This window comes from Carassius auratus, unplaced genomic scaffold (genome assembly GCF_003368295.1).
Source record: "Carassius auratus strain Wakin unplaced genomic scaffold, ASM336829v1 scaf_tig00216865, whole genome shotgun sequence".
Taxonomy (NCBI): domain Eukaryota; kingdom Metazoa; phylum Chordata; class Actinopteri; order Cypriniformes; family Cyprinidae; genus Carassius; species Carassius auratus.
Genome location: NW_020528776.1, coordinates 611,490 through 755,668, shown reverse-complemented (window position 1 = coordinate 755,668; position 144,179 = coordinate 611,490). Strand labels below are relative to the sequence as shown.

The 144,179-nt window shown below is 37.1% G+C and overlaps 6 protein-coding genes across 12 annotated transcripts; 3 read left to right on the top strand and 3 right to left on the bottom strand.

The window, feature by feature from the left end:
* Window positions 1-357: 357 nt before the first annotated feature.
* On the bottom strand, window positions 358-20,325 carry LOC113099111 (uncharacterized). 2 transcript variants are annotated; one of them, XM_026264195.1, is made up of 17 exons: window positions 19,601-20,325; window positions 17,166-17,483; window positions 16,020-16,364; window positions 15,653-15,778; window positions 15,027-15,056; window positions 14,440-14,469; window positions 13,856-13,885; window positions 13,594-13,617; window positions 8,748-8,774; window positions 8,202-8,231; window positions 6,323-6,352; window positions 4,914-4,937; window positions 4,678-4,707; window positions 4,375-4,413; window positions 3,404-3,574; window positions 1,397-1,460; window positions 358-568 (listed from the first exon to the last, which is right to left on the bottom strand). In XM_026264195.1, the coding sequence occupies exons 1-16, from the start codon at window positions 19,644-19,646 to the stop codon at window positions 1,435-1,437; spliced, it is 1,326 nt and encodes a 441-aa protein (XP_026119980.1). In that variant the 5' UTR covers window positions 19,647-20,325; the 3' UTR covers window positions 358-568; window positions 1,397-1,434. The 2 variants fall into 2 exon arrangements, with proteins under 2 accessions (XP_026119980.1, XP_026119979.1); XM_026264194.1 differs by lacking the exons at window positions 358-568; window positions 1,397-1,460 and having other exon boundaries at window positions 3,053-3,574; window positions 19,601-20,323.
* A 19,956-nt stretch (window positions 20,326-40,281) lies between these two features.
* LOC113099133 (CD48 antigen-like) lies at window positions 40,282-57,874 on the top strand. 3 transcript variants are annotated; one of them, XM_026264221.1, is made up of 4 exons: window positions 40,282-40,626; window positions 40,884-41,204; window positions 41,914-42,195; window positions 57,618-57,874. In XM_026264221.1, exons 1-4 carry the CDS (start codon window positions 40,572-40,574, stop codon window positions 57,842-57,844), a joined length of 885 nt encoding a protein of 294 aa, XP_026120006.1. In that variant the 5' UTR covers window positions 40,282-40,571; the 3' UTR covers window positions 57,845-57,874. The 3 variants fall into 3 exon arrangements, with proteins under 3 accessions (XP_026120006.1, XP_026120008.1, XP_026120007.1); XM_026264223.1 differs by lacking the exons at window positions 40,282-40,626; window positions 40,884-41,204; window positions 41,914-42,195 and adding exons at window positions 55,802-55,906; window positions 56,496-56,807; window positions 56,901-57,032; XM_026264222.1 differs by lacking the exons at window positions 40,282-40,626; window positions 40,884-41,204; window positions 41,914-42,195 and adding exons at window positions 55,802-55,906; window positions 56,496-56,807; window positions 56,898-57,032.
* An 8,824-nt stretch (window positions 57,875-66,698) lies between these two features.
* On the bottom strand, window positions 66,699-76,899 carry LOC113099153 (uncharacterized; the record flags this gene model as incomplete). The annotated part of the gene is made up of 4 exons (XM_026264242.1): window positions 76,591-76,899; window positions 73,978-74,298; window positions 73,694-73,816; window positions 66,699-66,772 (listed from the first exon to the last, which is right to left on the bottom strand). Coding segments are annotated over exons 1-4 (810 nt in total), but the record flags the coding sequence as incomplete, so codon positions are not given.
* Window positions 76,900-92,034: 15,135 nt separating this feature from the next.
* LOC113099132 (uncharacterized) lies at window positions 92,035-104,965 on the bottom strand. 4 transcript variants are annotated; one of them, XM_026264219.1, is made up of 7 exons: window positions 104,737-104,965; window positions 100,372-100,701; window positions 99,900-100,220; window positions 99,012-99,131; window positions 98,131-98,445; window positions 93,138-93,419; window positions 92,035-92,977 (listed from the first exon to the last, which is right to left on the bottom strand). In XM_026264219.1, exons 1-7 carry the CDS (start codon window positions 104,750-104,752, stop codon window positions 92,913-92,915), a joined length of 1,449 nt encoding a protein of 482 aa, XP_026120004.1. In that variant the 5' UTR covers window positions 104,753-104,965; the 3' UTR covers window positions 92,035-92,912. The 4 variants fall into 4 exon arrangements, with proteins under 4 accessions (XP_026120004.1, XP_026120001.1, XP_026120002.1 ...); XM_026264216.1 differs by lacking the exon at window positions 104,737-104,965 and adding an exon at window positions 101,153-101,478; XM_026264217.1 differs by lacking the exon at window positions 104,737-104,965 and adding an exon at window positions 101,153-101,477 and having other exon boundaries at window positions 99,012-99,128.
* A 12,560-nt stretch (window positions 104,966-117,525) lies between these two features.
* On the top strand, window positions 117,526-134,855 carry LOC113099125 (uncharacterized). The gene is made up of 5 exons (XM_026264211.1): window positions 117,526-118,648; window positions 132,790-133,119; window positions 133,767-134,087; window positions 134,253-134,409; window positions 134,626-134,855. Exons 1-4 carry the CDS (start codon window positions 118,603-118,605, stop codon window positions 134,378-134,380), a joined length of 825 nt encoding a protein of 274 aa, XP_026119996.1. The 5' UTR covers window positions 117,526-118,602; the 3' UTR covers window positions 134,381-134,409; window positions 134,626-134,855.
* A 1,243-nt stretch (window positions 134,856-136,098) lies between these two features.
* On the top strand, window positions 136,099-139,950 carry LOC113099124 (uncharacterized). The gene is made up of 7 exons (XM_026264210.1): window positions 136,099-136,131; window positions 137,204-137,533; window positions 138,152-138,538; window positions 138,724-138,837; window positions 139,022-139,081; window positions 139,239-139,556; window positions 139,682-139,950. Exons 2-7 carry the CDS (start codon window positions 137,482-137,484, stop codon window positions 139,759-139,761), a joined length of 1,011 nt encoding a protein of 336 aa, XP_026119995.1. The 5' UTR covers window positions 136,099-136,131; window positions 137,204-137,481; the 3' UTR covers window positions 139,762-139,950.
* The last annotated feature ends 4,229 nt before the right edge of the window (window positions 139,951-144,179 follow it).

Below are 144,179 nucleotides of genomic sequence, written 5' to 3'. Positions count from 1 at the left end.
TGCTCACAGTGTGTGTGTGTGTGTGTTCACTGCTCTGTGTGTGTGCACTTTGGATGGGTTAAATGCAGAGCACAAATTCTGAGTATGGGTCACCATACTTGGCTGAATGTCACTTCACTTTTTATAGGAAAATGTATATGGGGAACAAGTTTCTTTCAAACATGAAAGGCCACGTGGGCCAGGTAAAATGGCTTTCAGTATGGCTGAAATAACATGCTAACGTTTATTGTTATAATTAAGACCCCATCAATTAAATTGTTGACTATTTTACCTTTAAGGCTTAATATTTGTAAAAATTAAGGCATTTTAAGGATTTAAAAAACGCAAAAATAATTCATAAAGTTTAATAATCATTGAAAAATTATTCACTGACTATATATAAATCACAAAAAAATGTCATTTTTTAAAACACAGACTTATAATACTCTCTATCTGAGACACGTCTCCCGTTTCTTCTTTTCTGAGTAGCCCCCAGCTCTTTAATTTGTAAACTGGTAGGTGCAGTCACTGGCTCCACTGGTTTGTCTGGTAAGACCCTAGACCCTGCTGCATCTACCTTGTCACCTGTCTGGAGAAAAAAATACATTTGGAAAAAATACATATTTAAACATTATATTTAAATATACAATGTAAAAAATAGGAATGCAACAAATTCTGAAAAGTTTCTTATTATTAGCTCACTACCTCTGTAGCTCAAAACTAACCAATTCTGACTGACTGACTGATTCTTACCTTTGCTCTCTCTGTTGTTCTCTGTCTTAGTATTACTGGACTGCTTGTTTTTCCCTCTCTCTCTAAAAGTCTGATTTTACATTGCTCCTTCCCTCTTCTGCCTCAATTTCTCTCCCATTCACTGATGATGCTTTTTTTCATTTTATTTTCTTTGCCTGGTGCTCTCTTTCTCGTTCTCCTGCTGTTGTTTTTAGCATTTATTTTTCCCCTCCTGGATATGTCAGGTTCATTACAAAAATAGACATATATACATATATACATATATATATATATATACATATATATATATATATATATATATATATATATATATATATATATATATATGTGTGTGTGTGTGTATATGTATATATGTATATGTATGTATGTGTGTGTATATAACGTTAGCATACCATTGAGCACGTTAGCTGCAGTCTACAATCATTCTTAAATCGTTTTAGGTAACGTTAACTGCTTTAACGATCTTTCACATGTTCACATAACGATCATAACTTACTGTAACAGCACCATTTTCAGTAGGATAGTTTCATTTGTTTTTTCTGTATTTTTAATAGTCTTAATAGCAGCAACTATAAAGCTAGCGCTGCTGGCTATGTGTCTAACTATGAAAACAATCTTCTCAGGAAGACCTAAAACAAAAAAAACAAAAAAAGAGTGAACTTGCCTTGAATTCGGGCTGCTGTCCTTGACAAGATAATAGCGTTACTCAGGGGGTGGAGAAATAACTTCTGATTTTGATCACATGTGCATTGAAAAAAAAAAAAAAAGTTTACTAACAGACAGATTCTGAATACATAAAAAAGAAGAGTTTAGATGTAGTCTTTACTCAGTAAAGTAGGCTTGTTCAACAACCACTCGTCTCCACAGGAACATAATTTCAGTGCAAGACAGTTAAGCCTCAATTTGCTTTATTTAATACATAGAATCATGCGTTTGTGAACATTGTCATTAATTTAATAATAATTTAACAATCGCACCAATGGCCAACACAACAAACATAACCCTTGAATAATAAAAAAATCTCCCAAACTAAAAAAGAAGAAAAAATATTTTTAGGCCCAATCCCAATTCTACCCCTTAGCCCTTCCCCTTTCCCCCACCCCTCCGTTTCGCGCATTCACGTGAAGGGGTAGGGGTGTCTCGATTTTCTTTTGGTTGGAGGGGTAGGGGTAAGGGGAAGGGCCAGATAGCCCTTAAAACGAAGATTTTTCGGGACCACACTTCATACGAAGGGGTATGAATTATCTTGGCAACATGGCTGCTACAGCGAACAATAAGACACATAAATGTAAGCTTTTTTGGCACAAATAAATATTTTAACGACAAGTAATCATTTGTTTTATGTTACATTCAATTGTGAGTTCATATTAATGGTCATATTACGCAAAGAAATGTTTGCAAAAAATCGCTAATATTTGCTAACGTCATATTACAGACTGCATGATAGTGGCACAGCATATGTCTGATCAGGGCGATAACTGCTGTAAACTAATCCCCCCAATAATTAGAAATCGCTAAAACATTTTCTCAAATATTGCCTATTCAATAGAGAGAGAGAGAGAGAGAGATCTATTTAGAGTTAGTTTACTTAAAAACAGCAACTGTATCCTCTCGTCACTGGAAAATATAATGTAGCGATTCAGTATTTAAACTGTATTTAATAAAAGTTGTGGGGCAGCACAGAGAATTTTGACAAGTGTGTCAGTAAGCAGCTCATTAATACAGAATGATAATTAAAGGCTCTAATGCACAACAGCACACCAGTATATGTGTGTATTGTAAGAGCTAGATGACGAATGATGATGACGTGTGATGTCATGGTAGTGGTGTCCCAATCCTTAGGGGAATATCTTCTCCCCTACCCCTTGACACTCTGTTTTAAGGGACAAGGGGAAGGGGTAGGCGGAGGGGTAGGGGAAGGGGTATAAAATAGAATTGCGATTGGGCCTTAGTGTCTTGGTCATGCAAATGGTCTTGGTCTTAGATTAAACAGTTATTCCACAAGGTGGCAACATCGGCCCTGGCTGCTGTTTCATAGTAGAAAATAAAACTAAAGAGATGGAACAACAACAACAAAATAATAGTGGAGACTGCAAAGTGCATGTCTATACCAATAAACTGAACTCTTCTTCTGTTTCTCGTTCCACTAATAACAGATGTTTCTACATTCACTCCTTTTCATGTTGATTATAAAAGGAAACACAGAGTCAATCAGACATTTTAAAGAAAGAAGATCTGGACATCAAGTCTGAACTTAAAAGTAAAGTTCACATTGATCTTTTGAGGCATTTAATGATTTTCAACTTGACCATTTATTGTCTTGTGTCTTACTCCCAAGGCCACTGATGTTATGGATGAAGTGTTTTTTTTTTTTTTTTTTTTGCATTCATCCCAAACAGGCACTGATGGGTGGAGTTAATGTAAATCACCTTTGCAAACATGACGGAATATTTGAACTTCTTTTCAATCATTTTTAGAGCTGCTTTACTGCAGAATTGAATATTATTTTCCTGTTTATCACTGTACAGCTGGACATTTGGAATTCTATAAATAGAGCAGATGGTGGATAAAGATGTAGCTTTCTAAAGCGCAAGTGTACGCTAGTGTATAAATGAAGAAACACTTGTTACATTAAAATATTAAATGGAAAGAACTGCAGTATGTTCAGTACCAGTGTTACGGAGTACAAGGCTCTTGCCCTGTCTCTCTCTGATTATCCCATCAGCATCAGGTGGTCCTCCAATCACTTGACTTAAAGCAGTATGTTCAACAAAAATTAACTGTTCCCTTTCATCTTTCTCCATCTCTGATCTTGTCGCATCTTCTTTTGTGACATCAGTACCTGGAAACACACATACTGTCAGGTTAAGAGCCTGTTCTTCTTCTGTATTCTATGTGAAGATACAATGCTGTAAAAAAGGCATCATAAAATACATGGTATGTGTTTTTGTTTTGTTTTGTTTCATTCATTGTTTTTTTTTTTTATATATATATATATTTAATGTTCTAATGTTATCAGTTAACAGTTGTCATGTGTGGAAATTAGCATCCCCAAGCTATTCACATCAGATATGTGTTTGATTCACCTGTTTTTTTTATTAGCATTAGCATGCCGATCTTGAATAAACAACCTATGTTTTTTATGTTCATGCTCAAAGGTTTGTCTATGTGAGACATCACTAGCAATTCCAGATGTTTTACTCACACATTTAAATAAATGGTCCGGAATAATGTATCATAGTAAAAGTATAATTTAAGTACACTAATGTTACAGCTATAACTAACCTTTTTTTCTATGGTAATTGAGTAATCATTTTTTTTTTTTTTGTTCTTTTTTGATAATTTTCAGACAAATTAATCAAACAATAGATTTCAAAATGACCTAAAAATAATAGCAATATGGCAATAATAATGGTAATGTCCAAATCAAATAATCATATGGTTTTATCGAACAAAATAGGACAAATACATAATGTAATAAAACAATATAATCATAACTAATGTAACATTATGTATTATATCAAATGCCTGCAAAGGGCTGTAATGATCTGACTACTGTTTTTACACTTTACACAGCACGGTCTAATTCTTGTTTAACTTCTCTTATTTAACTCATTTTGCTGTATCAGTTGTAATACTTACGTGTTTCCTGTTCAGAGGTCTCCCCTTTCTTTGTCAGAGCTGCACACAGAAACACAGAATTAGTGAGTGATCAGATGAACAAAAACATTGAGAAGATGCTGTATGACTCTTAATGTGCTTCTAATCATCACTTCATCATCTGCATGACTTAACAACAGACATCCACAGCACTTATTGGTTGATGTTAATTTATATACATTTTAACATCAGTTGATGCATCACATCCATGACATTTTTATATTAGGGCTACAATAACTCTATACTTTAGCATTTTTCTCTCGTTGTATCAGATGCAATACTTACACATTTGCTTCAGTCGTTCAGAGATCTGGGCTTCATGTGACAGCAGCACATAGAAACAGAAACAAGAAGATATGAGTGAATGAACAGTTCCATTTCTCTGACCTTATTATTATTATAATTTTTTTACAGAAACAGTAAATGCCTAAGCATTTTCATATATACTGTACATGGACAGCTATACTGTAAATTGTAGCACAAAAGCTAATTTGTCTCTGTATATCAGTTTTAATACTTACACAATTTTTTTTCACAGTCCTTCGCTTGATGTCACAGCAGCAGATAGAAACAGAAATGAGGAGATTTGAAGTGAATGAACAGAGAAACATGACAGAAACACTATTAAAGGACTAGTTCACCCAAAAATGAAAATGATACCGCTTTACAGATGCTTATAGGTCATTAAAACCAATTATTTAACATCTTTAAAACTTGTAAATATCCCTCCCTTTCTGTAAGTGTATCTGTTTAACACTCTTGCTATTCTAGAGTAACCTCTTCATTGCTTAAACACTAACAAATGTATGTAATTAATATACCATGTAAATACAATCTACTGCTATAAGCATGTATCTGTCTGTGTGTGTCGAGGGCTGCATGAATGGAATGTACAGACATTCCGTTTATTGCAAACAGCAAACATAATGGGCCTCTTCCTTTAACGTTATATTAAATTGTGACCTCCAGTCTGCTTGCAGGAAGCCAAGAAAAGATAAAGAACGACAAAATGTAGGAACACGCCTTGAAGGAAATCCTGTGTAAAAGTACAAAGTCTATCCCCCCAGACTTGAAGAGTGATTCTTTATAGAAATGGCAGGAGCCACCAAACCTCCTGAACACTTGTGACACAGAACTGAAGAATGTGTATCATTTTGGGGATTCATTGTTAGAGGAGCACAAAGATAAAATGAGTAGGCTAGCAGCAGATGAAGAGAAGAAGAACCTTGGTATGATGTTGGATTGAACTTGGACTCAACAGGTTCCTTATGAAGACCACGGTCATCAATCAAAATGCAATTCAACTCATTCTAGCATCTACTCAGTCAAAAGAAACAAAGCTGTGGCTGAAGCAATTGCAGTGTGGAAAGTTTTAGCTGAAAAAACAGCAACAGTGGCAAAAAGGAAAATGGAACTAATTGTAATCACCGAGACGTCAACAATGAACGTTCACTTTGACGCATGCGTCCTGTTTTAACAGCTTGTTTGTGTCTCTGTAGACATAAAAAAAGATCCCAAAATCAGGAACAAGTAAATGGTAAATTTTCAATGACATCCTGGATTGCATCGAAGGATTATGCTTCTTCTGTCCATTTTGATTCGTAAATGAGCCAGTGTTATGGAGAGCTTGTAAGAAACTCCGTTGAAAGATGAAGCAGCAGCTGCATCACAAGCCGTGAGTTAACAATTTAATCAATTTTTTGTGGAAATTGTGGTTTTGTAACACTTATGCAATAGTGAGGGACACATTTTCCAATGCAATGACATTAACCAATCCTAACAGTGACCAGTATATTAATGTCATGCAGCTCAATACTCAATACCATGCTAAATCAAACAAAAGTAAAAAAAAAAACGATATTGTATATTTATTTGCTATTGTAGCACAATAAATCTCATTTTCTCCTGCTGCTTCAGCTGTAGTACTTACACATTTGCTTTAGTTGTTCAGATATATCCACTTCACGTCACAGTAGCATATAGACAAAGAGAAATGAGGATATAAATAAGGTTATCAGATGAACATGACAGAAACTACTGGACCATCAAACATTTCATGTATGATTGCACTAAATCAAACACAAGCAGAATTAATAGTAAAATATAATGAAATACAGTCTTGTTCAAAATAATAGCAGTACAATGTGACTAACCAGAATAATCAAGGTTTTTCGTATATTTTTTTATTGCTACGTGGCAAACAAGTTACCAGTAGGTTCAGTAGATTCTCAGAAAACAAATGAGACCCAGCATTCATGATATGCACGCTCTTAAGGCTGTGCAATTGGGCATTTAGTTGAATTAGTTGAAAGGGGTGTGTTCAAAAAAATAGCAGTGTGGCATTCAATCACTGAGGTCATCAATTTTGTGAAGAAACAGGTGTGAATCAGGTGGCCCCTATTTAAGGATGAAGCCAACACTTGTTGAACATGCATTTGAAAGCTGAGGAAAATGGGTCGTTCAAGACATTGTTCAGAAGAACAGCGTACTTTGATTAAAAAGTTGATTAGAGAGGGGAAAACCTATAAAGAGGTGCAAAAAATGATAGGCTGTTCAGCTAAAATGATCTCCAATGCCTTAAAATGGAGAGCAAAACCAGAGAGACGTGGAAGAAAACGGAAGACAACCATCAAAATGGATAGAAGAATAACCAGAATGGCAAAGGCTCAGCCAATGATCACCTCCAGGATGATCAAAGACAGTCTGGAGTTACCTGTAAGTACTGTGACAGTTAGAAGACGTCTGTGTGAAGCTAATCTATTTTCACGAATCCCCCGCAAAGTCCCTCTGTTAAAAAAAAGGCATGTGCAGAAGAGGTTACAATTTGCCAAAGAACACATCAACTGGCCTAAAGAGAAATGGAGGAACATTTTGTGGACTGATGAGAGTAAAATTGTTCTTTTTGGGTCCAAGGGCCACAGGCAGTTTGTGAGACGACCCCCAAACTCTGAATTCAAGCCACAGTACACAGTGAAGACAGTGAAGCATGGAGGTGCAAGCATCATGATATGGGCATGTTTCTCCTACTATGGTGTTGGGCCTATTTATCGCATACCAGGGATCATGGATCAGTTTGCATATGTTAAAATACTTGAAGAGGTCATGTTGCCCTATGCTGAAGAGGACATGCCCTTGAAATGGTTGTTTCAACAAGACAATGACCCAAAACACACTAGTAAACGGGCAAAGTCTTGGTTCCAAACCAACAAAATTAATGTTATGGAGTGGCCAGCCCAATCTCCAGACCTTAATCCAATTGAGAACTTGTGGGGTGATATCAAAAATGCTGTTTCTGAAGCAAAACCAAGAAATGTGAATGAATTGTGGAATGTTGTTAAAGAATCATGGAGTGGAATAACAGCTGAGAGGTGCCACAAGTTGGTTGACTCCATGCCACACAGATGTCAAGCAGTTTTAAAAAACTGTGGTCATACAACTAAATATTAGTTTAGTGATTCAAAGGATTGCTAAATCCCAGAAAAAAAAATGTTTGTACAAAATAGTTTTGAGTTTGTACAGTCAAAGGTAGACACTGCTATTTTTTTGAACACACCCCTTTCAACTAATTGCCCAATTGCACAGCCTTAAGAGCGTGCATATCATGAATGCTGGGTCTTGTTTGTTTTCTGACAATCTACTGAACCTACTGGTAACTTGTTTGCCACGTAGCAATAAAAAATATACTAAAAACCTTGATTATTCTGGTTAGTCACATTGTACTGCTATTATTTTGAACAAGACTGTATTATCTATTTAAACTGTAGCACAATAAAGTTTATTTTTCTGTCTGTATGAGCTGTAAAACTTACACATTTCCTTTAGATTTTCAGAGATCTTCACTTTATGTCACAGCATCACATAGGAACAGAAATGAGGAAATTATAAGTGAAAGAACAGATAAACATGCTTCTTATAACCACTTCATCATCTGTTTGATTTTATATTTATGATCACTAACAATTACAGCATGGTTTCTCAACTCTGTTCCTCGAAACCTACTCTCCTGCTCAAACCCTGATCAAACTTACATGCCTGTAGCTTTCTAGTAATCCTGAAGACCTTGATCAGATTGTTCAGGTGTGTTGTATTAGATTAGATCAATACTGATAGATTGAAGGACAGAGTTCAGAAAATCAGAATTACAGTAAAGGTGTATGTGTAAACATAAGTTGAGGCCATCATTAATGTAAATGAATGTGAACAGTACTTCCACAGCATTTACCATGTCATGTAAACTTATATTTAGAACATTTATAATATATAATTACTGATGATGAAAAATCATATTATACATTTAGACTACTGTGGCACAATAAAGCTTATTTTTCTCTGGTTATATCAGCTGTAATACTTACATGTTTGATGGTGTCCAGATATCTCAGCTTCATGTGTCACAGCAGTACATAGAAACAAATGAACATGAAGATAATGTGATCCTTTGGTACTTCAATAATCACTTAATCATGTAAATAACTGTATTAATAAAACAGTATGTCACATCTTAACTTATAGTAATGTTGTATGTTAACCGGCTAGTTTCTTATTGAACTATGACTAAAAATAAAAAAATAATAATAACATATTAAAAATAAACTGCACTTTAAATATCAGATACACTTAATAAAAAAAAATAAAAAAAATAATAATAATAATTGGAATGTTGAAAAAAAAAGTGCAATGGTAGACATAGTTTTGGGGGTATCGCATTGCAGTAACAATTTTTTACATTATTGATTAGTTTTTTTTAAATGTAACTTGTGAAGTAATGCATTCAGAGTTATTTTACCAATTTTATCCGCATTAAGAACAAATGCCAATGTGGAAGATTCGATCCCGAAGGGCTCTCTCCCGAAGGGAGCCTTCGCCAGCATTCTGCTGAGGAAGAAAGGCAATTGCAAGTGTGGGGTATGCAGGTGGATCTGTTAAAGGGAATGGAGACAGTTGAGTCCCTATCTCCTTCCTCATCTGCCAGATCCAGCGCCCAGCGCGGAAGTACGCTCTGCAGTTTCTTCCCCCCAGGGAGAGGGATTGACACTTTCTGTTTCGGTCCCGAGCATGATCTGGTTATGGAACAAATATTAAATACCCTATTAAGGACGGAGGCCATCAAGATGGTCCCTCCACAAGACAGGCAATCCAGATTTTAAACCCGGTATTTCATAGTTCCAAAGAAGGATGGGGAGTTGTGTCCAATCATAGATCTGTGTCAGTTAAATCAATCAGTTATGAAGCTGAAGTTCAAAATGCTCAGCATCAAACATTTTGTATCTCAAATCAGGTCAGAGGACTGGTTTGTCATGATAGATCTCAACAACGCATACTTCCATGTCAAATTCTTCCACAACACAGGAAGTTTCTGAGGCACGCTTTTGGGGGTGAAGCATACCAATAGAGTATTTCCGTTCGGCCTTGCACAATCACCCCACACGTTTATGAAGTGTGTAGATGTGACTCTGGTTCCGCTGCGACTGCAGGGCATCCTCATACTAAATTATATAGATAATTGGTTGATTTGAGCTTAATCAGAACATCAGAGCGACCTACATGGGGGAGCTGGGTTTGAGACTGAACAGCAAGAAAAGTGTTGTGACACAAAATAAAGGAATAAGGTCAATTTCAGATGTTGAAATCAATTCAAACATTTCTAATAATGCAGTGATAATTGTTTTGTTTTGTTAAGGTTATTTACATGTGTCTATATTATTTGTTTTGTGGATGGGAAAAGGGGATATATTGAGTTGGAATATGAGGGACTTTTATTCTAAAAGGACCAGCTGAAGGAAGAAAGGGGGTGGCCATTTTGAGTTTTTTAAGGGGTGATGGCACATGGAGTTATAGAGGAGCTTGGAGAGGCGGGCAAACAAACATGCTGGAAAGTGGCTTGCTCTGACGAGGGCCAGCGCCAATGGTTGTAAGATATATCGGGACAGTGTTTGGAGGAATACTTGGATTGAGGAATTGAGGCCTAAATCTCAATGAACAAGGATGTTTTCTCGGAATGGGGTCGTTTGTGGATCATTTTTCCCTTTTCCTGGAACCTTGTAGGTGGGGTCTAGAGATCCTTAAGAAGAGAACGTGGGTGAGACTGAACCAGTTTTTTTTGTTCCTTTTCGTGGGGATTATAATATCATTTTTGGACTATTGCTTTGTTGTGAACTCTGATTGATGGAATTTGGATATCTGCACCTTGATAAGACTCTGGGACAGATATGCCTTTTTGGATTCAAATCAATCAGGTAGCTCTCATTGTAGTGCTTAGTGGGCTGTACGGTTTAACAATGTTTCTGGAAGAATATATGTTGAGTAATACATGCTTTGATCATCAGAAGTATTATGGTTTGCACATCATTTATTGAATTGATTGTGATTAAACTGTTTATATTCAGATTACCCCAAAAAATAATTATTTGTTAACAATTGGACTTAAAGTAAGACAGGTTTAATTTGTTACAGTGTACTTTCTCCATTACAGATGACCACTTATCTAGGCGTAGTGTGGAATTTGACCACGATGCAGGCACGTCTGTCCCTTGCTCGTATAGAGTCGATCAGTCAAGAGAGTCAGAGAAGGCCAGTCACTCACTGTCAAACAGTTTCAAAGATCGTTGGGTCTGATGGTAGCTGCGTCCAACGTGATACATTTTGGCCTGCTGTACATGAGATCCCTACAGTGGTGGCTCAAGACCAAGACATTTTCCCAGAGGGGGAAATCACTTTGAAATATCAAGGTCACGCATTGATGCCTCTGTGCCTTAGACATGTGAATCAGGGCCCGGTGCTGGGAGCTCCATGTCGCCATGTAATGCTAGTGACGGACATGTCCCTCACCGGCTGGAGTGCGGTAATGAGTGGCCACCCTGCCAATGGTCTGTGGAGTGGTCGCCATCTGACATGGCATATCAATTGCCTAGAGATGCTAGCTGTGTATTGAGCATTAAAATATTTCCTTGCAGACCTGAGAAGTCACCATGTGTTGGTGTGCACCGAAAACATCAACCACCAAGGAGGTCTGCATTCCTGATCCCTGTACAAGCTGGCGCACTAGATCCTTGTGTGGTCCCAGGACAAACTCCTCTCACTCAGAACAGTACATATTTCTAGCAATCTCAATGTAGGAGCAGACAAACTGTCCAGACAGGGGCAGAGGCCCGGGGAATAGAAGCTTAAGCCAGAGGTGGTAAAGCAGATATGGAGAGTTTTGGCAAAGCTCAGGTGGACCTCTTTGTGACTCAAGAGACATCGCAATGTCCCCTCTGGTTCTTTCTAGTTCATCCAGCTCCTCTGGGACTGGAAGCTATGGTACAGATGGGCCGAGGCTTCATCTGTACGATTTCCCCCGATCGCTCTGATCCCGGGAGTTCTAGCGAGAAAATGCTGGAACGGGGTCTGTCTTCTATTATTATTCCCGTTATGGCCAGGCCGAGTATGGTTCTCAGATCTGATCTCACTCCTCGACGGCTCTCCATGGGAGATTCCGATCAGGAAAGATCTACTTTCACAGGTGCAGGGCATGATAATTCAACATCGACCAGAGTTATGAAAACTGTGGGTGTGGCCCCGGAGAGAGTCATAGCATCCAGTCTCTCAACCGAGGTGGTTGAGACCATCCTCCAATCCAGAGCTCCCTCAATGAGGAAACTGTACACCCAGAGGTGGAAACTCTTCACCTCATGGTGCAGAGATCACCAGCTTGACCCTGTTAACTGCCCAGTCTTTACAGTTCTGGAGTTTCTGCAAGCCAGGTTATCTACACGGTTAACACACTCCACCTTAAAAGTTTATGTGGTGGCCATTGTGGCCAAGCATGTCCCCTTAGGTGGCCAGATAGTGGGTAGACACCCCCTAGTGACACATTTCCTCCACGGTGCCCTGTGGTCTCCAGTGCGCTCCCATGTTCCCCCCTGGGACTTGGTTGTGGTATTCGAGGCTATCTGTAAAGCACCATTCGAGCCGATTCAAGATATATCAGATTGACATTTGACCCTTAAGACTGCCTTCCTGCTGGTTATTACTTCTCTAAAGAGAGATGGAGAAGTCAAGGCTTATTCTACACAGGGTATGGCGGCCTCTAAGGCCTTTCGTAGCAGGTGTGTCCATGCTGGACATCTGCAATGCTGCGAGGTGGTCCACACCCACTCCTTTGTTAGATTTTATGATCTAGATATGCGAGCCACTCCCGTCTCTTCTGTTCTATTGCCTTAGCTGTGCCCTTCGGATACACAAAAGGCAGGGATTTGGAAGTCTGGCAGCGTAGGCACCTCGTTTTCCATAGCGTTTCGACGCAGCTGGAGTTCCTGAAGAGGAACGTCTCAAGGTTACGCATGTAACCATGATTCCTCAAGGGAACGAGATGCTGCCTCTCGATGCCATACTCCTGGCATCCCTGCCAGTGCTTGCTTCTCTACTTGAAGCTGATGCCAGCTGTGCGGCAAGTGCTTTTATAACTTCCTGTTCATTATGTCACCCCGCCTGTGATGTCATGCCCTTCCATTGGACAGATTGCACATGATATTATGAGTCGCACGCAAAAGGCAATCCCCATAGGGTTTCAACACAGCATCTCATTCCCTTGAGGAACAATGGTTACATGCATAACCTTGAGACTTTTTGTGTTTTCTACGCAATGAGAGAATTAAATTAACTGCCAATGAAAAAAAAAAAAAGCACACGCAACTAGAAAACTAGAAAGCACTTTTACATTTGCCAAAATAGATATCTGTATATTAAAAAAAAGAAAATCAATGCAAAAATAATGTAACAGTAATTTTTCATAAAATGTATTAAAGTAATGTAATCAGTTACTTTTTTAGAGAGTAATGCAATATAGTAACATTACTTTTAAAAATAACTTTCACTGGACACTTCAAGCACTCATTCACAGCTTTAACTACATAGCAGAGGGGGAGGGGCTATTCAACTCTGATTACTAAAAACAAAATTAATATAAAAATAGTGTATAAGTACATAGTGTAAATTGTAGCACATGGCACTCCAGTCTGTTACTGTAGCAACATTTAACCACCCTAAACATAACATTGAACAAAGTAACGTGAATGGTCAGAGTAAAAATATAAATTTTCTCTTCTAAATGTAGTGACATTAATGTAAACAAAATATACTGTTACCAACTTTGTTGTCATTGTACATTTAAGAACTATTTTTGCACAATAAAACTCTTGTTGTATCAGTTTTAATACTTACACAATTCTTTTTCACAGTCCTCCGCTTCATGTAACCGCAGCAATAGAAACAGATTGTTAAAACTGTATTAACCAACTAAAATAAATGTCTTAATCATTGTTAGATAATGTTAGCAAATGCATTACCGAAAATTAACTATAAGGTCTTTATTGTTAATTGTCAATTATAATACTTATCACATAACAAGTAAATATTCATTTATATATTTTATACTTCAGTTAAGTGTCACATCTATGATGTTTTTTTATAAAATTCAACTTACTCATTTGCTTTAGTTGTGTGGAGATCTCGGCTTCACGTCACAGCAGCACATAGAAACAGAAATGAGGAGATCATAAGGGAATGAACAGATAAACATCGGAAACACTGAGAATAATGTGATTCGTCATATTCTTCTATTAATATTTTCATCATCTGCATGACTTTTTTATTAATAATCAGTCATTTTGCCTCTGAGCTACAATAATAGGTCTGTAAAAATATCTAAATACTTATTCAGATGCAGGTTTTGAAAATAAATAAATAAATAGGCTAAAAGTTTGAATCAAATAACATTGACTGAATAAAATTTAACTATAGCAAGTCTCCTGTCCTGTCTAATTCTTCCCGATTTTGTCAATTTTATCAAAAAATTCAAACTATTAATGTAATTCTGATGTTCTTTAATGTGTCAAGACAGACTGCAGTGAGACGCACAAGTGAACCGATCATCTCTGCCTCTTTACTACTAGTTATAGTACAAAATAAACATGCATTAACACCAGAAGTTATTTAAAAAAAAACTGATATGTATAACTCAATAATATGTAGTTCAGTTGTTTGTTCAGTTTTAGATGCAATACTTACACATTAGCTTTAGTTTTCCAGAGATCACCGCTTCATGTCACAGCAAAACAAAGAAATAGAAACAAAGATGGATAACAAATAAATGTATTTGTAAGTCACACACCAGATAAAACTCAAGATAACAGAGCAAAGGACTATGACTTTGTCAACTGCTGCTGAAATTATCTATTTCTGTAAGCTTCAATAGTACAACACAACAGACAGTGAAAATGATTAATGCTCAACGCCTAATAATACAAAAAGACAATCAAACACAGATCTAAATGTAGTTGTTGGAAATTCAGTAGTTTAAACAAATATTCAGAATTTAATTCAAAGATATCACTGTCATACAGCTCAATACTGGACAAGCACACAATTCATTAACTATTACACTAAATCAAATAGAAGGAGAACATTTATAATATAAAACTACTGACAATGAACTTTAGGTACTAATATGAACCTTTCATGTATCAGTATGGAAAGATTAGGTATAAAAATGTGCCTTCTGAAAAAGTATCGCCCCCGTAACAACTTCTTGTACCTTTTTTTTTTCTGAATGTACACATATTCACTTTTCTGGCTCTATCAACTGTAATACTTACATGTTTCATTTAGTGTTTCAGAGATTTTTGCTTCATGTCAAAGGAGCACATAGACAGAGAAATTAAGAGAATATATGTTAATGAACAGATCAAAAAGACAGAAACACTGAGATAAAACGAATCAAATTACTAAACATATGTCATTATTTAATCACCATCTTCTTCCAAACCTGTATGGCTAGATATCAAAGAGTAGGGGTGTAACTGTACGTGTATCGTGTACCATACAAGTCACAGGAAAATTCCAAATGGAAATGATCTTCCCCATCACCTTGGGAGTCATTCCAAACTAGTCTCCACTCCAAGGTGATAGGGATGATCACTTCCATTTGAAGTTTGCCCGTGAAACGTACTGTACACGATACATGATACACGTACCATTACATCCCTATTAAAGAGTCTTCATGCAGTTCTTTTCCATGCAGTGAAAGTAGACATTCAGAAAGATAAAAAATTATATTTGAGACACCAGAAATGTACAATAAATCTCCATATGACTTGTGAACTAGTTAAGTCGTACTACTATGAAAGCTAAATGTGCAGTTTGTGAAATTTAACATTTATATCTACTGTCAGGCAACATAGTTCATTTTTCTCTTTCTTGCTGTATCATCTGTAATACTTACACTTTTGATTATTTAGTTCAGTTTTCTTGCGGCGATTAAAAAAAACACCAACAGCTGCAGTTAGCAGCAGAAGACCAACAACACCAACAATAATCACTGCTACAACACCTCCAGACAGACCTGGTTCTGTAATGATAAACAGAGACAGTCATTAGTGTGAAGTGTGACTCTGATATATAACTAACACTATTATAGCCTATGTTTTGAGTTCTGAAAGTTAGTGTATAATGTATTTATACACTGAAGCTTTTCTATTTTAAAGGAAGGTTGAATTTTCTTGTGGTCTGATCCTTCAAAATCACAACATCTGAATTATTCACAGACAGCTGATAAACAATCATTACTTCAAAAGTCTTGAGTTACTCACCACTGACAGTAACAGTGAATCTCTTGTATAAGGTCTGTTTGTTGCTGTTGATCTTCACTTTATATTCTCCAGAGTCTGTGATTCTGGTGTTTGTGATGGTCAGAGATCCAGTCTGATCCAACTTCAGTCTGTCTCTGAATCTCTCATCAGTTTCATCATATAATGATGAGCTCTTGGCCTCTATATCATGTTTAGCTATGAGTTTTCCTTCATCCCCAAACCTCCACACTATCAGCTCATCTCCGGTTAGTTGAGGAACATCAGTCTGAAGAATGACAGGATCTCCCTCCTTCACTGACATGAGCTTCAATTCAGTTTCAGCCCCAGCAATAACAGATGGAGATGCTACAGGAGTCACAGACAGAAGATAAATATACTGAACAATGTTACTGGCACTAATATGAAGCTTTACAGTCGATTAGTTCATATTATGGTTACTACATAAGGAATTTGCAGATTAATAAAAGTCAAAGTAAAAATAGGGTCAGATTAAAAAGAAGAACAGTTACAGCTGGATTACTAATTGAGTTGGACATGAGGCATCTAATTTTATATGACAGAGGAACTTTTTTGTGTTCAAAATATAGAATTACAATCTCTTCTCTATACATCAAGCCCAGCAAACTCACTTTTAATGGTTTCAATAATGTTCCTGAAGGAATGAAACTCAAAATATATGTCTGTGTACTGTATCAATGTAAGCCCCTCTGTATAAAATTTCTTTCTAGCACTTTTCATCGTGCTGTTGTTCTGAATGTCAGTCACATGATCACCTGCAGCTCAATCGCACCTGTGATGATATTCAGAACAACAGCAGTTTGAATCCTTATAATTAAAGGGATAGTTCACCCAAAAATGAAAATTTGATGTTGATGCACTGACGCAGGGTTTAATTTAGATTTAGCTGTGCATGTTTTTTTTTTTATTCTCATAGATTTTGTTACCATTGCCATCTATTGATTGATTCATAATTTAATCACATACATCTTGGATGCACTGGGGGTAAGCAGATAAACATCTAATTTTAATTTATGGGTGAACTATCGCTTTTAGAGTAATGCATAAAAAGAAATTTTGAAAACATCTAATAATTAAAAAAATTAATAATAATAATAATAATAATAATAATAATAATAATATCCTCACCATAGACAGTAACCCTGAACATAATATATGAGGTTCCAGTGTTGTGGCTGACTTCTGCTTTATAAAGTCCAGAGTGACTGGTTCTGACGTTTGTGATGGTGAGAGATCCAGTCTGATCCAGCTGCAGTCTGCCTTTAAATACCTCATAATCTTCATATAAGATATTGTTTCCATCAATCTGAGCAATGGTGGAACCTTTCTCTCCAAACCTCCACAGTAGCAGGACCATTCCTTGTATTTTAGAAAGATCAGGGTTCAGAGTGACAGAATCTCCCTCCATCACTGACTTCACTTCTTCTGTTTCAACACCAAAAACTCCTGCAGAACAAACAGAAACAGTTTCTCAGAGATTGAACTCATACTACGCTGCTGGTAATGGGGTTGAAGATTTATTCATGATCAATTAGTCTTGTCTCATCTTGGTTCATCTTCCATTCTGCCTGAGACACCAAAAGCAACATGGGTCGAGTTAATCTATTCATACCAGAGGCGATTCTAGGTTGAATGGAGATCCGGGGCTTAGCCCAGAAAAATCCATGTATGTGACTTTTTATTTTAATAAATCAGACAGATTTACCTTGTTTAAAATATTCAAAAACAATAAAAACAAAAAACTAATTTAAAACATTTTATTTAAAGTTTATCCCTTTTATCCTGACACATATGCTGATGTTGTGTCTCTATCTCACTTTCTTTTTTTTCTTTTTTTTTTTGTCTCTGTCTCAGTTTTCTTTCCTTTTCCAATCAAGCCTGACTGGCTACACTCGTTCTGGTAGAACAGGGAAAAGAAGCAAACATTACGCAGTGCACTGACATACTCTTACTCTACAAAGATATCTGGTCAAAGGATTTATCTCTGTGTTTATGTACACTTAAAGCCAAGTATAATTATAAACGCAGGGCTCTATACACTTAAATTTTTTAAGGAGCACTTACACAGGACTTACAAATTGCATAAATAATCTTATGAGGCTAATGTATCAAATATAACATTTGTAATACAGAAATATGAAATTATGAAAAAAATTAGAATGGTACTTTGCCACTAGGTGGCGGCATGCCACTGCCTTAATGAGTGAGTCGGTCAGTTATTTAATAAATGGATTCGTTTGAAACGGATGATTCATTCAGAAAAAAAAGTAAGCTAAAAGTTACTCAAGCAAATTTATTCAGTAAACACCACTGTTTGTTGCTGCAGAGCACAACAACATGCTTTGTTAGGAAACATTTCCTTTGCGAAACATGTATTTTTTATTATCTTGTTTATTGAATTGTTGTGCTGAAAGAAGACTGTGCTAAGCAAACATTATAACCGCTCTCTCTCTCTCTGTGTGTGTGTGTGTCCCCTAAAGACTGTGCTGTGCAGATGTTCAAAATGTAACGTTAAATCAGACGCAATTAAAAACCGAAAAAGAAATATAATACTATGATTACAAGTTACAGATACCTGAAGCTGTTGTATCTTGGCGTTCAAGTGTTGGCTGGGGGTGTTTTACCTTTTTTATATATATAATTTTGAAATATCCATTTTAATTGTCAAATAAATAGATATAGTAAAATACAACACGCCGACAATCCGCCTGGCTCCAAAAGATCTCATTTCATTGGCTGGATCGTACAAACGCTCTTCGGTGGTTGGCCAGTTTCCATGTCAGTCAGAAGTACTAGACTCAGTGGGCGGGTTTCGTCGGGTGTGAATGACAACACTGTAGACGTGAGAGTCGAGAGATATTTACTTATTTATTTAAATTCTAATATAAATTACTTTATTGGTCATGAAAACTCATTCATGGCATGGTGGTAATAAAAACATTCGGGGCTTTATCGAAAACATTCGGGGCTCCAGCCCCCTTAGCCCACCCCTAACACCGCCCCATCATAACCTACACAACAATGTGGCAGTCACCACACCCGGTTGTGTGGTGTGTTTATATATATATATATATATATATATATATATATATATATATATATATATATATATATATATATATATATATCAATTTGTAAAACCACAGTTTAACTATCAATTCCGTGGTTAAACAGGCTAGTGTACCAAACCCGTTGTTAATTTGTGGTTCCCATATTTTAACTGTAGTATAACTATTTTTGTTTGTTTGTTTTATTTGTAATAAAAATCATGGTTAATTTAAGGCAGGGTTCACCAGAATTGACCTTTGAGGGCCGGAGTCCAGATCACATCTAGCCCCAACTTGCCTCTTCCTGTATAACGTTACCTAGTAAAAGCTTGATAAGATGGTTCAGGGGTGTTAAATTATGTTTGGAGCTAAACTCTGCAGGACACTCTGATGAAAGATTATCCTATTCTGACCCCCCGCCAAATTATTACCCCACTAGTATTGGTTGGTTTAGAAGTAGGTTTGGGGGAGGGGAATGAAACCGAAAGTAAAAAATAATAATAATAATTAACTTACCGTACATTATTAGCAAACTTAGAACGAGTTCGTACGTGCTCTTCATAATGTGTAAGATTCCAGCTGATTTCGAAGGATATAATTAATACTCGTTGTTTCAACTACATCCACGCGACAGCGCGAAAGGTTAACAAACGTCACTTAAAGGCCAGCAGAGAAATTCTATCGACTGGGTGTAATTAATGGACATTGTGGCTTACTGATTTAACAAAGCCAAAAAGCTACTACTTTCTGTTTCGAGCTGATAGTGATTGTCATGTTGTCACAACAAACCCCCAACTTCTACTCTAAACGATCCCAATCGCGTTTCCAGGGGGTTTCCGGCGGGGATCCTACAGGCAAAAAGCACTCCGGGGCTAAATATTAGGTTATTTGGTGTCGCTTCGTCCAGCGTAGTAGTCCCAGTTCCGCCTATCCCAGTGTCTTATTTTCCTGCTTTTAGAGGGGGGAGCTCGAAAAGCATTACCGCCACCTCCCGGTTATGTGTCATTATTCTCCACAGCAGACCCGTTCTAATTCCCAGGGATCACTTCTACGTTGTGGCAAATTCTGTTCAACTTTCCATTTTTACAAAATGCTACGGCGCCGTCTGCGTGCTCTCAACATTGCAACAACGTATAAATGTAAGACACGAAAGGGCTGTAGTTGTTGCCCTACATTCAGCACTCGTGAGACGACGTTTTTACTACATCTATGCATATTGCCTTTTCTGCGCGTTATACCAGACACGGGATTAATCTAATACTTTGTTTAAAATTACTTTCCATTAAAGATTTATTTATTTATTTAATTATTTTTTTACGTAAAATCTACTTGTGTAAACTTTCAATAGACTTTAAAGATCTTAAAATTTGGCAAATATGCTAGTTCAGTATATTGTGTAATGACACCATATATACAAGGTTTCCATGTCGAAATTGTACATCATGTTCTTCAACGTTAATATTGAGTTATTATAGTAATTATTATGCAAAATGTTTACTGTAGTGGCCGTTTGTCAACAAACAAAAAAAAAATAAATGTAACTTAAATCAAACCTTCAAATGACAACTTCTAGCACCCTGGGCATGTGATGTACGCAGGCAAGAAATAAATCTAATTTAAGCTGGATTCAGGGTTGTGGCTGGTTTATTTGTTCCAACTGAGCAAACAATAGAGCATCTCTCACGCTGGTAAAAACCATATGCCCATCACCCAGGTGCTACAGGACACCTCCTACTTCCTACCTATATTTACCTTTACCTGTGCCCACTACTGCCCTCAGGTGTCTAACTCAAACATTGTAGTTATCAAACTAACCAAAAATAAAAACTAAACATATAAATAAAACCAATTAACTAAACAAACAAACAAAATAATATTACCATAATATATATTACTAATATGAGCAAAATCATAATAGTAAACAAATTAATTAACAGAATTACCACTACTGAAAGCAAACTAATATAGCTCCACTCCACATAGCAACACTCCGCCCCCTAATTGTGCATTATCACAATTACTGACTCTCAAAACTGAGCTACACACTGTGCATTCTAACTATATCACGCACAGATGTCATGCCGCACCTGCAAAGAAAAGAGAAAGAAAGAGAATAAGAGGCAGACAAAGAGAAAGAGAGAGAGAGTCAGTTCATGTGATCACACTGCCGCCTCCAGCAGCAGGCACAGCTTCGTCACAGGCCTATCTAAGATGCTGGTCTTCATTTGGAGTCGGACAGAGCGCACAACCCCATTCACATCTGATCTGACATCCAAAACTTTCCCCATCATCCAAGATCCTCTTGAAGCTGTAGCATCTGTCACAAGAACAACATCTCCAGGTGTAAGGTTTCTTCTTAGTGCTGTCCATTTTTGTCTCTGTTGCATCAATGGCAGGTACTCAGAAATCCATCTCTTCCAGAAGAGTTCCGCCATGTACTGTATCTGCTTCCATCTTTTTCTGACATACAGATAATTTCTGTCAAACAATCCTGGTGGCATAATTGGTTTACTTTTAAGCAACAGAATGTGATTCGGCGTCAAAGCTTCCAGGTCGTTTGAATCATCTGAGGCCCTTGTAATAGGCCTGTCATTCAATATTGCTTCAACTTCGCAAAAATAGTTTGGAGTGCTTCATCGTCCAGGGTCTGCTGTTTAAGGACAGAGGTAAGAACACTCTTCACTGAGCGAATCAAGCGCTCCCAAACGCCACCCTGATGGGAAGCTGATGGAGTGTTAAATCTCCATTCTATACCGTCTTGAAGAAAGGCTCTTTGGATTTTACCATGATCCAGAGCAGTCAGACTTTTCTTGAGCTCACGGCTGGCCCCAACAAAGTTAGTTCCATTGTCAGACCTGAGAGTTGAAACTGGGCCTCGTCTGCAGATGAACCTTCTCACTGAATTTATACAGGAGTCTGCATCCAATGTGTATGCTACTTCCAAGTGTACAGCACGACTAGTCATGCAGGTGAAGAGCACTCCATATCTTTTGAGAAGACTTCTGCTTCTCTTAACTTCAATGGGCCCAAAATAATCGATGCTAACATGAGTGAAAGGGGCTTCATCAGGCAACACTCTTTCGGCAGGTAAGTCTGCCATTTTTTGTTCAAGGAGTCTTCCTCGGTTGCGTCTGCAAACAACACAATCTGATATAACCTTTCTAGCAGCAGAGTTTGCATTTCTAATCCAATACTTTCGCACTAAACTGGACAACATATCATTTCTTCCAGCATGACCTATTTGCTGATGAATGTGGCACAGAATTAGTGTTGATACATGCATATCTTTTGACAGAATAACAGGACGCTTGGATTCCACTGGCAGTGAGGCTTTGCTTAACCGACCACCCACTCTTAGAATCTCACCATCCATCACTGGGTCCAATCTGTACAGTGGACTGTCCTTGGAGATAGATTCCAAACCACTCCACTGCAAGGTAATTTCATCCTTAAACCGTTGGTGTTGTACATACCGGATGATTGACAGCTCTGCCCTGGTCACATCTTGAGGTGTCAGACTCTGTCCTTTGAGCGTATCCTTAAAGCTCTGCATTTGGCTTTCCACTTGTTGATGACAGCCTGTAATGTCCATACTGAGGTCAGCAGAGACATTAAGCTCCTTTCTTCTATGTCCCAATAACACAAGAGTATCCTTGATCTTAAGAAGCCAAGCTACAGCTACCTGCAATCTCTTCCAAGATGAAAAGTAATGAATCAGATGGCTCATAACATTGTCTGTGTCTTTAACAACAGCATTCACTGTCAAATCCCTTTTGATCTCAGGGTCAGCACCAGGAATCCCCTGAAGATCTACATTTAATTTAGACCACCGATCCTTGGACTTATAAAGAAAATCAGGTCCCATCATCCATCTCCTTCTGTTCATGAGATCTTCTGCCCTCATTCCTCTTGATGCTTCATCTGCTGGGTTTTCCTTTGTCCCCACATATCTCCACTGATCAACATCAGTTGCCTCTCTAATGACTGCAATTCTGTTGGCCACAAAGGTATAGAATCGCCGGCTTTCATTTGATGTATATTTAAGGACTGTTGTGCTGTCAGTCCAGAAAACGGACTTTTCCAGCCTAAGTTGCAACTCCTTCTGTAGCATGCGGTCTACTCTAACAGCGAGGACTGCAGCTGTTAGCTCCAAGCGAGGAATTGTTGTCTGCTTCAGTGGAACAACTCTGGCCTTCCCAATCATAAATGCAACATGCACATTATTATCCCTTTCCAGTCTTAAGTAAGAGACAGCTCCATACCCAACCTCACTGGCATCAGAGAAGTGGTGAACCTGTACAGTGATAGGATGGCCAAAGTCATTAGGCTTAATGCAACGATCAATCTTGAACTTTGCCACCTTATGGAGATCTTCCAACCAGCCAGCCCATTGCTTAGCGAGAACATGGGGAATATCTTCGTCCCATCCGAAGTTTCTTTTACAGAGTTCCTGCAGTATCAATTTAGCCACCATACTAAATGGAGCAAGGAAACCCAATGGGTCATAGAGGGAGCTGACCACTGAAAGAATTCCTCTTCTTGTCTGTGGTTGCTTTTGTGCTGAGGCCTTAAATCCAAATTGGTCAGTCTCAACGTACCACTGCAGTCCTAATGTACATTCAACAGGAAGTTGATCTGTATCCAAATCCAGCTCCATCAAGTTTTTGGCTCTGTGACCTTCGCTGACAGAGCGCAACACTGCACGACTATTGCTGACCCACTTTGACAGAGTGAATCCTCCTTTCTGACAAAGTGCAGTTAAATCCTGGATCATTTTCCTAGCTTCTTCTTCTGAGGACATTGAACAGAGGCAATCATCAACATAAAAATTGTTTTTCACTGTACTCACAACCTCTGGAGGGGGTGTTCTGCGTTGTCATCTGCAGTTCTCCTCATGGCATAATTTGCACAGCTTGGCGATGATGCAGCTCCAAATAGATGTACCTTCATGCGTTATTCCTGAAAAGCCTTTGCAGTGTCACCACCTGCCCACCAGAGAAAGCGGAGAAAGTTAATGTGCTCATTTGAGACATGAACCTGGTGAAACATAGATTGAATATCAGCCACTATTGCAATAGGCTGCTGCCTAAATCGGACTAAAACTCCAATGAGGCTGTTGGTGAGATCAGGGCCTTGCAAAAGCTGACTGTTGAGCGATGTTCCTTTATATGAGGCTGCACAATCAAAAACAATTCTTAGCTTGCCCTTCTGAGGATGATACATATACATATATATCCCGTGATGAGGGATATACCACACTTTCCCATTAAGTCCAGTTCACTCATATACACTGTGTGCAGAATTATTAGGCAAATGAGTATTTTGACCACATCATCCTCTTTATGCATGTTGTCTTACTCCAAGCTGTATAGTCTCGAAAGCTTACTACCAATTAAGCATATTAGGTGATGTGCATCTCAGTAATGAGAAGGGGTGTGGTTTAATGACATCAACACCCTATATCAGGTGTGCATAATTATTAGGCAACTTCCTTTCCTTTGGCAAAATGGGTCAAAAGAAGGACTTGACAGGCTCCGAAAAGTCAAAAATAGTGAGATATCTTGCAGAGGGATGCAGCACTCTTAAAATTGCCAAGCTTCTGAAGCGTGATCATCGAACAATAAAGCGTTTCATTCAAAATAGCCAACAGGGTCGCAAGAAGCGTGTGGAAAAACCAAGGCGCAAAATAACTGCCCGTGAACTGAGAAAAGTCAAGCGTACAGCTGCCAAGATGCCACTTGCCACCAGTTTTGCCATATATCAGAGCTGCAACATCACTGGAGTGCCCAAAAGCACAAGGTGTGCAATACTCAGAGACATGGCCAAGGTGAGAAAGGCTGAAAAACGACCACCACTGAACAAGACACACATGCTGAAACGTCAAGACTGGGCAAATAAATATCTCAAGACTGATTTTTCTAAGGTTTTATGGACTGATGAAATGAGAGTGAGTCTTGATGGGCCCGTGGCTGGATCGGTAAAGGGCAGAGAGCTCCAGTCCGACTCAGACGCCAGCAAGGTGGAGGTGGAGTACTGGTTTGGGCTGCTATCATCAAAGATGAGCTTGTGGGGCCTTTTCGGGTTGAGGATGGAGTCAAGCTCAACTCCCAGTCCTACTGCCAGTTTCTGGAAGACACCTTCTTCAAGCAGTGGTACAGGAAGAAGTCTGCATCCTTCAAGAAAAACATGATTTTCATGCAGGACAATGCTCCATCACACGCGTCCAAGTACTCCACAGCGTGGCTGGCAAGAAAGGGTCTAAAAGAAGAAAAACTAATGACTTGGCCTCCTTGTTCACCTGATCTGAACCCCATAGAGAACCTGTGGTCCATCATGAAATGTGAGATTTACAAGGAGGGAAAACAGTACACCTCTCTGAACAGTGTCTGGGAGGCTGTGGTTGCTGCTGCACGCAATGTTGATGGTGAACAGATAAAAACACTGACAGAATCCATGGATGGCAGGCTTTTGAGTGTCCTTGCAAAGAAAGGTGGCTATATTGGTCACTGATTAGTTTTTGTTTTGTTTTTGAATGTCAGAAATAGGGCTGTAGTACTCGAGTCCGGTCTTGGACTCGAGTCCGGACTCGAGACATTTTTCTGTCGTCTCGGACTTGTCTCGGACTCGTTGAATTTGCACTCGGACTTGTCTCGGACTTGGCCATTGGACTCGCCAAGTCTTCTAGTTGGTCTCGACCGAGTCCAGCAAAAAAATAAAATAAAAAATGTCTCCTTCAAAACAAAACCACATTTGCATGATGTCGCGACTGAAAACGTGTGGAAAACACTAGGCGCGCCGCTCTCCTTATTTCCAAAGCACTCTGTAATCTGCGCTCGCGCTCCAGTGGCGTCTGCTGTTGCTGGGCAACCATGACCCGCTCTCCATGATGACGCAGAAGTTTCAGCAAAGAATAAATGGATTTCCAGCACTAAACATCCCTTGCAGTAGCTCTGCTAATAGATTCATTTAAAAAATGGCTATCCTTGAACAACTATGATCATCTGTTTCTCCATCTTAGCTTTCAGTATTGTTCCGGGAAAGGATGTGCATGACCAGTGGTGCATTTACTGCGACCTGAAAAGTTTAGATGTTTCTAATTTAATTTTCTACCTGTTAGATTGTGTTTTACCTACACCTAGATAGCCTTTTTTTTTTATCAATAAACGCGTATTAATGTATAGCCTTATGCAACAATTAGTACATATGTACATTTTAAAAACTTTATATATGACATTACATATTTACATTTTCATGTAACAGCCAGTATTTGTATCTGTAACAATCACAATTTTTTTCCTATCTGCATTCGGATACAACATCGTACAGTTACTTGATAAGACTGTTATGACTTTTTATATATTTTTTCGTAGTTATCACTGAACAAGTATGTCGTGTTAAACTGAAATAATTATTAATTTCATGACATGTCATGACAAACGTTTAGTGATCATTTGAACACGACTGAATCCATTCAATGCACACATTCTCATTACGCAGAACACTTTGAGCGAGTCTTAATGTTAATGAACTTCACTAAACAGATGTGTGTGTTCCGCGCAAACCAGCAAAAGGTAAATATGCAAACATGTAGGACAAGTAGACAATGTATCCGTATCGAAGCTGATTATTAGCCTACTCTTGAGAGAGAACTGATTTGGTTTTTGAGAGACTGAGATGCGCAGCGCGGCTGTTTGATTGGCGAGCGCGCTGTGCTTATTCCATTCATTCGTATCATGGAAGCCTAAGCTTTCAATATTTGCCTTTTAAATATATACAAATAATATAACGTGTAGCTATGATGTATTATTATAGGTAAAATTACTCTTGCAACGCTCTGATTTCTGAGAGATAAACAGAGAGGTGACAACAATGCGGTGTTTGATTTGCGCTCTTTTCACTCATAAAGTTTACATTCATTCACTTCTGGCGCTGATGCCCTGGCTCACCTGTTATCTAGCAAACACCAGACTCTGTCAGCTTTAGCCGAGTATTCAGGCAGAATTATTCCTTGAGCGTTATTCGTTTTTTAAGCCATTATCCGTGCCATTCCGAATAAGGTATTCTGCTTCAGGCACAACCCTAATTATTACATTACATATTTTATTTTTACATGCAACATAAATAAGGTCATATAGTAACAGCTCCACGCAATATTGTAATTCTAAAATTCACGTGGTACTTGCAATCACTTTGTATTCATTATGGTTAATGCATGCTGGAGTAGTCGATTGTTTCCGACAGTGCTCGACTAGTCTATGCAAGCACTAGTATAGTATGACAAAAATTTCGCTGTATTTATGTGCGCATGTCCAGTAGAGCCAAACGTATCCCTTCTAGCCTTGCTGCGCGCATTTGTCATATCCCGAGCTTTGCGTGTGTCTGTGCACTGTGCCAAGGCATCTGTCATATACATTTTTGACCACAGATATAATGTCAACAAAAAATAAAGTACATAAAAATTATTTGACCTTACAGTTCCAAACTTTGTTCTTTTATCCAAGTTTAGCTCCCAGGGTCGGACTGGGGGTAAAACCAGTACTCATTAGCAAGGCCCCAAAGGAAGAGAGGGCCCTTGAAAAGTATGAATCTGAAATATATATTTTTTACCTGGATATTTTCATGGGTGGGGGCCATGGGGGCCCATCAGGACTGCCTATGCATAGGGCCCAGGATCTTGTTTAACGCCCCTGTTAGCTTTAACCCTAATTATACACACTTGAACCTAATCAAGCTCTTACTAGACACACTAATCTTCCAGGTGTTTTAAGGCCAGTTGGAGCTAAACTTTTCAGGACATTGGCCATCCAGGATGTAGTTTGGAGACCCCTGTCCTACAGAGTTGTTACTTTGCACATGCTTTTTGATCATTACAAATAATAATGTAAAATTATTTTCTTAGAATAGGAGATATGCTTTCTCTCGCATCACAAACATTATCAGTAGTTAAGTATGTGGTCTTGAAGAGGACCCTTTTTTCTTTCATTTGGACTCGGTCTTGGACTTGGACTCGAAACTTTTGGACTTGGACTTGACTTGGACTCGGTCTTGACTCGGTCTCGACTAGTCCTGGACTTGGACTTGACTTGGACTCGACAAAGCCGGACTTGACTACAGCTCTAGTCAGAAATGTATATTTGTGAATGTTGAGATGTTATATTGGTTTCACTGCTGGAAATAAATAATTGAAATGGGTATATATTTGTTTTTTGTTAAGTTGCCTAATAATTATGCACAGTAATAGTCACCTGCACACACAGATATCCTCCTAAAATAGCTACAACTAAAAACAAACTAAAAACTACTTCCAAAAATATTCAGCTTTGATATTAATGAGTTTTTGGAATCATTGAGAACATGGTTGTTGTTCAGTAATAAAATTATTCCTCAAAAATACAACTTGCCTAATAATTCTGCACTCCCTGTACATCACTTGTTCTGTTAAGTTTGAACATCCTCGGAGAAACAAAGAGAATGATTGTAATCCTTTTACATCTTCACCTTTAACGGGTGCCCAGTCAAATATTTTTTCCATGTAAGCAGATGCAATTTTATATTCATCTCCAAAATGCTGAGCAAGAAGACTCTTGGCTCTTTGAAAGCCTTGATCTGGAGGTATATGTTGACAACTATGCACAAGATCCTTTGGCTGCCCCCTAGTATACTGTTCAAGGAACTGCAAACAGTTGCTGGGATTATTCGTTTTCTTCTCCGCCACATTTTCAAAGGCTCAAGGCTTTCAAAAGGGGGGGGGGGGGGGGATGCATATCTGTATATATGTGCTTATGTGTGCATGTAAAAGTTCATGTATTTGTAGGCATGGAAAGCTGCCACACGGCATCAAATCCAGGTACCTCAGTCCGCAGATTGTCATAGGGACACAGCAAGTTGCCATGGAGACAGCCTTGATCAGGTCCCAGACAGAGTCAACAATCAGCAGGTGTCTGTGGAGTGGGGGGAGGAACGCGAGAGCGTCTCACTGCAGAGCTCTTCCGGGGGAGTTGTTGTTCCCAACATTGGCCTTGGCCAAGGCCAGTGCTGGTTGAGGGGAGCCGAAAGAGATAAGATTGGGATTGTTTGGTCTTGGGGCGAGTAGCCACATTTCTATTTACCCGTCTACTCTCTTAGTCCATTCTGGTCTCTGAATCGGCCTTTGCAAAGCCTTGAGCCTCTCTGTGATGTTATCCATATTGCGGTTAATAGTCTCAGTCTCAGTGCTGACCGCTCTGCCCAATGCTTCCATCATGACGGGCAGCCTTGTAAGCCTTTGACAGCTGTCACCGTTTTCTGAATTCTTCAATAACCCAGGGCAAAGCCTACTCCAGTGGTTCCCAAACCTGTCCTGGCGTACCCCCAACACTGCACGTTTTCTTTGTCTCCCTAATTAAACACATCTGATTCAACTCATCAGCTCATTAACCCATGTGATAATGAGCTGATGAGTTGAATCAGATGTGTTTAATTAGGGAGACAAAGAAAACGTGCAGTGTTGGGGGTACGCCAGGACAGGTTTGGGAACCACTGGCCTACTCCAATCAGCAGAAGACCTGTTATCATGGTTCTGAATATATAGTTATCTTCAATGTCCTCCACGGAAAGAGCCACCAGACACACGACCCACCATCTCTCCCAAGCATCCATCATGTAGCTAGCTGTGAAAGTTCCGGCAGGCTGGTCAGATTCCCCCCAAACCCAAGATGGTGTCAATTGCGTTGAGAGACCAGTTGATCAAATCCATGATTTTTAGTTTGGAGAGCAGTGCAGAGAGAGTCTCTCATAAGACAATAGACGAAAACGGGACGAGAGGAGCAAAGCAGGGAAGGTAAGGGGGATGAGAGGGAGAGAAAATGCATCCGCCTTCATTAAGAGCCACAGAGATAATGTCTCAGCGTCTTGAATGTGCTGTTTTATTTATTTATTTTTTTCATTTAAATTTTTTTCTAAGACGTGCTTTTTACTAATTGCTGATTACTATTTGCTAAATCATGATTACTTTGTTTTCCTCTATGCCAGTGATCCTCAAATCTGGCTCGCGAGATCCACTTTCCTGCGAAGTTTAGCTCTAACCCTAATCAAACACACATGAGTTTGCTAATCAGTGTCTTCAGGATCATTAGAAAATCACAGGCAGGTGTGTTTAATTAGAGTCGGAGCTAAACTCTGCAGGAAACTGGATCTTGCGAGCCAGATTTGAGGATCACTGCTCTATGCCATGTGTGGGGCAGAATTAGTAATTTATTAACTGCATTTGATGTAGATTTTTTTTTTCTGGTTTTGCCTTATGTGTTATTGTCCCCATTGATTTTTGTTGATTTTTTTTTTTTGCTGTTTGAACTGATCTGGAGTCTGTGAACTTTTAAACATTATTACCACCGCCTGTGGGTGATTGTTGGTCTTCATATAATCATTGTGTAACTGAGATCTTGTTCTTGCACAGTGATTTGTGCAGAGACCACAGGTAACGTTTAAACTTTGAATAGTAAAAATGCCACACAAAATCATATAATCAAGCTTTTTTTTTTTTATACTAAAATATTTCATGTATACAATGGATTTCTAAGTATGTTACCCAAATAATTAATAGAGTATATTAAAGGTGACAACACACACGGTTTCACCCAATGTCATGTTAATCTTAAGTACCTATAGAGTAGTATAGCATTGTTCATTGCTCCAAATAGTCTTTAGTTTTATCGTATTTCTAAAAGAAAAATACAGTTTCCGATTCTCTCCGAAAACAGCCGAGCACCTTTAGAGGGCGGAGCTAAAGAGTGCCGAGAACTTGCGCCTATTACGATATATGTCAAAACACAGACATTTGATGCTGTTTCACTTACCATCTGCATATCTGAATCATGACCGGATTCTTTTATTGCTGGGATTGCTTCATCTTCCACTATCAAATAATGTACAAAAACCATCGCCGAACTGGGCCATGTTTATAAAATCTGTCAACAAACACAGTTTCAAAACTCTGTTGCTGCCCTGGAAAAAAAAAAAAAAATTGCCTCCATTGTTTATGTAACACTAGGTTATCATTCCCTTACAAAAACAAACAAACAAAAAAAACACGTCCCACATCTACACGATTACCACTTTTTGCTTTTAAAGACATTTATTAAGTGTCTTAATTGTCATGTACTGTATTTACAAGCTGATGGTTCCGAGGGATTAATGTTTGAGCTCTTGTATGTTCAGTTAATTTGGGAGCAAGAACCATACGGCCAAAGATAAATTGTGTTCAATAAACTCAAGTAACTTGCCAAATTGGTCCTATCTGAAATACAATAAAAATATGGTAACACAATAAAAAACATGATTTATGAAAATTAATAATAATAATAATAATAATAATAATAATAATAAAGAGTTATCTGTTTTTGCAAAAACTCTTCAACTAATAAAGAAAGCATTAATATAATAAGATGTTTTATCAATTTGTGGATAAAATCTTAATTTGTGGATAAAATAATTTTCATAGGTTTAACACTATATTATTGGCTCAAGAAAATATGTTAAATTGACTAGAATCGCAAAAGACTGTAAAACAATGTAAAACATTATTCCAGTCAGGCGAGACTTCCGCATTTAGGAAATATTCCATCATCTACATGGCTTCCACTGCCATTGACTGTCCATGCTGATTCTAGGAAATAAAAAATAAAAAAATAATAGGAAACACTGAACAAGTGTTCAAAATAATAAGACAACAACAACAACAACAACAACAACAACAACAAATTATTTTTATGATTCTATCTTATAAATATTCAAGTTATATATAATATTTAAATACATTTAAATTTGAGAAAATAATTGTGGTTTCAAACATTAAACCTAGTAATTCATATAAAACTGCCAGACTGTCATTTATGTCATGAATAGCGAGGCTCGAGAAAAAAAAAAAAAAAAAAACTCTCAGATACTTATGTGAAACCAGAAGGAGTATATTTGACTGTGACGAGTGGGGTGGGGCCGAGGGACGTGGGAGGAGCAAGGCCGGTGGAGTGATTGGAGATGAGCTACACCTGTTCGACCCACCGGTCTCGAGGCCCACGGAGGAGATGGAAGGATATAAAACTGGAGTGACGACAGAGAAGGACGAGGGAGGACCAGGCCTGGGCTTTATTTTATGTTTTGCTTTTTATTTGTGTGCATCAGTCGTCCATGAGGAGCTGATGCGCTGTTTTGTGTTTATTTTGAATTATTAAAATTATGTTTGATTGTACGCCGTTTTCCGCCTCCTTCTTCCTGATGATTATGGAGATTTTATTATTACAGTGGTGCCGAAACCCGGGAGAAGGAGGGACGCACTGCTGAAGATTGCCGCCATGGACGCTCGAGGCGGTGGGCTGGAGCGAGTTGCCGGGAGTCGGCGCCGTTCGCCAAGGGGCCAGAGCCTGCTGCCATCCACCGGAATGGGGAGGAGCAGGGAATGGGGGACTCCTGCCGGCTGCCCAAAACCGGAGGAGCCGTCACCATCCACCGGGCGGCGGAGGAGTGTCGTGCCGTCCGCCAAAGGCCGTCCAGTGCCACCACCAGGCACCGCGGAGGAGCCCATCCGATCATTTATCCCATCCGAAGTGCACACACAGCAGTGAACACACACAAACTGTGAAAACACACCCGGAGCAGTGGCCAGCCATTATGCTGTGGCGCATATTACATTACAAATAAAAAGCAAAGGCAGTTGAGAACATTTATTAAATGAAAGAAAAGAAACTTAAACTGCAGTCACCGACCGATGAGGCAGACACTGGACTGGAGAATACAGCGGACAGTCGAGCATAGTCATAGTGCCTTCAAGGCAAGTCGTCACTCGGCGGACATCTTTGAAATGCTTCTCTGGCATGCAAGTGCAACTCCTGCTTTGAATGGGAAAATGTTCATTAAGCTTATGTTTAAATTTTGTATTTCAAATCACCAATGAAATCTGAAAACAACTGAATTATAAATGTTGCTTACTTTGCCCAAGTAGCTTTTAAAAAGCTTATTTCTAAGGCTACATCAGCCAATGCCATGTGCAGTCCTAAGTGCACGTCTCAGAGCGTTGACTGTTTCTGTAGCAACCGGGACACTTCTACCCATAGATTTGTCTAAATGCACCATTCTATGGCTCCAAGCATGTAGATTCGTCTGCCATCTTGGAACAGTCAACTTGATGGCATTCACCATTCTGTAGGTTCTCACATAGCCATTGAGCCATTCTGAGTGGCATCTTTCGAATATTCAGTGATTACTATGGTGAATGTTGTCAACTTGTCAAGTTGACCATTATAATATGGTAGATGGCTTACTATAGAGGGCCCATAGAAATGGTTGCTAATGAGGCATCTACATCTTTGCTTCTAACGACAGATTAGCTATTGGCTCTTTGGCTCAGAAGGCGGGGCTTTATTCGATAGAATGGACAAGCAGTTGAGAATGGTCATATTGACTGTTCCATTTCCCCCCATTCAGAACATTTACATTTATTTATTTAACTGACGCTTTTATCCAAAGTGACTTACAATTGCTATATGTGTCAGAGGGCACACACCTCTGGAGCAACTAGTTGGGTTAAGTGTCTTGCTCAGGGACACATTGGTGTCTCACAGTGGATTCGAACCCTGGTCTCTCGCACCAACACCACCCACCCTAAAACTATGTGAGTCAAAAGTATTGGGCATTGTAAAGTCCTTGGTGAAGTCAAAGGCCAGGCGAGATGGTTGGTAGGGAGAAAGCAGTCTGAGAAATATCAACAAATCCAGCAGGCAGAGATAAACGCAGAAATTTATAGTTCAATATATTCTTCAGTTTGAAAAGTATTAATCACCTACAGTATAAATTCTCAAGTGAATAATTAGGTAGCATACTCTTTATTTAGTTTTAAATCTTTAATTATTGAATAGCATATACCGAAATTAAATAAGATGATATGGATAAAAGAGGAGGGAAGCCAGGTTTTAGCTAGAGTTATATGAGCAGAAGTAAGGCTGTTTTTAGTTTGGATTGAATTAGTGTGTATTTGTCACGGTTGGTCGAACCGTCATCTCTGTTAGTTACTATGTGGGTGGAGTTATGTGTGTCTCTTGGCTGCACTGATCATTTCAAGTGGGCATCACCGTTAATTGTTCAATCAGCGAAAGCTGGCATTCATTGCCTGCTCCCTATTTATTGCCCTGTCTTTCGTCTTGTGTTTGTCAGATCGTTGTTGAAGTTTCTTGTCCTTGTTCTTAGCTGTTTATTGCATCGCTTAATCGCTTTAAAAAGTTTTACATATACACAAAAAACATTTGTGAAAACCAGTGAAAACTGAAAAAATATGTATTATGTATGACAGGCCAATAGTTGGCAGAGTATTACAATTTACAATTTACCCTGGAGTATATATCTGTAAAATAAACCCTTGAAAACCCTTGATAAGACCTGAAAGTATTAGTAATCTGAAACAAAGAGACGACAACCAGAAGGTGCATGGTAATATGTTCATGCTTATAATGGGGAGAGAGGGAGGGAGGGATGGTTCGAGCCATTTGAGCATTCCTACCGAGCAGTAGTTGTCATGTACGGGAACACAGGAGACGGAAGATCCAAGTGCAGTGTGAGTTTAATAGGGTAATCCAAAATCAGAAACCAAACAAGCAGGGGTCATAACCAATATTAGTCCAAAACAGAAACAAACAAACAAACAAACAAACAGGAACAGGAACAGGAACTCACTAAGACCTATAACATTCAGAAAATAGGTGTGTTTTGAGCATGGATTTGAATTCAGAGATAGTGTTAACAAAACGGAGTGATGGGGGGAAAGAGTTCCACATTTTGGGCGCAACAACACTGAATGATCTGCCCCCCATTGAAGCAAGGCGATGCCGAGGGACAACGAGAAGGCTGGATTCAGCGGATCGTAAAGAGCGAGTTGGGGTGTAGGGGAGAAGCAGGTTACAGAGGTAGGGGGGAGCAAGGCCATGCAGAGACTTAAAAGCGAGAAGGAGAATTTTGAATTTAATACGGTAAGCCACAGGAAGCCAGTGAAGATCATGCAGAATTGGGGAAATATGTGCAGAACGCTTGGTGTGGGTGAGTAGTCTGGCAGCAGAGTTTTGAATGTATTGTAATTTGGAAATGGAGCTAGCTGGTAGGCCAATGAAAAGTGCATTGCAGTTATCAAGACGTAAGGTGACAAATGCATGGATGACAGTTTCAGCATCTGAGATACTGATGAAGGGACACAGCTGAGCGATATGACGTAGATGAAAGAATGCCAATTTAGTGATGGAATTAATGTGAGAGTGGAAAGATAGAGCGGAATCAAAAATTACACCAAGATTTTTAACAGTACTAGATGGTTTGATAAGAGAGCCGGCGATCTCACAGGTGAAGTTAGTAGGAATTTTATTAGTGAGTGATGAAGGTCCAGTGAAAATAATCTCGGTTTTGTCCATGTTAAGTTTTAGAAAATTTGAATGAAGCCAATCTTTTATTTCATGTACACAGGCAGAGATTTTGTCAGTTGTGAAAGATAAAGTTGATGTACAGGTAGTATATAATTGAATGTCGTCAGCGTACAAAATGATAATTAAAACCATGACAGCGGAGGATCTGACCAAGAGGTATTATATAAATAATAAATAATAATGGCCCAAGAACGGATCCCTGAGGGACACCTTGCTTCAAGGGGACAGTGGGTGAGCGAAAATTCTGAAGTGAAATGTAAAACAGTCTGTCAGAGAGATAAGAGGAGAACCAGGAAAGAGCAGCACCAGAAATACCCACATCCGAAAGGCGCGAAATGAGTAGTTGATGGGAGACGGTATCGAAGGCAGAGCTGAGGTCGAGCAGCAAAAGCATAGACAGAGAACCAGAATCACCAGAGAGAAGTAGATCATTCAGTACCTTAACTAGTGCAGTTTCAGTACTATGCATAGGGCGAAAACCAGATTGAAAAGGATCAAAAAGATTATTTTCAACTAGAAAAGACTGAAGCTGGGAGGCAACAGTACTTTCCAGTAATTTAGCTATGAAGGGGAGATTTGAAATTGGACGATAATTAGATAAAACTGAGGGATCAAGGTTGGGTTTCTTGAGAACAGGGGTAACAGCTGCAGTTTTGAGTGACAGAGGAAATGAAGCAGAGGTAAGAGAAGCATTGATTCAGTAGAGTAGTTTCAGTAGAGTAGTAGGAGCAGGGTCAAGATGACAAGATGAAGGGTTGGATTTCAAGATTAACTCAGAGACAGAAGAAGGAGTAGACAGAGAGAAAAAAGGCAGGGATTGACCAGGTTGATTCAGCAGATAACTAACGTTAGTGGCATCATTAAAGAGGCACTGGTTTACGGCATCAGTCTTTTCTAGCATGTGAGCCAAGAATGAAGTGCAAAGTTCATCAGAAGCTAGAGCAACATGAGATGGAGGTTTGGTAAGTTTATTTATTGTGTTGAATAATGCTTTTGGCCTGTTGCTTGATTTATTGATTATAGCAGATACAAAACTGGAACGAGCCAAACTCAGGGCCGATTTATAAATCTTGATATGTTCGATGAATGCCAAATGGTGAACAGTCAGGCCAGTTTTCCTATAGTAACGCTCAAGCCGTCTGCCAGTGGCCTTTAAGATACGGAGCTCAGGAGTGTACCAAGGAGACGAATGTGTGGAAGGGACACTTCTGGTCTTGACAGGAGCATGCTTATCTAAGATATCCGAGATTATGGAGTTATAGTTGGATAGTATCAGTGAGGGTGAGGAGATATCAAAGACATTAGAGAGATTAGAAGAGGAAACGGAGGTACAAAATAATGCAGTATCAACAGCTTTGAGATTGCGGTAAGATATGACAGTTGTAGAACAATTCTTATGCATAGGCAGGCTGAAGTTAAAATCAAGAAATTTATGATCAGAAATACCAGTGTCAGTAGAGGTGATGGAAGAGATATTGGCCATTGATGTACAAAGCAAATCAAGGGTATGACCACGGGTATGAGTAGGAAAATTAACATGCTGAATTAGATTAAAACAATCAAAAATAGAAAATAACTGGTTGGAGTTAGAGCAAACAGCATCAACATGAATATTGAAATCACCAAGCAGTAGAATGGGAAATGACAATGAGCAGACAAGGGTCAACAGTTCACTGAGTTCAGAAAAGAAGTTAGACAGGACCTTAGGAGGTCGATAGAGCAAAATAATTATGAGAGAGTCAGCCTTCAAAACCATGTACTCAAATGTATTGGTGTTGTGAAAGTCAAGTTGCTTGATACGGAGGTTATCACGATGGATGATAGCGAGACCACCCCCTTTACCATGGGGTCGCTGTCTGGACAGATAATTATATCCATCTGGCGTAAGTAGATTTAGCTGTAAAAAATCTTCAGGAACTTGCCAAGTTTCAGTGAGAAGAAAAATGTCAAGGTTATTGTCAGTGATCATTTCATTGAGATAAGGGGCTTTGTCCGAAATTGATAGACAGTTCAAAAGGGCAAAGTGATGATGCGAAGGATTCAAATTAGGTGTATGTTACAGGATAGACTAAACAGCCTCGCCATTCTGTCAATTGAAAGCCAATTGGCCAAACAGTTGGACTTTACAGATCTCATCACTGATTTCGCAAACAAAAAAGACTTGTGAGTGGGCATTTACTGGGATGTAGATGACATCTCATTTGACTTTTATTTATTTTTTTATAGTTGACTTTTTTTTTTCATTATGGCAAGCTTAGCTTATTTGATTGGTTTCTGAGGGCACAGTTGTCTCATGTTCTCCTGTTCAAAAATACATGTTTTTAATTTAAAACTTGCATCAGTATCATGGATCAAAATGTTAATACACAAACCCGATGTAGCCTAAAGTTTAAACTTATTTGAGCACAAGTAGGCCAAATAGATTTAAACACTATTTATACTTGTTTATATTCAAATAATAATAAAAAAATTAATCATTCAAAATGGAATTTTAATTTTGCTAACCCGCATCGTACAATGGCATGTGTAGGGGGCCCACTGACATTGAGAGTATACAGGGCCCAGAATTTGGTGCTACGCCCCTGATTGGAGTGTCTGGATGGTGAACAATCCCATCAGAAACCAGACTCAACATCTCAACACTGAACTCTGCCAGCTATGAGCAAGGATGTCTGTGGCAGTACAACTATATCAGTGTTTTCCATTAATAGACTCTGGTGGCATGAGAATCTGTCCACATTCATCTGGCAAATACTTTTAAACTTTCCATAATGAATTATGTGTTTTATGACATTGGTTTAGCAAAGCATCTGTCAATGTTAGAGTAGTTTATTTAAAGAAGTATGTAATCTCTCACGCTGGGAGTATCAAAGTGAAGGGCACACTGCACACGAGCAGCTCAGTGTCTGCTGTTCTTCACACTGAAAATGCATCAATCCAGTGCATTTAACTCTAAAATGTACAAAATGCCTTTCAGGGGGCCGTATATCTTTTTTAATAACATTCATTTCTTCTCTCAGAAGTCTGTATCCTCTGCTGTGGTTTTACTGAAGCTGCGATCCGATTGGCTCTCTCTGCTCTGGTGGGCGTGGCTACTGTTGCTGTGTTGATTTATGACATCAGATCCAGAAGTCTTCAACAGAAGAGAAGAAAGAATACAACTCCATGTGATTAATCAGATACTCAAAAGAGTGGAGATGTTCTTGAACGAGTGGAGACATTACATTTTAAATTAAGTAATTAGTATTTTTTCCACTTCAGTTGTATTTGTAGCACTTTTCAAAATTCCTTTTTTTTTTAAAGCAGCTTTACAAGGAGTAGTGACTTACAAACGCACTGATCAATCAGACTGTCAATAATATTTGTATGAGAGTATTTCTTGTTAGTTTTTTTGTAAAATAAGTTGCAAGATCAAAGGCTTATTAATTTAATCTAACATTCTAGTGATATTGCTTTCCCCCTTTTTTTTCACACAGAATAATGTGACGGTATTTTTTTAAACGTTTGTTGTAAGCCTTGGTTAAGATTCAGTTCACTTCATTTGAGTTGTGTGCTTATATTTGTTAGAATATTTAGTTGTAAGTTAGTGGACATTTCTTATTGCTTTTTTGAGTCAAATGAAATATGAAATAAATTATTAAATGGAAAATAAATCATATTAAAGGGCTAGTCAACCCAAAAATGAAAATATGTCATTAATTATTCACCCTCATGTCTTTCCAAACCGGATTTATCTTTGGAAAACAAATAAAGATATTTTTGATGAAATCCGAGAGCTTTCTGACCCTACATAGACAGAAAGGGTCCTACCACGATCAAGGACCAGAAATGTATCAAGAACACTGACAACATAGTCCATGTGACATCCGTGGTTCAACACTAATGTTGTGAACCTATTAGAATACATTTTGTGTGCAAGAAAAATAAAATAATGACTTCATTCAAAAAATGTTCTCTGCGTCATCCTGCGTCATCTCTGCGACATTTTGGTGAGTACCAAGAAGCATTTGCTTTCCTCTGAACATAAACAAGGATCAGTGCAGGTGTATTCTGTGTCAGCAGCACCACACTCACACACACGCACGTGTTGTTTACCTGCAGATCAAAGCATGTGTATGCGCATCCATAGAAATAGTCAAAGCTATGATTGTTTATTGAGTAATTTTTATTTATTTATTTAAGTTGAACTGTACAATTACAAAATTGAAAGCAAACAGAATGGTTTCTCTAGCTTTGTTAAATTGTAGACCAACTAAAAATTCAACTTCACTCTCTGACTGTAGATGGCAGCACTACAAAGCAGCGCAGCACTTATAAACACTGCTTTATTCTGCATTATACAGAGACGAGATGAAAAGTAAATATCTGATATGTCTCTTCTCCTCTTTGCGTCCGTCTTGTCCTGTCTCTGGTCTCTGTTAACATCCTGTTTACAGCTTCCTCTGATGCCCTTCATGCTGAAGGTGTTTGTCACAAGAACTGGATTAGAGCTTCATATTCTTTAAATAATGTAAAATGTGGTTGTTTAAACCACGTCTCAGAAAGAGTTTGTCTTCTGTTTTCTCTCTTCTGTCAGAAGAACATTCACGAGAACATGCACCACACAGAAAAGCCTCTTCAGCCGAGACCCAAATCGAGGACCTCCTCGCTGTCGGGCCACAGTAAAGCTCTTTCTCGAAGCTCTGCTACTGTATATCAGCTATAAACTGAATGTCAGTAACATCAATGATTTAATATCAAATGTTCAGAAACCTGTGAAAATGCTGAGCTGGGATCATGAGCCAGTATTGTTTCAATCTTAATTACTACGGTCTGTCTATAGTATGTGAAGACCGTGTGTGAAGACATACAGACTGTGTGGGAGGTGTAACTGGAGCAGTTTATTCACACTTACCTCAGAGCTTCACTCAACCACTACAATACACACGACAGCGCTCAGCTCTCCAGCTCTTCTGTCACTTTCAGCTTTCAGGAACTTAACAGAACTTTTCTCCTGTGTTTTGTTTAAATGTCAACTTTTCTGAATTCAAGTCGGTTGTTATTTGAAGAAAATGGGAAATGTTGAGACTTTTATTTTCTTCTGTTTGTGCTCATGGAGTCTGGCCGGTAAGCTTTTTTAGCAACATAATTCTGATATTTATTATTTCCAACATTTACTTTCATGTTTTATCAGACTCAATATACATCTTTGTGTTTATGATGTCCATCTTAACACTTCTCTCTTCCACTCACATCAAAGTGTTTATTTATTGCACATTATTGAATTATACATTGAAATTATACATTAAGTGCAGAGTCTGTAATTGTACTGAAGTGACAAATATTCAAATAGTTTCAAAGAGTAAAAGATATTTGTTCTTCAGGTGTGTTTGGTGATGAAGTGAAGTCAGTGTCAGTGATGGAGGGAGATTCTGTCACTCTACACACACATGATACTGATATACAGAAAGATGATCAGATAATGTGGAGATTTGGACAAATTCTCATTGCTCAAATCAACAGAAAAATCAATAAGATCAGTGTTTATAATGATAATGCTGACGGGAGATTCAGAGACAGACTGAAGCTGGATCAGACTGGATCTCTGACCATCACAAACACCAGCACCACAGACTCTGGACTTTATAACATAAGCATCGACAAAACAGAGAAACTGTTCCACATCTTCAATCTCTCTGTCTACGGTGAGTAGATAATAATTCACCCCGTTGACCACATTTGATCTGCGGGTGTTTCAATGATTGATTCTGGCTGAGGACTTTATGAAAAATAAGCATTTTAAAAGGTTTAAACTTTAAATAATATTGCTCTATGTAATACATAAAAGCACTGTGTACATAATTTGACAGTAACCGCTCGACTGGAAATGAAGCATGATGAAAATATTCTGTTATATTTACATTAAAACTTCAATATTAATCTTTTTCATTTTATGATCATGTAGAATAAAAAAGTAAAATATTTTATTTAAAATAATATCTAAAATGTGAATGGTATATAAAAGTATAATAATATAGTTTAAATCATCTTATAGTCTTAGATATGTTTATTAATACTTTTCTGATGGATTTTCCTATAAGAAAACTGAAAGTCTCACTCTGGGATAAGAGTAAAACTATAAATCAATACATAAAATGTATTTGGTTTCAACCCTGTAACACACCAACACACATACATATGTTTCTTTTAATTTTAGAAATTAGTTTCATTAAAATTATGTAATAAATGATATAATTTCTATATAAAATTCATTAACTGATTCAAAAGTAATTCAGTAATGATATTTCAATTCCATTTTAAATGTGAATTTGTTGCCAATGTCATATGAGTGTTGAACACAGCTGTCAGCCACAATGAACTTCTCTAATATCTCTTTTCATATCTCTCTAACAGCTCCTGTGCCTGCTCCTGTCATCAGCAGAGACTCTTCACAATGTTCATCATCTTCATGTTCACTGTTGTGTTCAGTGGTGAATGTGAGTCATGTGACTCTCTCCTGGTACAAAGGAAACAGTTTATTGTCCAGCATCAGTGTGTCTGATCTCAGCATCAGTCTCTCTCTTCCTCTGGAGGTGGAATATCAGGAGAACAACAACTACAGCTGTGTGATCAACAATCCTGTCAGCAACCAGACGAGACATCTCAACATCACTCAACTCTGTCAACCATGTCCAGGTTGGACAGTGGTGATACTAACATTGCATCTCATAGTGCTGATATTTCATGTAGCATTTGTTGCGGATCAGACTGACATATACATTCATATAAAAGTCTTGTTTTGTCTGTTACAGAACACAACCCAACCATGTTAATCTCTGTTGCTGCTGCTGCTGCTGCGGCTGGATTTCTGTTGATTGTTGTTGTCATGATCTTCACCTGTAAGAAAAATAAAAAAGTTAACCAAGAAGGCAAGTATAACCTAATGCTTATACATCTGTAAAATAATAAATAAATAAATACATCAGTAAATATACAAATAAATGTTAATAACGTTAGAATAACAGGAAAGAGTGTTCTACAGAAAAAGAAAAAAATAATTCCCAAATATGTTTTATCATATTCATTTTATTATTATTCATGTCTATCATTATTGTTGCAACAGATACAACATGTACAGAAGAGATCATTTACTCTGAAACAACATTCAACAAAAGAAAAGCACAGAAATCGGTAGGAGCATTTATTTTGGTGCAAGGCTTTTTCTTGTGAACTGTTGAGGAAATATTTATTCAGAGTGCAAGAAAGTTAAGACATTCGTTGTGTGTGTCTACATCCATGAACAGACATTATAGTGACAGTCCACATAAATAGGCAGTGCACTAGTACTTCAGCCATATTTAAAACCAGTGGTTTAATGTAAGGAGGATTAATAGTAGGCTATCTGTCCTCTACTTGAGTTTTCATATTCCAGCCAACTTTTACTTTTACTTCACTACATTTCCTACATTTTCCACATGCTCTCAGGCATAATTTCAGTTCTTTCCTTTATTAAAATGTGTACTTTTACTCCGATACATTGGCATCTGCAAACACCTTGCCCGAGTGCAAACAAGTGCATGCACAACCGCAAATGATTCATTTCCCACTCATGTCAAGTCTGGGGTGTGAGATATATAAATATATATATATATATATAATATATATATATATATATATATATATATATATATATATATATATGTATATATATTCTTTATGCTTTTTATATTTATATTATTTAATATAATTAGCTGAATCTATATCACACAAAGAGTACGGTTTTTCAGCAGATATAATCACAAACACATTGAATAATATTTATATACAATTTCAGTAAGGCAATGGGTGACTTACATTTTAGACACACTTTTGCTCGTTTTCGCCAACGAAAGTAGCTCCAAACAAATATCCCAGCGCTGTTTTTCATCTCTGAGCAATGGACAGTGTGGACTCATTGTTGGAATCAGCTTTTTGAACGAATCGGTTGAATAAATGATTCAGCGATTCACTCATCAACACAGTCAAATGCTTTGTTTCTGAATGAATCAGCCGTTTGAATGAATCTCGGTTGAATCCCAAAGACTCACTAATTAACAGTCACTTCCTGTCACCTACTAGCGGTTATCATTTCACATTTTAGGCTATTTTTCATATTTTTTTAATTATTTCATATATTAGTATTCAACGTTTTATGTTAAAAACAAAACATTAGGCCTATTTATGCATCTGTAACTGCAGGTTTAATGCATCCATATCCCCTCTGAGATACATTAACTGTAAATACATCTAAATGTTATTTCAGATGCAGATTCCAGAAACATTTCTTACATTGGAATGAAATACACTAAGTACTTTTACTCTTACTTACAAGTACGGTTAGGATTAAAAAATACTTCTTGGACACTAAATATCAAACACTTTAAGACTTTTACTCGTGTAATTTTCTAAACGGTGACTTCAACTTCTACCAAAGTCATTTTCTGGTAAGATGTCTGCACTCTTACTTGAGAATGGCTTTCAGGTACTTTATATAACACTTTTAAAACAGCATTGAGCAATGTCTTTGAGTGATGTGTGAAAACAACCCAATGCAGGTCTATCTTCACACTTGTTCTGCACCTTCTTAACCAGCTTTTGGCACGTTGCATCCTATGTGTGAATAATGTGTTCATTTCCTTTCTCTTGCTTCTCTCTTCATACTCTATACTCTGCTTACGCTCCTTTTATGCCTTTGAGTCCTTTATTATAAATTTAATTAAGTAATCTTCTAATTTAGTGGTAAAGTAGTTATCTGTTCAGTTTTTATTTAAAGAGTACTTAGCTAGTTTCAAAGTAGTTTCACCAACACTGCAGTGTATGCTGGGAATTGTAGTCCTGCTGCAGGCATCTCTCAGGCAATTTAATAAAAAAATAACAAAACACTAATCGTAGAAGAAAATTTCAGACAGCACTTTATATTTAAAGTTAATTGCTGAAGGAATGATCTGTACATTCTAACTTTTCTCTTTTGTCATTCCTCAAAATGTATCCCCCAATACAGTGTTTGACACTTATGTAATATCAGTAATATCAAAATAGTTTTACCCCCAACATGTGGAGATACTATTATATGCAATTTAATATGATCAGATTTATTGATGTTATTCTCTACCGTAGTGCATTTTATTGGTAGAATTTAAAGGATGAAGATAAATTATCTTCATAAATACATCAGTGATATGAAAATGTTTTTTTTTTTTTTTTTTTTTTATTACAGAGAGATACAGAGGAGGCTGATGTGGTGTATGCAGGAATCGCTGTGTGATGCTGATCAGACTCTGATTCAAATAAGTGACATTCAGCCAAGTATGGTGAGCCATACTCAGAAATTGTGCTCTGCATTTAACCCATGCGAAGTGCACACACACACACACAGTGCAGTGTTCATCATTTCGGCTGTTGCGCCCGGGGAGTAGTTGGAGGTTCAGTGCCTTGCTCAAGGACACCTCAGTCGTGGTATTGCTGGCCCGAGACTCAAACCCACAACCTTAGGGGTCAAACTCTCTAACCACTAGGCCATGACTTCCCCTTAAATGCTGTATCAGTGTCAAAATGGTTTTATTTGAATATAAATGTATGTAATTTCTTTTTCTTTTTTTCATGTCACACACACAGATCTTTGAATACTAAGTTGTGAGGGTAGTGGATTTCAAACCAAGATAATTATATTTATCACAACTAACTTCTTGACTTCATTCAGTTCAAAGCTAAGCATTATCTGCTTCACAAGCCATCTTATGCAAGTTATGCACACTTTTAATCTAAATGATCAAAGAGGAAGAGACCGTTCACACAGCACATGTGCTTTGAACTGCACATTCTTTCAGCGTAAACCACTGATCTCTAAAATGACTTGATTGCTCATTGTGTTCTCAGCCATAGGCAGTGAAGACACTGGAAATACTTGACAAGCTAAAATCCTGTCACACAGGGTTAGTTCTTAAAATATGTAAATTATTTTTCACTATGTTCACAATCTGTAGAATTTGTCTTGTGTACGAGTGTCACATTGTTGGAGTGAGTATAGTTGGAGTGAGCACTGATTAATTATCAGTCATGTTTCAAATGCATGGTTTTGAGTTTTGTGTCATTTAAAGTTTCTCTGAAGGGTTTTTGTGAGTTTATGAATGTTAATGTGGCTTTCAGTCAAGTCAATAAGTCAAACATTATGACATTAATTAATCATGTCATATTAATGAATTTCTCTCCAGGGCTTTGAAGCAGTTTTTGATTTATTTATGTTTGTATTGTTTTAAAACAGATGCAATAATTGTGTCAGTCCTTCACATCTCTGATAATAAAGGGTGATCTGTTAGTGCTCCACCTCCTTTCTTACTATGATTTTATTTTGTAGAATACATTTCTTTAAAAGTTATATGCTAGATACATTTCATTATGTTTTTTTGTGTGTGTGTTTCCTTTTTTTACAATAATAAACAAAGATGCTTCACATGTTCCTTGCATGTTCTGACTCATTTTGACCTTTAATAGACTGTCACGGGTTGTTTGCAGACGGGGAAAACTTGAAGGCGAGGAACAGGCATCTTAACAAATGTCTATCGGAATAAAGCTGATAACAATCAATCAAGTCCTTTCAGTGTATATTCCACTCTGCCCTTAATTTGATCTTTATCAATTCGGACTATTTTTACACATTGTGGAATTCATGACTGTTGAACCCCATCGGTTCTCTAAAATAAGTCATAGATGTTAAAATCATTGGTTTAATCTGTGTTCAGTCATCATAATCAAACTCCAGTCCAGCTGAATCAGCCACAACACAGTTTGAGATGACAAGCTAATTATGCAGTGTTGGGAGCTCTAGGAACAGCTGCGTCAGTTGAGAGACTTACCACATGAAAACCTTTTCAGCAAGACAGATGAGTTTCGAAAAAACAATCTGAAAGATTTTACAGTTGATCCAGGGACACTTGGTGAAATCACGTTCACCGAAACAGAGGTTTTCAGGTGCCACAAGTGACAAAAAAACAAAACAAGGTGTAGATATTTTTAAACGTGTGAGAAAGAGACGAAGTGCCGACAGCCAACCTCCACCCACACACTTCCCTCTCCTCTCTTACTTCTCTCCTGTTACAGAAAACAAGGTCTCCAGAGCTTTCTGTGCCAGCTGTCCTTCAATCTGTCATTCCTTACACATTTAAGCAGCCTCTGGTATCCCCACTATTCAAGATCTAACATTAAATCAGCAGTTATCATAATAGAAACCAATCTCTTCTTCCCTTTTTTGTCAAAAACTCTTGAAAGAGATGTGTTCAATCAACTCTATGCTTTTTTATCTCCTAAAAGCGACCTACTTGACAATAACCAGTCAGGCTTCAAAAGCAGAGTAGTCCACCCTTCTGACGATAAAACACGTGAGTCTTCACTTTCTATTTTTATCTTTGATGGCCTGAGGGTGAGAAAATTAACAGCAAATTTTCATTTTTGGGTAAGCTCATATTTGGGCGAGCTCATTTTTGGGTGAGCTCATTAAGGCACAATTTTTTGTAAAGCAGAAAGATTTGTATTGTAAATACAAACACAGAATCTGATGTGAAAAAAATGTGTAGCTAAAATTTACACTATTTAATTTTTTTAATTAAAAGGGACATATATATTTAATAAAATTGACATATTCATAAAAGATATTTTGTCGTTGGTAAATACACGAGACAGTTGAAGAGCATCTCCTGAGTATCTGATTAATAGGATGGTGTTGTCTTCTTTCTTCTCTTCTGTTGAAGACTTCTGGATCTGATGTCATTAATCAACACAGCAACAGTAGCCACGCCCACCAGAGCAGAGAGAGCCAATCGGATCGCAGCTTCAGTAGAACCACAACAGCAGGTGCAGACTTCTGAGAGAAGAAATGAGCAATGTTGAAACAGAAATATGATTCATTTAGTTTTGTGGGAAAATATAGTATGATGCCCAACCTGCACATGTGTGACAGAGTTCAATGCTGTTGAGATGTTGAATCTGGTGGGTGATGGGATTGCTCACTACACAACTGTAGGTGTTTTTCTCTTGATAGTCCACCTCCAGAGGAAGAGAGAGACTGATGCTGAGATCAGACACACTGATGCTGGACAATAAACTGTTTCTTTTTTACCAGGAGAGAGTCACATGACTCACATTCACCACTGAACACAGTAGTGAACAATTCTGGTACAGACTCAGAACAGAACAGTCTCTGCTGATGACGGGAACAGGCAGACGAGCTTCAAAATATAGGAAAATAAATCAAATTCAATAAATAGGAGACCAATGATATTTGTTAGTTCACTGATATTTAAAACAGATGTAAAGGATTAAATAAATAACATGATTATAAAATGTTGATTATATAAATAATGAATTATAATGTTTTTACAATTAATCTTCTATCATTTTAAAATACAGTACAAAAATGTAAATAATTCTCTACTCACCGTAGACAGTGAGACTGAAGATGTTGAGTGGCGTCTCTCTTCTGCTGCTGGTGACTTTATATTCTCCAGAGTCTGTGGTTCTGGTGTTTGTGATGATCAGAGATCCAGTCTGATCCAGCTCCAGTCTGTCTCTGAATCTCCCATAAAAACTTCATAAAACATGCTCTTATTGTTCTTTCTGTTGATTTGAGTGATGCGAATTTGTCCAAATCTCCACATTGTCTGATCATCTTTCTGTATATCAGTATCATGAGTGTATAGAGTGACAGAATCTCCCTCCATCACTGACACGGACTTCATAAGCACCAAACACACCTGATCAGAAAAAAACAAAAAGTTTTTAACAATTTTTAAAATGGATCTAAAATTTTGCGATTAAAAAAAAAAGTCACTCTGCACCAAAGCATTTGGGTATATTAGTTTGATAAAGCATGAAAGCAGGCCCAGCGCCAGAACACACCTCGTGCAAATTGGAGGTTGGGCATGTGGTGTTGTAACATTTTCAAGTGAACGCTGGAAATATATTAATTAGGTAGCATTTTACAATAATGAATTAACACGTTATCTAATGAAAGTGACATGACATATGGCCAAGTATGGTGACCCATATTTGTGCTCTGCATTTAACCCATACAAAGTGCACAGAGCAGTGGACACACACACTATGATCACACACCCGGAGCAGTGTTCATCATTTATGTTGCGGCACAAGGGCAGCAATTGGTGGTTCGGTGCCTTACTCAAGGGGACCTCAGTCGCGGTATTGCTGGCCCGAGATTCAAACCCACAACCCTAGGCTTAGGAGTCAAACTCTCTAACCACTAGGCCACAACAATACAAACGTGACTACACAATAAAACTTTTTTTTTATATTATTATTATTATTCTTTGTTAGAAAGAAGTTATGAGCATGATAGAACAAAAACAATGGTGATTGGAGAGACGAGTGTGTGGACTCCAACCTAAACACCTCTGATTGGCCATTGCATTTTAGAAATCAACAAACATGTCTGTGATTGGCTCACCTCTGCGAAAATGCATTGCAAAATCATTTGATGCTTTTCAAAGAAGATACACTGGTTTGTTGCCAAATCTATTTTGTCATGCTATTATTACAAAGAAAACAGAGGTTATGGGCAGCTTTTCCATCTAAAAGTAAGCAGAAACAACAGCAGTTGTACTAGTAAGACTTTAATACGCGCTAAATTCAGGTCTGACCGCCCCCCTCGGTCTAAAGTGGGGGGCACAGGGATGTCACACCTCTGGCCCCCGGCCTGCTTGAAAATATTGTAAATGATGGAAATAAATAACTATTAGGCCTATAAATAATATGCAGGTGAACCAATGATAATATAAACAGAACTGAAGCCATTAAAACACTTACCAGCTAGACTCCATAAGTACAAACAGATAAAACATATTTCAAACATATTTTTTTTGCCAGCAGTTCACCAAACAGTTTGCGACAGAACTGCTGCAGTGATCAGGTCCTGACTCTCTTGAACACATCCAATGTGTTGTATGAAGTGTGGTTAAGTGAGTGTGAGCCTTCACATTTGGAGGTTCCTATTTGTTTTAATAAAAGAAAATCCTAAAAGTATGTTTTTAGAAAGAGTTCTTCTTTCTTCTTTCATATTCAGTCTCTGAAGGAGGAGTTTGTTCACGCTCACTGCAGAGCTCCACTATACCGCCTCACTACAAACTGACAGCTTTACTCACTCTGTTACTAAATATTTCACATTTTCAAGACCTGTGTCAGGACCTGATTATTATTATCACTGTTCTGTTGTGAATCAGTTTCATAATCTGCTTCTCATCATCTGTTTGTGCTCATGGAGTCTTGCTGGTAAGTTTTGCTATTATGTTCATCAGTTATTTTGCAGCTACGGTTGTATCAGCAATTACAAAACGGTTTCCCATCCACTTTTAAACTTTAAAGACTGTACTGTAAAGTTTGTACTTAAATCATACAAAAAATGTAACATATGTATACTGATAGTTTACTAATTAAATATTTTGTACACTTTGAAGTATTGTCTCATCTATCGTCTTAGTAAAGACTGTATAGTTCCAGTTAATAGAAGAAAACACAAACATGAACCAGATGCTTTGCTTACTATTTGGTGCTTTACTGCATCCACATAGTAACAGAAAACATATTGTGTAAAATGTCTCATGTTGATGTGAATTTCATTGACATTAAACGGAATGAACATATATTTCCACTTATTTAAATGTGCATTACATAATATGTATGTGTGTGTGTTAATTCTCATAACTTTCTTTTTTAATTATTATTATTATTTTTTTATTCAGAGCTAATAAATGTGGCAAAATTAATAACTGTTACTGTCAGTATCAGCAGTACCATTGTTTTTCCAAATGTGCTTTTATTTGTGCTTTGTTTCATTACAATTTTTATTTAAAAAATTAAATAAAATTATATATATATATATATATACTAGTTAATGAATGTGGTATTTAGGTCAAAAGGTCAAACATCATAACATTAATTAAAGAAATATGATATTAATCGATTTTAATCCACGGCTTGTGAGAACCCCTTTTTTTGTTGTAATTATGTTTGTATTGTTTCCATTTTTTTCTGTCTTTTATTGTTGTTGTTTTATGTTTATTATTTATTTATTTATTTGTTAGTGTTGTAATGGCTACAATTACAAACAGTCCCTTGTGTCACAATGAACCATAAATGAACCTGATGGAGCGCCACCTGCTGGATGAACATGCTATTCCACTAACAGCGCTCTCTTACTGTGATATTTTAGTTGAAAAAAAAATAACACAAAAAAAATTTATGCAGGATGAATCTTCATTTAATTGTTTGTTACTTTAAGCCTCCTTTTGTACAATAATAAATAAACATACTTTAGTACAATCTAAATTCTTCAGCCTCATGCTTGATCTTTGCAGATTTCACAACACAGCTCTTCTCACTTTTATTGGATTTCACTTCTTTATTCTCTTAATTGATGCTACATTCTTCATCTTTTTCATCTTGGCTGCAGGTCTTATGCTTCTAGAAAGACGTTGACCACTGAGAAATGGCGAGAGTGAAATGAAAAGCTGAGATGGAAAAAAAACAAACAAAAACTGCTCACATTCACACGATCACAAAAATAAATGTGTGAACTTTAGTCCCATCAGTTCGCAGTCATCTCTGCTCTAAATTTGATCTTTATCTCTAACAATTTTTTTTTTGTTTTACCCATTGCTGCATAATCGTCTTGTGATCTCTACAGATGATTGCCCTGATCAGTATCTCCACCTTATCTCTATTGTCACCCCTGTTCAAATCAGTTTCAGTTGTGTTTAGTTAAACCCACACAAACCACATTCAGCTGCACTACAAGCAGCAGTTGCATCAGTCAACTGACCTTCGACAGATTTAGAGCAAACAACCCCTGATGAGTTCAGTTCAACAATCTGAATGATTACAGCAAACGTGCAATACTAAATAAACGCTGTGGTTTAATGCGCTCTTCTGCTAGAAACCTGCTTTATGAAATATAATCATATAATCACATTACGCTAATATCTAAAATAGACTGAAGAACATAATTGTGTTTATCGATAACTTGAACGTCACAAGGCCTTTAAAACGTGTCAAACTTGAATTATTATAGCGGCCCATTGAACTTTTAATATGGCATGCCTTTAATATCTACCAGAATTATGGCGATTGAAATCCTTTATTTTAAGAGATGATTTTATGAAATGAATTAGCCTTTAAAACACATGGACATTCATAATAGTTACTGCATTGCAAGCGTGTGTGGTTAGATCTAGGCCCTCCAGCTGTGGTTAGAAGCAGGGCGTGTTATATGTTTTGCCCTTGACTACTTCTGTGACATATTTCCTGTATTTGGCCAAAGTGAGCATGAACGTTTTTGTAGAGCTTTTCATTACCTGACGGGACCCACTGATACTGTTGTAAAAAAGCAAGCGTCTAAAGAGCTTTATCGCAAAAAAAAGTCTCGAGATTTATTCCAATGCACAATACACTGAAATCCTGGAATAATGATAAGCAATTCTTCTTAAAAAGGCAAATAAACACAGGACGTGCTTACAATACAAAGTTTACAAGCATTGTTCAGAGTAGAACAAACTAGACAGAAAAGAGAAAGCAAACTAATGGCCTGATCTTTCTGATGTTGTGCAATGCAATCCTGCAAAACTACTTTGAATGGCCGAAGCCTGCCCAAGAGGCCATATGACATTATATAACACTTAAGTTTAGATTATTTTAAATTCAATTTAAAAAGGCTATTAATTCACATTCAAGTGTTTAAAATGTTATATTATAATCAAGCAAAGTAGGCTATATATGAACAAATCCCTCTGTAAAAACCTTCAGGATATACAGTAGAAGTGTAAAGTTATGAATTATGTCTCATTTTGAGAAAATGGCCTTTTATTGTAATTGAAATCTTGAAATTGAAATTTTTGGATGTTTTCCTTTCCACTAGTCTGAGAAAAAAAATTATGAAACACCAAAAAGCCTAAATTCTCAATCTTGCGAGGTGCATGAAAAAACAATGTTTTTGACTGCAGTGTCTCCCCTTAAAACAAGAACAAATTCCTGTCAGCAGGGTATTTATTTGTTGCCTTTGGATTAAGTACCATTTGCAGATATGTGTTATTGTTTTAATCATAATTCTCTTCATTTTAATTAGTTTCTCCTAAAAAGACTCTAAAAAGACAGATCTCCTCTTTTTATTGTGTGTTTTTCCGACTGATTCCACAGGAAATCAGAAACTTCAGAGATACCTCGGTTGAGCAAAGAGGATGTGGATGGAGTGAAGGAGCATGCAGAAGATGAGTTCAGTTTAATGAGATAAGCCACACCCAGCAGTGTCAATCACTCTGACATCATCAACATCTCAGATCACCTAAAAAAGAAATTAAATAATAAAGTTCTGTCATCATTTACTCCATCTCACATCGTTCCAAACCAGCATGAATTGTTGTTTGTCTTCTTTTGAGTTGTGCAGAATAATGCTGTAGGTTTGGAACAATGTGAGAGTGAGAGTATAATAATGCGGACTTAACCGGCCCCTGTAAAAAGAGAAGTGAGAAGGACATGTGAATTTATCTGGATGAATGTTATTGTGTTAATACGATAATAAACTACAGCAAAAAGAGAACATCATAGTGAAACTGAAAGTGAATAAAAAAAAATAAAAAAATAAAACTTACCGCACATTAGAAATAAAAACAGAAAGATGCTTAAAGTTCCCTTCCTACTGTTATTAATTCCATCAAAATCAGATTTCGATACATAATAATACTGAATCATCACACCCACCCGACTGACCACAATATGACATATTTACCAATATAGACTAACTTATTTACATGACGACTGATGCTATAAATGAGCAGTTTATTCTTCCAAATTCAGAAAGCCTAAAGGCACATGCTCCAGACAGAGGCAGAGGAGCATCTTCTTCTTAACACCCGATCGCAAACTACAATAATGCATTACTGAACTTAAGTAAAAGTGAAGAACAGACACAGTAATAATACACAACTGTTTGTATGTGAATTATTATTATATTAGCCTATGATATCCTAGACAGAGGATATCATAGCCTAATAACAAAAAACTCTTTAATTCAGAATTTTGACACTTTCCATTCTAAAAAAAATAAAATGTAACTAAATTTTAAACATGGCACACAGAGAGTAAATCATTGGAGATATTAAATGTATTTTTAGCACATAATATTATACAAAAAACATATGCAATGTAAAATCACTTCTTCACATGTACCAATACATTAGACTAAATTATCTTATTTTTCTCTTCTATAAGGCAACACAGAACACTACATGCAGTAACAGTATGTGTATAAACAGTACATATTAAATACTTGAGTAGCCTAGATAATCTTTTTAATGTTCTTTACACTTACATATAAAAAAATATGCTTTAAAAAAATGGTTCACTGAAGAGTTCTTTGGGCGATTAACATTTTTTTACTTCTATGGCATCATTGTGAAAACTGATTCTTCACTCTTATTGTAATGTAGCTACACGAAAAAACACTCCTGAACCTGTCAAAATCAGCTTAGTGTTTGGAGTGTCACATTGTTCAGAGAGTTCAAACTATTTATCTAGGTTCCCCAATGCAGATGTTTGGTAAGTGTAGTTTCTAAAGATCATTTAAAGGTGTTACACTTCTTGTAATTCTTCATCAGTTCTTCTGTAGTTTGGTTCAACCTTCAATGTCAATCTAGATAATAAAGCAAGTGGTGTGATCTGTGTCCAGTTGTCAGAGTCATTAAACATGTTTCCCTCTTCATCTAAAGCCAAACAAGGATTTAGATGTGAGTTTAACAGCTCAACCATGAAACGCTGGGTCAAATATGCTGTTATGATGATGTCACAGTGATTGACGCTGATGGGCGTGTCTTATTTCATCACTCATTTGCTTCCTGCACATCTTGTATTCCTGTTGAATCTGGAAGAAAATATAAAACGTCAATCAAATGAACTAAAAAGAAAGAAATAGTTTTTCTGCATGTACATAACATCTACAGTACATATATTATATTAATTGGGGAAAAAATGAAAACAACTTGAATTAACAGCTGGGTGAAAAAAAAAATATTCATGGAACACTGCCAACCAATCAGAATAAAGAATGGAATTGTTGTGTCAATAAATACAGTATATTGTTTTTATAATAAATGATGTTCTACTGATAGCAGCCCCACTCACATTTTTGTTGAATATTTTCTCACAGCCCATATTATTATTTTCACCAGACCATATCAGTGTGGCACTCAATTGATAACTAATCTTACTTTTTGCGCAAAATCATTGTTTTATTTGTGAACGTAGGCGCTAGTGGAAGGCTTTAAGACCAAACAGAATCCTTGTCTGCACCAAAAAGAAATTCTAGCGTAGGCTATTATTAAACTTGGACCTCTTCATATTGAAATATAAATCCAAAGCACCAGAAGCAGCCCACAGAGTCACACTATGTTTTCTTTAATTGACAAATGTGCATTTTTATTCATTCAAAGGCTATATGGTTGCAATAATATTTTAGTTCTAAATTAAGAGCCATTATTTAAAAAAAAAAAAAAATCCTGCTTGACTGATATTTCATACAGTATAGACCTTCAGTTGCTTTCAAATTCCATACCATTTGTAATATCACATTATTTTCACATCCTAAATGACTACCCTTGTGCAGTCACAATTCTATAATGGTACAATTTACTCAAACAGATACAGTTTTTGTATGACATTTCAATTCTTTTTAGAATAGGCCTAAATTTTAGCAAAACAATTGTGATTGTTTCTGAAAACTTTTTTAACTGCAGGCAAATATAGGTCTACATTCTGGTACAGGACAAATATTTGGGACATCCCTTATTCTGTCCCTTATCTTCTTAAAGAACAAACCCATATTTCTCCAAGAATACAAGAATAAACACTATTTTCTTTAAGAAGAAAAAAAAAAGAAATCATATTTGTCCCCTGTGTTACATTTCTGAAGTTAATTGGCAACCCTTATGGTGATATAATTATCTTTGACTCCCCTGACGGTGGCACCTTACTCAAAAATAGGCCTAATTTTTGGAGACATACAAGCAAATAAATAATAGATTTAAAAAAAGGATAATAGAAAGTGCAAAGACAGCACTGAAAATACCAGTAGTGTAAAAAAAAGCATGGTCTAAGGCATGAAACTCCAGGACTGAAAAAAGAGTCTAACTCCGTCTCTCCTGCATATATGCATGTGTACACAGAGCTCCGCCCATCATTAACATAATCGGGACAAGCTCCACCCATTTGATCCATTTGGCTCAGCAGTGAGCACCAGTTGTTTGGTGGTCGAACGGCCAGAGAGGGAATATGATTGCTCTAGCTTTATTCATGATGTGCTTGTGGTGTCTGGTTGGTAAGTAAGGCCTATCATTTCCGGTTAGCACAGAGTAATATTAATATTAATAATATGCTCCTGTTTGAACTAGGTTAGGTTTTTTTTTTTTTTTTTTTTTTTTAACAAAAGTAATGAGTGTGCCTGTTGAGTAATTCATTTAAAATAAAGAAATGTGTAAAACTTCTTATTTTCTTTTTTTAACCCAAATTCAAATCAGCGTTATAATATTGCATGCATTTTTAAAATGATGAACTATGATTCTATGATATTTAACATGTTAGCTGAGTAAGATTAAAACTGATGCAGATCACGTTTTATGTTTCACTTCTGTTTGCCTGTGAAAACTGGTGCAGAAGAAACATCACTTGGGAGGAACAAATAAGTTCAGTAATACACATCAATGTTGTTCATGGTATTCGGCACAACGTCACTTAATGGAGTTTTTTTTTCCTTCTCCCATTTAATCAACAGTGACATGTTTAAATCAGATATTACTAGTATAATGGCTTGGGATTTAATCACAATTATGGGTTAGAGAAATAGTTCGGTCATTAATAACCAGCATTATATGCATCTGTGAGAAAATCTGTTTCTGTTTGTTCTCTAGATGTGACGGATGAAGTGAAGACAATATCAGTGATGGAGGGAGATCCGTTCACTCTACACACTGAGGTAAATGAAATACAGAAGTATCTGCTAATACAGTGGATGTTCGGAAGCACTCGGATAGCTGAAATTAACAGACTCACCCAAACCAACTCGACATACGACGCTGACGGGAGATTCAGAGGAAGACTGAAGCTGGATCAGAACGGATCTCTGACCATCGCAAACACCAGCACCACAGACTCTGGACTCTATCAGCTAGCGACCGTCATCAGAGAGACCAGCTATATGAATTTCAATGTTACAGTCTGCGGTGAGTGAGAGAAATACAACACAACACAACACAACACAACACCTATGAATGTTTAAGATGCGATGCCACAGTAAAATCTTTCATTATCAGCAGCTCCACACAGTTCTTCGCCGTCAGAAAGAGTGTCAAGCTCAAACTGTGTGACGTCCAGCTGTGCGGTCCACAATTCAGTCGTCAATCACACTGAGGATGCCAACATTACTGAGCTCTTTCAGCCGAGTTCAGGTGCGTCAGACTCAATTTCTTTTTGTAAAGTTCACACTGAAGTCAAAACGCAATAAGCCACAATGCCAAACATGTGGTTAATTTGTCACTGCTGCTTGGTGCCTTTAATAATCAACCACATAAACCAGTTAATAAAAATGAGAACATTTACATGTATGCCTATGGCACATACTTTTATGCAAAGTGTCTTACATTGCATTAAAGACATGAGGGTGGGGTGCATTTGCTTCTTGTAAATTATTCAGATTTTACAGGAACAGAGAACTGTTGAGCAACAGAGAAGTGAAGACCGCAAGTCAGGCCTGTTTGTTTGTTAGGTGCACCATATCACTCCACGCAGAAAGAATCAAAATCACACAGGTTTCTATTAGAACCAAGTTAAATGGAGGGGGGAAAGCTCTTAAACTCTTTTTCTAAACAATTCTGGCAATTATTATTTGGCCAAACAATGCAAATGTGCATGAAAGCTTGTGGATGTTCTGCCTTCTCAATAAATGCTTGAGTTGTTAATGATAACCCACAAAACTCTTCTTGGAAGAGCTAAATGCATTATTTTGACTCTATTTGTTTTTTTTTTTTCCCCAGTCTGCAATGGACATTGTGGCTCTACTGAAGCTGTGATCCGATTGGTCCTCTCTGTTCTGGTGGGCGTGGCTGCTGTTGCTGTGCTGGTTTATGACATCAGATCTACAAGAAGTGAGCTTGACATGACAGAAGAGACCGAAGATCTCTATGAGACCTATGGAGGAAAATCAGACTTACACTATGAACTGAGCAGAAGGTTGAGTTGCCCAAAACAAGCCCTATATTAATACTAATTCCTGTATAATTGCATATCTATTTTTAACAGATTGTGTTTAATTTGTAGGCCATTAATTGATTGTATCTGCACAGAATATGTCTGTATACATAATTACCCTAAATAAATAATAAACACAAATGTTTCTGTTGCACCCTTAAAATAACACTCACGAAGGCATTTAGCATGCATTGTGACATGTCCACATTGTCACAATTTCCAGTTTCATGTTTACCTATTCTATTCAGATATTTATTTAATGAACAAGGTCTGAGACACAATCTTACAATTAAAACTCCCTCTTTACGGTTTCCAAATTTTCTTCTAAACCCTCTGTGAGTCTCAAACCTCACTGAATGTTCATCCTAAACATAAATCACAGAGTACAGTTCCAGATTTCAAGAAATCAGTTATTTACCTTTGTATCAAAAATATATTTGAAAGAATGTTGGCAATCAATTTATCGATTTCTCAAAGCATCTACTGAAGTCATTTTTTGGAATGACATTAACATTTTGGAAGGGGATATATTTTAATATACATGTCAACATCTGTTTTTATATTCAATCCAGACCACTGTAAGGACCACCACTGGCCCAGTGACAGAATCCAATGGTGTGAGGTGAAATATTCTGCATGTCTTGTTTGCTACTGTGAAAAAAAAAAAAAAAAAAATTAACTTAATATTTAGATTTCTAATTTAAAATCTGACTCTATTAGTCATTTATTTTAAATCCAATTTCAATGAATTTTAAACTCATAGCGGATCATAAGATTAGTTGTGCATTAACAATAAGTCTTTAAACCATATTTTAAGGAAAGGGTTGAGTCAAAAGTATCAATTATTAGACATTAATCATCAGGACTAGATTTGAATCAATATAACTCATACCTTTATATGGATGCATACACTGATGTCCACATCCATTGCTGCAGTATTTCCTTTATGGGGATGTTGTGGCCTAGTGGTTAGAGCGTTTGATTCCTAACCCTAATGTTGTGGGTTTGAGTCTTGCGCGGCAATACCATGATTGAGGTTCCCTTGAGCAAGGCACTGAACCTCAAACTGCTCCATGGGTGCCGCAGCATAAATGATAGAATATATATGCACTCACTTTGGATGGGTTAAATGCAGAGCATGAATTCTGAGCATGGATCACCATAAGGTGTTTCTTTTGTAATTGTCAAACTAGCAATTTTTGAGTGAAATCCAAAGTGGTTTAGAAACCTACCATTTATGCCTAAACTATTTAAAAGTGAAGGAGTGCCGTTACAACATAGAACATACCCCATTAACTATTTCAAATCATCCTCTGGTTTAAGGCAAAATAGCCTGGAAGCACATATGACTCTTTTTTTGTTGGTCAATTCTTTAATTTGCCAGAAGAGGGTGCTTTTGGTGATAGCTGGCTGCTAGGAGACAGTGGATATCCAGCCACCATTGTACAGGAGAGGTTCAGTGAGGTCTGGATGGAGATGCTCTGGAGAGGAGCGTGGAAACAGTGTTTTCGCTGCATCGGTAAGTCCCGTGGTAGCTTGAATCTAACCCCCTCCAAAAACTGCTCTGTTATTGTGGTTACTGTAATTCTCCACAACATCAGAGAAAATGCACAGCTTCCTGAGCAGGAAGAAGCATGTCATACTGGTGCTGATGATAATTAAGATGCTTTTTCTGATGAATGATTTCAATTAATGGTTTCATAATATGTTTAGTTAGTTTTTTTTTTTTTTCAGTTTGAATGCAGAATTAAAGTTTTAGAGTTTTTCTTCTGACATAATGTGTTGAAATAACAAAGTGCACAGTTATATTTACCTTCTTGGTCTATATTTTCCCCTGCAAACTTAATCGAAACAAATTTGCAAATAAGAAGCATATATTTGGTTTCTTTTACAAAGTTTTTTGAGATATTCCACAATTTTATTTTACTTCTGTAAACACAACACATATCCACTTACAATTATGTATTCTTATAAAAAATATATATATAGACAAAAAATTATAGACATATGGTCACACACTGACATTTATGAAATTATTTGTAATTTATATGGGTATATTGCATTTTTTTTATTTATTTTTTGTCAGTACCACCACTTTTTCTTTTTTTTTACTACATATAATATACTCTATGTACAGTACATATAACTTCAAATATGTTTCTGAATGGGATGCCTACTTCATACATTTCTAGAAAATTATGGAAATATGTAGTTCTGAACACTAAAACAATAAATGGAAATCAAATGTCCCTGTATATCATCTAGTGGAAAAGGTTGGTACTGCACAGAACTTGTTCACATGATGGGGTAAACATGTTTTGTAAAATGTATATATTATATAAAATATTTAAAAAAAATCTATACATTTTTTCTAAATATAAACTTAAATTAAACTTAAATTTTGCACTTTTAAAAAAGATACCAATCTTAACTTTGTGGTCCGAAGTATTCAAGTTTTATAACAATTTAAGCTGGAAAAGTCATTTTTATGTCTATGCTCAACAAGTGGGATTTACAGTTAAAAAAGGCTAATCATATTTTTTTGTTTGTTTGTTTTTCACAAACTTTGAAACCAAAAAGTTGTTAAACTCTTCAAGATGTTGACACTGGACATACAACAAAGGAATTCGTTGTTAGTTTGTTGTGTTTGAACTGTTGTTTTTGAATGGCTGCCTATGCGGGTCAAAATTGACCCATGAACACATAACAAACATATAAATAGCCATCCCTTGGTGGATTTGCTGGTAGGTTTTGGGTCATTGTCAAGTTGCAGGGTCCAGATTACTGGACCAAAACCCAACAATTGTGAGTACTGGCTACATCTGTTTTGCAACTATAAATATTTAATCAGTGAAATGAGCATAGGAGAGAGCTCATTTTTCCATTCCTCTTTAATGATTTTACTTATAGTTTTTCTATATAAACACTTACTAGAAGGGCGTGTTTGACCATCAAGAATACCCATTTCACTGTCCACCTCTTGCATTTTTTAAAGCAATACCACATTCTGTGATACCCACATCTTGTATGAAATTTCAGATACTCGCCGTTTACGATTTCCCAGTATCAAAGATGTGAGTCAAACCAGTATTCTGAGCAACAGGTATGAAGCGTGAGATAAGTATAATGGTATATGAAAGGCTTTCAACCAACCAAAGAAACTTTTTACTTGGCAGTTTAACAGTTTTGTATTAACAACATAAATGGGTTTCTCGCTTTCACAAGATGGATAGAAATATAATTTTGATGTTGTATATGGTGCTCACGTCGATGATGTCATAGTGATAGACAGTGGTGGGTGTGTCTTCTGTCAAATAGAAGTCGTTTCCTGATGCGGATTCCCTTCATCATTTTCATCTGAAATAATCTCCATTTGGTTTCCTGTAGAATCAGAAATACATAAACAATAACTGTTGCTACATCTAATGTACATTCGGAAGATGTTTCAGTGACACAGTCTCAATCAAGACACAAAAGGTAATTGAAAATAAATTAAAAAAAATACCACAATATAATAATAATAGATTTAATGGCACCTTTCCGGTGCTCAAGGACGCTTTAGAGCACAGATGCAATTAGAAAAGGTTAACACTTGTGAAAAATAGAATGAAGCACAGTGACATACAAGACACAACATACAAATGATAACATTCAGAAAACAATGAGATGCAAGACACAATTTACAAATCATAACATTAGAGGACAGTTGAGTTTTGAGTAGAGATTTAAGTTAAGAGATATTATTGACACAGCAGGGTGATTGAGGATACCAAGGAACACTGGGAAAGCCAGAATCAAAAGACCGTAATGAGTCAGTTGGTGTGCAGAGATAACAGGGAGCCAGAGAAATCCCTCCTGGTCCTAACCGCCCCACTCTGAGTGGGACTTAAACCCATGTTGCTGGCATGGAAGGTGGACACTCATCCCCCAAACCTCACTCCCATCCGAGTCATGGGACCAATGTAACCACTCCACAGTCTAACATAAGTCACTAGAGCACCTCTTGATGTTATGAAGTAAGGTTTACCCGCATATCTCTATACCAGCTAGCCTCTGTTCCACCATGTGGTGTGAAGATTTAAAAGTGAACAGGATCATTTTGTACTTAATATGATATACTGTATAACTGGAAGCCAGTTGAGATAATAATAATAACAATGATAATAAGAAATAATAATAAAGAAATTAGGGTTAAAGCTTGGAGTGGGTGAGTATTCTAGCAGCACAGTTTTATATATATATATATATATATATATATAGAGAGAGAGAGAGAGAGAGAGAGAGAGAGAGAGAGAGAGAGAGTGAGAGAGTTATCTGTCGATGGAGCTTGCAGGTAAACCAGTGAAAAGGGCATTACATTAATCAAGGCAAGATGAGACAAAAGCATTGGGTTACTGTTTGGAAGGACATTTCTGGTTTTAATATGAGTGTGCTCCTGCAAAATCTCAGAAATGGTAGGATGATATTTAAATAATACCAATGAGGGAGAATAGATTCCAAGACCTCAGAAAGTTTAGAGGAAACAATCGAGGTTAATAATGATGTGATATCAACAAGATTGCTATAGCATATTATCAATAAGTTTATGACCAGAAATACCAGAAGAAGAGATGGAAGAGATCAGAAAAAGAGATGGAAGAGATATCAACCTCTATTGTACAGAACGAATCAAGCAGCATGCTTATGAGTAATAAAATGAACATGCTAAATCAAGTTCAGAAACAATCAAAAACTGACAATAATTGATAAAAAGCATCATATTAAAGTAACCAAGCAGAAGAACATCTCAGTTAGGTGTGTAATGGAAACATCACATCAGTGACCGACACAAATTAGGATCTCGCTTAGAGGAACCAATCTACTTTGATCTACAGTGGCTAAATTAACAAATTACCAGACGCCACCTGAATCAAATATTCCACCAACGTTAAATAGTAATGACTTTATGAATTTCTTCACTGATAAAATAGATAACATTAGAAATACAATAGCGAATGTAGATTCTACAGCGTCTAACACTTCAGTTTAATTCATCGCACCCAAAGATAAACTGCAGTGCTTTACAACCATAGGACAGGAAGAGCTAAATAAACTTATAACTGTATCTAAACCAAAAACATGTTTATTAGATCCTGTACCCACTAAATTACTGAAAGAGCTGTTACCTGTAGCCGAAGAACCGCTTCTCAATATTATTAACTCGTCGTTATCTTTAGGTCACGTCCCAAAACCATTCAAACTGGCGGTTATCAAGCCTCTTATTAAGAAACCAAAACTATATCCTAGTGTACTGGCAAATTATAGGCCTATTTCAAATCTTCCATTTATGTCAAAAATTTTAGAAAAAGTTGTGTCTGCTCAATTGAGCACCTTTCTGCACAAAAATTTCAGTCAGGTTTTAGGCCCCACCAAAGCACAGAAACTGCACTTGTTAAAATTACAAATGACCTGCTCCTTGCGTCAGATCAAGGCTGCATCTCATTTCTAGTCTTACTTGATCTTAGTGCTGCGTTCGACATCATAGATCATGACATACTCATAGATAGATTACAAAACTATACAGGTATTCAAGGTCAGGCTCTAAGATGGTTTAGATCCTACCTGTCCGATCGCTACCATTTTGTTTACTTAAATGGGGTGTCATCTCATTTATCACCAGTAAAATATGGAGTGCCACAAGGATCCGTCCTAGGTCCCCTTCTATTTTCAATATACATGTTGCCCCTTGGTAATATTATTAGAAAATACGGAATTAGCTTCCACTGTTATGCTGATGATACGCTATATATCTCAACGAGACCAGATGAAACTTCCCAATTATCTAAGCTAACAGAGTGTGTTAAAAATGTAAAAGATTAGATGACAAATAATTTTCTCCAATTAAATTTGGATAAGACGGAGATATTATTTATTGGACCAAAAAACACTACACAGAATCTTGTAGATTACAATTTGCAACTAGACGGATGTACTGTTACTTCCTCTACAGTCAAAAATCTGGGTGTTATATTAGACAGCAATTTGTCTTTTGAAAATCATATTTCCAATGTTACAAAAACTGCATTCTTCCATCTTAGAAACATTGCCAAGCTACGAAACATGTTATCTGTTTCTGATGCAGAAAAGCTAGTTCATGCATTTATGACCTCTAGACTGGACTATTGTAATGCACTTCTAGGTGGTTGTCCTGCTTCGTCAATAAACAAGCTACAGGTAGTCCAAAATGCAGCAGCTAGAGTCCTTACCAGGTCAAGAAAATATGATCATATTACCCCAATTTTACAGTCTCTGCACTGGCTACCTATTAAGTTCCATATCAGTTACAATTTATCATTACTTACCTATAAGGCCCTAAATGGTTTAGCTCCTGCATACCTAACTAGACTTCTACCATGTTACAATCCATCACGCACCCTAAGGTCACAAAACGCTGGACTTTTGGTAGTTCCTAGGATAGCAAAGTCCACTAAAGGAGGTAGAGCTTTTTCACATTTGGCTCCCAAACTCTGGAATAGCCTTCCTGATAATGTTCGGGGTTCAGACACACTCTCTCTGTTTAAATCTAGATTAAAAACGCATCTCTTTCGCCAAGCATTCGAATAATGTATCTCTTAAATTGTGAGTGTAGTTGCATCTGATCAAATGCGCATTTTTATTCATTAGCTTGGGTTAAACTAATTTTAGTTTGTTGGATCAGCAGCTATGCTAATGATGTCTCTATTTTGTTTCTATGTTTTGCCACGGGATTTACATCCCGTGGTAACTAGGATTTACACAAGCTCCAGCCTGACCCTCAGAGGACCCCAGATGATGCTAACCCTGAATCAACAAACAGAACCAACAATTATTGCTACATGTGTGACTGCATCATATAACAATTATTAATTAATAACATGAATAATGTTCATCGTCTAGCTGACTACGTCTTGTATTAATTTTTTCAAAAAATCCTGTCAAACGTGCACAAACTGACAGTCACCACCATAAGCTACTACTAAATATTGTAGAAACATTATTTTCTGTAAAGTTGCTTTGTAACGATTCGTATTGTAAAAAGCGCTATACAAATAAACTTGAATTGAATTGAATTGTATGGGTCTAACGAGTTAAGCAGTAACTTTAGCTGCCATGTTCTTTCTCTCAAAGGAAAATGATTGGGCCACTTCATCAAATACTTAAGTTGTCGTTTCAATAATCATACCATATCAAAATCACGTACCACAAGGATTTAAATTAACATATTTTACTAGTAGAAATCATGCAAAACAACTTTATATCTACATAATTTTAGTCACGAACATAGTACACGAAGAAAAACTTCCTCTTGAAATGTAGTTCAGCAACCAAAGACCAAAAGGACGAATTTTGTAACCCACCAATCAGTGCTTTTGTTCTCTTGTTGCTAGGCAGAATTTCTCCCATGGCCAATCACATTAAAGGAAGAACAGAGTGACGTTGAGTTTTTCCAAAGGATTACTCATTATTTTGAGCTCACAACACTTGAAATCTTAAGTTTATGCATTTTGAAGGTAAATTAGTTAAACTAACTCATATTTTTAAGTGACAGGGCCACAATGCAAAAATTTAAGTAATGTTTAGTCAACATTACTTGATTTTTTAAGTCAAGGCAACATTAGGGTTTACAGTGTACCGTGCTGGGTCCCCTGACTACAGGCATGGTTGCTACTATCTGCCAGCCTGGACCATCTCAGCCAGTTTATGCTTCATTCCAGTTGGACTACACTTCAGTCAAAGGTCAATGACTCAGGAAGCAGCTGTATGATCCTTAGTTCTCCAGCTGCAGCGTGTTTTCTCTACCGTACCTGGCAGCAGGGCCGTCGCTCTCTCTCTCTCTCTCTCTCTCTCTCTCTGTCTCTCTCTCTCTCTCTCTCTCTCTCTCTCTCTCTCTCTCTCTCTCTATATATATATATATATATATATATATATATATATATATATATATAATTGAGACCAAAAATTATTCAGCACCTTACAAACACCATGTACTGCTTATGTGTGTGTGTTTGTGTTTTTTTCTGAATTGCTAATGCAGCCTTTTCAAACCACAGTCTAAATAAAATTTGGTTTGACTGTATATTTCATTTTTACATTGAAGACTATCCCGTGCAATTTTACATTTAATTATTCGGTTTCTGTACCTGGAGACCTGCAAACTTGAAAAAATAAAAGTAAACATTGTGTAAATCGCACAAATAAATAAACATGAATGACCATACAAATTAAACCATTTCAAACAGGGCCCACTGGTACAAAATCAGTTTGAATGTCCACTGAGAAAAGCAACATTTTTGTCTTTGTCCTATTGGCAGTTAAGGGGATTTTCCATAACAGAGCTAGTCTATACATTTATCAGTTGCGTCTTGTGATTGTTTGAAGTAAAACAAAAAAAAACAAAAAAAATTCCTTGTTTCAGTCCCTTTCAATATAAAAGTAATTTATACTCAAAAAAAAAAAAACTCTTTGCAGTCAAATAATGGTGTAATAATGTAACTTCTGAAGACACAGTCACAGTCAACTCTCAACTAACAGAACTTGTCACAATACCAAATATGGCATATTAGTTATTGAATAATAATATTTAGGGTTAGGGGAGACTACCATAATGTACTATAATAGAAGATGTTCTACTCACCAGTGAAAGTCACTTTGAATCTCCTGCACATGGTCTTTTTGCTGTTGATGATCTGTAGTTTATAAAGCCCAGCATCTTTAGTTGTGATGTCGTTGATAGACAGAAATCCAGTCTCTTCCAGATGCACATTGGCTCTTAAATTCTCACCAGTTTTATTTGGCCATGTAGCATTTGTAGCAACAAGACTCTTGTCTTTTCCAAACATCCACAGCAACAGATCACCTTCCTGTATTTTAGCAGCAGTATGTAGACGCACAGAACCTCCCTCTTTCACCGGATTTCTCTTTACTTTATGTCACAGCAGCATATAAAAAAAAAGAGAATGCAGAATTCATTTTGCCATTTCAAAATACATTTACATATACTTTTAGAGCTAGTCTGACATGTCTGACAACTTTTTATTTTGCATCACAAATAATGGGATTTATCTTCAGTGTCTTTCAGATGTTTAGAACCAACTGTTATGTGACATTTGTTATGCAAAATTATGCAGTTATGCAGATATGGTGCCAACACACTAATACAAACTGTCAGCAAATGTTCAGTTGAGTGGAAACTAATTTCAGCTTACTGCACACATTGAGGCCTAGTGGTTAGAGAGTTTGACTCCTAACCCTAGGGTTGTGGGTTCAAGTCTCGGGCCGGCAATACCATGACTGAGGTGCCCTTGAGCAAGGCACCGAACCCCCAACTGCTCTCCGGTTGCTGCAGCGTAAATGGCTGCCCACTGCTCCAGGTTTGAGTGCACTTTGGATGGGTTAAATGCAGAGCATGAATTCTTAGTGTGGGTCACCATTCTTGGCTTATCACTTCACGTCACACAGAACCCTTGAATAAAATATATAGTTGGTTAACATATATGTGGAGTTTGGCATCCAAATGTAGGCTTTATCCTTAACCTCTTCAGTGTTGAGTTTAAAATATTCTAGCGGTCCCCACAGAGCGAGTTATTTAAAGTTGACCATTATTTTAGAACGTTCCCCTTACTGTTTCCATGGCGACACATCAGACTTGTCACATGACACACCGCTTCTATAATAACACTGAATGACAGATGGGTCGCTTTTATTTCATTTTTCCTTTTTCTTTTAAAATAGTCACAAATTTGCATACCAGGTTATGAACAATCTGATATTCCAGTTCATAAATAGGTGTAAATTAGTGTGTTTTGTCATTTAAAAAACTTTCTAAATGATCTTGATTATGATCTGTAATGTGAGATGGGCGCCGCCATGTTTGTTCCTGCTGCAGTTCAGAGAGTCCTGTCAGTCCAACGCTATCTCACGGCCAATTCGTACTTATTTTACGAGGTGGCTTATTCGTACGAATTTGCACGACCTCACTCGTATGATTTTATACGATTTGTCTAAACCCCAGTGATGATTAGGTTTAGGGGCGGGGTTAGGTGTACTGTTTGAGTGCATTAATTACTCCGGGATATTGGTTTGTTTGAACTCAGAGGGAGTGTCAGCCACATTAAAAAAGTAAACAGCTTAAGTCATTTGTGGATTAATGCGTATTAGAGATGCGAATCGTTTAAAACGATTCAGTTCGATTTGGTGAACTGAATGATTCGTTCGCGAACCGGATACTGCTTTGATTTTAAATCTCTCTCACAACAGACACGGAAGAGAAGACAATGCTGAATAAAGTCGTCGTTTTTGCTATTTTTGGACCAAAATGTATTTTCGATGCTTCAAAATATTCTAACTGATCCTCTGATGTCACATGGACTACTTTGATGATGTTTTTCTTACCTTTCTGGACATGGACAGTATACCGTACACACAGCTACTAAATCTAAAATATCGGACTAAATCTAAAATATCTTAAACTGTGTTCCGAAGATAAAAGGAGGTCTTACATGTTTGGAACAGCATAAGGGTGAGTTATTAATGACATAATTTTTATTTTTGGGTGAACTAACCCTTTAAGCCAATGGTGGCCACTGAGTTGCCCACACTGTGTGGATGGCGGTGGTGAGGTGGCTGGGATTGTGTGGTGGTTTGATCACTTTATCTTTGTTTTTTTCCTGTAGGTTTGCAGTGTGATTGCCGTGAGCTTGACTGCTGTGAGAACACTTTTGCTCGTGCCACTTCGGTCTTCACTTTCTGGGTAACCTGTGGCCATCTATACTGGGTTTTCTTTTTGTTGTTTGTTTATTTATTTATTTATCTTGTGTGTGTGTGTGTGTGGGGGGGGGGGGGGGGGTATTTGCATCAAAGATTGGTGATGTGGTGTTCTAATACTTTTGACCTGTCTGAATAAAAATTTGCATGTTTATCAAGTCACCTCATGGCCCCTTTCGCCTGGTTACTACTGAACTACTTAGGTCATCCCACCACATACTTTTATATCCATCCCACAGTAGACACTACAGAAAAGATGCTGATTTACCATTATCAGTAATAAGCTGCTCACAACGACTGTTGGCACAAAGGAAGATATCACGTGCGGGCGAAATATTCTATAGGTAAATGTTTTTGTAAAAAAAATATTTTATAATAATATTTTGAAGGAAGTCTATTTTACAAAATAATACTAATAATAATACTAATAAAAACTTGGCTACACCAAAATTAACCACAGCACTTGCTACATGTTGCACAATACAGCAAACTGCAGTACAGGGCCTATACTTAAAAACTTTAATGGCAATATAAAGAACTTCTTTGCCATTAAGGTGAAACTACTGAACCTAATCATAGGAGCTTTATTAAAAAATTCTCATAAAAATACATTTAATTTAATCAGACAGACTTAGAAGTTTTTGCATCTGAAATCTTCACATGCATTTTGGCATATCACTGAACTGCATTTACACATTTACATTTATTCATTTAGCGGACGCTTTTATCCAAAGCGACTTACAAATGCGGACAGTGGAAGCAATCAAAACAACAAAAAGAGCAATGATATATAACTTCTACAGTGTAACAAGTCTGAGTTAGGTTAACACAGTACACGTAGCAAATAAATAAAAAGAAAACAGATAGAATACAAAAAGAAAAGAGCAATCTAGTGTAAGAGGTCTTTTTTTTAATTGTATAATAAATTGAAAGAAAACAGATAGAATACAAAAAGATTAGAAAGCTAGTTAGATTCAGTATTAGAATAGTACTAGAGTTAGAGGGTCAAATAAAGAAGAGATGTGTTTTAAGCCGATTCTTGAAGATGGCTAAGGAATCAGCTGCTTGAGTTGGGAAGGTCATTCCACCAGGAGGGAACATTTAATTTAAAAGTCAGTAAAAGTGACTTTGTGCTTCTTTGGGATGGCACAATCAACCGATGTTCACTTGCAGAACGCAAGTTTCAAGATGCCTTGAATTTTATGTACGCAGCTTTTGGTAGCCAGTGCAAAAACTCATTAAAAATAATTATTGCAGTGATATTGTATCTTTAATTTATTATTCACTTCATTGGACTGCAGTTTTACAGCTGTTGAACTTTAATGAACTGCAGTTATATACTTCATTGTACTGCAGTTTTATTGCAGTGATACTTCAATGTACTGCAGTTATTTTTTGCATATTGCAGTTTTGTTTTGTTTTATATAAAACTCCCGTAGTCTATAACTACTGTAGTTTTGAGTTGTTTTAATACATAAATTCAGTTAAATCATCAAACATCTGTATGACTTGACAGTGACTTGCTTGACCCAAGCTATGACTTGACTTGAATTGCTTGACAAAAGCAGTGACTTGACTTGCTTGATTCTCACAAAAAAATTGACTTGGACTTGCTTGAGACTTGAAGGTTAAGACTTACATAGACTTACTTGTGACTTACACATGTGTTAGTGAATTATGGCATATTATGGGATACATATAAGTATGGTTCATTAATAACACTTTCCCTTTTTACAGCTTGACTGATGAGGAGCAGCATCGGCATTCTGTCAAACATCTGCTTTTGTTCTCCATAGAATTGTTATTTATTTTAATTTTTTTATTTTAGATGAAACAATAGCTAGTGTGCACTGTAAAAAATTTTGCCGTTAAATAACAGTAATTTTCTGGCAGCAGGGGTGCCAGTAAAGTACTGTTAATTTACAGCTCTTAACCATTAATTTACCACTCTTATTTTTTAACAGTATTTTACCGTAAATTCTACCATGGAAATTAACTCCACTCCCACTGCTTCAAACAGTTCGAGTTTTTAAAACTAGCATTCCTACGATGTTAGTACTATGAACTTATTTCATTTGAGTCCACTGAGAAGGAATATTTCTTACACTTAATGTGCAGTAATAAAGTAACTAAATACATGACTTTTACTCAAATCACTGTGGCTCATTGTCAGCTGTATTACACATGTATGTGCTGAAATACTCAACACAGAGATCATCACTGTATCAGCAACTCCACATTTACTTCCTTTATATAAAGCAGCAGAAAATCTGAATTTGTGGCTCATCATTGACTGAAGCACCGGCTCTACTCTACAGCACAATGGTGAACAACAAAACTACATTAAACTAAACGATCTCTCTTGTGCAAACACACATTAATACAGTCGAGTTCAGTATTTACTCTCATTATCAGTGTATGACTTTGCCTATTTTTTTTCTATGGATGTTCACAAATATTTTAGTTAAATTAACTTTTTTTTCATTTGGTAAATCTGACGTTTACATTTTACAGTATATTACTGTTTTTCCTTGACTTGACGGCAAAAAACTGTAGAAAAACACTTTTTTTTTGCTGGCAACCATTAATTTACGGCAAGAAACAGTAGAAAAACAGTTATTTACTGGCAGCAGGGGTGCCAGTAAATAACTGTTTTTCTACAGTTTGTTTCCTGTAAATTAATTACAGTTTATTACTGTTAAATTATGTTTCATGCTGTTTTTTCTTCATCTTAAATCTTTAACCCTTTAAACCCCACAAGAAAATCCTCAGTTTTAAATGAACACTTATAATGTGTGCACACTACAGAGTGTTTGAGTAACACTGAATCAGTGAAGTTAATGAGATAATTCGGTGATTAATTGATGATTGAGCATTAGTGATAAACACCTGCAGAATCACTGAAGGAAAGAGAAACACAAGAACTACAAATTACTTCAGCCACAGTCTTAGATGAAATCAACTGAATAAAAGAATACATCAAATCTCTCAAGATCTGATTAAACAACTACTAAAACAGCTTCACCAGATTCACAATACTAACCAGACTGACTTTATTTCTGTCAGATGTCTACAGAAGATCTTATGGAGAGTTAAATAGGTTTAGGTGTTTTTTTTCACTACCATGATGGAGATCAGTGTTTACTTTAGTTGGGCTCTTGAACGTGACTTTTCAACAACTAAGGTTTTTTTTTACATGCTGTAACAATGCGTCTTTGGAACTTGTTATAGCAAAACAAAAGTACACAGAAGAAAAAAAATCTGATATTGTTGTTTATAGATTGACAAGAACAAATACTATTATTTCTGATCTAATCCCGTGTCTCTTCTCTTATTGAATATTGATACTACTGTTAAGAAAATTTCACTCATAATAAAAAAAAAAACCTTAGCTGAAATTTAGACAGAAACATCAAGAATCAGCGTATGAATCACAACAATGGTGACAATCCACAAAATAAATGAAAAGATCAGTTCTGAACATCACAACACATGCTACTAAAACTTAAAACAAATGCAAAATTATAAGCACATAAGAATTCAAGAAAATAAGTGAACAATTCAGGGGCATAATTTATTCATGCCGCAATGCATGCTGGGAATCATGGATGAGTTTTATCCTGTGCTGGTACCCAGCATGCATTGCATCATGAACCTTTTGATTGTCACCATTGTTGAGATTCATATGCTGATTGTTGATTTCTCTCTTTGAGTGTTGTGGGGACTGCTGCCCGAAATACTTTTTAACTAAACCTAGTCGTTAAATCCATAAATACTGGTTATCACACTACTTTTCAATCTTACAAAATTGAAGTGTCATTCACTGAAATATTTCAACACCAAAATAATATTTGATTATCATAGTAACACTTTAAGTCAGTCTAGTAGATCATGCCTGTTAGAAACAACCATAATCGCTTGACTATCAAAATTAATACTGCTGTAACAGATGCATCATAAAGATACAAATACAGCAATAAAACAAAATTTAAAGTGCAAAAGTCAATGGTCAGGAGCCCAACTAAAGCAAACACTGATCTCCACAATGGTGACGCTAAACGAAACAGTAACATTATCATCTAAATCTCTTTAATTCTCAATAAGATCTTTTGATCTCTGTTCTCTGATCTGACAGAAATAAAGTCAGTCTGGTTAGTAATGTGTGAAGTTGGTGAAGCTGTTTGTTGATCGTTTAAATCTTCAGTTGATTTCATCTAAGGCTGTGGCTGAAGTCAGTTGTATTTCATGTGTTTGTCTTGTTATGTTTTTTTTTCTTCAGTGATTCTACTCATTAACAGCAGCTGTTGATCAGTGTCTGAATTCACTCATTAGTGTTCATTCTCTCTGTCAGGTGGACTATATTAGTAAACTCATGTAGGGAATAGTGAATGAGGGTGTAGGGTGTGATTTGAAACACAGCCGCTGAGTGTCGACTTTGAACGTTGTTAATTTACGATATATAGCAGCAGGCTACTTCTCGAAAACGATGAATATTACCCAGAATGCACTGTTTTAATGAAAAACAGTATTTTACTGTCGAAATTTGGCCGTTTTTTTACAGCGATTTTTAACAGTGTGGCTTGCTTAAATTCAACCTGTTCATCATATAAAGCAATCAAGTCTCTTCTGAATATTTGGACTAAACCGCTCGATTCATATGGATTAGTTTTGCAATCTCCATTAACTTTTTAAAAGTGACAAAGAGGTAGAGAAAAATTACAGATTCTATAAAAAAACTCTTAATTTGTGTTTCAAAAAGGTGAACAAAAAGTTTACATTTCATATTATTTTCATTTTTGTGTTGGAAGTTGCTGTATCAGTGGTGTTTAATGTCTGAATGACAGAAGAAAGAAAAGAAAAGAAAAATAGCTATGGGAATAAAAAACCAGCAATATTTCCATCTGATACTAAGTACATGCACATTAAACTAAGTAATATGAGCTGGATTTGGTTGTTGTTTTGTTCATCTTAATGTTTGACAATAAGACTTTGTTAATTATTGCAGGACAATGAAACAGAAATCTTAAAATAATGATCTACTGTAGCATAATGAAGCTGCTGCATCAGCTGTAACACTTACACCGTTTTTTTTCTAGTATAGAGATCTTGCGGCGATAGTAAATCACAACAGCAGCCAGAACAGCAGCCACCAGCAAAATAGCAACAACAATTCCTGCTATAAGACCTGGAGACAGCCATGGACCTGCAACAGTTAAAGATGACAGTCAGCTAGTGAGTAAATGTGTGGTATTTTAATCTGATACAATTATGTAATATTATTATGGGAGAAGTGATAAATCCAAGTGATATCATTATATTGTATGTCATCATTACATTGATCTTCACTGACTCAGAGTTACTCACCAGTGACAGAAAGAAGGAATCGCTGGGAGCTCTCGCGGCCTCTGATCTGTAGCTCATAAAAGCCAGTATTTTCAGTTTTGGTCTTCTTGATGGTAAGAGATCCAGTCTGATTCAGCTGCAGTCTGCCTCTGAATCTCTCATCATCATCATTTAATGAGATCTCTTTAGTTTCCACATCAATTTTAGCGAGAAGGATGCCTTTATCTCCAAACCTCCACACAATCAGATCATCTGAGTGTATTTCAGCATCAGTTTGTAGGGTGACAGACTCTCCCTCCATCACTGACACTGACTTCACTTCATCCATCTTGCCAACATCACCTAGAAAAAAGACGAAAAGGTTTAGCAGATAGAGATTAAATGTATAATACAAAATCATTTACTCTCTACATGCATCCTTATGCTACCTGGGAAAGTGTACATTTATATTAATTATTATTTATACAGACATCACTCGCCGCAGCATAAATGTGTGTGTGTGTGTGTGTGTGTTCACTGCTCTGTGTGTGTGCACTTTGGATGGGTTAAAAGCAGAGCACAAATTCCGAGTATGGGTCATGTCACTTTATACTGTATGTATAGTCACTTTCAATTATTGTCTTCTGGGCAACTGTCAGATCAGCAGTTTTCCCCATGATTGTGTAGCATAGTGAACCATTTCGAAGGTTCAGGAAAATTTTACAGGTTTTGAGTTGATTAGCTGATTAGCATATTCTAATTGTCGGGTTTTTTGTTAAATATGAGCCAAAATCATCACATTTAAAAGAACTAAAGACTTAAACTACTTCAGTCTGTGTGCATTCAATTTATTTAATACATGAGTTTCACAATTTGAGTTGAATTACTGAAATAAATGAACTTTTTTTACAACATTCTAATTTAATCATAAATATAAACTTTATAAATTAAACAGATAATCTCATATCATTTCCAACCCTTCTTAAAAACACAAATGAGGATATTTTAAGGAAACCTGAGAAATTGTATAATTTTTTTTTTTTAAATAAAATTTTAGAAAAGTCTATGCAACTACCAAATTCAAGGTTCAGGGCTGCGTTTCCTGAAACTGTCTTAATGCTACGTCATTCTTAACCCTTTGCTGCATGAATTATAAAATCACAAAGTCATATTTTTTTAAGTTTCTTTTTACTTTTAAACAAGTAGAAAATCATGCCAATTTTTTTTTAGTCAATATATTCTATTTTTAAACAGCTACATAGGCAGAATTTTACTCTTTGGTGCATGACATCCACTGTATTGGACAATGAGAGATTATAGCACTGTACACTTGAGATTACAGAACAAGCAATGTGTGCGGTGCTCCTGCATGGCTTTGACCAACAGATGTCGCTGCCGTCACACTTGTGTTGTTTATTTATTTATTTATTTTGTGGATTAAGACATTATTTCGAGAAAATTACTCATTATTACGAGAAACTAATTCATTATTATGAGAAAGTTTCCCATTAAGAAGAATAAATCGTTTATTTAATTGTTTATATAATTTTATTCGATTTTAAATAATTTTGAAATGAGTACGTATGGAAGCCCATTTCCACCACAGTTGAGAAAAATATAATTCATATTTCATAATTATATTTTTCTCAACTGTGGTGGAAATGGACTTCCATACTCATTTCAAAATTATATAAAATCGAATAAAATTATATAAAAATAAAATAAAAGATTTATTCTTGTTCTTCTCTCTTCTGTTAAAAGCTGTTAAATTATAAAGCTGTGTCTTCTGTACGATTTTTTTTTTCTTGTATTTTATGTGTTGACCATTGGGAGGTGCTTTGGGCATATATATTTTTTCTTTCTTGGTTTTCTTTCCTGACGTGATGAGTGTTGTAAAGCGAAAGTTTCTTGCAAGTCCGTTACGTTCTAACAATAAAGAGTTCGTGTCTTTATTTAAAATCAATACTTCTTTTATAAAGAACACCGTTCTCTCACATAACACAGTGAAGCAGTCCATGCATAAAATAAATAATCGATTCTCGGGCCATTAATAGGCTAACAACCAATTCAGCACCAGCGCTATGGACAGCACCTGGTAACGTCGCGCGGAAGAAGGCATATCTTAAACAACCTCCTAAAGGTATAGATCGGGGAACATACCTAGAAATGGTACACATTTATTCAAGGCATACCTTTAGATTCTTCATAGCACGCTAAGAGACAGCGTTATCTGGAAATGCAGCCCAGATGAGTGGTAAAGACTTTATTAAAGTAATCCAAGGGACTTCAGTAGTTTATCCTCAGTTTTATAAAGTGCTTCTTTTGCATAAATATATAAATAAATAAAATATCAGAATTTATGTTGTAAAGATCTCGTATGTGTTTTGAGTGACATAGGATTAATCAATTAATACTAATTAGTAATAACATAAATTTCATTTTTGGGTGAACTATCTCTTTACGTAGCCTAAATTAATTATTGTAAAGCTAGGCCGAACTTACAAATGTTAAGAAATAGACTACATGTCACATTCTATATCTATATCTATATCTATATCTATATATATAATAAATAGGCTGACAGGCTATTAACAAATACAGCGTTAATGTAAGCTGTATGGAACGTTTTTATATTGAAAAACTTGAGATACTCACCAAAGACAGTAACATTGAATATCTTTATTGTAGTCTGTTCTCTTGAGACGGATAGTTTATATTTTCCTGAGTGTCTGATTCTGGTGTTTCTGATGGTGAGAGAGCCAGTCTTTTGGTCCACCCTCAATCTGCCTCTGAATCTCTCATCATCGGTCACAAAAAATGAAGTCAATCCTGCCTTTCTCGTTATTTGAGATACGACAGAGTCTTTAGGTCCAAACATCCACAGTATGGTATCATCGTTCTGTATTTCAGTAAGATTAGTGTGTAGAGTGACGGAATCTCCCTCCATCACGGACTCAGATTCATCTGAACCAGACACACCTAGAGCAAAAACCATTAGTTCAGACTCTACAACAAGCCCTTTCCCATATGTCAGGAACGGGGGTATAGTCGGCTCTAAAAAATCCCAGAAATATCCTACTATGAATAACAACAATTTGATTTATTTATTTTTATGGATAAACTGTGTAGAGATCGTTTAGTATGTGCTCAAGAATGCGAACATTGTACGAAAACTTATTCAAATTGGTAAATTACCATTTATCACGTAGTTTGCCACATTATTCCTTATTCATAATCATTATTAGACACCTCTTCGTCGGCGTCGTTTGCCATTTATTTATCTCAGAACTACTATTCATACTGCGGGATCTAAAAATGAAACTGAAAGATATCCTGTACATACAGAAAATCATTTACTTACCGTTCATGAATAATATGAATAGAAAAAAACATAACATGTTCTGCATGTTGCTGAAGACCTGTGGAGAATCTGAATTGATAAAGACGATCTATGGAGATAATTTATGTCACTCGGTTCTGCAGAGTCGTCGTTGTTTCTGATCTGCACACAAACCGACTGACATAAACGTTAAAAAATAATAATTAAAAACAACAGCAACTGAGAGATGTCAACGCGTGGGTCCACTGAATGGCGACTCTTTTATATTCTACCAACGTTTATATTCTACCGACGTTTAAAGTGTCATGAACAATGCCCCCTCCTCGAGGGGAGAGAATAACCAATAAAACAGACCCACAACACACTCATTATATAGGTAAATGAATGTTCAAATATGACCAGAGAAAAAGACAAGAACGGGGATGGGGCCACCTTTAGATAATAGAATTATAATGATAATGATTAAGATGTTATCATTAGATACTACTAACAACTATCATGAACAAATGTCCACAGAGGTGTAGAATTTGGCAAGCCCTTTTAGCAGCTCGGAATATATTTGCAATGCATTATTAGCCAGCTTTGAGCTAGCTCTGAGAATTCGCTTGCAATATCTGCTCTAGTGTTGCTAATTTTACATATTGTTTGTTCCTGAACATAAAAATGAAAGTTGCTCTGGGTCTTGTTTTAAAATATTTTATTTATAATTTATTATTTTGTTTCTGGGACAAATTCAATTCAGCTACTTGAACAGCGTTCAACAGATGACAGCATCAAACACTGTGTAACAAAATCATTGGAAAAAAGAACCAGGGCAAATAATGTACACTGTATAAGAATTTTTAGATTCAGGGAAAAACAAATGATCTGAATCAGTTGATCCACAGAGTGAGTGCTATGTTTCACTTCTTTTAGCACGCAAAAACGAGTGCAGAAGAAATATCAGGTGACACTCAAAAAGAAGAATTGCATGTGTAAGTTAATGAGGAACAAATCATTTCAGAACAACCCAAAATAGCTGCAGTCTGCAGTTCTGCAGTCTTGTAAATGCTCTTCAACAGCACAGACCTTATAAATTATATTTATTACACATTGTATTCCAGATTGGGGCCAAATCTCAGGGATTTAATAGGCTATGTATGCCCCAGAGCCTCAATTTGTGTCTATATTTTCTTAAAGATACTGATAAAAGTTTGGTTTTAATTATACTGAACATCCTTATTATGACATTTTATGTATAAATTATCGTTAAGGCCTTTAGTCTGTGACCAAATATATTTCTGTTTGTTTTCTAGATGTGACTGACGCAGTGAAGAGAATATCAGTGATGATGGGAGATCCTGTCACTCTAAACACTGATGTTTCTGAAGTACAGACATATTTGTTGATACAGTGGATGTTCAGAAGCACAAGAATAGCTGAATTTAACAGACTCACACAATCAATCTCAATCTATGATAGTGCTGGTGGGAGATTCAGAAACAGACTGAAGCTGGATCAGACTGGAACTCTGACCATCACAAACACCAGAACCACTGACTCTGGACTTTATCATCTCACAATTGTCGGAGAAGAGACAAAATATGAACGTTTTAATGTTACAATCTTTCGTGAGTAGAACATTATGGCATCATTTGCACTAACCTTCATTTTTAATTATATATTTGTCTTTTTTATTATAACACATTTTATAGTATTGGCTGCTTTACTTAAAATAAAATACATTTCTGTAAATAAAGATCAAAAAAGTGTGTGTGATGAAACTGAAGTCAAAGTATCATCTGTCATTACCAGAACATCCACGGAGTACTTCATCACCGGAAAGTTTGTCAAGCTCAAATTGTGTGACGCCCAGCTTTGCCTGGCCCCGGTAAGCCTATTTAAAATAAAACTTATATGCATTCAATCTTTCTATTTTCAGACAATATGGATTGTTGTGGTTTCAATGAAGCTGTGATCCGATTGGCTATCTCTGCTCTTGTGGGCGTGGCTACAATTGCTGTGCTGGTTTATGACATGAGATCCAGCAGACATGAACTGATCAGAACAGAGGAGACTGAACATTACCATCTGACTCTCAGAACAACTGAATTCTGAATTGTGCAGAAATTTGTTTTTCAGATATGTCCAGATATAATGCAAAACATCTGTTGATGCTCTGCACCTTTCCTGTTCCTTGCACAGCTATTTATTATCACATCATTTTTGCATTCATTGATTGATCTAATGAATGTACTTTTTGAACATAAGTGCTCCAAACAAAATAATAATTAGCAACAGAAATTATGGCATGGAATGATTTTATAAGCTCTCAGTTATTTTGTATCCTTGAAATGAATCTTACAGAGGCAGTTTGTGTACATCTTTAGATAATTTATTTAATCAAGATTTTGTTTTGCAATAGCGTGGGGCTTGTTTTTGTTATATTTTTTCTACTGTACATTTATAACATTATAAAACGATACAGTTAAAATAGAAGTTGTGTGGGTATGTAATTCCCTGATTTCATGTTACACTTGCAAGTAAGTTTGTGATTCGAAGTGAAACCTACTTTTGTCCTTTTTATTATTTATTTAACCTTTATTTAACCAGGTGAGTACATTGTAAGACAAGAATACAATGTACTGGTCATCAGATCAAACAGTTAGGAATTTGTACAAATGTTTGGTAAAAAATATATATATATATAAATATAAATATATAGGGTCTATGGTAGAGGTGTAGTTATTGAAATACAAAGTGGCTGTGCATAAATAAACACTATAGTGTGTGGCATAATGACCAGGGCTGTGGGAGAGGGGTTGTGCAAAATATAGAGCTCTTCTGATTAGAATGTGCAAAAAAAAAATGTAATGGCATAAAAGAGTGGATCGGATTAGCATGTATAAAGATTAGACAATAGATTTGATAGTAGTGCTTTGAAGGTGGATAACGGAACAATAGATTCAAGCTTCAGGGATTTTTGTAGTGTGTTCCAATCAATAGTAGTGGAGAATTGGAAGGAAAAGCTGCCAAAGGAGGTGTGGGCTTTAGTGGCTGTCAAATTGATATACCTGCTTGAGCGCAGATTTAGAGAAGGTGTTGCTCTGGAGATTAATGATCTTAGGTAAGGAGGGGTTTTGCCGAGTAGACATTTGTAAATGAGATGATACCAGTGTGTCAAAGCGAGACTGGGACTCAGTTGCAGGTGCTCAAAAAGGTCAGTTTATTAGATGGGCTTTAATTTCAAAGAACAAAAACAAAACTAAAGGATGAAAACAAAATGGGCACGATCTCTGTGCAGGCTAAACAAGAGATGTAGACAAAGCTGAGACATGAACGAGAACAACATGACGATCTGACAACAGACAGCACACATGAGGAGACTAAATAGAGAAGGAGTGATTATCATGATGCAGAGCAGGTGATGGTGACCAATAACAAGATAATAATGAAACAAGAGGGCGGAGACGGGCACCACGGTGACACAGAAGCACGTGGTAAGTGTAAACAACCACACACTATCGGGAAAAACAGACAGATCAGCCCAGGGACATGACATTACCCTCCTCCCCAAGAGCGCCCACCACGCAGGGAAGGAACCACCATGCTGGTTGAAGTCCTCGATCAGCGACCGATCCAGAATATCCCGAGCCGGGACCCAACTCCTCTCATCCGGACCATATCCCTCCCAGTCCACCAGATACTGAAATCCCGACCTCGATGTCTGACATCCAGCAACCTCCTGACAGTGAAGGCTGGGGAACCATCCACTAGACGGGGAGGGGGAGGGGGAGGGGAGGGGAGGGTTAGTAGCAGATGGGTTAAGGCGAGAATGGAACACAGGCTTGACCCGAGAAACATGAAAAACTGGGTGTACCCGACCAAGTATGGGAGGTAACTTGAGCTTTACCGCCACCGGACTCAATACCTTTGTGATCTGATATGGCCCCATGAACCTGGGGGCTAACTTGCGAGAAGCCACCCGGAGAGGAAGGTCTTTGGTGGACAGCCATACTCTCTGACCACATACATAGCGGGGAGCAGGATTATGGTGACGGTCAGCCGCTGCTATGGTTCGTCTGGAAACCCGAGCCAAGGTTTCCTCAGCCCTCCTCCAGGTGCGGCGACACCTGCGGACGAAGGCTAAAGCAGACGGAACAGCAGCATCAGGCTCCTGTGAGGGGAACATAGGAGGTTGAAAACCAATGGAGCACTGGAATGGAGACATACCTGTGGCCGACACTGGCAATGAGTTATGGGCATATTCAATCCAGGATAACTGTTGGCTCCAAGAACTTGGATTATGGGACGTCAGGCAGCAGAGAGCTTGTTCCAGAACCTGGTTTGCCCGCTCGGACTGCCCATTGGTCTGAGGGTAAAAACCTGACGACAGACTCGTAGAGGCCCCAATCTGTCGACAGAACTCCTTCCAGAACCGGGAGACAAACTGTGGCCCCCAATCAGAAACCACGTTCACCGGAAGGCCATGAATCCGGAAGATGTGGTCAACCACCACTTGAGCTGTCTCCTTAGCTGAAGGCAGTTTGGGAAGGGGGGTGAAATGGGCTGCCTTAGAGAAGCGATCAACCACCGTCAATACTACGGTGTTACCCCACGATGGTGGAAGACCAGTGACAAAGTCAAGGGCTATGTGTGACCAGGGGCAGGAGGGGATGGGTAAGGGGTGTAGCAGACCAACAGGAGGCTGATTAGAACTCTTGTTCTGGGCGCAAATTGGGCAGGCAAACACAAACTGCCTGACGTCCTGGGCCATGGATGGCCACCAAAATCGCTGGCAGATGGCAGCCAGAGATCTCCGAACCCCAGGATGACAGACGAACTTGGATGAATGCCCCCACTGGAGGACTTCAGGGCGCAGCACAGCCGGCACGAAAAGTCTACCCTGGCGCACGTGTTGGGTGTGTACCTGAAGTGAAGGAGAAAAAATAAGAATGTCATCAAGGTACACAAAGACAAACTTGTTAACCATGTCTCGCAACACGTCATTAACCAGGGCCTGGAAGACAGCTGGGGCATTTGTCAGGCCAAAGGGTAGCACCTGGTACTCATAATGTCCCGAAGGAGTGATGAATGCTGTCTTCCACTCATCCCCCTCTCTAATCCGAACCAGGTGATAAGCATTACGGAGGTCCAACTTACTGAAGACATTGGCTCCCTGCAAAAGTTCAAAGGCAGATGACATTAAGGGCAGGGGGTACCTATTCTTAATGGTAATGTCATTCAAACCTCTGTAATCAATACAAGGGGCGCAAGGAGCCATCCTTCTTCTTAACAAAGTAAAATCCTGCGCCAGCAGGAGACGAGGAGGGACGGATGAGACCGGCATCAAGGGACTCACAAATATATTTGTCCATAGCCTCTCTTTCTGGACCAGACAGGGAATATAACCGACCACTGGGCGGAGAAGTGCCTGGAAGGAGGTTGATGGCACAATCATAAGGCCGGTGAGGAGGCAGGGACACAGCCCAGCACTTGCTGAAGACCTGCCGCAGATCGCAGTACTACTCTGGCACCCCGGGACAGATCAGCATCATCCACCTGCACAGCAGGAAACACAGCACCAGGAAAAGAGGCAGAACCTAAACAAGACTCAAGACAAGACTGCTTCCTAGACAAAGCTGAGTTTCTGGCCCAATCCACATGAGGGCCGTGCTGTACCAACCACGGGTGTCCCAGAACCACAGGGACACTCGGGGAGTCAAAAAGGTACAGCTCGGTTATCGCATGGTGATTGCCCGAAACGATAAGACTTACAGGACGGGTGAGGTGAGTGATGGTGGTGATAGGGGAATCATCAAGAGACTGAACAGAGATAGGAGTAGAGAGGCCAGTGCCGTGTCCATGAAACTACCACCTGACTGGAACCTCCAAACTGGACACCCACGGGAAGTAGTGTGCGGGAAGAGTGGGGGAAATTAAGAAGAGATGTGCCCACCAGAATCCCCCTGGCTACTGATGGGCCCTGGCTTTTAGCGGGCATTTTCCGACGAAGTGTCCGGCCCTCCCACAGTAAAAACATAAGCCCCGGGTGAGTCTCTCTTGCTTCTGCTGAGGAGTGAGACGCAGATGTCCCACCTGCATAGGTTCAGGGTCAGCAGGAGATGGCAGAGGCAGGACCGGGGTGGATTCGCTGGTCATTTCCCCCTCCAAGAAGTGCGAGCAGTCAATTGTTGGTGACGAAGGCGAAGGCGGCTCTCTACACGGAGGACCAAGTCGACCAGATCATCAAAACTGTGTGGAAGCTCTTGGGTGGCAATCTTGTCTTGGATCTCCTCGTCTAGTCCAGCAAGGAACACAGCTCTGCAAGACCCCTCATTCCAGTCACAGGCCGCTGCTAAGGTCTTGAATTCAATGGCAAACTCAGTCACTGAATGGCCTCCTTGCCGTAGCCGTGCCAGCTGGGCTGCTGCCTCATCACCCCGAGCAGAACGGTCGAATAACTTGACCATCTCCTGTCGAAAGTCCTCAAAAGAAGCACAAAAGGGAGCCCGGGCCTCCCACACTGAAGTTCCCCAGTCACGGGCCCTGCCTGTGAGGAGGGTTAGAACATAAGCCACCTTAGTCTCTTCCTGGGCATACCGGCGGGGCTGGAGGGCAAAGACTAGGGAGCACTGAGACAGGAATGCTCTGCAGGAGTTAGGGTTCCCATCATAGGGTGGTGGGTTGTTGGCATGAGGCTCAGGGTCATGACGGGTGGAAGAAAGGCTAGTGGGGTCCTCCGATCTGGCAGATGTCTGTCTTCAAAGTTCCTGGAGCTGGGCAGTCAGCTCCGACAACTGGGCATTAAGGAACTCAACCTCCCGGGACGTGGATGTTAGCTGGGAGGCATGCTGGCCAAAAGAATGCCCTGCTGGGTGACGGCTGATCTGAGGGGATCTGCACCTGCTGAGTCCATGGTGGTCAGATCGTTCTGTCAAAGCGAGACTGGGACTCAGTTGCAGGAGCTCAAAAAGATCAGTTTATTAGATGGGCTTTAATTTCAAAGAACACAAAAAATAAAAATTAAAATTAACAAACAAAAACTATCCAGGGACAGGGCAGTCTGGAAAAGATCCAAAAGAGCCTCCCGGACGAATTCCACTTGGAAATCCACTGATGCAATGCCCAGATAAACTGACAGGGAGGTGGGGAACTGGTGGCGCGCTGCGGCGTGGCGAAGAAGAGGAGTGACAGCGATCGTTGATTGCGAGCACGGAAGGCTGAAGAGTAGCGCTGCCTGAAAGCAGGAGGAAGAGGGAAAAAACTAAACTAAAGGATAAAAACAAACAGGCACGATCTCTGTGCAGGCTAAACGAGAGATGTGGACAAAGCTGAGACATGAATGAGAACAACACGACGATCTGACAACAGACAGCACACAGGAGACTAAATAGAGAAGGAGTGATTATCATGATGCAGAGCAGGTGATGGTGACCAATAACAAGATAATAATGAAACAAGAGGGCGGAGACGGGCACCACGGTGACACAGAAGCACATGGTAAGTGTAAACAACCACACACACTATAGGGAAAAACAGACAGATCAGCCCAGGGACGTGACACAGTATGTTTGACGCCGGGTGTGTCGTGAAGACCATCTGATTTGACTGTAGAGGTTGCAATGGTGGGTGTTATATGGAGCATTTTTAACAAACCGGATGGCGCCGTGATATATGACATCTAATTGTCTAAGCAGTTGGTTAGATGCAATTCTATAAATTTAATCACTGAAGTCTAGTATTGGGAGGATGGTCATTTTCACGAGGGAAAGTTTGGCTGAAAAGTTGAAGGAGGCTTTATTATGGAAAATGAATACAATCCTAGATTTAATTTTAGATTGGAGCTGGTTGATGTGGGTCTGGAAGGGGAGTGAAGAGTCTAACCTAAATATTTGTAGTACTTCCAATACTGACTCGTCTAGTTTGGTAATGCTTGTTGGGCAGGCAGGTGCAGTCTGTGATCCATTGAAAAACATACATTTAGTTTTACTAGAATTTAGAAGTAATTTGAGGCAACGGAAGGAATGTTGTATGTTATTAAAGCTTATTTGAAGGTTTTTTAACACAGTGTCCAACGTCGGGCCAGACATATATAGAATGGCGTCGTCTGCATAAAAGTTGATCATAGAGTCACCTGCAGCAAGAGTAACATCATTGATGTACACAGAAAATTGAGTCGCCCCGAGAATTGAACCCTGAGGCACCCCCATGGAAACAGCCAAAGGTCTGTAGAGGAGACCTTCTGACGTAACACACTGAAAAATTATTTGTGAACCAGGCAAGGCAGTTATTTGAAAAGCCCAGGTTTTTTAATCTATCAATGTGGATGTTATGATTGACAGAATCAAAGGCCTTGGCCAGGTCAATGAAGACTGCTGCACAATATTGTTTTTGGTAAATAGCAGTTATGAAGTCATTTATGACTTTGCGTGTGGCTGAGGTGCATCCACAACCAGCTCGGAAACCATCTTGCATGTCAGAAAGACTATGGTGGGATTCGAAATGGTTGGTAATTTGTCTATTAATAAGGCTTTCTAAGACCTTTGAGAGGCAGGGCAAGATGAAAATCAGTCTATAATAATTTGGGTCTAAGCTATCCCCTCCTTTGCATAGAGGGATTACTGCAGCAGCTCTCCAATCTATAGGTATCTCTGATGAATGAAAGGAGAGGTTGCAAATACTGGTGATGGGAGTAGCAATAATTACCGAAGAAGGAAGGAAGGGTCCAAATTGTTTAATCCACCAGATTTCAAGGGGTCAAGATGCTGCAGCTCCCTTAAAATGTTGAGTGTCTGGATATGGGCAATGGAGAAATGTGGGATGTTTTGCCTGGGTGCAACAGAGGATAAGGGGCTGTTAATTAGGGTGGGGTTCACCAGATGAAAAGCACAACCTGCCATGACAAAATGCTTATTGAAGTTCTCAGCTATAGAAGACTTATCGGTTATAACAGTATTATCAAGCCTTAGAGCCATGGGCAGCTGTATGGAGATGTTCTTATTTTCCATAGACTTTACTGTATCCCAGAACTTTTTCTGTGTAAAAATAAAATATTTTTCAAATTTCTGTGTAAAAAAGCTAACATTAGCATTCCTGACTGCCTGTGTGTACTGATTTCTGACTATGTTGAAACGTTGCTGGTCACAGGTGTTGTTTGACGCTAACGCGGTATGTTTTTATTTTGGCTAAGGGTGGTGAGTTCTGTCGTGAACCATGGGCTTTATTCTTAATTCTGAACTTTTTGTACGGGGCATGCTTATTTAGAATGGCTAGAAAGGTTTTCTTAAAAAAATGACCAGGCATCCTTTACTGAAGGAATAAGGTCAATATCCTTCCAAGGTACCTGGACTCGATCTAATAGAAAGGCTTGTTCGCAAAAGTGACTCAGGGTGCGTTTGACAGTGATGAGGGGAGGACTTTTGACTGCAGACCCGTTACGGACACAGGCAATGAGGCAGTGATCTTGGCTAAAGACACCGGAGATGTATTTAGTGGACATATTGGTTAGGGCAATATTTATGAGGGTACCCTTATTAGCCCAGGATCAGTCCACTTGCTTGAGCGGGTATCCGCCCAACAGGACGCCGCTAACAGGCCCGCCTGATGTCGCCAGCATGCCTGCACATCTGGTCAGTAGGCAGACAACTGAATCACATCATCCACAATGCAACAGAAGACGGAGGATCTCCTCGACTGAGCCACTGCAGAGGACCCGGTAGCACCCCAAGGCCGCTAGCACAGATCCCCCACTAGCCGGGAGGTAAGCAGACACAAGTTGCTGGCTCAGCCACAGTAGCACTTAGGCCCCGTCCACACGGAGAAGGAGCTTACCCCAATCCGATCATTTTTTTCCTCGTCTCAAGAAATATCCGCGTCCACACGAAACTGCAAAATGATGTAGTATACAGGCCAGACCAGTATGTGGTGCTGTAATTCTGACACAGAGATACACTAAAAACAGAGAAGAAGACTTGGACTATGCTCATAAACCTTGCGCGTGAAACACAATCGAACATGGAATAATACATTTATTAATCTGTATTAATGTTAGTTAATAAAAAGACAATCGTTCAGTGTTTGTTCATGTTTTTGTTGCTGTTACGTGACGTAGAGGTGTCTGACTAGGGGGGAGACGTGGGCTGATGACGTCATCGTTTCTGAAAATATACGGATTAGCCGTCCAGACGAAAACCCAAAGACGGCGTTTTCAAATTTATCCACTTTGGGACCCGGTTTCAAAAAATATCGGTTTCACCTTACGAAAACACCGGATGCGTGTGGACGAAATGCCTATCCGATAAAAAATGTGTGCGTATTCACAGAAACGCATCTCAGTGTGGACGGGGCCTTAGATTTACCATTGTAGCTACTTAGCTGTGCTAAAAAGCTGGCTGGTTGGTTGTAATAGTCTGGTGAGTTAAGGCAGAGGGTAATTCTGTATATTACGCAGTTTTCGGCTCAGCTGTATGCTATATCCTTGCAGTGATGGTAGGAGTTAGTGTAGCTAGCTGCCAATGGAGCAAATGTTGTTAGCTCGGATCCCAATTAGCCAGGGGTTATGCTCACTCGGGTAGCAAGCTCAACTGCAGTAGCACAATGAATGCTGACTTAGGTTCACCGTTGTGCACAAATGGAAATAATCTGGGACAAAATAGGCTGAGGTATCTCACTGGAGTGTGCGAGGAAAGTTATTTTTGTGTGCACGAAAAAAAACAATAAACAAAAACACACTATATACACAGACGCAATACAACACGTCTAAACTCATTACGCCATTTTACGGCAACATTTCAACTTTATTCTCATAATATTTCAACTTTATTCTCATAGTATTACGACTTTATTCTCAAAATATTTCAACTTTATTCTCGTTGTAGGCCTATTATAACTTTATTCTCAAAACATTTTGACTTTATTCTCATATTTCGACTTTATTCTCAAAACATTTCAACTCTAATCTCGTAATCTTAGATTTTTTTTTTTTTTTTCAACTTGGCACTAAAACTCCATCGTTTGATTCTCCTACGAACACAACAACAAAAAATTTATGTAAATTACTAGAGATAAGTTACTGACAAAATGTTAATTGCGCCAGTCTATTAATTGCAAAATCTGCAACTCTTCTGTGGATAATTTTAATTTCATAATGATCCTTACTCTATGAAGTCAAGCAGCAGAAGTTAAGTGATAATATACAAATATTAATGGCCCAATTTGGGGTGAACTAAATATACACGACAGTGTATATATAACACAGAGTGATCATCCATTGCTGGCTACCCTTAAAAAAATGGGGCATAAATTAAGTGTATACCCACTTCTCCAGGCACCAATACACAACTGGATATTCACCCTTAAAATGTTCAGAGGTCAAAAATCGTATGCATTGTCAACAACACTGCATGACACCCACTTGTGTCATTCATAAATGTTACTTGGCAACCAGTAACGGGAACACCTACAAATGACTAAACTCTTTGAGCATTGCCGACATGCAGCGACAAAACTCAGCGACAACTCAAAGTCAGGGTTATTAGTGGAGGACAAACGGCCAGGGAATATGGTTAACACTTTTGTTTTTTTCTGTTTGTGCTCATATCGTATGGTTGGTAAGTTATTGATGTGTTTTTATGATGTAACTTCTATTCTATTCTTAACTTCTTCTTCTACTATATTTGTGTTTTTATTTTTTATTGTATTATTACTATTTGTGTAATCACCCCAATACCATAGTTAAAATAGTTAAAAAGTTTTTTTTTTTTTTTTTTTGTAACAAAACCATGGTTAAGTTGTAGTTAACATGGAATAACTACAACTATAAAAACAAGGCTATTTTTATTGATTACGTTGTTTAGGAGTGTGGTGAGTAATTTTGCTGAAAGAATTCAAAAATATACCAAAACAAATTTTATCTTGTTGTAAAACACAAAAAATGCACAGCTTTGAAATAAGTATCAATGTTAACTTGCTGTTATTCAACAGGCATGTAGCTAATTCATTGTGGTTCGTGATCTCTCAGTAACTCTAACTTGTTAACTGAATAAGATACAAATCAGTTGATCCACAGAGTGAGTGCTATGTTTCACTTCTTTTAGCACGCAAAAACGAGTGCAGAAGAAATATCAGGTGACACTCAAAAAGAAGAATTGCATGTGTCAGTTAATGAGGAACAAATCATTTCAGAACCACCCAAAATAGCTGCCCGTCCTGTATGAGTTCTGCAGTCTTGTAAATGCTCTTCAACAGCACAGACCTTATAAATTATATTTATTACACATTGTATTCCAGATTGGGGCCAAAGCTCAGGGATTTAATAGGCTATGTATGCCCCAGAGCCTCAATTTGTGTCTATATTTTCTTAAAGATACTGATAAAAGTTTGGGTTAAATTATACTGAACATCCTTATTATGACATTTTATGTAGAAATTATCGTTAAGGCTATATTTGTAGTTATCATTCTTGGTGTGAACAGTCCTTTAGTCTGTGACCAAATATATTTCTGTTTGTTTTCTAGATGTGACTGACGCAGTGAAGAGAATATCAGTGATGGATGGGAGATCCTGTCACTCTAAACACTGATGTTTCTGAAGTACAGACATATTTGTTGATACAGTGGATGTTCGGAAGCACAAGAATAGCTGAATTTAACAGACTCACACAATCAATCTCAATCTATGATAGTGCTGGTGGGAGATTCAGAAACAGACTGAAACTGGATCAGACTGGAACTCTGACCATCACAAACACCAGAACCACTGACTCTGGACTTTATCATCTCACAGTTGTCGGAGAAGAGACAAAATATGAACGTTTTAATCTTACAGTCTACCGTGAGTTGAACATTATGGCATAATTTGCACTAACCTTCATTTGAATTATATATTAGTCATTTATTTATTTATTTATTTTACAACCGCATTTTATGATATTCAAAAATGTGTGTGATGAGACTGAAGTCAAAGTATCATCTGTCATTACCAGAACGTCCACGGAGTACTTCATCACCGGAAAGTTTGTCAAGCTCAAATTGTGTGACGCCCAGCTTTGTGGTGAACGATTCAACCGTCAATCAAACTGAGAATAACAACAAAACTGAACACGATCAGCCAAGTTCAGGTACATTACTGATGATATTATCATTTATTTACAAAGCAGAACTCTGCTCATATATTCATTGCATTTGATGAAGTACCAAAAGCGTCTGTATAAACCACTCAAAACTTGCAGTTCTGCATATGGCGGATGTTTTTATCCAAAGCGATGTCTGGGGGGGGGGGGTTGGTTTTACAACAGCGTGGAGCTTGTTTTTGATGTATTTGTACTACTGTACATTTATAATACGTTATAAATGCTACAGTTAAAATAGAAGTTGTGCGGGTATGTGATTCACTGATTTCATGTGACACTTGCAAGTAAGTTTGTGATTTGAAGTGAAACCTGCTGTGGTCCTGTTGTGCTGAGGAACAGAGTCTCTTCCGCGGCTCGGCATGCTTTCATCTGATTTTTTTTTTTTTTTTTTGTGCCTGAGACTGACATTCACGTTACATGATTTGACAATTTTTTATGTAGAAAGGATGAGAGCGTACTGCATTAAAATAAATCACAATTCATTTTTTCAAAATGAAACTAAAATGAAATCATATTTGAGTGCAAGGGGCCCTGGTGTTTCGGGGGCCCTATGCAGCTTGCGTACTTTGCGTATACGAAGGATCGGCTCTGCCTCCATATATTCTTCCACTGCTGTGACAATTTGATCTATTTTAGCATCCCTTGTTATTTTATGTGCATGGCAATCCTCATACCATATCACTATATCATCTTATTTTCTTTCATTTTTTTTTATTTATTTATTGGGCTGAAATGCTATAAAGGTAAGTACAGTTTAAAAATTGCTTTAAGAAATACTTTTAAAATAAAATTAAAAACAACATTAATCATCGGTTTCAGCGAATGGATAATTTTTTATATAAAATGTAACAATAGAGAAACATAATGGCTATTTTTAAAATGTTTAATTAATAGCAGCTTTTAAGAATGAGCTTTTTATTATGAAAATTGGTTATAAGTAGGTTAAGAATATTCTTAGTCATTGTTGAAATAGTACATTTCAATCTCCTTTGACCATTCATAAGCTAAACATTTAGGACTCAGGTTCTACCTTCAAGGTTCAACAAAACATTGGTTCATTTTTCGCTTTTGTAAAATCAGAAATGTGTTGTTGGGCTCAAATGCTCACACATTCACTCGATCCACGTCCTCTTCATTCAACAGCAGCATACAGTCAGATTAATTTCCTTGTTTTCCTGTGGAATCTGAAGGAAAATACAGGGACAGACACAGAAACTGAAAAGAGAGAAATAATCTATTTCACATGTAATGGATGATGTTAATCTCAAAGAAAATGAGGGCTCCTAATTTTACAGGAAGTCAAAGACAAAAATCAAGTCTACAGTGAGCACCAGAAAACACTTTTACAATATATCTTCTGTTGGATTTATTTTTGTTATAATGCTAGTGTTACATTTCATGGAACCTTTTTACTATAAAGACCGTTTTGTCCAATGGAAAGAAACTTACTCCATTTAATAAGGCTGAACTCATTTTTCTCATAATCCATTTGTTGGTTTGAAGTAGATTCACACTTTTAAGTAATCACAATTGAATAAATAGTTATTCCACAACGTTTCCTTTTGTTTCTATTACTTTTATTTGTCAATGTTACTGAGAATTGTCAAGTTCATTTAACTTATATATTTAATCATGCATGAAGTTTATTTACTTAATAAGTACATTTAAACTTAATCTATCTGCAGTATCGATTATCAAAGGACATATCAAAACAGTCACCGTAAAAAACTTTAGTAAAGTTGTATATTAAAACATTTGAATGCATGCATTGATTAAGAAGCAAGCAAATGATCATAATCATTATCACAAACATGCTTTGAATTGCTCAGGTGATCAGAACAGACTATAGTCTTCTACATGAACAGATCTTCTGGAATATTATGTACCAGCGCTCGTGGAATGTGTCTGGCAGCAGACTGTTGCCTTACGAGATGAGTGAAATCCAATTTCACAGTAATGTACCAAATGACATCATGAATGTTTCCACTGGGAGACATTAGCAGGACACATGGAGCGAGCTTCCACTGCTATGTTTATCATAATTGGCCAATTAACATACCAGTTCTCCAAACTAATAGACTGCAAAGATGATATCAAAAGCTTGATGTCTAGTCATTTACTTAAGTCAGGCCAAAAAATCCCAAAACAACAATTTGACCAAATGTAATGTATAATAGCCATCTACAATAGTCATTTGAAAGAAACATTTCTAGTCGCTACTTGCAAAACAGCACTCTTCCACTGATTACTGTTTGAAACAACACTGAAACAACATCTCATGCTAAATGGTTATAAGTAGGTTAAGAATATTATTAGAAGTCACTGTTGTAAATCTAAATTTCCTTTGACCTTTCATAGGCTAAACATTGACCTTTCATAAGCTAAACATTTAGGACTCAGAGGTTCTACCGTCAATTCTTTAAGATCTTTAATTTGATTCTTAGATCAGTTTTTGTCCACTAGAGGACAGAAATTATCGGCTCAGATGTTCTCCATGATTCACACTGCTGGGAGTCTCTCGGCTCATTAAACTGAACTCGTCTCCTGCTGCTCTTTTTCCCCTTTCTCTTGTTTTTCTGTGGAAACAACATCTAGAGACGATGACGGAAATTGAAACAGACAGAGAAACAGTGTTGCTTAAACATATACACATATGATTTTACAAATAGGAAGCTTCTCAGCCAATCAGATTCAAGGTCTAGAACTGTTGTGTAAACATACTGTTATTAAAGTAAATGATGCTTCATTTACCTGTGACATCTATATTGAATCTCCTGAATGTGGTCTTTAGGCTGTTGATGATCTGGAGTTTAAAATGTCCAGAGTCTGTGGTTCTGATGTCTGTGATGGTCAGAGATCCACGCTCATCATCCAGCTGCAGTCTGTCACTAAAAATCTCAGTTGTTCTTGAATCCTTTATAGCAACGAGACGGTTTTCAGCTCCAAACGTCCACAGTATTAGATCACCGGGCTGTATTTCAGCATCATTGCGTAGAGGGACATTTTCTCCCTCTTTCACTTTGTGCGTCCTCACTTCATGTCACAACAGCAAACAGAAACAGAGAAATACAGAAGAAAATAAAGTGGTAAGTAGTTTGCAGTTTTAACATTACGTGTTTAGATGACATTTCTAACATACTTTGGCATATTCAAAGATAACTAGGAGCTTCCTCTCCATTTTGTATTGTTCAGTTATCTTACTGACAGCTAACATAATGAGACCCAAAGGCACTGAACTAATCCAATCACTGTAGGATGCTATTATCTATCCACTGTGTAAGTGGGAAAAAAAATCACAGGGATTAAATTTTAGGCCTCATTCATATATGAAAATATATCAGATAAAAATCAGATGCATAGCCTACATAATCACTGTCCGGAAAATTTTGTACTATATAATTATATTGATGTATGTAACTATTGCATTAAAATGTTTCTATATGAATTCCATGACAATAAATTAAAGGGCTACTCCACCCCAAAATTAAAATTTAAACATTATTCACTTACCCCCACATTGTTCCAAATACATAAAAGCTATGTTCATCTTTGGAACACAATTTACTCAATTGTGGCTAAATGCTCCCTCTATATTTTTCTTCAACTGAGGAATCTAATGTAGTGTTCATTATAACTCTGCTCACTGGACGAGCGGCAAGCTGGGGAACCACCGTGTGGGAACAGAGACTTCCGTGCTGCGCTTCCTTCCAAGCGTTTTCAAAGGAGCTGAAGAAGGTATTTGATTGCGCTGCTTATGGCAGAGAGGCAGCTCGACTTCTCACGGAGCTGCTACAAGGGGATCGCACCTTAGCCGATTATTCTATCGAATTTCGCACTTTAGCCGTGGAGTGCAGCTGGAATTCTGAGGCGCAGTTGGACCGGTTTCTTCATGGACTTTCGGACACCATCAGGGACGATATTTATTCCTTGGATTTACCCGCAGGGTGGATAAGCTCATTGAGCTGGATATTCGGGTGGATGCCAGAGTAAGGAGGCGTGTTCAACAGAAGACACTACGGAGAATCCCTGACATCACCCATCAGAGCAGCCTATCTTCAGTCACGGGCGAGAGTGAGTTATCTTTTCCAGACCTCGAACCCATGCAGATGGGCAGGTCTTGCCTTTCACAGCAGGAGAAGCAGAGATGCAGAGAGAGAGGTTAGTGCTGACACTGTGGAGCCGCCGGCCACGTCGTTCTGCAAGTAAAAGCCGGTGCCCGCCAGTAGTTAGGAGGTTATTGACGGGTGGAGCAACTCTTAAATCCTCTCTTTCTGTTACGTCGCTACCGTTAAGGCTGACTCTCCATCACACAGTCCACAGTCTCCTTCAAACTCATCATCTCTGGACAACACACTGAGATCATTGACTTTCTGCTCACTGACACTCCTGCTGCTCCTGTGGTCTTGGGGCATCCCTGGCTGGTGTTCCATAATCCCCACATAAACTGGGGATAAATTCTGTGTTGTCCTGGAGTGAATATTGATGATCACACTGACCTGTCTAACGTGCCACGTGAATACCTCAACCTGAATAGAGTGTTCATTAAGTCTCAGGCTGCTTCTCTACCTCTGCATCGTCCCTATGACTGTGCTATAGAGTTACTGTCAGGTACGTCTCCACCTAAAGGCAAACTATATTCGCTTTCCAATCCAGAGAGGGAGGTCATGGAGAAATATATTTCTGATTCTCTTGCAGCCAAGATCATCCGCCCCTCTTCCTCTCCAGCAGGTGCGGGATTTTTTTCGTAAAAAAGAAAGACGGCTCTCTTTGCCCCTGTATTGACAATCGAGGGTTGAATGACATCACGGTGAAGAATACTTATCCTTTGCCTTTGATGTCGTCGGCTTTCGAGCGTCTGCAGGGGGCAGCAATTTTTACGAAATTAGATCTCCGTAACGCTTATCATTTGGTTCGCATAATAGAGGGGGATGAATGGAAGACCGCGATTAATACCCCCAGCGGGCACTTTGAATATCTTGTTCTTCCTTTTGGTCTTTGTAATGCCCCTGCGGTATTCCAAGCACTCGTCAACGATGTGTTGAGAGATATGGTAGATCAGTTCGTTTATGTCTACCTGGATGATATACTGATATTTTCTCATTCTCTCCAGGAACATGTTCAACATGTCAGGCGAGTGCTTCAGAGGCTGTTAGAGCATGGGCTTTTTGTCAAGGCGGAGAGGTCGGTTCCTTTTTTGGGATACATCGTCTCGGCCGAGGGGGTGCGCATGGATACCGACAAGATTCAGGCTGTGGTAAATTGGCCAACCCCAGAGTCTTATAAGGCCCTGTAGAGGTTTCTGGGCTCTTCCAATTTCTACTGGCGGTTTATTTGCAACTTCAGCCAGCTAGCCGCCCCTTTGACTGTCTTAACCTCCATCAAGACTGCCTTCAGGTGGTCTAGTGCAGCGGAAGCTGCATTTACCAAACTAAAGAGCTGCTTCATTTCAGCTCCCATTCTCATTGCCCCTGATCCTTCCTGGCAGTTTGTGGTGGAGGTTGACGCGTCAGAGGTGGGGGTTGGAGTGGTTCTATCCCAGCGTTCCCTCACAGACGTAAGGTGCATCCTTGCGTGTATTTCTCTCACCATTTTTCCCCCGCCAAGCGTAATTATGACATTGGTAACAGAGAGCTGTTGGCAGTCAAGCTCGCTTTGGAAGAGTGGCGTCATTGCTTGGAAGGTTCGGGGTTTCCTTTTATTGTTTGGACCGATCACAAAAATCTCGAATACATCAAGTTCGCCAAAAGATTAAACTCTAGGCAGGCTCGGTGGGCTCTTTTTTTTCTGTGGTTTTGATTTTTCTATTTCTTATCGTCCAGGTTCTAAGAAAATCAAACCCGACACGTTATCCCGTATTATTTATGTTACGGATCGCCCATCTTTTTACGAACCCATTGTACAGCAGAAAGACTTTATTTCTGCAGTGACGTGGGACATTGTATCAAAGGTTCGCATAGACTTGCAAGGGGTAATGCCCTGGCCCGGATGCCCACCGGGTCGGTTGTTTGTGCCAGACGCTTTAAGGTCCGAAGTCATCCGATGGGGTCATTATTCCAAAGTAGCTTGCCATCCTTGGATTAATCGTACCATGTTTCTCATTAAACAGCGGTTTTGGTGTCCAGCCATGGCTCGTGACATTTGTCTTTTTGTTTTGACTTGCTCTGTCTGTGCTGTTTTGAAGTCTTCCAATCGACCCCCTGCTGGACTCCTTCAGCCGCTGTTAGTTCCTTCGAGACTCTGGTCCCACATTTCACTAGATTTCGTGTCAGGTCTCCCTCCTTCACAGGGAAACACGGTGGTTTTGACTGTGGTGGACCGGTTCTCAAAGGCAACTCATTTCATTCCTCTGCCTAAATTACCCTCTTCCAAAGAAACAGCTGTTGCTGTCATAGATCACATTTATTGCTTACATGGCCTCCCGATGGACGTGGTCTCTGACAGGGGGCCTCAGTTTGTTTCCAAAATTTGGATAGAATTTTTTAAATTACTGGGGGCGACTGTTAGTCTTTCCTCTGTATTTCATCCTCAGAGTAATGGTCAGACGGAGAGGGCCAACCAAGATCTAGAACGAGTGTTGCGATGTTTGGTTTCTCAGAACCCCTCCTCTTGGAGTCAACAGCTCTCATGTAACCTGTTAGCAGTTTCAGCTACGGGCCTATCGCCTTTTCAGTGTAGTTTAGGGTACCAGCCACCACTTTTTCCAGAATTGGAATCCGAAGTCGCGTTCCCTCTGCCCATGCATTTATCCAGAGGTGCCGACGAAACCTGGACCAGGGTCAGATTGACCCTGCTCCGGGTGTGGGCGCGCACCAAGGTTCAGGCTGATCACCACTGGTTGAAACCTCCCATCTACGTCGCAGGTCAAAAAGTGTGGCTTTCATCACAGAATATTCCTCTCCGATCCGTCATTAATAAGCTTGCGCCAAAATTTATTGGCGCATTTACTGTCACCAAAATTATTTATAAATTACTGTCATATAAAATTAATTCCCTCCTGGGTATAGGAGAATTCATCCGGTGTTTCATGTTTCTAAATCAAAGCCCGTTTTTCATTCACCCATTAATCCGCCAAGTTTTGTTTTCTTCGCTTACAAAAAGTGTTCCCATCGCTTCATATGACCCAGATTGCAAGTCTGATGGCAGATGGAGTATTCTGACGATGACTTTCATAGCTTTTCTGGACCTTGACACTGTTATTTACTTGGCAGTCTATGGGACAGTCTCAAGCCTCCAGGTTTTCATCCAAAATATCTTAAATTGTGCTCCAAAGACAAACAGGTTTGGAACGACATAGGGGTAAGTGATTAATGACAAAATTTTCATTTTGGGGTAGAGTATCCCTTTAAACTTATTGTACTATGGAAATTGATTTGTGATGTCATATATGATATTTGTTGTGTTTTGTTTCACGAAGTGCAGTGTAAAATGCACATCTGATATGGGTCACTTTTAAAAGAAATGTAAGCATGTCGTCTAAAACTTCAAATAGAGAGACAAAATTGGAATAGGTCATGAAGACCTACAATGCAAATGTGACCTTAGAGGCCTATGTCCTCCAGAGTTAAGTTCCAAGCTGCTGCAACCATCTTGCCTGGAAGTTTGTAGTAATCCTGAAGACCTTGAGTAGCTGTTTAAATAAGCAGTTTAATGAAGCTAAACTCTGCAGAAAATTGGTCCACCAGGAACATGTTTGGACATCCCTGACCTAAACCATGATCATTAACACATTGAAAGACTTACTCACCACCAACAGTCAGAATGAATCGCTTGTATTTGGTTATTCTTCTTCTGCTGCTGATCTTGAGGTTATAGAGTCCAGTGTGAATGGTTCTGATGTTATTGATGGTGAGATTTCCCAAATCATCTAGGCTCAGTTTGCTCCTGAATCTCCCATCAACACCAGGATATGCTCTCTTGCTATTCACTCCATTAATTTCATGGATGGCAATGAGATTGTTTTTATCTCCGTACCACCATTGTATCTTTTCATCTTTATGTATTTCAGTAAGACCAGTAGGTAGAATGACAGATTCTCCTTCTATCACTGACTGATTTTCACCTGTGACAGCAGCACATTGGTTATTTTTGACTTGGCATGTTCACAGAAATTGCAAATTGCAGATATTGATGATTTACATATGAACTGTACAAAGAATGTGGGATGATTTGTATTACAAATGTATCAATCCACTGAGAATCAGAATGGCTCTATAAAATACGGAAAATATGTGTACAAATGTTTGTACGCATCAGTCTTGATTCACCAGTAAATGAATCAAGATTGACTTCTTGAACCTTCATCCTTTCAATCAAGCCCTTCCCCAAACTCCACCAATTAATTAAAAAAGGTACAAAATAAAACACGTTATTCTAATGCTATTCTTAAACCGCAAACAAAATGTTATTCAAAAACAAAAAAGCATGAATATAAATCCATATTTTAGTCATCTTTATAATGGATTCTTTGATTCTCTATAATCGAACACAGATCTTAATGTAACTGAAAGTATATTTCTTCCATTCACAAACCCAGTCAATCTGAAACATTTAAATACTGATTTTGAAACATTATTATGAACCTTTAAGCTCTAACGCAGCATACCAAAACGTGGCTATTGTACTTACACACTAGTTTTTTTAGTTTACAGTTTCTGCACTGACAGTAAATCAAAACTGCAACTGCCAGCAGAACGGCAACAGTTATCCCTGCTTTAGCACCAGGAGACAGACCCAGATCGGCAGCTGCTAAAGAAAAAGACGTGTGGGTGAATGTGTCAGACTGAATTTTAATCAGATTTTTTATTAAAATGTTTTGAGTAGGCAAGTCAAGTTATTGTAACAAAATATATATATATATATATATATATATATATATATATATATATATATATATATATATATATATATATATATACACACTGTACAGACCAAAAGTTTGGACACAGCTTCTCATTCAAAGAGTTTTCTTTATTTTCATGACTATGAAAATTGTAGAGTCACACTGAAGGCATCAAGGGCTATTTGACCAAGAAGGAGAGTGATGGGGTGCTGCGCCAGATGACCTGGCCTCCACAGTCACCGGATCTGAACTCAATCGAGATGGTTTAGGGGTGAGCTGGACCGCAGACAGAAGGCAAAAGGGCCAACAAGTGCTAAGCATCTCTCGGGGAACTCCTTCAAGACTGTTGGAAGACCATTTCAGGTGACTACCTCATGAAGCTCATCAAGAGAATGCCAAGAGTGTGCAAAGCAGTAATCAAAGCTAAAGGTGGCTACTTTGAAGAACCTAGAATATGACATATTTTCAGTTGTTTCACACTTTTTTGCTATGCATATAATTCCATATATAATTCCACATGTGTTAATTCATAGTTTTGATGCCTTCAGTGTGACTCTACAATTTTCATAGTCATGAAAATGAAGAAAACTCTTTGAATGAGAAGGTTTGTCCAAACTCTGTACTGTGTGTGTATATATATACATCTCATCAATATAATAACTATAAAGCCTCACCCTTGACAGAAAGAAGGAATTGCTGGGAGCTCTCTCGGCCTCTGATCTGTACTTCATAAAGTCCAGCGTGTTCAGTTCTGGTGTTTCTGATGGTTAGAGCTCCGGTGTGATTGAGCTGCAGACGATCTTTGAATCTCTCATCAGCAGCATTTAATGAGCTCTCATTAGTCCCTACATCGAGTTTAGCCAGGAGGATGCCTTTATCTCCAAACCTCCACACTATCAGATCATCTGAGTGTATTTCAGTATCAGTTTGTAGAGTGACAGGATCTCCCTCCATCACTGACACAGACTTCACTCCATCCGTCTCATTAACAACGCCTGGAAAACATTCAGATCAGATGTGTGATTGATTGGAGTGGACTGAGGTTGGAAGTGGGACATTTCAACTTAAATCAAGATATTTGTCTGTAATGTGATACATTAGATTTTCAATGATCTAACAGTCATCTAAACAAACCTTGATACCCACCAAAGACAGTAACACTAAATATCTTGGTTGTAGTCTTTTTTCTAGAGACAGTTAGTTTATATTGTCCAGTGTGTGTGATCCTTGTATTCCTAATAGTCAGAGAGCCAGTGTTTTGATCCACTTGCAGTCTGCCAATGAATCGCTCATCATCGGTTAAAAATAATGAGGTCAAATCGTTCTTTCTCGTTATTTGAGATACGATAGAGTCTTTAGGTCCAAACATCCACAGTATGGTATCATCGTTTTGTATTTGAGTAAGGTCCATGTGTAGAGTGACAGAATCCCCTTCCATCACTGACACTGACACGGTTTCATCTCCACCAGACACACCTGCAGAATAAAGGGAACAGTTACAGATATAGATTAAATTCACTAATACCACGTTAGTAATAGATTCAACTGAAAACATTGTGTGAGACAGAAATGAAATTGCAACTGAACACAATCATATAAAAGATGATTTAGACGCTCATATGCTTGCCTATGCGTCATTATTGTATATACTGAATTTCGTACTCCAATATTACCGTCTTTTTGCATTAATACACTTTAGGCTATATAACGTTTCTTACGAGATGCGAGATGAGGATGTGCGCGTGAAACGTGAACGCATTTTCCCCTAATTCTCCAGCAAATTCAACGAAGCACTTATTCAGATGCGATCTGAATAATGAAGACCTTACTAAAACGCTTGCCATATTATCTATAAATGCGCGTTGTTTCTTCAATGTCAGTTCCCGCTTTTGTCTAACAGTTGAGAAAACTTAGATTCATAACTTACCTTCAATAAATAGTAATAAAAGAGGGAGCAATAACGTGTTCTGCATTATTTTATTTTTTTATAGAGCGGTGTCCAAATGTAATATGGATGATCAGTAGAGATCGTTTCTGTTTCTCTGTTTCAATAGGTTTTCAAGTAAATGTTCTTCTTATCCGATCCGCGTTCATGTGAACATGGGCGTAGATTACGCAGCGGACGTAATCTACGCCCCTCTCCCCCACCCACCCCAACCACTTTTAATATCACGTAAATTCGTCCCCCACACCTTTTTGGTCAAGTGTATTCACATAGAGGTTTTCAAGAGCTGGTGTGAATAAATATAGGGTGAATTGCCCTAATTTGGGACATGTTTTGCCTTTCAGATTTCTGTGACATATTGCGATGTGTAACCAAAACATTGAATCCATAACTAATACGATTAAAAAAACAAAACAAAACAAAAACAACAGGATGTGTCCCCAGTTTCACTGGCATACATGTATTTATCGGGGAGCTACAAACACGAAACCTTAATGGTCCCGCATTAGGCAGTGTCCTACTTTAGGGCACTTTTATACTTTTTAAGCTCAAAGAGAGCGGATATCCGCGCATGACCTGATATTTTATTCGGAGAAGGCGAGATGAACATCACTGAGCGCTAAACGCTCCTGCAGAGCTCTCAGCGCAGAAAGTCATAACAGGAAACTCCTAATATGGGCAACAGCGTCCAGCTATAAAAAAATTAACTTTTTGAAACATGAAGACATTAAACATACGATTGTGACAATATATGGTTTATATAGTCATCTTCAGCAGGCGATAAAGTATATGAACAATGCAGTGCTAATTGACATTGCATTAAAGGGTGACCATATTTTGAAAACCAGGACACTCTGCACAGCAATGAGATACGCAAATGATACTTGAAGTTTACTCAAAGATACCTTATAATTTCAATACATTTATAGTATGCATCCTCTGTGTGGATAGAAAAATTGTTGTATTGCAAAATATCTGTAACCAAAGACACAAATTCAGATTCAACATGTTTTATTATGACAAGTTTAAAAAATAACGAATTAAATAGTCATAAAAAAAAATTCTTTTCTGTATTCGAAAAATAAATAAGTAATAAATAGCAAAAAAATACCTCTGCTATATTTGCAATATATATATATATATATAGTTTTCTTCTTCATCCTCATTTTCCTCTTCATCCTGTTTTTTCTTCCTCATCCTCTTGTCTATATTTTGCTGTAGAGCTGATCTTTCCTAGCAGTTTTTTGTTGCTCAACAAAAAAGCATGAAAGTCTTTGCAAGAAGTGTCTTTCAAATTGTATTGCACAAACAGAATCCCTTTCAATGACTCAACAGAGAGTTGGTTCCTCTCCTTTCCACTGGCTCTGCATCAGTGAGAAAACCCTCTCAACATCTGCACTGTGAAAGGGAAGTGCAAAGACAAAATGTGCAATCTTCAGTAGTTCTGAGTAGCATGCTGCTTTTGGCCTTCTCAAAGTATTTGGTCCATTTCTGGTGCACCTGCAGGCCAATGAACTCCTCATCACTGTTGCATCTTTCTATGAATTTCTTCAGATTGGAGACCAGGTCAAAACACTTGACATCATCAATTGGCACCCACTTCTCTAGGTACTTGATGTAGGCTTCCACATCATTCCAGTCTGGTGGCTCACTCATATCCATCCACATTGAGAACTCTTCCATGGGATTCATCTGCTGTTCAATATTTTCTTCACCTCCATGACAGAGTTGTTTTCCTTTGCCATTTGTTGAATGTGGGTGTGGAACACAGACATGAGTGAATGCATGTGCCACATGTAGATCTCACTGGGCCCGGTTCCCCAAAACGTTCTCATCGCTAAGTAGTTCTTAACCTATTCCTCTCTTAACGTTATGGCACGATTCCCGACACGTTCGTATGCTAAGTATATCTTTTGTAAGTCAAACTTTCGTAAGGTTGGTCTGGACCATTCGTAAGCTCTCTCTTAGCGTTTTTTGATCTCAAGACGCTAGTCTCCGACACTGTGCAGCATTCTTTAGAAATCAGCGCAGCGCAGCACAAGTCAAAGTATGGTATGTTGACAATGTTGTGGCTCAACAATGATTTTATGTTATGGACATTTTAAAACTAATAATAAAATATGTCGGATGTGTGTCAAGAATGGATACAGGCCTATTTATGAAGTTGACTTTATTTGGTATCAGAACTAATATGGTGGCAATTAGCCTAGGCTATTTCGTAATGTCATTAAAGCGTTTCAGTTTGGCAATCGCTTTTGATAATTAAAATCTGGCAAACAATTTGGCTCTAAATGGCTAAGATCTATAAATGGGTAAGCATGGTGGTCTCCAGTAAGTGACCAACTATAGCAGCGATCCAACGTGTCCTTGTATTGAATCAAAGATGGCGCCGGCCAAGTCCATGTCTTCAAACCTTTTGACATTTTGCCTTACGTGGCTATATATATTATATACGATACAATACAATACCACATTAAACAGAAGTAACTGCAGCTGCTTGCCAATCAATTCTGATTGTAAAGTACCTTACCATTAATACAAAAGTGTATTACATCATTTTTAGAAGTCGTTAAACCCATGTCAAGAAGTGGCACAACGGGATGAGGAGGGTGGATGATTAGCGAGGGATACCCGGTTCATCTAACTGTCACAACATCTTGTGAACATATTACTGACCATTTGATAATTTAATTTATAGTCTGTATTTTATTGATAACTTAAACGTTGTTAAAATAAATGTTACTGTAATAATTTGAGGAATGTTTAATTTGCATAGAACGTGTTGTCTTTCTTAATGCTGTATTGCACCTTCGCGTGAAGTGGAAAATCGATTCATGAGCAATCGATGCCAACTAATTCAGCACCCTCACTTTGGACAGCGTCCTTGTTACGTCGGACGTAAGACGCAGCGTGCTAAGAAGCTTCCTAAGGGACACTTCGGGGAACACACTTAGGAACATAAACAACTTTGATAAGATATATCTTTCGAGTATTCTTAGCGTGCTAAGAGTGAGCGTTATCGGGGGAACCGGGCTCAGGTCATTTTCAAAACACTTCTTGATCACTATGGGTGGCTTTTGATGTGACAAAAGAATGCCTTTAAAGCTGGAAACATCTGTAGCATCCTATCAATGAATGGGAACAATGACAGCCACGTTGTCTTGCTGTGAGAAAGCATCCTTCTGTACTCAATGTCAACAAAATCACAATACTTCCCCAGGTTCTCAATGCGTACAGTGTAAATACTGGTAGATTTGAAACATGATATTCTCAAGGTCAACATCTATTGTGTCTGCCCCATGATGAACAAAATTATTCAATGTGTGTGCTGGGCAACCCACACCAATCAGTCTTGTTCTGCAGCAACCTCTTCAAATTTGTGTACAATAATAATATGGAAGTGAATGGTGCCAGACGACTGTCTAATATTCTTAGAATTATCTTATTTTGTGTTCAGCAGAACAAACTGGTTGGGAAATTTCAACCACAATACCCCACGATTAATTTATTGAACATATGTATGTATGTATATATATAATCTTTATAACTCTGTACCACAACTTAACCTGAGAGGGAATCCATATCTTTCCACAGACTCTTGGAAGAAGGTCAGTGCAGTTGATGCTGTATTGTTTGTGGCAGCCCCAAGGTACATTATCTGTAAAATTTGAAAGTGTTGTTAGTTCTGTTTATATGGTACCCTGTACATAATTCCAATGTTACTTTACACTGTACAAAAGAAGAAAAACAAAAATACCTTTCGCGAAAAGCCGTCCACCCCTCCAAACAAGACAATGATATACCTAAAACCACAGGTGTTAGACCAGGATTCTCAAGGCGCTTGAGTTCCACTTCCTGCAGAGTTTAGCTCCAGCCTTGATTAAACTCACTTGCCTATAACTTTCTAGTAATCCTGAAGACATTGATTAGCTTGTGTAAATGTTTTTGATTAGGGTTGGAGCCAAACTCTGCAGGAAAATAGACTTCAAGGGACAGAATTTGAAAAGCGCTACATTAAAGTCCCCCTGTGGTGAAAATCTATATTTTGTTTAATGTTTGTGTGGTGTTTTTAACATGCCATGTGTGAATTAATAAGTCGACACCGTTGCGGAGTATTTTCTCCTTTAAAACTGCAGTGAACCAAAGACAGTCTCAAAAACACGCTTTGAAATCGTTGGTGTTTCTGACGTCACAAACTACCTTGTAACCAATCAGGTCAACGTGTGATCGTCAACCAGTGGATCTCTGAGCTGAGTGAGTGGAGGCAGGGCTCATTTGCATATTCATAGAACCATGCATACTAAATGAGGAAAGGGTGTCAAGTTACATACATGCTATTTTAAGGCATTAAAGGATTAGTTATATATATAAAAAAAAAGAGCTGATAATGTACTCACCCCATGACCAAGACCACCCAAGTCCATGTTTTTCTTTCTTCAGTCAAAAAGAGATTAAGGTTTTTGGGAAAACATTAAAGGATCTTTCTCAATATAATGAACTTCAATGGAAACCAACGATTTGAAGGTCCAAATGTCAGTCTCAATCAAAGGCTTTACACAATCCCAGTCAAGAAATAAGCATCTTATCTAGCGAAACGATCGGTCATTTTCATTTAAAAAAAAAAAATATATATATATATATATGTATATATATATATATATATATATATATATATATATATATATACATATATATCATCACATTGGAAAGGTCACGCAAGACGTAGTTGGATGTACCAACCCAGTGTTTACAAATATGATATATGCATGTTGAATGACACATTAATATGTATTTGTGTCAGTTTATTGTTTAAAATGGTCCTTATGTGTGCATATCATTACGTGTATTAGTCTTTGCCCGTTCGCTTTGTAAACAAGTCTTGCATGACCAGTCCAATGTGATGACAATGAGTGGCACATCTGAGATGGTACAAGACAGGCATTTGTGGTTAAAAAGTATATAATTTTTTTTTTTTTTTAGAAAATGGCCGATTGTTTCGATAGATAAGACCCTTATTGCTCGACTGGGATCGTGTTGAAACTTTGAAGCTGCATTGAGACGGACATGGACCTTCAAACCATTGGTTGCCATTGAAGTTCGTTATATAAAATCCTGGAATGTTTTCCTCAAAAAAAAGAAAAACATGGACATCTTGGATGACATCAGGGTGACATCAGGGTGACATCATGGTGAGTAAATTATCAGCAAAAAGGTTTTAAAAGTAAACTAATTCTTTAAGATTTTTTTTTTTTTTCCACAGGACAAAAAATACAATGTTTAAATATGTGATCAAAAATTAGTTTTAAGGGATGAGTTTTGTTAAATGATTGATTACAGGGGGACTTTAAACAAAAGTTTCCATCTTAAGACAATAGAGTTAAAAAGAATAAAACCTTGCTTTTGTTTTGTTCACGTTGTGTTTTATGACTACCAACAGGGCCGTGCACAGACCTTTTGAGGGGCATGTGCTGAAACTGAAAAAGGGCACCCCCCCCCCCCCTTTTTTTATACCAAGATTATTTAGTAAGCCTGCATAAAAGGAATAAATGGTCACATCTTCATGACAAATTCAATAACACAAAATAATAGTCTCAAAAGCTTTAGATTTATTCACGATTAATAACAACCATAATAATAATATTAGATAATTAGATAATATAGATAAACAGGGTTTTAAGGGCTTCTTTAAACCTAATACAACAGCAACCTTCTGTGAGCCATGTATCTGGCAAAAATTTGATACTGTGGTGGACCAGGGATGTTGGTCTCTTGAAGGTCTCTTATTCACTACACTTTCCCTAAAATAAGCCAGCAATGAAAAAATAAATAAAAATAGTGAAAAGAACAGTTGCAGTGAAAAGCATTTCTGAAGGATCACGTGACACTGAAGAGTACTGAACTGGAGTAATGATGCTGAAAATTCAGCTTTGATCACAAAAATAAATTACATTTTAAAATATTCAAATAGAAAACAGTTATTTAAAATTGTAAAAATATTACTGATTTTGCTGTATTTTGGATCAAATAAATGAAGCCTTGGAATGAATCATGAATTACATTCTGCATGATAAAATATAAAGATTTCACAGTGATCTTCTGTAATTTTTTTTTTTTTTAGTTACTACTACATTACTGTAGTAAAACAATGATTTACAGCATTTTATACATGTGAGGACGAGTGGAGAGTGTACCATAACATGATTAGCCTAATTGTTAATAAATTAAGTGTATCAGCAATCATAAATCAAAGAAGAAATTTCTTATCAGGTGACGAGGATCACTCGTCGCTTTGTGTAAGTTCCAGTACGAAACAGCGCGGGGGCGCACCTGTTATGATTTTCCGATGGTAAAAACAAATTACATGTTGTTGTATTACTTATCAATATATCGTTTTTGACCAGCGAATGTGTGCAAATGTGACTCTTTTTTCTGTCCGTCATTAAAACGGCATCACATTACATTTTCTTCTAGGTTACAAACTAGTTTTTTTTTGCTATATAGACGGAGCGCTCAGTTTTTCCTGTGGTAAAATGGATTTGGCCAAAATAGCATTTTATAAAAGATGAAATGCAACTGTGTGCACAGGCTATTTAAGTGTTGGCTATGACTAGATGGCAAATGCTAGCCCTCTCTCTCAGGCGACGTCCCACATGTCTCAGTCAGTGAGTCAGTCAGACATCAAATAAATAAAATATGAGCCTTTATAGACATAGTGTTTAGTGGTACTTATTCAAACAATAAGATATTTATTTACCCTTCGCAAAACTTTGTTCAGCTCAGCTGGTGTCTATTGTGCGGCTGCTGTGGAACTTCAGTTGATTCAATGAATAAATAGAGGGGGCGGAGTTATCAGCTTACTGACAGCTTGAGGATCGAATAAGATTTACACAAGCTCGTTTTAAGAACTTTCATTTGCTAAATATTTGTAAAACAGAAAGACAGACGTAAAGGGTGACCAATAGCATTGAAAAAAAAAAAAAAAAAAAAAAACACCACCAAAAAAAGGGCACTTCGGAGTGTAAGGGCAAAAAGGGCATGTGCTCTGCACAGGTTGAGCCCTACCTGTGCACGTGCCTGACTACCAAAGTCTTATTAGCTATTATTAGTTTGTAGGCTTGAGACATTTATTTGAAGGACTTCTGTTTTATAACACGGATCATTAATTACACAAATTTAAATCAATGTTATAATGTGCAACATGACATGCATTTAGCTCATTTAAGGTCATTTTGAAAGTATAAAATTAAATTAGTCAATGAACCAGGGGGTAACTCAGCTCAATACGAGTTAAGACTGTCTGTCTGATCCACAGATCATGTTTTTATTCTGTTTGTACATCTGTCCATTGAACTGTTTGTCCCATCTTTTATTTTGCATCTTTAGTGTTTCTACTGCTGTTTTGAACTTTTTCCATTTCAAATTTAATCCCATTTTAAAGTTCACTGCAAACCATTAATTCATATTAGTTGAAAAATGTCCACATAATAATGACATAAACTACAATTTAATTTGTCATTATAATATTTTAGAATCAACATTCCTTGAATCCATATGTCAAGATATTGATGGGTTTAATTGCATTTAGAATTACATTACTGTAAAATTCTTTATCATCAGAAAGATCGTCAAGCTCAAATTGTGTGTCGTCCAGCTGTGTGGCAAACCATAAACAAGACTGAGGATGCCAGCATTACTGAGCTGCATCAGTCAAGTTCAGATATGCCACAGAACTCTGTATTTCTCAGAGCTCTGTTGAATGTGTTCAGCTATGTCAATAGAATTGCCTATTAGCTTTGTGAAAGTACAGAAGCTAAAATCCACTTTTAAGGAACTGACACAATAAGGTTCTGAAAGTGCTGTAATTGTTTGCATGATCGCTTTGCTCATAGAAGGTTGTGACAGACCCAAATCATTGCTGCATAGCTGCATATTTCCTGTTACCAAATGTGAAGTGAAAGTGAAGTGAAAGTGACATTCAGCCAAGTATGGTGACCCATACTCAGAATTTGTGCTCTGCATTTAACCCATCCGAAATGCACACACACAGAGCAGTGAACACACACACACACTGTGAGCACACACCCGGAGCAGTGGGCAGCCATTTATGCTGCGGCGCCCGGGGAGCAGTTGGGGGTTCGATGCCTTGCTCAAGGGCACCTAAGTCCTGGTATTGAAGGTGGAGAGAGAACTGTTCATGCACTCCCCCCACCCACAATTCCGTCCGGCCCGAGACTAGAACTCACAACCCTTCGATTGGGAGTCCAACCCTCTAACCATTAGGCCACGACTTCCCCTTCCCATGAAATGTGTTCATGTAGTTAATAGTACAGTGATTACTTCCATTTCTGGTGTTATGGCATTTCTGCGAGCTGATGGAGATGTTAGCGTGTCTATAATAATAACCATTACAAAAATGATCCTTGCACGATCTTATTAACTCACTGTCATGCATTGGGTGTAACACATTTCTTCTGCCTCTTCATGTTTCATCCATTTTCCCCACTGCTAATGAAGCTCTTATAGGTGCAGTGTGTAAATTCTAGCGGCATATAGCGGTAGATATAAATTGCTCAATCTAAGGTAATAAAAACAACGGTTCATTAAGTAAGGTCTTTATACACCTCTGAAAACATAGTTATGTATATTATATTGCATTTCTGTAAATAGACAATCCATTGTACATTAGGCCTCTTAAAAATCCATGTCTTAAGACCTTAAGACCTATTTTAAGGGGTAAGATGTGTTTTAAATTACTTTTTTTTTCTCTACTAGAATGTTTTCTTTCATTTTAAGAGGAAACACACACATTTTTAAGAATTAAGTGTTAAAACCTTCTTAGTAAAAAGTAAGACTTTTCTAAGAGTAGGGGAATTTTAAAAAGAGAAGCTAAAAGCAACTTTCAGCTGATTTTACAGTGTTGACTGAGGTGACACTTAAGTGATGTGAACTAAGGACTGCAGTGATGTCAACAAAAAAATGGCTGACCCCGACCTCTGATACAGCCAATAGTGAGCCTACTCATGTGATGTCACAGCAGCACAACACCAATCATTTAATGTAATTACAATACAATAATTAAGACACTGAAATATTTCAATATCTAAATGCATTTTTTTTTAATGCTTTGCATTGTGCAAAATTATCACCAATGATTACTGATAAATTATATACAGTTTTCTATTGATGTGTCTAATTTTTTATCGTTGGAGCAATGACGTGAACATGAGTTCAATCAACGGCTCCAACAACTCCAGGAAAGCCCACAGTCCTCATAAAACTGGCTTTTTTTTTTTTTTTTTGGAGCATGGTTTGAGGGTGATCTTAGACTAATTTTAAATCGTCAACCTTAATAATAAATAAGCTTTATAAGCATATATGTAAGCATATTTCATAGTTGCTAAAAGTCAATTGTTTTATTTGTGATACTAAAACAATTGTGATACAAATGTCAAATTGTGCGGTCATCATTTTTGGCCATGCTGTCATACAAAGAAATCATGAACACATGCAAAAACAAGAGAGGTTCAATAAAATATTAATAACTGATAATGTTGTAGCCAATGTCAGTGTTGCCAATTTAGTGATTTTGTCACTAGATTTAGTAACAAAATCAATTTCTCAGACAAACCTTATTCCAATACTCTCCCATTGATTTATATTTATATTCAGATCAGTGACCTCGCCGTTATGATGTAATAGCAACATTTAGCAACTGTTTTAGCTACTTTCATTTGAAAGCAGTTGGCAACACTGGGCATATTTTGATTGTTTAAGTTTAATGTGGGGTCATTAAAAAAATAATAAAAAAAATTAAAAAAAAATCCACACATCACTTTTGGCCACTGTTGTGTTTGTTGGGGTTATTTAAGACCCTTGTCGCCTGTGCATTGCTGCATTTTCCCAATTTTCCAGCCAAAAAAAGTTGAATTTCTACTTTCATTTCTGGAGTTAGAGCATTAATTTGTAGAGTGGAAGAAGTTGTTCAATTTCTTACTTGGTCAGTTTCATTTTATCAACTCCATATCATCATACTGTATAACTCCGATACATCATACCTTCTTTGGAAAGTGTGTCTCATCCTCTTTGCTGCCATCTTGTTACTCCTAGCTAGGTTAGGAGACCTCTCCAGCTCTCTTAAATAATTTAGGAGCTGAGACCCAGTCTTAACACTTAGGAACCTTTATGAATCACTCTTATTCTTGAGTCTAGGAAGAAGAATAAAATTACATTATTCTTAGAATTTTGACACACTTAAGACAAAAATGTTACTCTGAGCAGCTGTATACACACAGGCCCTGAACAGGACAGAACAGACTCAATCTCTTTAAGGTTTAGTTCAAGATATGTTTGCTAAAGGTCACTGGTATAATCCAAAAAAAAAAAAAAATCAGGCATTAATACTAATTTTCTATGCCTTAACATCTATTTTTGACAGATTCTGTTTCATTCATCGGCCATTTATTGATTGGTTTTGTTTAATTTATTAAATTAAACACAATTGCCCCAAACTAAATTATAATTAGCAACACAAATGATAGAATGATCACATAAGCTCTGTTGAACCCTTGAAATGACTTCCAGAGGAAATTACTGTACATTTTAATAAAGGCTGGGTTTTATTCTGTTCTACTGTCCACTCTTACATTATTATTATTCATTATGTGGCAGTTGCATAAGTGATTCACAGAATTCATGTAGCCTAATACACTAAATGAAGTTAATCCTGATGACACTTATCATAGCACTGTGTTTTAGCCTGGAGGGTTGACCAACTGTTTTTGAAGTTCAGTTCAACCAGAGTAAAGGACACATAAGTGCCACTTCAGATCCTCCTAGAAGTCCAAATTTGCAGAGTTCTGAACAGTAAACTAGTGTAGCACGCTACTTACAGCCGCTAGGCGGAGCTCCAGCGATGCTATCTGTTAAAGCACACAGCTGAACTCACTGGCCCTGTGCTAGGAGACTGGGGTTATAGTCTATTCACAGCCACTAGGCGGAGCTCCAGCGATGCTATCTGTTAAAGCACACAGCTGAACTCACTCAAGAAGTCTGTGCTGGGAGACTGGGGTTATAGTCTATTCACAGCCACTAGGTGGAGCTCCAGTGATGTCGTTGAATAATGACAGCCATCAGAACTGCTCTTCTGTTCTACTACACAGCACTAACAAGTTCAACACAACATCCTCACATTACTGGAGGCCTGCTTCAAGATTTTGACTTGAAGTTACTATTAGTTTTAAAATGAATATGGACAATATGGAAATTAAGTGTTCGCCTGTGCACATGAGTATCAGTCTATATAGCTTAAATGATTTGGAATTTGGTCCACTAATAAAGAGAAAACTCAATAAAGAAGGATGTTTTATGCATCCTAACGGTGTAGTTATGGCTAACCAGGCAAACAGGTACAGATTTCTTGCTGGAAACATATGACCCTTGGCCCCAACATCAAGTTATATATTTCTGACGGGTGCTTTTATAGCACGCAATATTTTTCCGGTCTTTTTCACAAGAGAACACTATAAATGTAAACTCTATAAATGTGCTACAAGCCAGTTTAATGGTACATCATTAAGTATTTAATGGTACATTATGAAGTACTAAACTATATAGCTAAGAGGCACATATTTTTTTTATTTTTTTTGTGTGTGTGTGTATGTGTGTTTGTGTGTGATTTTATTATTTATACACTGTATAAAATTAATATTTATCCACTAAATCAAAGATATTGTGGTAAAACAACATGTGGAAAGCTATTTTGTTGTAATGGGACAAGAAACCCATAAACAGGAAATGACCTCACAGATAGGACCCCGTAGGCCCTCATGACTATGTGTAAAGGTCAACAGAGTATAAATAAAATAATTTAAATAATAATCCAACAATCCTACAATATGGCAACGGTAGTTTAGATTTGCATGACAAATTGTACAACCCCAAGATACATGAAAATCATATATGTATTTATTTATTTTCCAAAACTATTATTGAAATCACACCTAGACCCCGCTTCCTGCCTTTAGTTTTATTTTTATTTTTTTTTGTATAACAACATATATTGTTATTGTATGTCAGTGTCTGGGACAAATTCACAAATTTCTGCAGCTTTTATTGAATGATGTTAAATCCCGTTTTGTCATGCGTGTTGAGTCTTTGCTCTTTCCTCATTACATCTTACACATCTCAGACCTTCTTCACCAACTAATCTAAATTGGTTATTCATTATATAATTTTTTATAAACGATTTGAGCATCCTGATTTGTCTTTGACTTTTTTAACACTATAGTATTTATGTAAAAAGGAAAACAGTCAGTGGGGTTGATGTTAGCAGGACAGGAAGAAGCCCTTCACCCACATGCATAATACATAAGAAACACATTTCAAGACGCTCGTCCATGTATCAGACCAAAACCGCATTTCTTTCCAGATCTGAAGGAATCAGGCCACGTCAGGTTTCGATTTGACTAAGCTGAACGTGAAAAATTTTAAGAGAGAGAGAAAAAAGGTTATATAAATTAATTATATATGCAGTTGAATGAAATTGGTTTAAGTAATCGGTCATAATATACAATTAATTACAATCATATATAAATGAACACCTGTGCATAACTGAAAGACACAAAAGCGTTCACTCACTTCGCTGACAGTCGAGCGCGTTCACAGACGCGCGCGCACGTTCTAGCGCGAGGAGAAGTTCAGCTCTGACTGAATGTAACGTCGTGTGTTATTTCTTTACAGACCACGAAGCTACAAATTCCCGTTCGTTTTTAACATAGGCTATAACTGGTTAAATATCTTCATACGCTCCTAGGGCAATTTTTAAGGAAATTCGTTTTACCCAAGTGATTTTTTTTTTCCTGACACGTTAAGTGATGTCTCAGTCAAAGAAAATCTTTTATGCATTTGTTTGGTTCTGCTTGTATTTTGAAGGCTGGATTGGTAAGTTATTCAAGTTTTATGGCATCATCTCTTTATATTAGAGATAAGTCAGCTATAAAATCAAGAATTACTGTCTTTTGGAGGGAAAGGCCAGAAAAGGTGGCTAGCTATTTTACTGAGCATTAGTTAGTTGACCAGCTACCATTTAACCAAAGCATCTTAGCCTGTGTGATTCTGGTCCATGAGAATCTACTTTTACCTTTATACCGTGTGATTGAGTGACGATTCCCGTTCCGTTGTTCTCCAGGTGTGTTTGGTGTTGAGACAGGTGAAATTAAGACAGCGACAGAGGGGGATTCTGTCACTCTACAAGCTGAGGTACGCAGAGACGAAGAACTGTTTTGGACGTTTGGACCTCGAGAGGTTCTCATCGCTCAAGTCAAAAAGAAGGACGGAGTCTTCAATGTCCATGACGGTGCCGATGGGAGGTTTAAAGACAGACTGGTGCTGAACTATAACACTGGATCGCTGACCATTAAAAACATCAGAGCTGAACATGCTGGACTCTATAAACTAGAGATAATAAGGGATACAGTCGCATACAAAACATTCACAGTTTCTGTCTATGGTGAGTAGAGAAACAGTGTGGTTTGTTCTTGATATTGTGTTTACCGAATAATTCTTTTTTCAGTAAATTTGTTCTAATTGGTCATTTCATATCATTTTCTAGCTCTTCTTCCCATTCCTGTCATCAGCAGAGACTCTTCACAATGTTCATCATCATCATCACAGCAAAATTGTTCACTACTGTGTTCAGTGTTGAATGTGAGTCATGTGACTCTCTCCTGGTACAAAGGAAACAGTTTATTGTCCAGCATCAGTGTGTCTGATCTCAGCATCAGACTCTCTCTTCCTCTGGAGGTGGAATATCAGGAGAAAAACACCTATAGTTGTGTGTTGAACAACCCCATCAGAAACCAGACGAGACACATGGACACCAGTGAACTTTGTCGGCCATGTCCAGGTAAGTCAGTGTTGATATTAGTGATCATTAAGCATGCAATTTAGACATTTTTCAAATCATTTTGTATTTTTCCATATTTTATATCTAACTAGCACATAAGATTGGGTGTTTGAGATTGAGTGGGTGAGATGGAAATCTATGGTAAACTGCAGACTGTGGCGGTCACATGTATCAGTTTGAATCTCCACATCGCAAATTTAGACCCTGCAAAAAAGACAGTCTGTGAACATCTAAGTGCTTAATTTAACAAGCTTATATTCATTGTTCATTTAGTTACTCTGTGTTCTCTTATGTTCTCCAGCTCCTCTGCCGATCCCTGTCATCACCAGGGACTCTCTAACATGTTCTTCATCATCATCATCACAGCAGAATTGTTCACTGTTGTGTTCAGTGGTGAATGTGAGTCATGTGACTCTCTCCTGGTACAAAGGAAACAGTTTATTGTCCAGCATCAGTGAGTCTGATCCCAGCATCAGTCTCTCTCTTCCTCTGGAGCTGGAATATCAGGATATAAACACATACAGCTGTGCAGTGAACAATTCCATCAGCCACCAGACCACACATCTGGACATCAGCAAACTCTGTCAGACATGTTCAGGTACATAAACTGTTATGCTAGAAAATGTAGCAAACGTACACAAACTTGAATTGCTTTGTGGTGTTTTTGTCTTTCCTCAGGCCCTGTCCACTGCTGCGGTTTTACTGAAACTGTGATCCGATTGGCTGGCTCTGTTCTGGTGGGCGTGGCTACTGTTGCTGTGCTGGTTTATGACATCAGATCCAGAAGATCTTATCCGAAGACGAGAGAGCAGACGAGAGAGCAGACACCACGTGCAGATGAATATGATGATGTTGCATAAATTCACCAGGGGGCGATAATGTTACTCTGTTCTTTATTCTTTTTTAGGAATATAAATAAGGAATATTCCAGGTTAAATGCATCTAAAAATCAGTTGAAAGCTTGCATGCTGTTAATCAAACATACAGGATAATAAAATCGACAGTAATAAAAACATGAAAAACAATGCTTTAATGTACATTTTTTAAGTGTTCCCTAAGTTGTCATATTACCATCTGGTGGTTATTTTAGGTACTTTTTGAGACTTTGTGTCAGTTTTTTTTCCACTTTCAGTGTAAAGTTTTTATACTTTTATACCAAGAATAATTTTTTTCATTGTTTCATTATAACTATATATATTAAGATGTTTTCATGAGAAATACATGTTTGTCTGAGATATAGATTTTTTTTTTCCTTTTAACTGTAATATCCAGCTAATTCATTAAAGATATCTTGAGACTGTATCATTTATTTATTTACCTGTTATATATCAGTCTTGCTCGACCTAGATTGCAAACTCAAGTTTTTAGTTATGCTTAAATCACATTGTTTTCCCCTTTGTTAGATATATTCCATCAGTTTCAATACTTGCACCCCCCAAAAAACTGTAATAAAAAGTTTTTGATAATTCACTTACAAAATTATTTTGTAATAGTTCAATTTCTTCCATGCAACCATTTCAGTTACGTCAGAAAATGTTTTATATGAACAGATGGCAGGCAGTTAAATATATATATATATATATATATATATATATATATATATAAACTGAATTACGTGCAATCTGTTACAAGACAGAAACATACTATAGATTAAAAAGACTTCAGACAGAAAAAGTGCAGGATTTATCAAATTAATTTTATTTTCCTTTAAACACACCAATAGAAAGCACTACTACATCAGTGAAAAAACGTAAACTCAAAATGAAATACTCTTTCTATACATGGCCCCGAATAACATTAACACAAACAAAATTCATAAGCATTTAGTTTGGATCTACAAATATTCTGTTCTAGATTTGAGAGAAATTCCTCAATAACATATTTTAATATATCTGTTTTTTCCTTTACTTTCTCTCTGTTTGAACTGAAAGCATTTGTGTGTAAAATGTCAGTCAAGGTCAATGCAATTTTGGTTAAAATTTTAACAGGAGTAAACGCTTGCAAAACACATCATTCTCAATTAATTATTCCCTCACATGACCTATATATATTAGGAAATTACAAGGTGATTTGTGAAGTTTTCATAGTGTTTGTTATAGACCAAGCTGAGACATTCAAGTACACTAATGAATGCCTTTGTTTCTCCATGTCCAGTCTCCAATCATCTCATGTCAACTGCTGCTGGAGCCTCGATGATCACGGCTGCAGGAAAGACAGAAAAAGCAGTCAGGATCCCCCTTCATCCAATACATTTGTAGAATTAACAGGTGAATTTAATAGTTTAAATGTTTTACTTCTAATATAAATGTAATTTGGTAGCCGTAGTAGAGAAAATGATAACTGATTGCCTGAAATGATCAAAACTCTGGTTGAAAAATTTAGAACAGGCTGCATTTCTTTTTATTCAGAAAGTGTGACAACCAGACACGTTTATTACAATAATCTATTATTTATGTTATGAATACATTAATAATATTTTCTATTCATTAACAGAGAGAGAACAATTCATAGAATAGCAATATATCTGTATGAAAGCACTTAGATGGACATTAGGTCCAGTCAGACCAAACACTGCTTAGTTAACATTTAATTTTATTTACTAGATGAAAATTAATCAAAATAGTCAAAATGCAGTAAACCAGCTTTGAATGTGGAAATATAAAGATGGATTTCACCCATGTTATAATATCCCAAAAATATCAGTTGTAGGAAACATGTAAATGGAGAACTACAAAGGACCTAGGACTGAGCCCTGTGGCACACCACACTTTACCTGTGTCACTTTTACCATCTCTTCATTTACAAAAATAACATTTTAGTTATCTGACATGTAATAGCTTAAGCAGGCAACCATCTGTCCACAAATGCCAATATGATTCTTAAGTATGCTCAGAAATGTCTTGATCTATAGGGTCAAAATATGTGCTACATAATACTAAACGATACTATCATAGTCAAGTGCGAAATACGTATTCTGGTTTGAGGAGTATGGGCATAACTGGAGTAGTAATATCAATCATCTTTTTTATTCTAAAATGCTTATTTCTTATGAGTTTTCAATTAAAACTTGACATTTTCTCACATTATTTCTCACAGTCAACTAAGAATTACGTTCTCTCATGTCCAGACAGAAGAGGCTTAGACGTTTTTTAGGGGGACTACTTGGTATGGTTTGCTTGTATGTTTTTTTGTACGGTAGGTGGCGTTGTGAGTCGGTGTCGTCCCGCGTCACGTTACCTGCCAGACGGAAGAATCAGCCATTTCGAGCGAGTTGTGCGTTCTCTTGTATTGGTGACATTGAGGGAACGTAAACCATTTTCCACGTCGTTCAAATCTTAAAGAATATACTTTAATCTCAGTAAATTCAAAATAGTCTCAGGAATTATTTAGCCGTTTTTTTTAGTGATTGTCGTTATCAATCTGGCTGGGTGCGGCAGAGAAACGACAACACCACAGATTTATATGGATATTTCTAGCTACGATCTTCATCTTTTTTAAGCTCCAGAAATAACACAAATCTACAATCAGGATGGGCATCGCGAATTTGATGTTTCCTGTCTTATTATTCGTGAACGGTAAGTAGTAATTTTATTTTTTTTAGCTATAACACTTTCGGTTTTAATTAATAGAACCGGAAATAATGCGTATTTTTTTCTTTAATACGCGTATTTCCATACCGCTTGCGGTGCTTAACATGCTCGTAGCGATTGTTTTTTTTTTATTTGGATACAAGACCGAGAATAAAAATGGCGTATGTGCTGAATTCTGCGCTATTTCCCTTTATAAATCCTCGGACGCCACTGGGTTTCAAGTTCAGGCCTTGCGATAACAGCCATTTGAAGGTTGATATCAAATTCACGTCGGGGCTTTGAGAACTGTGTGTGGTATATGCTACTCAAGTAAATTTAATTATTGTCTCTCCAGTGTCCATTCGTGCAATCTGTGTGATATTTGTTTAATAATCAGGATTCCGAGATGCCAGTAGGCCTTATGCGTATTCGTCACGAATCTTTATTCTGGTTTCGTATGTATTGCAAATATTTAAAAATTTGGGATCTGATTAATATTGCTGATGCAACTGTCATGGCTGTTTTAAAAGATCAGTTGTTTTTGCTTTACGTCATATTGAATGTAGCCTACAATCCCTGCCTGCATTGTTTTCTCAAATGCATCTCAATCATAATCATAAATGGTAAACCGAATATAAACGCGATGTATGGACTACATATGATGGTAATGCGTTATTTATGTTGAGTGCAGGCTATATTACGCAAGTTCATCGTACAGTACAGTTCGTCGTGTTTAGCTGCATAAACCAGTTTGTCATGATTTTTTAATGTACTATGGGACAGCTAGCTGGAAAGCTGAAGCATCTGTATGAAAATAATATAGGCTATAGCAAACTTTAGCCTTGTTTATTCTAATTCTATATGATGTATAGGCTAATAACGGACCAATACCAAGCAAAATGTTAATAAGCTTTCATTCAATAACTAAAACATTATTATTATTATTTATAAATATAATATAATTGTCTATGTTAAGAATATTTCTGGTTAAATGCATAAATTAGCCTATATAATAAGCATACGCCCGTGATGATGATTTTCACAGATTTTTTTTTTTTTTTTTCATCGAACGCGAACAAATCCCTTTACATGAATGTACTTACAGTAAACGCCCAATCACTATGACAGCTAATATGCGATTTGTCGCGAGGGTATGTGGGTGAGCTCGTGCAAAGGTCTGACAACCTCAATACACAAGGGGGCGAAAGAGGGACATTAGGTTATCTGTGCATCAAACCGGATGTGTTTTTATTCAGGTGAGTTCACGCATTCATTTTTCTAATCAAGTTATACTGTTTATAAAGTTTAACTGCCATTATATCAGTTAAAATGAATGGAAAACTAGGCGTTAATTCACGCTACGCTGACTATTGATTTTGGGTTATGAATTAAGTAGTATCTACGCAACAGCGCGTTTCTCCTTGATGTGCTATTAATAGTGGGGGCATTGAATAAATATGAATAATTTAAACTTTTCGGTGGCTTATTTTATTCATAGCACTTTATGAAGACATTGCTTTGGTGAAAAGGGGGCTATAGCTTGCTGAATGCGTATGCAAAGGAGTTGTCAAAGGTTTTGTTGGTTTGTAATGGATGAATGGCGAGTTTGGGATGTTTTGCTGTGGGTTTCTTCATCAGTGGCTACTGTAAAAAGATTCTTCTTTTTACACTTTTCTTTTATCAGTCTGCGATATAGGTTACTAACAAATGTGTGTTGCTAAAAATACTGCTGATGTAAAGCTCCAATTTGTGTTTAATTAAAACTAAGCCATGGTCATTGGTTCGATTCTCAGAGAATGCATGAGATTATAAAATACATGCATTGGATGCAACACCAGCCAGTTTAGATAAAAGCCAAATGCATAATGCACAAGGGCAACCTTCCGGTAGCTCACGTGGAACGGACACGGAAGTGAGTAAAACTGCAACTCATCGACTGGCCACTAGAGCCTGGCTCCAAAAGGGAGTAGGTCCCATAGACTCCCCATGTTAAAATAAGTAAATGTACAGCAGTATATATATAATATATATATATATATATATATATATATATATATATATATATATATATATATATATATATATATATATGTATGTATATGTGTGTGTGTTTACAGCCTGTTTCTAAAAAGTGGTTTCGGTCTGTATAGCAAATTTTGCCCTTCACGACAGCTGTGAGAGGTTGATCTTATTCGCGAGTGATGTTCAGTGATGCGCTGCTAAGATGGCGATGGCCGTCTCTGCCCTCTTTGAGCTTCAAAAACACTCTTGAGAAACCTGGGTGGCTGACGTCACGGACACTAAGTCCATGTTTTTATACAGTCTATGATAATGCATAATCTATGTATTGTTTATCAAAGTAATCACAAGATCATTTGAGTACCTGAATTGAAGCATTTTCTTTTTTAAAGAACTTAATATGTAGAAAAATTGAGTATAGTAGTGCAATTAATGTGTAGGTGATTATTTTTTTTTTTTTTATGTTTGTTGGTTTTGACCAACTATGCTGACCTTCGAGTTCAAAATAACACACAGACTATTTATACAAGCTGTGAAAGATATTTGAGCAAATATTGAAGCTCAATCGCAAGTTGTTGCATGTCTAGGCTCATGTTGCTGTGCTTATATTTTTGTTCCCTGGGAGTCGAACCCATGACCTTGACATTATAGAGCCATATGGTGCCAGCTGAGCTGAACAAAATGTTCAATAACCTTCACCTAGATTTGTGCTGTTTGGGGTCTTATTGCCTTGCATTTTAAAAGAATAAAACACATTTTTGAATATGAAGTTATGTCATACCAGTTTTAAAATAACATAAATAACAACAAGGAGTGAGAAAGAAAAATAATTTTAGGTGAACGATCCTTTTTAACAATGGTTTAACCAGGAATACTGTACAATTTTAGGGGTGAAGTTCTTAAAGAGGTGAAGTGAAATCTGAGGTGAAATCTATAAAGTTCTTGTGGTTTTATCATGAATTAATATTTTAATTGTGGCCTGTTTTCAGCAATAGTAATTTGGGATTTTCTATGATTTAAAAGTTACATTTCTAAGTGGACAGTCTTTGTGGCTTTAAAAAATGTTGTTAATCAGTATCCTATCATGAAGTAAGAAAGGAATTTTGACGCTTGGCAGTTTTGAGTGTTTTGCCAAAGCCCCTCCCCCAGTGAGAGCCCTCCAAGTGAGCATAAAAGGACGTAACTGAAGACAAGAGGCCATTCTGTTTGAATGAATGTCAGTGGAGGAGAGAGGCCTCAACACGCTTAACAACCTACTTTTGTGTAGAAAGAGCTAAACACTTAAAGGGATAGATACACACAAAATGTTACTAAATCTGTTTGTCTTCTGGAAAATAGATAGCAGGGCATTCAATTACAAACCTAAGTATTGGTTTAAAATGTACCATGTGGTACTCTGACTATTGGGGAAAATTGTTTCAAAATGACACGTGACTACATTAAAAAATTAAAATAAGTAATTTAAACAGTTTTCAACTTTGCTTTTGCCTTAAAGAAGCTGGGTTATATATAATGTATGTATTTGTGAATGTATCTATGTGTGTGTGTGTGTGTGGCTTCAACAGCCCAATACAAGGGCCAAACGCTTGGCAAAGCACTGTGCACTATCTGCTATTATAAGCAGCTGTCATATATGGAGGAGACACTGTTATTTATACCCATAACTAGTGCTGGGCTGTTTGACCTAAAATTTATATCACGTTTATTTTTATTTTTTTTTATGCCGTTTTTCTGGTTTATGATTTTTTTTTTTTAAATATATATATGCATCAGGTACATGGTAAATGTACAATTCTAAGACGTGCTTGCGGCTAAGGTGATGGAGCAAAATTTTAGCCTGACAGCACTTGCATAAATGGATGTTTGGTCAGCAGCACAGACTCATTGTGCTTTCACACAGGACGCGTTTGCAGTCCGCTACTGATGCGTGTATTTAGCCCACAAACACAAAATTTTTTCATTGTTTTGATTTCATATCATGTAAAAAGAATCGTTGGCAAGGCAGCAATTCGATTACGATTCATAGGTTTTCGATTCGATTCAAGAACGATTTTTTGCAAATTTAGAACGATTCAATTCGATTCACAATTAAATTTGATTCGATTATAACGGTTTGATTCTGCATTCTTTAAGTGCATTCACGGGATTATTTAAATGCTTCTACTAAATTCTTGAAATGCTTAGTCAGGGAGCAAATTACAGTAGCATTTATGGTTAGAGAACCATAGGTTAGAAAAAAAAAAAAAAAAAACTTTTGTTCATTGTTAAATGCTAGTTTAATGATGCGACATGGCATACGTAAAAATGTATGTCAGCCAAGTTTTTAAAAAAGATCTTAAAGAGTATTATGTATAAGCTAACATTTTTTCACACCAGGGGCGTAGCCATAATTTCAGAAGTGACAGAAATGTCAAATACAATCATTTTATGTATGTAGCCTATATAATAATAATAATAATATATATTTTATATACTAGGCTACATTTAATTAGCAATTATTTAAATTTTCTGCACAGAATAAGGTAGAAAATATACTTTATAGTTTCTGTTCTGTAATAAATGTCAATTAGCACTGCATCATTCATAAATTGTTTGTGTTTTTTTTTTTTCATCAATTCATTCTGCTTTTATTCAGTTTAGCTGCAGATATAGCCTGGCACGTCTATGAGAGCGAGATCGCTTCTCTTTCATTGCGAAAACGTCTTCATCTCTATTTAACTTTTCCTCTCCATCAGCGAATGATTCTGAGAGAAAACGCGCCAGATGTCTGTTTGCTAATGAAACAAACGCTACTTTCATGCATCTGATTATCAGCTAAATCTCGCGCTCTTATTTCAAGGTCGTTGTTAATGCTGTGGTTAATTTTAAAAGTTTCCTTCGTATATTCGGTTCATCCGCATTGTTTAAAAACATTTATCATTCAATGGATCTGTGCGTATGATTTAGACACTTACATTTCTGCTCCGTCCATGCAATAAATACAGCTGTCGACGGCTCCGGCACTGGCCACGAGTCCTATAGATCACACGTCAGCTGCGTCAGAGACGAACGGAGCGCGAGCGCAATCCTGTCTCATCAGGCGGTAAACAGTGGAACGCGTGAAGGACAGATAAGAGGCACGATTCACGAACACTCTTCAAGGTCTCCATTAATTTGTGCGTGTAGTAATTTAATGTGTATACATTTTGAAAGCATTGAATCGCTATAGAAATCGCGATTCATTCGATTCTTAGCATTTTGAATAGATTGCTGTTCAAGAGCGGGTGATTCACGATTCTAAAATCATGTTTCAAGATCGATGCATATGAATCGACAGGGTTTGTAATCGATGCATCGAGAAAACGAGTGAATCGTTACACCCCTAATATATAAATATATAGGCCTATAAATGTTTTTCCAGTAGTGTTGGGCGATATGGTTATTTTTCAAATCGTCATATCGTCAGCCCGTGAGATCGACGATACACAATATTATCGTGTCTGGGTGAAGCAAGAGAGAGACTCTTTGTTCCTATCATAGCAGAACTATTTGGTGTTTTAAACCGCGCAGGTGCACGAGAGAGAGCCTATGGAATCACCAATAATCGAAAAAATATACTTTCAAACATACTGATAAACTAACGTTAAATATAAAAATACTATATTTAAAACAGCTAGTTCATATATAGTTGGACGCAGCTGTCATATCACGCGTCCTGTGACAATAAGTCCTGCTGGAAGTTATCAGTCTAAATGTTCTGTAAAGTCTGTAAACGGTGAAAATCAATAGTAGATTTCAAGTCCAGCAGTTTAACACTAATATTGGGCATAAATTAACACATTAAATACGAAATATTTAAAACGGGTAAATTCATATGTTTGGAGTAAGTTGAATTGAACTGATGCATCAGTCATACAGCACTCTGAACCGCGCACTTTATGACGAGGCCACAAAAACTAGAGATGCATTCTAACATAACTGTGGCATTAAACTCAGTTAATGTTTAAAATATTGCACACATATAGGCCTTTCAGATTACTTGTTAAAGTGCAATGAAATACCTTATGTCTGCAGACAATGTACGTCTGTTTGTGGATGAAGACTTTGTAACGGCCAAAACTATGCATCACATTATAGTGCGGTGTGCATGAAAATAATAAGGCGGAAGAGCGAACTTTCATCCATAGTGGTTCTCACAAAGTCCTTCTACATCATCACCACATAGTGTGTGTTATAAATGATCAGTCTTTAAGAGAAGGACTACGTGAGAACCACTATGGATGATAAGTTCGCTCTGCCGCCTTATTATTTTGTCTTTAATTAATTTGTAACGCCAAGAAAAAGTTAATCTCTCATGTCTGAGAAGAGCGCGATGCCGTGTAGCAGCCATTCAATGTGTGGGACACCAACTCCATTTCTCTTTAATTTCATGGATTTAATCAGTTATCCGAGTCAAAGCGGACCACTTCAACGACTACAGGCTCTAATCCTCCTGCGCTCGCGCGTGCGGTGTGTGCGTGTGTGTGTGAAATGCGGTGATGAACTGAAATAACTGGGCAGTTTGATAGCCGAATTATAATGAGCAGCCTAAAAAAAAATGATAGTTATTATTATTATAATCTAATAAATTAATAGGAGAATGAGCCTAATATCGCCTTTATTTGACAGAGAAATCTGCTTATGTCGATATTTCTGACTATCGTCGAGATTTCCAGCATTGTGAATCTTTTATCACAGAACAGTATCAATCTTTCAAAGATATTAGGGCTGTCAACGAATATTCTAAATTCAAATATTTATTCGAATAGTTTTTAAAAAACGAATTTCGAAGGTGAAAATTAATATTCGAATTAAAAAAAATGGAAAAAAACGCCCGCGGTAGTAAAGGCGTGGTTGTCGGATTTTGCGGGTGGGCGCGCCTGAGGGTTAAGGGACAGGTCACAGGAGTCGCATTGTATGACACAGCATCACTGCTGAAAGTTGACGCGTCTTCATGGAAGATGCCAGCAAGTGCAGAGCCCAACTCGACTGTAGCAGAAATTGCTGACCCGCGAGATAAAGTTGTATGCAAGCTATTTAAGATCGCATACCATTCGACCACGAGCAAAATTGAGGTCACATCTCAAAAATGTACACCCAAATGAGCATGGCATAATGTGTGGAACTCCAGCTAAACAGTCACGTCTTGACACTTAGCGTTACTTTGCATCGCCCGCCGCAAGCTCTTTGTCTGCAACACGACAAGAGGCCATAAAGGATAAAATAATTTTGTTCATTTGTAAGAACATGAGACCAATCAGTATCGCGGATGGGGCAGGCTTCGGGGAGTTCTGTCTAGCAATGGATCCGAGGTTTGATTATTTATCGTTTCATGTCAAGGAAAAGTTCCATGTTTACCACAGCAATATTCGAACATCATTTTTGAGCTATTTTGACAGCCCTAATAGATATGGATATTAGTTTAAACTCAATAAATATAAACAACTCATCATTCATGCATTTTACTTCTAGGTTTGTATAATAAGCGGCTCAAGTGGCAAAACATTTAAACACAATAATTATTCTACTTTTCTTGTTAAAATATTTAAAATTAAAACCCCACAGACAGAAACAGTCTTTATCACAAGCAATCTCCGGGTCTTAATGAACTTAGCGAAACTTGGCTGCATGATAAAATTCCAACTAGTATAATCGATGTTCCGGGGTATACATGTTTTAGAAGGGACCGAACTGTGGGAAGGGGTGGGGGTGTACTGATCTATATTAAGGACACGTTCAACGCAAAGCAAATGTATCCAACTGTTGATATGTCAACTGAATGTCTATGTATTAATGTAATATTGTCGCAAAGTATGCAATTTTATATTTTAGTGGTATATAATCCTCCCTCGGCATGCACTGCAACGCTTTGTGAAAACTTGGATGCGATGTTTAAAAATTTTAAGCATAAGAATGAGGTGCTCGTCTTCGGTGATTTTAATATAAATTGGATAGACAAACATTGCAGGAAAAAACTGAAAAATCTTGCGTCTAAACATGATTTTATTCAAATGATTGAAACCCCTACACGTATCACCAGGAATACTCAAACACTAATAGATTTAATTTTCGCTAACAAACCTGACAGAATCATAAAAACATATAATTTGGTTACTGGTCTATCTGACCATAGTATGATTTTAATTGCAAGAAAACTGACAAAAAAAAGAATGAGTAGATTTTCAAATTCAAATCGGTACTTATTTAAACTTGAAATACCTAGTAAAAAGCAGACTGAATTTGAGAAAGAGTTAAAGGGTGTTAACTGGGATGAGCTTCAACAATATGATAAAGTAAACGATTGCTGTAATAAGCTTATGTCTCTTATTGGGAGTATTGTAGATAAATACATTAAAAAGCAAAAAAAATCCCAGAGGAAATTTCAGCTACCATGGATGAACGATAATATTCGAAAACTGATGAAAAGGAGAGACCTTGCCTTGAAAACTTTTATTAAGACCCGAAGGGACACTGATTTGAAACTATTTAAAGGTTTGCGTAACCAAGTTGTCAAAGAACTTAGAATGTCTAAATCAAATTATTATATTCAAGCTTTAACAGAGGCTAAAGGGAACGGCAAATTAATGTGGAAACAAATAAACAGCCTACTAAATCCAAAGGGTAATCTCACCCAAACAAAATATGAACTTAAAATGGGTGAACACACCATCAATGATAATGCACAAGTTGCTAATGAATTCAATAACTTTTTTATACAATCAGTTAACAACCTAGCATCAAGCTTTCAATGCTGTAATGATATAGGCCTAACAAAAGTAGACCTGTTTGAAGGTCAAGATAACTCATTTCAGCTCAGGGAGGTTAGTGAGACAGCTGTTTTGAAAGCTATACAGGACCTCAACACCACCTTCTCAAAAGATATTTTTAATTTAGATACAGCTTTTCTTAAAAAATATAGCAGCATTTTGGTCCAGCCTCTCACCTATCTTGTTAATATATCCATTAAATCAGGACAATTCCCAGATGGTTGGAAAAATGCTCTGGTTATACCAATTTTTAAATCAGGAGATGAAAAAATGTCTTGTAATTACAGACCTATCAGTCTTCTCCCAGCCTTATCTAAAGTTTTAGAGAAGATTGTTTCAGAACAACTCATGCACTATCTTGAGACAAACCAGTATCTGAGTCCTATGCAATTTGGATTCAGGCACAACCATTCCACAGAATCTGCAATCTGTCTATTAACTGAAAATATCAAACAATCACTTGACCAGGGAAATGTAGCTGGTGCTGTGTTTCTAGATTTTAAAAAAGCATTCGATACAGTAAATCACAACATATTAATTTCAAAATTAGCTAAATTCAACTTATCCAAAAAAACATTGTCCTGGTTTGATTCATATGTAAAGGGCCGTGAACAGTGTGTTGTGATTAATAGTGTGAGATCCACTTTTCTTAAAATTAAAACAGGCATTCCTCAAGGCACGGTCTTGGGACCTATACTCTTCAGTCTATATATTAACGACTTACCAGACGTAGTATGTCCAGATATAGGTCTACTGATGTATGCAGATGACACAGTGGTGTATGCATCTGCTGATACATGTACCTCTGTGGCTGACAAACTTAATGCTAATTTAGCAAGAATATCATCTTGGCTGGCCTCATCCTGTTTAACTCTTAATACTAAAAAAACAAACTCTGTCTGCTTCTCTATTCAAAAACTACCTCCAACACAACTTTTGAACATAAAAATTAATGAGGAACTTATTGAACAAGTACCTGAAGTGAAGTATCTTGGAATAAATATAGATTATCAGTTGAATTTTAAAAGTCATATTAAGAAAATCTGCAAAACCATTAGGGCCAATTTGAGCTGTTTTATTATGATAAGAAACTGTCTGACTCTCGACTGTGCTTTTATTTTTTTTAATTCTATGATTCTTTCACACATATCTTATGGCCTAACCACATGGTCTCAAACTCATCAGTTATCAGTCAAACCCATAGAGTGTCTTTACAACCAAGCCTTGAAAGTTCTAGACAAGAAGAGAATAAGGTACCATCACTGCCAAATTCTAAGTAAATATAAGATCTTAAGTTTTGCTAATTTTATTTCTCTGCATCTGGTTAAACTGGTCTTCAAATGCTTAAATGATGCTTCTCCACTACCGCTCTGCAAAATAATAACAAGACAGCAAAGTACTAGATGCACCAGATTTGCTTCTAAAATCAATTGTTACATCCCTTTTCGTAGAACATCATTTGGCCAGGTTGCTGTTTCAGTGAAAGGGGCAAAATTATGGAATGCTCTGCCAGATCATCTCAAATGCATCCCAACATTAGCCACCTTCAAAAAAAAAAATCAAATTGTGGTTAATTCAGGAACAAAGTTGCTCTCATATTTAGTCTTCTGAGTTTGTCCTTTCTGTATATTTTTAGTACTTTTGTATTACTTCCCATTGTATTGCATTTTTAGACTTTTTCTTTTCTGTTATTATATTAATGTTGATATGAATGAAACTATATTTGTTTGTTTCCTTTCTTTTCTTTTTTTTTTTATTTTTTTTTACCAAAAAGCCCTACTTGGGGACAAGTGTTGTAAATTAGCTTTAGCTAAAACATTATGATACATGCATCAGATGACTATCAAAGTTTATCTATGTTATTGTATCTGTCCCTATCCAAATAAACTTAAATAAAACTTTGTTTTTCTGCATCCATAAAAGTGAACATATATATTTATTGTTTTCCTTGTTTATCTAAAAGTGCCCTTTTTCTTGTTTTAAAACTAGCCAAAAACCCATGTGTTGCGTGTGAAACACAGTAGGCTTTAATTAGTATACATTTATTGTGAAATGACAGCGTTTCCATGTCAACCCATGTTAATTTTTACCGCGAACAATGCACTTTCACTTTAATTCAGCGCCTGCAGCACAGCAAAAATAGACTCCGTACGTAAACGATCACTGCACTGCTGCAGATGACCCACCGCTCCTTGAATGCACTGACGGACCGCAACCTCGAGCAGCTGGAATCCGTTAATACGCACTGCAGATGGACTATGTGTGAAACGTTATAACGTAACACCAGAGCACTCTGCCCCCCCCAGATTTCAGATTCTCAAGTTGTTGTATCTCGGTCAAATTAATAAACCATACACCAATGGAAAGATTATTTATTCATCTTTAAGATGAAGTTGAAATCTCAATTTCAAAAAAAGTACACTTAAGTTTTTGTGGTTCAGGGTAGGGCCGGGCGATATGGAGCAAAAAATATATCTCGATATATTTAGCTATATCTCGATATACGATATATATCTCAGTATCTTTACAGGAAAAATAACCCAGCAAAAACAAATATTACGTTTAGGGCCCTATGAAACGTTGTATTTTTTTCTTCACCATATGTTTTATTGTTACCTAGTTCTGTGTTTTAGTATGTGTAATTATTTAAATGCATAAAAACAACTTAATTAGTAAAAAAAAAAAAGAAAAAATCTTAAAATAGCCTTATGTGAAATGTTTTTTCCCTTCAGAAATTCTGTGTATTTGCATTTTTCTGGTTATAAAATGAAGGTATGAAACATAATTATTTAAAATTAAGCAAACTTTAGTTTTTGGTAAACAAAGGGGATTTACAATTAAAAATAAAACATGGAAGAAATGTTGTGTGATTATTCCTTAAAAATTATGTCTGTTTCATTTTAATAGTAGTAGTAACTTTAGTGGGCTATGTACATTCTGCTGAACAATAGTAATAGATTTCTGGCAAATACTTTTATTTTGACGAGTTTACTTTTACAGTTCTGTGTATGTGATACTAAAGTCTATGATGTGCTATATTATGACGCTAGTTTTACTCAGATCAAACGGTCAACTGCTCATAAAACGCAGTTCTTGAGATGTTCTTCATGTGTTTACGTCCTCATTTATTGAGAGGAAAGACGCTAAAATCACGCGTGCTTCCGTGTGTGTAATATACGAAGACGCGCTTCTGCACCATTCATTAACACAGACACGCAGAACATGCAGGATTCATATTTTTATAGACTTTTCCAGCTTAATATTTGCAGATATTAGTCCATATCGCGATTTGATGGAAGCACAATGACATACTTTTGATTAATTAAATTAAAAATTTGACAAATTCCTTGACATACCACATTAAACTGTAAATTCCGTTTTTATGACTGGAATCTGCGATTCCGTTCGCGTTTTCTGCATCGCGGAAATCATAGGGCCCTACAGTAAACATCTGCCTGCTGTTCGCACTACGCCTTAAAACCTAGGTATCTCCATATAATGGAGCCAGTTGTCCTTTTTTAGACTTTTTTTTTGTCAAAATACATATCGTGTTAAAAAATATATATTATAAAAGATATATTTTAAATATCCAGATATCGCCCACCCCTAGTTCAGATATCAATCTCATGTATACATATTAAATTAATTTTAACTAAATGTAATGTAAGAAATAAAAAAAAAAAGATTAATGTTTTAATATTTTTATGTACAGCATATCATGAAAAACACATGCATGTACATTAATTTACCAAATTTACAATTAAAATGTCATGTGGACATGGTTCGTGAACATAGTTTTGCTTTTGCTTAAAGTCGGTTTGTGTTGTTGGTATTTTCCATTATGTGCCACTTATCAATAGCTTACAGAAGTTCATCCCTACATTCTAGACATATCTATTTATAGCTATGTATAAGCTCCTCAGTGTGATTATTCACGTAAATCATTGTCCAGAACGCTTCTCAATGCTTTCAGATAGTATTGTCATCTGACACCTGTTACTTTTCTCATCGCTGATACAGAAGAGTTGATCACAGCAACAGATGACGATGATTTTAAATAATACTTTTATAGTCGCGTGTGCAGGATCTTTATTAGAGCTTTATTCTTGTAGCTAGTACGTTTGGATGTTCAAATGTCTTAGAAGAGGTCAAACCCCTCCATCTTTGTGTATATTTCTCAATATTAATCGTTAAACTGAGCCGTGAATCGCCCTCTGCTGGAAGAACACGACTTTGTGTCGAAAACAATATTCACCGCCCAAAGGCCGTCAAGTCCGCTCTAGGAGCAAGAACATCAACGCTAACGACAAAAATAACGTCTACTTCTGACAAGCTGTTTGACATAAGTGTGTAATGTTGATTTTCGTCAAGGTAATATACAGCGTGTGGCTCAAACACTACCGGAAGTTTGATTCTTTGCCAAAAGTTTCTCAGTGAATCCACCGTTTTTTGTCCGATGACAGATCTCTATCTAAAACGTATCTAAACATTATACGAGCAATACACATACAAAACAGCTTCTTTGTGTAGAAAAATGGTTTCCTTACCCTTAGTTTGTTGCCTGTCCGTCGCAATGTAGGTCGTATATAACGCATTCTCCACCGCTTCGGCTCTCAATAGTTTCTAAACGCGTATTGATCTCTATCAACATATTTTTTTTATTATTTCAAAATAAATCCATAACAGCTGTTTTAATGCGCCTAAAGGGCTCAACAAAACCAACAAATAACGTAAACCTCTTACTACTCAATTCAACGGAAGAAAAATATCGTCGTGTGTGTATATGTTTCAAAGCGCTATACTGTATCATCCAGTTTCAATTTTAATATCGCAGCCAGACAATCGCACCCAGTTTCCGCATTCTGCTCGACCGCGCTCTCGCGAGACTTCATTTAAAACTCAAGGATGAAGCTACTTGTTTATTTTGAATAAGACCGCATATGTGTTTGGATTTTTAGGATTCGAATCCTGCTTTACATTTTTAATATTTGTATATATTTGTATTTTAATATATATTTAATATTTAAAATATTAAATGGCTTATTTTTTTCAATTTGTTATATTTAAGGTAGACTACAGATACATGTGGATGCACATTAAATTACAATGATTTGTTTAAACACATGTTCAATTGAACGTGTTTATATTTATATGTATATTGCTTTTTTGGAGCAATCAGTGTATTTAGTAATATATACCAAAAAAATGTGAGCTCATTTATAGTTCTACATCCAAAGAGTTACTTGTGAACCATTGCAGATGGCATTAAGCGTATCATCTCAGCTGAAAAATGTCATGGTATTATTGTTAAACTGGTGTTGTACATTTCTGTTTGTTCTCCAGGTGTGTTTGGTATTGAGACTGATCCAGTAGAGATTCGTGAATTGATGGAAGGAGATTCTGTCATTCTAGGCACCAAGTGTATTACCAAACTACAGAAATATGATGTGATTGAGTGGAGTTTTAAATCTTTGGTCATAGCTACAGTCAAGGATAATAATCCCTCATTATATGATTCTGATGATGCAAGATTCAAAGACAAACTCCAAATAAACGCTCAAACTGGGGACCTCACCATCAGTAACACCAGAACCTCCCTCTCTGGGCTTTATGAAGTGAAGATCACCAATATCACTAACACATCATACAGGAGATTTAGGATCACGGTCCTTGGTAAGCACTCATTTATGACAAACAGCAGCATATTGTAATACTTAATTTTCCTAAATTGAATCACAGTGTTCTGGTCATGCAGAATGTTTCTTTAAATTTAAAGTGATTAAATATTTTCTAGCAATGTTATTCTTAAAACCTGTTAACTGTCAATCACGTTTTTGAAGATAGACTTGAATGTGCATGATACAAACCTAAATTTGTATAATTCATGACTGAAAACATTTTGTAACATGATTTTGATGTGCCATTTACATGGTAATGCAATGTCTGATTTTAAAATGGGTTTTTAAGCATGAATTTTGAGATTTTATGTTTTCAAGTGATATATAACTTCTGATGATTTCTAAAATGTGATAGAGAAAAAGGCAACGAGGAAGTCTTTTTTTTAAACAAAGGTCAAAGCTCCTTTTGTAATGTAGATTTCTGAGGGTGCACTCTTGTCATAAATTCATCTATTACTTTTCCTACATAACTTTTGAATAGCGTGGTATATTGCAACAAAATGTATTTTTATTTCTTTTATTTTTTTTAAGAAATTGATACTTTTATCAGGTGTATATACCTTATATACCTTTTAGAATTATTGTCAGAAACGCAATCATTAACATTAGATATTTATGTGCATTTTTCTACATGTATTTCAGATGCGATTCCTACAAAAGTTTCCGTAACGGAGGGAGAGTCTGCCATTTTACCGCATAATATTGCTGATATACACAAATATGATGTGATAGAATGGAAGTTCGAAGACGGAGAGACTCCCATCGCTAAAATTGACCAACAAACCAGTAAAAACCCCTCATATGATGAAACTGATGAGAGATTCAGAGGCAGACTGAAGCTGGATCAGACCGGATCTCTGACCATCACAGACACCAGAACCACCGACTCTGGACTTTATAAACTACAGGTGGAAGGGACAAACGTAGCTCCTAAACACAGGAAGTTTCGTGTCACGGTCGATGGTGAGTAGATCAGCGCTCTCAAAGTGTTGTTTGTTAATGCTAGTCCTTCTAATGTTTGTAATGGAGACACTCTGAACTGTGTAACTGATTGAAGATTCATACCAATGCAAGATGCTTGTAACAGGATTTATTTTACAGCTGACTGTCTCTCTTTGTCCTTTACAGAAGCTGGTCTGTCCACAAGCATTATGCTGATTACAGTGGGGATATGTTTGTGTGTCATTGCATTGATCGCGGTTGCTGGTTGGATTTACTGTCGGAATAAGACACAGACTCAACAAGGCCTGTATTAACTTTGCATGCATGGCCAGAATCAACGAAAGTAAGCATTTGTAATGCAGAATTTTGAAATGCTATGTTCATCCTAATGATTTGCTGCACCATTTAATGACAATATTTATAAGATTTAACTAAATGACAGCAGAAGAATGCTTGAATGATTTTGAGATATGGGTTCGATATCGCATTTTAGTTTACGTTCACTTGTGCAAATGTAATTTATACGGTCTTTTATAACTCCTTCTGTGCTTCCTTTCAGGTGATGTGAAAGGGAACGGGGTACAGGATCCATTAAAAGGACAGAAATAGTTCAGTGCTTCTGTAACATGAGCTGTGGATGAGTTGTGATCGAGAATAGAGAATCTGCTTACTTATGTTGTACATTCACTGGAACAGTTTGCATTACAAGCTGATCAACGATCCTAGTATTTATGGCACACTTCTTTCTTGTGTATAATTACAAGATATCATGCCTGTTATTGATGCATATATAATCATGGTGGCTGGTGGGACCGTTGACTGAAGCTTCTAAGGTTTTAGATGGAAATTGTTTAGATCACCTGACATCAGCAGGTGCCATAAAAAAAAAAAAAAAAAAAAAAAAACGTATATTCCGTTTTTTTTAAATTGGTTATAAAAGGAGATTGTGTGATACATGTTTTCGGCATGTGCAAATGACTTAAGGTATGAGCCTGTTTTTTTGGTTAAATCTGCAAATGCACCCCCCCCCCCCATAGTATTATGGAAACTTTGTGCCTCATTTTTATTTTTATGTTTTTAAGATCTATATTTACAGTTACTCTGATACTATGTTTACATTGGGATCGATTGTGATAAACTCTTGTTCAATTTCCTCTTGTGAACAGTGATTTGGGTCGTGAATGTTTCCTGTTATGTATAGGTCTTTTTTTTTTTTACTTTTATTATTGTTAAAAGTCAGGCTTTTTTTTTATCGTAGAGATTCATAAGTAAAATGAATGCCAAAGTTGTTGCACATATTTGTAAATTCATTGAATTACTATTCCCCCCGCAATTCATGTTGTTAGGCTACTAAGCTGGAACAGAAAATGATGCCTTTTTTTGTATATTGGGAAATATTTGAATTAATAAAGAAGGAATATATGCAGAGGCATTAATCAATTTTTTTATATATATATAGTTTACGATTACCATGTTTTCAATTGTGTCAGATATTTGAGAAGAAGAGAAGTTTATTGTAACACATTCTTTCTGAAAGTTTAAAATTCTCAGAACATACATTTTGAAACTGTCATTTTCAGAACCAACAATGGACACATCTGTTAATCAAAGGGAGGTAGAAGAGGAAGTGGTCCTTAAATGGTCGAAGGGTGTTTTCCTGTTGTTGTGTTCACTGCTGATGTAGATCTGATCCACCTTAACCAGATCTAACAGATCCAGTCCCTAGAGGGCGCTGTAAACTCATCTATAGTGGAACATGCTGCCTCATTCAGCAGATGTTTTCAGCGGTTTTTCCCCATCAAAAAGCAAACGCATTCGTTTTTCTTTCAGCACAGCCATCGTTATGAAAAATATTTTATGAATTTCGCTATCGGTCTTCATTTGGGGTTTTAGCTTGTAGTTCTCTGTCAGTCATTTTGGCATTTGCTAGGAAACTACCCCCAGAATTAAACGGGCGGTCTTCTCAGATTTATTTAAATAATAGCCGTGGTAAACTCGCATTTTATTAAGATGGTCAGATATATGAATCTCATTTTCCTTGTTTTTTTCTTGTTTTTCGCTAATGGTAAGTCGTGGAATTCTGTTCATTTTTGGTCATTTTCGTTTTACTCAATGGAACCAGGAAGTGATGTGCATTTGTTGACATTTAAAATATTTTCGAACGCTTTTATAGCAGTAGTAAGTCGTGTATGCAACTTAAATGCTTTGATTTTTGGAGGGAGTGTTCCATAAATGCATCGACACAATTGAAATATTTTCCAGATCTACCGCATGTGCTTTGCACGTAGTTTGCGTATGTTTACGTCATAATCTGTTGTGTGTGCAAACACTTTTATTTACCTTCTTTATAAACATTTTAAAAAAAAAATCTATACTTCTTTCTTTACCTAGCTACAGCAAATCCAGTTGTTTATAACTGTGAAACTTATTTACGTAGCCTTTTCAGTCAAATTTGGATTCAGGTAATGTTACTGTTTTATTTATTATTTATTCACTATGTATGGTTAAGAAAGTTTTACATAAGCCTGTTAGAGCATTTTACATTTGTGACCCTGAAGTAAAAAAAAAAAAAAACTTAAACTCTTAAATCGCTGTGGTATATTTTTAGCAAGAAAAAAATATATATATATATAGATAGATAGATAGATAGATAGATAGATAGATAGATAGATAGATAGATAGATATTGTATGGATCAAAATTATAGATTTTTGTTTTATGCCAAAAATCGTTAGGATATTAAGCATGTTCCGTGAAGATTTTAAATAAATTTCCTACTGTAAATATATCAAGATGTAATTTTTGATTAGTAATAGGCCTATGCATTGCTCAGAACTTAATTTGGAAAATTTTTAAGGTGATTTTCTGAGTATTTTTATCTTTTTGTACCCTCAGATAATTCAAATAGTTATATATCGGCCAAATATTGTCCGATCCTAACAAACCATACCTTTATTGAAAGCTTATTTATTTAGCTTTCATTTGCTGTATAGATCTCAATTTCTAAAAATTGACACTGAAAATTAAAACTGACCACTTTTGTGGTCCATATTCACATTTAGTTAGAGACAATATAGTGATTATATGTGTTTAATAGGAGTTAATGTGTTATAAATTAATTGTGTATTTGTTTTCTAGGTGTGTTTGGTTTTGAGACCGATGGCGTTAAGTCAATATCAGTGACGGAGGGAGATTCCGTCAATCTAGACACGTGTGTTGATCAAGTACAGAAAGAAAAAATACTGTGGACGTTTGAAAACACTATCATAGCTCAGATCGACAAGGATTCCCAAACGTTCTCCACAAAAGACGGAAATGATGGGAGGTTTAGAAACAGACTGGACTTAAACGCTGAATCTGGATCACTGACCATTAGGAACATCAGAACGAGCCACTCCGGAGTTTATAAAGTGGAAATGAAGAGCCCGAGCGGCTCCTCGAACAGGAGGTTCAATGTGACTGTAATAGGTGAGGAGTGCACTGATGATTATATTTAACAGAAATCTGAACTAGTTGTGGAATTACCACATTGGATAAAGTTGGAAAGTAATATGCAGTTGTGAAATGGTCGATTTTAGTTTGACGTGCAAATAAAAAGCATTAAATTGTTAAAAATTCGTACAAATTTTAGATGAATTGAAACACAATTTATTCATATGCATCTCCAAACTCATACCAAGATAGCTGAGAATTTCTAGACGCGACTAGAAACTCTGATAATAAAAAAAAGCACGAATGTTTGCAGCAAACAATGAAGGAAAGTTTTGAGTTGAAGCAAATGGATAGATCTCACCTGGATTTTCTCATTGCATTGAAACTATCCTTTGAAGATAAATCCATGCGTGAAAGAAAGTCCCATCACGATCAGCCTTTCTTGAAATGGCTCACTTTAGGGTTGTACAGTTCATTCCCTCTGTTTGGCCTCCAAACTCTCTCTCTTTGTTGTCATGTGACCTGGCAGCCCACTCCCATAGTAAGAATCCCACATTGTTGTTAGGTGGTCTGGTTCCTATATAAATCTGAATGAAACTGAAACTTGATTTGGTGTCTTTTTGGTGCAAGTAATCAACTGTGAAACTCTTCCAGGTGTGTTTGATCCGGACTCAGAGAAAATAAAGCCCGTATCAGCAAAGGAGGGAGAATCCGTCACTCTAAACACTAACTTTAAAGTACAGAAAGACTATCTGATCGTCTGGAATTTTGGACGGGCTGCCAAAGACTGCGTAGATAATCCGCTTCACCACGTCCCGTGTCAAAGGGATGTGACCGCCATCGCTAAAATCGATGGAGAAACCGGTGAGGTCGCATTAGATCCCGGTGACGGCGAGATGTTTAGCGACAGACTGAAAATGGACAAAGTGACCGGATCTCTGACCATCACAGACATCAGACCCAAACACGCGGGGTTTTATATGCTACAGATCAGCAATAACACCGGGACCAAATACAGGAGATTCAACGTCACCGTTAGTGGTGAGGATCACGGGCTATTTTATACTGCACTATATATTCTATTCTATTGTACATGGTGTTAATGTATTTAAATAAGATGCATTTATCCTAAGATTCTCGTTTTATTTGTGCCAGTATGTGAGGTAGGTTCTCAACATTGTGCTAATTGCCATAATTAATATATATATATATATTTTTTTTTTTAGAAATTACGAAATTCCACTCACATGTAGTTTGGATGCCAATCGCTATAGTGCTTTTGTTGATGGTGACGGTTTGGTGTTTGGCTGTGGGCTTTAAAAACTGGCGCAACAGGAACTGTAAGTAACAGAAATGTGAATATTTTCAATTAACTTTATTTAGATGTTTCTTTAGGTGTGATTATTATAATAATAGTTTTTTTTTTTTTAAGATTCTTAATTGTAAAAATACTCAAGTGGTTGAAAACAGAGACCAATGAGATGCATTCAAGAGGGGTTTATGTGGCTTTATGTTTGTTCCTAGTTTTGTTGTTGAAACTGAGGTCGTATAACTGCTGTCAGTCTACAGGGGCACAGGAACCGGGTGAGTGTTACCTTCAGATAACACTCCGCTTCCTGTGCTTACGTGTGAACAGAATCCATGTAGAATACTTTCAATTGACTTTTCTTTAATTCGTATTGGCAAAATGGTGTTTATTTGAATTCTGGCTTTGTTTGACTAATGTCTGTCGATAAAACAGAATTATTACCAAAATCGGTGATAGAGGGAGAACCTGTGACTCTCGACACGGATCGAACTCTACTGCAGAGAGATGATGTGATCGAGTGGAAGTTTGGAGGCAAAGTCATCGCGAAAATCAGCAGAGCAGCCGGTAAGATCTGTCAGAAGACTTATGATGGTCCTGAAGAGAAGTTCAGAAACAGACTGGAGCTGGACTGTAAGACTGGATCTCTGACTATCACAAACACCAGAACCACAGACTCTGGAGATTATCAACTACAGATCGCCACCAGTGGAAGAGTGGAAATATACCGAACATTCAACGTTTCTGTCAGAGGTGAGTAGCTCAGATTTGCTTATATATGTCATCATTAAGATGCACTTAATTGCTATGTTTTTGTGTAGTAGTATAACAACATTATCTCTTCACATCTTTGGTGATTATTCTCTGCTTTCTTATAGATTCCAGTCGGAATATGCCTAACGAGTCAGCTGAGTCTCCTTTGATGAGTAAAGAGAGATGCAGCAGCTCCAATATGTAGTTGGTATAATGCTATTAACGCTGATGAGAAATGTGTCATATATGGTGTTATTTGCCTATACAATGTTTCACACTTATTATGAATGACCAAGAACTTGCTAACTGTACTGTATACATTATATGTGCATCACAACAGTGTTTTTTTTTCTGGCTGATGTGCTTATTCCTGAAAATATTCACTATATAAAGTGCAGCTAATGTATGTGAATGTTGTTTTTGTACATATATTCTTGAGCCTGTGATGTGTTCACAGACATGCCTCTGCTGACATAATGTTTTATTTATGTCTAGCACTGTCATTTTCAAAATGATATACCTTTTTCTGTGAGCGTGTAAATGCCTCAATTGTATCTAGAATGCACTTTGTATGACCAAATAATAATAGAAGACACTACAGCTTTCGCATTGCTATTACGAAACACTGGGGATACAGCATTGTTGCTTTATTTTCGGAACATTTGCTGATCAGTGTATAAATTTTTCGACAGCACTTAACCAACTAATACTAGCACCTTTCCTTTTCTTGTCTTTTCATTTAAATAATAATAAAAAATAAAAATAAAAAACCTGGCTATGCGTTCTGCACTAGATTAACTGAGACTTGTCATGGCACTTATACTGTTATTGTTCTCTTGTTGACCTGACTGCTTCTATTGTTCTCATGTGTAAGTCGCTTTGGATAAGAGCGTCTGCTAAATGATGAAATGTAAATGAAAAATGTGAGAAAATGGCCTCAATTGTACATTTCCATTTCTTAGTCTTATTTTTTGTTGAATATATTTATTTTTATTTTTCAAGTGTTATGTAGCCTCATAACTCAAAAAACAAAACAAATAAACAACAACGATATTTTGTGTTTTCTATCAGTTTGTCATGTGATCAGATCTGACTATGAAATCGTAAATGTGACATGAATGTAAATGTACTGTAGAAACTGATTTGCTGCTCTTACTGGGAATGATGGGTTTGGTTTTACTTTTAAATCTTAAATTTGCAAAATATGTAAAAGAGAATTATTATATAAATAAAGAGTAAACTTCCATATGCAAATGATGCATCTTTGTCAGTTTGTTCATTGATATTCATAAAGGTGTGTGTGTTTATCTTTATAAGATATTTGACCTTTTGAGACGCTTTGGAAATGCGTGACGTAAGACAGTCCTATATTCGCAGAAGTCACGTGACTCGGGAGGTTTGTCTGGAGTCATTCATCACTCAATCACTGCTGTCATTCAGTTTGGATGCGGTCTGAAGCGGGTTTAAAATGCGGAACCCTTCTCTCCTTTGTGGGTTTTATTATTCGTGGACGGTGAGTCAGTTTTTACTTAAATAAATTCAACACTTTCGTTTCAGTAGGCAGTGAACTGAAAACAGATAATGCTACGCATTTGCTATTATTCTTTTATATCTCCATTGTTTCCTAGCATTTTAACGATATTTACTTATCTTTTAATATATGTTGTGATGAGTCGCATGTGGATAATGACAGATGACATTATTAGGTGGGGTTAACTTGTGCACGTGTGTGTTTAGTAGTGAAAACTAGAGGGCGCTGACGGGCTTCAATATTCTCAGTGTTACTATATTATATTAAAACTAACACCACAAACAAACATATCCCCTCCGTCAATCCGGGATATAGACACAGCACACGTTTATTCATAAAGCTGCTATCAGTGTGAAGCTAATAAATATTGGATATAGCCTATACCATAAAGTGTGAAAACACTTATCTTTCTCTTATCGAAATGTAATGACATTACTGTGTGTGTTTAGTCTCGCTCTTTGGAACACTTGTTTCTGTTTGTTCTTCAGGTGTGTTTGGTGCTACTGAAGTGTCAGTGTCAGTGATGAAGGGAGATTCTGTCACCTTACACACTGGTGTTTCTGAACTACAGAGTGATGATATCATAGAGTGGATGCGTGAAGATGATCTCATCATAGCTGAAGTTAAAAACAACAAATATAAAATTAGGAGTTTGGAAGGGAGACTGGAGCTGGATCATAAAACCGGCTCTCTCACCATCAAAAACATCACATCTCAACATGAAGGAACTTATATACTAGACATCGGGGGCAGAAATCTGATATCCAAGAATTTCACCGTTACTGTTCATGGTGAGTAACCCGAGTTTTACATGTGCTGTTTATTGGAATTAAAAGATCACAAGTTTTACCCTGAAGAGTAAACTATTTATATTTTTCTGTAAAAAAAAAAAAAAAAAAAAGTTGAGTTAAATGTGTGTTTTCATCAAATCAGCTCATTTTCACAAACATGAAAATGACTATTCTCTTTATCATGACTTTATATTTTAAATGTTACTTTTTCAAATTCATTAATTAATTTTTTTGTTTGTTTTTAAACATGAATTTGAAACATCCTTAAAAAAGCATATATATATAATCACATAATCATTAATAGTATAGATATAGATTATAGTCTTTTTTACAATATTGACTCATTTGTTTGTTGTAATAATGTAAAATATAATGATGATAATTATTCTACTATAAGGAAGTCCCTGAAAATTCTGAAAGATAAAAAACATCCTTATAGTAATATAAATAAGAATAAAAAAATCCAATTACCATAATGTGTGTTGTGTTATCTTTTCCTGATAACTGATTTTGAGTTCAGGGAACTTTATACTGATAATTAGACTCAGTGTAATATTTAATTAATGAGGGTCAAAGTGAAAGAGCCAACAGAACATGATAAGCAGTCGTTAATTAATTCACTGGTGGATTGATCTTTTTTTATTTTTTTATTTTTATTTTTATATAACATTGTCTATACAGTAAATTACTGGTGACACCATTTTAAATACAGTGGTATTCAAAGTCATGCTTTTTTTCTCATTACAAATAATCCATAATCCAGTAACATCATTTTATATTAAAATGTTTGAATGTTATGCATTTTTAAAATGCTAAATATTTTATATTTATAATTTTCAGTATAATTTCAGGCTTTCACACATTACTACTTTTTAAAATTTGCTTGCAGTGATCAATCTCTGTTTTAAACTGCTCCTGTTTGTTCTCCTCGTGTGTTTGTTGTTGAGACAGATGTTGTGGAGTCAGTGTCAGTGATGGAGGGAGACTCTCTCACTCTACACACTGGTGTTACTGAAATACAGGGATCTGATGTGATACGGTGGTTTGGAAATCAAGGCACCCTCATTGCTGACTTAACCTTTTAACAGTCACCCGTCTTAACTGAGCTCAAACCCAAACATGACCTACACAAACTAAAAAGCTTGCAGTTTATTAACCATTTAGACTACATGCATAACCGTGGTCTCTTTAAAAAGATGATAGTTATGAGTTTACTGTTCAGAAGTCAGACTTCATTATAGAAATATAGAGAAAGAGTAAAAGAAGCTTAAATGTCTTGGAACGTAAAGATCCATTAATTTTTAATAAACAATACATAGAAATAACTATACAGAACTTTGCCGGAGCATCTTAAAAAGCAAGAATGTAAAAGCCACAAGTCTGGCAAATGTATTAGTAAAATTTCAAGGGGTTTAAATAAAAAATTATATTCACATTAGCTTTTTTTTTCTCTTAAAGAAGGTACATTTTAATGTCATTCTGGGTGATTAATATGAGACTAAACTTATACTCTGCCTGATTTGCTGCAATCTTCTACATCCTTATTCTACTGGTTTTAGTTTTTCCACATTTATGCCTGTGTTATATTGTTCAACCAGCACTGTGCACCTAACAATATGCAAAAAATGTATGCGTATGTCACAAGAAGTAATCAGCGCTATTGATTTTGCCCTATGACCTTGCGAATCTGAAGGTTGACATTGACAAAATTGTCAAAATCATACATTGTGATCCCATCTTAAGTCATTTAAAGATTTGTTTTCCCCATGCGACTCCATGGTGCCTTGAAAATATTGTTACATTTGCTTGAGTGAATCACACATCACTAAACTAATGATGTGCGTTTGAAGGTTTTTCTGACCAATAAAAAAGGGAGAAGCATTTTGGAGACCCGTCCGAAAACACTCATTGTTTTTGCATTCATCTTTGTTACATTAGTGGTGAATAAATCAGACAAAGCAAATATTAAGATTCCTAAGCGCAGGTATTTTAACTAGAAAATGTCAATGCTTTGAAATATGCATATATCTGAACCCGGGATACAAACAAACTAGGCCTATATAATATCTGTAATCATCTATTCATTGGTTGCATTTTGCATCAATCTGAACAGTATTAGCTTCAAACTGTCTACCTGTATGCAGTAAATATTAAGCTATATGTAGGGCATATTTGAACGTCACAACAGCCGGCGGTGCTGTTAGAATGTTTTGAACGAATGACCAATCAGCTCTGCAGAAAGACCGCTGGGGGCGGAGTTACTCTGTACGTAAGACTCTAGCAAACTTGGGAGCGATTTAA

What these genes read in the sequence shown, in the direction of transcription:
- LOC113099111 (XM_026264194.1), bottom strand. Translation starts at nt 19,646, where the DNA reads ATGAAGAGCACGTACGAACTCGTTCTAAGTTTGCTAATAATGTACG. An exon ending in TGAACTAAATAATCAAAAGT is followed by an intron (nt 15,057 to 15,652) that starts GTAAGTATTACA and finishes TTTGACATGAAG; the next exon opens with CAAAAATCTCTGAAACACTA. An exon ending in TGAACAACTAAAGCAAATGT is followed by an intron (nt 4,938 to 6,322) that starts GTAAGTACTACA and finishes TGTGACATCAAG; the next exon opens with CGAAGGACTGTGAAAAAAAA.
- LOC113099133 (XM_026264221.1), top strand. Translation starts at nt 40,572, where the DNA reads ATGGGAAATGTTGAGACTTTTATTTTCTTCTGTTTGTGCTCATGGAGT. An exon ending in GTGCTCATGGAGTCTGGCCG is followed by an intron (nt 40,627 to 40,883) that starts GTAAGCTTTTTT and finishes TTTGTTCTTCAG; the next exon opens with GTGTGTTTGGTGATGAAGTG. An exon ending in CTTCAATCTCTCTGTCTACG is followed by an intron (nt 41,205 to 41,913) that starts GTGAGTAGATAA and finishes TCTCTCTAACAG; the next exon opens with CTCCTGTGCCTGCTCCTGTC.
- LOC113099132 (XM_026264216.1), bottom strand. Translation starts at nt 101,198, where the DNA reads ATGCAGAACACGTTATTGCTCCCTCTTTTATTACTATTTATTGAAG. An exon ending in ATTTAGTGTTACTGTCTTTG is followed by an intron (nt 100,221 to 100,371) that starts GTGGGTATCAAG and finishes AATGTTTTCCAG; the next exon opens with GCGTTGTTAATGAGACGGAT. An exon ending in ATTCCTTCTTTCTGTCAAGG is followed by an intron (nt 99,132 to 99,899) that starts GTGAGGCTTTAT and finishes CTTTTTCTTTAG; the next exon opens with CAGCTGCCGATCTGGGTCTG.
- LOC113099125 (XM_026264211.1), top strand. Translation starts at nt 118,603, where the DNA reads ATGGGCATCGCGAATTTGATGTTTCCTGTCTTATTATTCGTGAACG. An exon ending in ATTTAGGATCACGGTCCTTG is followed by an intron (nt 133,120 to 133,766) that starts GTAAGCACTCAT and finishes CATGTATTTCAG; the next exon opens with ATGCGATTCCTACAAAAGTT. An exon ending in GTTTCGTGTCACGGTCGATG is followed by an intron (nt 134,088 to 134,252) that starts GTGAGTAGATCA and finishes TGTCCTTTACAG; the next exon opens with AAGCTGGTCTGTCCACAAGC.
- LOC113099124 (XM_026264210.1), top strand. Translation starts at nt 137,482, where the DNA reads ATGAAGAGCCCGAGCGGCTCCTCGAACAGGAGGTTCAATGTGACTGTA. An exon ending in GTTCAATGTGACTGTAATAG is followed by an intron (nt 137,534 to 138,151) that starts GTGAGGAGTGCA and finishes AAACTCTTCCAG; the next exon opens with GTGTGTTTGATCCGGACTCA. An exon ending in ATTCAACGTTTCTGTCAGAG is followed by an intron (nt 139,557 to 139,681) that starts GTGAGTAGCTCA and finishes GCTTTCTTATAG; the next exon opens with ATTCCAGTCGGAATATGCCT.